The sequence below is a fragment of the Nerophis ophidion genome, linkage group LG04 (genome assembly GCF_033978795.1).
Source record: "Nerophis ophidion isolate RoL-2023_Sa linkage group LG04, RoL_Noph_v1.0, whole genome shotgun sequence".
NCBI lineage: Eukaryota > Metazoa > Chordata > Actinopteri > Syngnathiformes > Syngnathidae > Nerophis > Nerophis ophidion.
Genome location: NC_084614.1, coordinates 22986609 through 23130787, shown reverse-complemented (window position 1 = coordinate 23130787; position 144179 = coordinate 22986609). Strand labels below are relative to the sequence as shown.

At 38.8% G+C, this 144179-nt stretch overlaps 3 protein-coding genes across 20 annotated transcripts in view; 1 reads left to right on the top strand and 2 right to left on the bottom strand.

Annotated features, from left to right (window-relative positions):
• Positions 1–37546, bottom strand: part of ubap2l (ubiquitin associated protein 2-like) — a 53119-nt gene extending 15573 nt beyond the window's left edge. For 7 of the 16 annotated variants that reach the window (XM_061897463.1, XM_061897469.1, XM_061897475.1 and 4 more), the window contains exons 1-23: positions 37389–37546; positions 32269–32406; positions 31048–31125; positions 28840–28950; positions 28554–28728; positions 28371–28487; positions 27417–27503; positions 24603–24648; positions 23818–23927; positions 22250–22315; positions 22106–22161; positions 21868–21956; positions 21582–21744; positions 20618–20816; positions 20210–20541; positions 17667–17836; positions 14711–14831; positions 14461–14500; positions 14198–14378; positions 14048–14114; positions 13546–13861; positions 7989–8077; positions 7872–7925 (exon numbers count right to left, since the gene is read on the bottom strand). In XM_061897463.1, the coding sequence (XP_061753447.1) occupies positions 7872–7925; positions 7989–8077; positions 13546–13861; positions 14048–14114; positions 14198–14378; positions 14461–14500; positions 14711–14831; positions 17667–17836; positions 20210–20541; positions 20618–20816; positions 21582–21744; positions 21868–21956; positions 22106–22161; positions 22250–22315; positions 23818–23927; positions 24603–24648; positions 27417–27503; positions 28371–28487; positions 28554–28728; positions 28840–28950; positions 31048–31125; positions 32269–32364 (2763 nt within the window). In that variant the 5' untranslated portion in view covers positions 32365–32406; positions 37389–37546. Of the gene's footprint in view, positions 1–7871; positions 7926–7988; positions 8078–13545; positions 13862–14047; positions 14115–14197; positions 14379–14460; positions 14501–14710; positions 14832–17666; positions 17837–20209; positions 20542–20617; positions 20817–21581; positions 21745–21867; positions 21957–22105; positions 22162–22249; positions 22316–23817; positions 23928–24602; positions 24649–27416; positions 27504–28370; positions 28488–28553; positions 28729–28839; positions 28951–31047; positions 31126–32268; positions 32407–36720; positions 37068–37234; positions 37305–37388 lie in introns of those variants that run through there. The other 9 variants (XM_061897467.1, XM_061897471.1, XM_061897479.1 and 6 more) reach the window with 6 other exon arrangements.
• Positions 37547–53055: 15509 nt separating this feature from the next.
• LOC133551116 (protein C1orf43-like) lies at positions 53056–59236 on the top strand. Its single transcript, XM_061897462.1, has 7 exons — positions 53056–53375; positions 53445–53546; positions 53837–53945; positions 58393–58446; positions 58511–58677; positions 58739–58797; positions 58875–59236. The coding sequence occupies exons 1-7, from the start codon at positions 53313–53315 to the stop codon at positions 59080–59082; spliced, it is 762 nt and encodes a 253-aa protein (XP_061753446.1). The 5' UTR covers positions 53056–53312; the 3' UTR covers positions 59083–59236.
• A 2893-nt stretch (positions 59237–62129) lies between these two features.
• tuft1b (tuftelin 1b) lies at positions 62130–139637 on the bottom strand. 3 transcript variants are annotated; one of them, XM_061897459.1, is made up of 14 exons: positions 135215–135345; positions 128504–128687; positions 127836–127879; positions 86892–86960; positions 86746–86829; positions 86596–86670; positions 85242–85307; positions 78955–79047; positions 74581–74688; positions 72713–72936; positions 70998–71103; positions 70824–70907; positions 62696–62790; positions 62130–62619 (listed from the first exon to the last, which is right to left on the bottom strand). In XM_061897459.1, the coding sequence occupies exons 2-14, from the start codon at positions 128628–128630 to the stop codon at positions 62547–62549; spliced, it is 1248 nt and encodes a 415-aa protein (XP_061753443.1). In that variant the 5' UTR covers positions 128631–128687; positions 135215–135345; the 3' UTR covers positions 62130–62546. The 3 variants fall into 3 exon arrangements, with proteins under 3 accessions (XP_061753443.1, XP_061753442.1, XP_061753445.1); XM_061897458.1 differs by lacking the exons at positions 127836–127879; positions 128504–128687 and adding an exon at positions 139480–139637 and having other exon boundaries at positions 135215–135277; XM_061897461.1 differs by lacking the exons at positions 127836–127879; positions 128504–128687; positions 135215–135345 and adding exons at positions 113334–113418; positions 115786–115941.
• Between the last annotated feature and the right edge of the window lie 4542 nt (positions 139638–144179).

The following is a 144179-nucleotide window of genomic DNA, read 5'->3' as shown; positions in this document are numbered from 1 at the left end:
CTCTAATGTTATTTCCTCAAAACGAGAGAAACTATTTTGGAGGGCAGTATCCGCCGTATATACCATCGTATCAGTGTTAATAGAACTCCGTTGTAGCTGGGACGCATTGTCTTTAATCTCCTTTCTAATGACTTCAATTTTCTTACTAAAGAATTGCATAAAGTCATCAGCTGAGTGGGTTGAGCTACTGGAAGGGGTCCCTTGTTGGGTTAGCGATGCTACCGCACTAAACAAAAATTTAGGATCGTTTTTATTACGGTGGATGAGATTTGAGTAATATTTAGCTTTAGCTAAGGTAAGCATGCGTTTATAAGTTATTAAACCATCACTCCATGCTTGATGGTGCACCTCAAGTTTAATCGTGCGCCATTTGCGTTCCAGCTTTCTACATAATAATTTCTGAGCTCTAGTTTCTTCTGTAAACCACGGGGTGCGCTTTTTTGGAGCCTTTTTTAACTTTAGCGGTGCTATGTTATCAATGGTTTCGCGCAGGGCGTCGTTAAAGTTGTTAGTGAGGTTATCAATAGAGCCCACATACTTTGGGAATGGTGCCATTAGTAGTAGGTCAGCAAGAGTTGTCGTTGTGGCCGTATTAATGTTGCGGCTGCTATAGCAGTTATTATTATTATTAGTTTGACGAACATGCGTATGAACCTCGAATTTTATAAGGTAATGATCGGACAATACTTTAGTATACGGGAGTATCGTAACTTTGGAAACGGTGATACCCCTGACAAGCACTAGGTCTATCGTATTACCGTTGCGATGCGTGGGTTCATTTATTATTTGTGTGAGACCACAGCTATCAATTACAGTCTGGAGCGCTACGCACGGTGGGTCCGATGGGGTATTCATATGGATATTAAAGTCCCCCATTATGATTATATTATCGGCGTGTGTCACTAGATCAGCAACGAACTCTGAGAATTCATTGATAAAGTCCGAATAGGGCCCTGGGGGGCGGTAGATAACAGCCAGGTGTAGAGGCAGCGGTGTGACAGACCTCATAGTAAGCACCTCAAACGATTTATATTTATTATTTATGTTAGGACTAAGGTTAAAGTTTTCGTTGTATATTAGTGCGACCCCCCCACCCCTTTTAAGCGGACGGGCAATATGCGCATGTGTAAAGTTAGGAGGACATGCCTCATTTAGCGCAAAAAAGTTGTTTGGTTTAAGCCAGGTTTCGCTGAGACCAATGACGTTAAGATTGTTGTCTCTGATAATATCATTAACTAATAACGTTTTGGGAGACAATGATCTTATGTTTAAAAAACCTATATTATAGGTAGTGGGCTGTTTTAGGGAGTTTTTGATCAGATTATCCGTAGTAGCAATATTAATAATGTTGTGTTTATTATGCCCAGTGCATTTAGTATAGTCACGATCATTAACTTAGAATTTAATGGCAGCAACACATTGCAAAAAAGTTGGCACTGGGGCATTTTTACCACTGTCTTACATGGCCTTTCCTTTTAACAACACTCCGTAAACGTTTGGGAACTGAGCAGACCAATTTTTGAAGCTTTTTAGGTGGAATTCTTTCCCATTCTTGCTTGATGTACAGCTTAAGTTGTTCAACAGTCCGGGGTCTCCGTTGTGGTATTTTAGGCTTCATAATGCGCCACACATTTTCAATGGGAGACAGGTCTAGATTACAAGCAGGCCAGTCGAGTACTCGCACTCTTTTGCTATGAAGCCACGCTGTTGTAACACGTGGCTTGGCATTGTTTTGCTGAAATAAGCAGGGGCGTCATGATAACATTGGCTGGATGGCAACATATGTTGCTCCAAAACCTGTACGTACCTTTCATCATTAAAGGTGCCTTCACAGATGTGCAAGTTACCCATGCCTTGGGCACTAATACAGCCCCATACCATCACAGATGTTGGCTTTTAAACTTTGCGCCTAAAACCAGCCGGATGGGTTTTTTCCTCTTTGTTCCAAACGACAAAACGTCCACAGTTTCCAAATTTCAAAAATAATTTGAAATGTGGACTCGTCAGACCACGAAACACTTTTAAATAAATGATAAATGGGTTGTACTTGTTAACATGTTTCTCCATATACTGGGTTAACGCATGCGCAGTGTTTATGGGCGGGATACGGAGTTAACGCATGCGCAATATTGATGGGCGGGAAGGAAAAAGTGTTTCCGGTTTTTCCTCTGTGCAGCAGTTGATTAAAAGTCGTGAACCAGAATAGACGTGTTTATTCACCCATATTTAACATTGGTAGCAGAGGATGGTTGAGGATGGCTGCAAACTATAAAATACCGCCGAGGTTTGACAAGTGCAAGCCATACGAGTGCTCGAAAAATGAAGTTAACATTTGGATGCGCGTTACAGAACTCAATAAGAAAAAGCAAGCACTAGCAGTGGCTTTGGGACTTGAAGGGAGAGCCAGAGAAATCGCAATGGAGATATCTGCGGAGGAGTTGGACAATGACAACGGTATGACGACATTATTTGCAAAAGTGGATGACGTTTTCCTGAAAGAGGAAAAGGATCGCGAATACAAAGCGTACACGTACTTCGACCGCATCACCAAAAATATTTCCGTTTCAATGGTGGACTATAATATTGACTTCGAACAGCGCTACAACCGGATGAAAATGTACATTATGACACTCCCTTATGCGGTGTTAGGCTTCAAACTTCTTGACACAGCCTGCCTCGAGGAGAAAGACAGGCAGCTAGCACTGACGGCTAACACGGAGCTAAGCTTCTCATCAATGAAGTCAGCTCTCAAACGGATATTCGGAGGTAAAACAACGGGCAAGTCAAGCGAGATACAACTGAACCAGGACGCAGCTTTCCTTACAGAACAGCCAAAATGGAGAGGAAGACCAAACACACCGTTTCCACGTGGTCAAACCCACTGGATAAGTACGGTAAACGATCACGATGTGCCGTCTGTCAAAGCACATGCCACTGGGCAAAGGACTGCCCGCACAAAAAGCACGAACAGGTAAGATTGACTGAAAATGACAATTTGGATGAAGTTAATATCACGCTGTTAACGAATGATCCCCAGTCTAAAGCTGAGATTTTTATGACTGAAGCAGCAAGCTCAGCGATCATAGACACCGCCTGTACTCGCACAGTGTGTGGAGAAAAGTGGCTTGAAGGTTTTGTACATAATCTCAATGAAAACCAGGTAAATAAGCTAAGAAGTACAGAAAGGTCTAGCAACAGACTGTTTCGTTTTGGAGATGGAAATGTGATTCATTCCACCAGAAAAGTGCATCTACCTGTTTAATAGGATGGACAAAGTGTAACATTGAGACAGAAGTTGTCAAAGTCGATATTCCACTCCTGCTGAGTAAAACATCATTAAAAAAGGCAGGAACTACGTTAGACATAGAAAACGACAGGGTAGTGATGTTTAAGCAGCAGATACCTCTTCAGTTTACCAGCTCAGGACATTACTGTGTAGACATAAGAGACAAAGATGACATGGAATGTCAGATTCAAGATTTATTTTCTGAAGATGAAGTCCTGATTGTAACAGAAAACATGTCCACAATCGAGAAGAACAAGGTCCTCCTCAAACTTCACAAACAATTTGGCCATGCATCAGCAGATCGCCTGCATAGGCTAATTCAAAGTTCAGGGAACAAAGACCAGGACTGTCTCAGTATTTTGCAACAAATAGTGGATGCATGTCAAACGTGCCAAAGATATAGCAAGACAAAGCCAAAGCCAGCTGTTGGTTTGCCTCTTGCTTCGGAATACAATGAAACTGTGGCGGTGGACCTGCACGAGCTCGAGTCAGGCATTTGGTATTTACATATAATGGACCATCTCACACGTTTCAGCGCTGGAAATATTGTGAAAACCAAGAAATTTTCGGTAATTGTCAACTCTTTCATCCACACATGGATAAGTGTCCATGGTCCTCCCAAGAAGCTCTTCAGTGACAACGGAGGAGAATTTAACAATGAAGAGTTCAGGGACATGGCAGAAAACTTCAATATCGAGATCAAGACAACCGCAGGATACAGCCCATGGAGCAACGGACTGTTGGAACGTCATAATCAGACACTCACGAACATCATCCAGAAAGTTAAACACGAAAAAGATTGTGACTGGAGCACTGCCTTGGACTGGGCCTTAATGGCTAAGAACTGCATGCACAGTGTACATGGTTATAGTCCACATCAACTGGTATTTGGTCAAAATCCTAATCTTCCCAATGTATTGGTAAATGAGCTACCTGCACTAGAGGGCACTACAGTGAGCACAAGAGTAAGAGAACACATATCAGCTTTGCATGCCTCAAGGAAGGCTTTCACTGAAGTTGAATGTTCAGAGAGGATAAGAAGGGCATTAAAAAAACAGCTTAGACACACAGATGAAAAATATGAGACAGGAGAAAAGGTTTACTATAAACGAGGAGATAGTGCAGAGTGGAAGGGACCAGGAGTGGTGATTGCTCAAGATGGAGCTGTTGTGTTTGTAAGACATGGAGGTATTCTCGTTAGAGTTCATCACTCACGACTTAAAAAGGTGCACACACAGACTAAAGACAAGGAAATTACACAAAGTAAAGTTCACACTGAAACAGGATGTGAAAAACATGAAGAAAACATAACCACTGATACTGACACAGATGCTTTACACAGACCATCATGTAGCTCAGATAATGAAAAAAACACAGACAGTGAAGGTGAACATGACAGTGATGGAGAGGGAAACAAGTGAAGGTGTAATTCAAAGTGATGCACCTCAAATGAATCACAGTCCCTGTGATAATCTTCTCCCTGCTTCTAATGTGAAGTTAAAAACAGGACAGATTGTAACTTTCGTGAAAAGAGATACAAGTGTAACATGTAAGGCTAAAGTACTCAGTAGAGCAGGTAAAGCAACAGGAACCTATAAAAACTGGTATAATGTGCAGCATATTGAGCCTGATGGCAGTACTGGACTAAAAGAGGCTGTTGACATGTCGTGTGTACAGCATCTTAAAACTGAGTAAGCTGTCGGGGAGGCTGATGTACTCATAACAAAAGACATATCATTTGATGCAGCCAAACAGGCAGAGATAGAAAGCTGGAAAAGCAATAATGTTTTTGAAGAGACTGAAAATACAGGACAAAAGTGTATCTCCACTAGGTGGGTCTGTAGTCTCAAAGAAAGTGACACTTGGTATTATACCCAAAGCCAGACTTGTAGCAAGGGGGTTTGAAGAACTTAATTTAAAAAATCTACAAAAAGATTCACCAACCTGTGCTTCTGAATCTCTAAGGCTACTGCTAAGTGTCATTTGTCAAAATCATTGGAAAGTCCTTTCCATGGACATTAAGTCTGCCTTTTTACAGGGTATGGAGTTGTCGAGAGACCTTTATGTCAACCTTCTTCCAGAAGCTGACTGTAAGGGGGTTATTTGGAAACTAAAGAAGTGTGTGTATGGGCTTGCTGATGCATCTCTCTATTGGTACATCAAGGTGAAGGAAATCATGCTGAGCACAGGTGGTAAAGTGTCACAGGTAGACCCAGCAGTATTTTATTGGCTGGACGATGAAAACACAGTGACAGGTGTACTCGCATGTCATGTGGATGATTTTATGTGGGCAGGCTCATCAAACTTTTCAGAAAATGTGATCCCTAAACTGAAGTCTGAGTTCCAAGTGGGACGTGAGGAACATGACAATTTCTGCTATTTGGGAATGGACATTGAAACTGTTAATGATTCTGTACAGTTGCATCAGCACAGCTACATTGAAAGTCTGCACCCCATTCACTTACAGCCAGTCCGAGCTCTAGAAAGAGATGCTCCTCTTAATGAAACAGAAAAAGAACAACTCAGATCAAAGATAGGACAGATACTCTGGGTTGCAAAACAGACAAGACCTGATGTAATGTTTGAATCTTGTGGTCTGGCATCTAGTCTAAAGAATGAGACTGTGCAATCAATTCACAATGCTAATAAGTTAGTTCGTAAACTTAAAGCTGAAAAAGTGACTTTAAAATTTCAACATTTGGGAAATGATACTGCCTTAAACCTAACTGTATTCAGCGATACTTCATTAGGAAATCTTCCTGATGGAGGTACACAAGGGGGCATGTTGATCACCCTAATGGGAAAAGGAGGTAAATTCTCCCCCCTTTTCTGGCAGTCCAAGAGAATTCGACGTGTGGTGCGAAGCACCCTTGCCGGAGAAACTCTGGCCATGTCGGATGGAATAGACAATGCAGTGTTTCTTGCCACCCTTTATTCTGAGCTCACTGCTGGCACCGCTGGTCTAAATGCTCCGGCGTTAGTTTGTGTGACTGATAATCATTCCCTCTATGATGCTCTTCAATCAACAAAACAGGTAACAGAGAAAAGGCTTCGGTTAGATATAAGTGGCATCAAAGAACTTATTCACAACAAAAAAATACAAAAGGTGCTTTGGTCAGCAACAAAAGCTCAACTGGCTGACTGTCTTACGAAAAAGGGGGCATCACCCTTGATGCTTTTGAAAGCATTGAGTGAAAGAAAATGGATTCTTACCTAAGTTGATTGTATTGTTTCTGTTGTTTAAAAAGACATGTATTTGTTCATAAGAAACATGTGCTATTTAATTTTTTGTATATAAAAGATAGGGAGATTGTTAACATGTTTCTCCATATACTGGGTTAACGCATGCGCAATGTTGATGGGCGGGAAGGAAAAAGTGTTTCCGGTTTTTCCTCTGTGCAGCAGTTGATTAAAAGTTGTGAACCAGAATAGACATCGTGTTTATTCACCCATATTTAACAGTACTTGTATAGCGCTTTTCTACCATTAAGGTAATCAAAGCGCTTTGACACTACTTCCACATTTAGCCATTCACACACACACATTCACACACTGATGGAGGGAGCTGCCATGCAAGGCGCTAACCAGCACCCATCAGGAGCAAGGGTGAAGTGTTTTGCTCAGGACACAACGGACGTGACGAGGTTGGTACTAGGTGGGGATTGAACCAGCGACCCTCAGGTTGGGCACGGCCACTCTCCCACTTCGCCACGCCATCCCACTTTGCATCAGTCCATCTTAGATGAGCTGGCAGCGTTTCTGGGTGTTGTTGATAAACGGATTTCACTTTTCATAGTAGGCTTTTAACATGCACTTACAGATGTAGCGACAAATTGTAGTTACTGACAGTGGTTTTCTGAAGTGTTCCTGAGCCCATGTCGTGACAACCTTTACACACCGATGTCGCTTTTTGATGCACTACTGCCTGAGTGATCGAAGGTCCGTAATATCATTGCTTACGTGCAATGATTTTTCCAGATTCTCTGAACCTTTTGATGATATTACAGACCGTAGATGGTGAAATCCCTAAATTACTTGCAATAGCTCGTTGAAAAATGCTGTTCTTAAACTGTTCGACAACTTGCTTATGCATTTGTTGACAAATTGGCGACCGTCGCCCCACCCTTGTTTGTGAATGACTGAACATTTCATAGAAGCTGCTTTTATACCTAATCATTGCACCCACCTGTTCCCAATTCGCCTGTTCACCTGTGGGATGTTACTGTTTGTTGAGCCTTCCTCAACTTTTTCAGTCTTTTTGGCCACTTGTGCTAGCTTTTTTAAAACCTGTTCCAGGCATCAAATTCCACAAGAGCTAATATTTGCAAAACATAACAGGTTTCCAGTTTGAACAGTAAGTATCTTGTCTTCGCAGTCTATTGAATTGAATATAGGTTGAAAAGGATTTGCAAATCATTGTATTCCGTTTTTATTTACACAACATGCGAACATCACTCGTTTTGGGTCACACACACACACACACACACACACACACACACACACACACACACACACACACACACACACACACACACACACACACACCAGAGAGAGAGAGAGAGAAAAAAAAAAAATCAAAACTCACCAATGGTATCCTTGTCTGCAGCATCTGCAGGTCATCATATCCGTACACCTGAGGCTGACATGATACTTAGGTTATTACGCAAACGCTTTATCCACGCAGAATTTGCATGAAACTTACAGGGTAGGGATGCAGTAATCCCGGAGCCATTAAATACGGGTTGGGCAGCAGAGGGGGCACTCCGGGTGGCAGATTTGGAGGTGCTTTCCCTAAATTTGATGGCAAGATAAAAATCTGTTAGCTATAAAAGATAAATATCTACATAGGATTGTATGTAACCATTTGATTCTCAAATGAGTACAACTGGTTATACGCACGAATATTTTAAATATCAACATGAAATCTGAATGAAATAGTCTGGCAAGCTAAAGTAGTGAAAACGGCAGTATTTACAAGTGGGGTGGCACGATAACTGATGTAAGCTTGGCCGACAATCAAGATTTTAATGCAATTGATATTTTGTGAAAATGCATGTTTGATGACAGAATGTAGCTAAGTCCAGCAAATTTGAGAGCGACAAACAAACAAAGGTGTCCTAAATCCATTGTAGCGTCATCACTAGCGGCAAATGTACCTCCACATTGCAGCATCTAAATCCAGAATCCTCGCCTCCGTAGCGGCGGTATAATTATCACTGGAGGACAAAGAATAGCTAAACATGCTACACTACTAACCATATAAGGATACAAAAACGTATACCTAACCACTAAGCTAAAGCTCTTGAATGTAACAGAGGTGGTTGGATCGATGCACGTAACAGCAACAAATCAAAGTATTAGCATATCATTCAGTATGTCATTACAATAGTGATTAGATTGCTATTTATTAGTACCCTAAAATCGCCTGCTGTTTTTTTTTTACAAACTGAGGAAGAGCAAATAGTAGATTTTGCTTTCGTTTATTTATTTTGCACCACTGACTTTAAAACCAATTTTGTATGCAATAAAAGAGAATAAGTAAATAATTAAATTACTAATTGATATTGTTATGCAGCGCTTTTGTCGATTTAAAAAAACAAATCATTGAATGATCTTGAAAATTTTAAGTATGAACAGTCGTATGGCTAATACTGCTCCTGTAACTACTTGGTATCGGATCAATACCCAAATTTGTAGTATCATCCATAGAGCTAATGTGAAGTATCCAAACAGAAGAATAAGCGCTTATTACATTTTAATAGAAGAGCAGATAAAACCATGTTACAACAAAAAGTTACTAGTTATTTACAGTAAATTATCATGGTTTGAATAAATAATACGTTACCTCATACGTCAGCAGCTAAATTAGGCAGGGCTTTACGCTTATCTTTTTCAGTAGTAGCACCGGTGCTACTAAATTTAAAAAAATAGTATCACAGAATTTTTTTGCAGGACATAAATTGTGTAGGTATATGAAATGTCTTAAATATCACAAATTCATTATTAATACTGAACGTACCCACGTGCACTCATACATATAAACAATTCCATCATAAAGCCTGCTGCAACGCTCAATTAAACACAAAAATCCCTTAACTGTGCTGACACTATCGGTAACATGAGTGAAGGGCTGGGTGATATTGACCAAAACTCATATACCGATATAAAATGATTTGGCTCATAAACCAACATACAAATGGAAATAGCCGTTGACGTAACTAAAAATCTCCACCATGCCTTCATTTAAAAATGTTGGGACTGATAACCAACACAAACAGGTACCAGCAAGTAAAGAAGTAGTTTTTTTTACAATAGGATCCAAACTTAAGAGATGTTTTGAGATAAGAAAATAGGAAACGTATTGAAAGTAATATAAGAACATTCAAATACAATCTCAAATCTTCTTGAAAAAAACCTAAGCTTTGCTCATGTTTTCAGCTAAAAAAAACAAAAAATGTGAAATAAAGTGCCCTGGTTTAAGAGTACATGTTTAAACGTTAGCAGCAACATTAAAATAATTGGCCTTTAACAATGGTGTTTATAGGTAATCATTATTGTAGGACATACAAAGATTTGACAAGAACACCAACCTGCCAACTGCTTAATGATGCTGTGTGACAAGCTGTGTTCTGAAAACTAATTAAAAAAAGTAATTCTAGTTGTTCGTTACTTTAACAAAAACTTAACTGAATAACAAGCGGAATTACTCTTTAATAAATATAATTACTGAGGAAAGTAAGTAATGGGTTACTTTTAAAAAAAACTTGAAATACCGAGAATAAGTTTCATATAAGAGCAGTTTGTGCGTCTTTAAAACGCAATGCCTGTTGCCTTGTGATGTCAGCGAGTCCACACTCAGACTATTAATATTTTAACTTAAATATTTAACATTTTAGTTTGAGCCGTTTTTGTTAGCTTAGCAGGCTAGCAGCGGCAGTTTGTCAGCTCTGACTGCAGCTCTTTTCACTGGTTTGAGTTGCCTCTGCTTAATAAATACTTTGAATGTGCTTCCATGGCTGCATGTTCTTGTCAACAAACATGGTATTATTTGAATGGCAAGTTTGTCACTTCATTGATTTGTTGTTCAATATTACCTCCGACCCTTGTAGTTGCTAACTCGCAATGCAGTTTGTTTCAAGTATTAAGGAGGTGAAAAAAACATTGTATTTAATTGACAAGTACCTCCAACTAAGATAGTTTCTTCCATGTTGGAAGACAGTGTGTGTGAACTCCGAGGAACGGGACTCCCCTCTGTTCATGACGGAGGAGGGAGGGACACACGCACAGAGTGATCAGTGACACCTCTGTGTCAGTCCCTTGTCTATTTGGTTATAGTTATAAGTTTATATCAAAACAAGCTATACAGATGAGCAAAAATAAAAATTGTGATGGATTTATTTTTAGGAGCAAAATGCGATGAAATAATTGAAATCACTATTTGCACATGTGTGAAAGGTTTTTATTTTTTTCCAAATCACACGGTCTATTTTAAGGAGCACTTACGAGTAAATTTGTTGCACTATACAGTCCTGTTAAGACACTTGCAACCCGTTTTGAAATGGATCTATTATTACCGATATTCCAAAGTTATATGATCTCATAATTATACATATAGGTTATATTAAAATGTATATATTACCACTTTATATGGAATTTAAATAAGTTGTGTATATATATGATATATGTGTATATATATATATATATATATATATATATATATATATATATATATATATATATATATATATATATATATATGTATATGTATATATAAGTGTACAAATGTATATGTTTGATTTAAATGTTAAACTGTGTATATGAGACGTGTGCTACATATATGTTGCTTATATATTGTTTAAAAAAAAAAAAGTAATATAGGTGAAGCATGCCTTAGATTTTATATATTTTGAACCTTGTTCTTGTTGTGATGGGGTAGGTTTATATAAGCGTTGCTTCAACCTACACCCTTTCGGCTCAATCATTGCTCAAATGAGTGTTTTTTTTCCCTCTTTTCTTGTTGTTGTTCTTTGTTTTATGTGAAGATTGCCGAAATAAAATACATTGATTGATTGATTGATATATCGTGATCAATATCAGTGGTTCTCAACCTTTTTTTAGTTATGTACCCCCTGTGAACATTTTTTTTAATTCAAGTATCCCCTAATCAGAGCAAAGTATTTTTGGTGGAAAAGAGATGAAGTAAAATACAGCACTATGTCATCAGTTTCTGATTTATTAAATTGTATAAAAGTGCAAAATATTGCTCATTTGTAGTGGTCTTTCTTGAAATATTTGGAAAAAAAGATAAAAATACTAAAAACTTGTTGAAAAATAAACAAGTGATTCAATTATAAATAAAGATTTCTACACATAGACGTAATCATTAACTTAAAGTGCCCTCTTTGGGGATTGTAATAGAGATCCATCTAGATAAATGAACTTAATTCTTAACATTTCTTCACAAAAAAGAAGTCTTTGAACTCAATATTTATGGAACATGTCCACAAAAAAATCTAGCTGTCAACACTGAATATTGCATTGTTGCATTTCTTCCCACAGTTTATAAACTTACATTCATATTTTGTTGGAATATTATTCAATAAATATATTTATAAAGGATTTTTGAATTGTTGCTATTTTTAGAATATTTAACAAAAAAAAAAAAATCTCACCTACCCCTTGGTATACCTTCAAGTACCCCCATTTTAGAACCACTGATCTATATCGTTATCGCAAGAGGCTTCGATATATATTGTGATATAGGCCATCCATTTAGGCCGTACTTGGTATTAAAAGATTTCCTAACCATGATGTTAGAGTTCATCACATAAAAGCATCAAATTTAGGACTAATCTGAGGAGGCTGCAGAGCTGCGGGTAAAAAAACATTGCCTTTTACTGACAAGTTCCTCCAACTAAGATCTCGTTTCTTTAGTGTAGGAAGACTGAGCGTGTGAACTAAGAGGAGCAGGGCTCCCCTCTGTTATTGACGCAGGAGGGTGGGACACACGTACAGGGTGATCAGTGACACTTCCACATCAATCCCTTGTCTATTTGGTTATAGTTTAAGTTTATTTCAAACATGCTATACAGATGGGCAATAAAATAATCATTTGGATGGATTTATTTTAGGAGCAAAATGCGATGAAAGAATTGAAATCCTTATTTGCACATGACTGACAGTTTTTTAAAAATCGTTTAAAGCGCACTTCCGAGTAAAATTGTCGCACCGCACAGTCCCGTTAGGACTCTTGCAACCCGTTTTGAAATGTTTCTATTATTACCACCTACATTCCAAGTAGGGCTGGGCGATATTGGCTTTTATTAATAATCACAATATTTTCATGCCATATCGCGATATACATCTCAATATATTTCCTTAGCCGTGAATGAACACTTGATGCATATAATCACACCAGTATAATGATTCTATGTGTCTACATTAAAACATTCTTCATACTGCATTAATATATGCTACTTTTAAACTTTCATGCACGGAGGGAAACCACAACTAAGTCAAGTGACCAAAACTGTTTTTAATAAATACTCTTCATTCTCTCGCGGGTGACTTTAAATGAAAGCACAGATAAGTAGTGCTGCTACCTTTTGTAATAACACTTCTGCTGCATACTTTGCATATTGTTGTTTTCTGCTGAATATCTTCCCGCTTGAAGCCAAACCACCGCCAGAGGATGGACCCCCTGCTGTTTTTTTGGGCATTAATTGTTCTTTCTCCATTAGTGATCAGTTTCGCATCTTCTCTCTCTTGTAATGTAACTCAACTCGCTCGGCTCCGCATGCACCACCTGCCTCAGCTAACGTTAGCAATGCTGCTACCTCTCTGCTCAGCGAGAGCGTATGACGCTACACGCACGACAGTATGTGACGTATGTAAGGCGGCGGGCTTGTTTTACGCCTCTGTGAAAAGGAGACGAGAAGGAGTGAGAAACGCCTGTAGTGTAATGCCCGCAGCTAGAAGCAACTGTGGGAGAACGTATACTCGAATATTACGATAGTCATTTTTTATATCGCACAAAGACAAACCCGCGATATATCGTTTATATCGATATATCGCCCAGCCCTAATTCCAAGTTATATATTGTGATCTATATGGTTATCGCAAGAGGCTTCAATATATATTGCAATAGATTTTAGGCCATCCCTACTTGCAAGACAACATTTAGGCTGTGCTTGCTATCAAAAGGTTTCGTAACCATGACGTTAGATTTCATCACATAAAAACGTCAAATTAGGACTAACCTGAGGCGGCTGCAGAGCTGCGCGTGGACAAGGAAGCCGCTGAGGAGGGAGCGGCTGTTGAGGCTGACATGGTGGAGGCCACAGCTGGCGCGCCCATGACAGCCATGTTGAGTCCCATGGTTAGGTTGCTGACGGGGCCGAGGCCAGACGGTGCCGAAACGGAGGCGGAGCCCACGTGAGAAACCTGCGGTGGTACCCCCAGGGACGCCTGCACTGCTGCACCCGAGGAGGCGGTAGGGATCGAAGACGACGACACAACCGAGGAGGGAGGGAAGGAGGAGGAATGGAGGCTGGAGTCGCTGTCGACATTGGGGTGCTGTTGAGATGCAGAGGTAGAAGACGTGGTCAGGATGGATGCAATTATACTTCCATTAGGGCAAACCAGCTAGAAATGGCTTCCTGCCATCTCAGTAAATGTAGCGCTTAAAGATATGTGTGGAGATTTTATCCATGCATGTGCAGCAAAGAGTTCAAGTCTATTAGCATGACATGGAGAGCTCACCAATAAGCTCGAGTTGGAAGTTCGACCTGAAGATGGAGCAAGGCTGTTCTGTTGTGACGAGAGCACGCTGCAACAAGACAAAACTTTTTAAATAGGAAGTCAAAACAAGATGGGAGCAGCTGACTTGTGTTTGAGCACAACCCTCCTTACTTGTTGTGCTGAGGTGGTGGCATAGTGCTCGGGGGCAGGTCTTCACTGTGCCCCAGAGAACTAAGTGACGCCTGATTTGATGTTGTCAGCAAGGAGGCGGACCCCGATCCGCTGTCCGTCAACGCTGCTGGTGCCACCGAGTCAGGCGTAGCTTTGATCGGCACTGCAGAACCTGCTGCAGCTATAAGATTAAAAGCAACTTAATAACTATCTAATCTTAGGGTGTGCCAAAATGACATTTGTGACATTTTCCTGAGGCTTACTTTCCACAGATTGCGTCACTTGTAGGGAACTGAAGCCATTCTGTAAAACCAACAATGAAGATGAGCGTGTGGATTTTTATGGAAACAGCCCACTGAAGACAAGCTAAACAGGATGGGCTCTTGGAAACGGTCAAAAAGAAACACCGCTTGATATTCACAGGGTTGTATCCAAGACCAATGGAGCATCACAATGACTAAAACAGCTACAATGTCACAGGTACAAATAGGAATGGGATGTATTGAGATCTACCTTGTGTTGCATGTCCTTCTGAGGGGAGGATGAGACAGAGGGCGGGTAACGTCGAGTCTGGGGCGCTCGCTGGTCATACAGCTCCATCTGGCTGGAGTTGGAAAGAGCTGGAATTGACTCACTGCAGAATGTGATGGTATTGACATGTTACGTCACAACCACTTGGGTGATTTCTAGCATCCAGTGAAAACCCCACAACGAGGCAAGGAAGAGGTGAATACAGAACTGTTCATCAAATTACCTCAAAGCGCAACTGTATTTTTGGGGGGGATTTTGCCCATCATTCACAATTCATATGTAACACAAGAAGACATTATGCATTCTAATTTGTAATTTGGCGAACAATGCAGCGAATGGGAGTAATCTATTGCACGCATAAAGCCCACTAAAAAAATATCCAAAAACTGCCATCAATACTACATTTACATTTTGTGACCTAAATATTAATCAAGTATTAGCAATATTGTTATTATAAGTACCAACGCTGAGGAACTACTTTTAGCTAATGCTGGTATTGACATACTGAGCCGGAGAGCTGCTGCATCAGCTCTGAGTTGGTAAAAGTTAATTTTAGATTAAAAATCATGCCTCTCACATAGGTAAAAAGGTTCTGGCTATAAACCGAGAGACTGGTCAACATTGACATTCAATTTATACCTAGAGAAGAGGAGAAAGACACGAAAAGACTCTAGTTTTTTATTTTTTATTCTTGCTTGATGATTATAACTAATTCTTCATCTAAATGGGAAGATACAAACAATCCATCAGTCAGCATTACAGTTTGAGCAGATATTGTACAGTAAAATAGGTTTATTATGTTTCTAGTTTGTATTGTTTATTCAGCACTTAGCAACAGTGCTACTTGCTGGATCTGCTATTTACTGTTTCTAAAACTTGTAATTCATCGTCCTTCAGGCTCAAAAATATGTTTTAAATCATAATTTGTCCCAAAGTAGTAATTTTTTACTCTTATGAAGTCTGCTGATTAGTAGTAGCAGTAGTGGGAAATAGCCAACATTGTAATGCGTATGTAGCTAAATGAGCAAAACACATACATATTACATGTTTTACAGGGGTGTAAAAAATTAATCGGTAAAATTCCAAATCTAATTTTGACTTTAAAAATGTATATATGGTATGGCTGGGCTCTGAAACGATCTATATCTAGTATGGATCGGTTGATGTCCGGTTGGAAAGTCATGAATCAGTTGATTGGAGCTCTGCTACAAACTTCTGTGATGACGTAACAAGAGAAACATTCTTGTTTGCGACTGACAGTAACAAACCAACATGGCAGACAGCACCAAAAGAGTTTAAAAAATTGCAAATCTCTTTTTAAAAAGAATGGTCAGTTGGATAAAAGTATTGCCATTTGTAAAGTAGCAATGAAGTAGCGGCAGCACGACTAATCTAAGCACACTCTTGTTGTGACGACATGCAGACACTGAAGAGGGCAATGAGGGAGCTAAGGATGCTAATGCTAGCAGCACTACTAACTGGCAAGACAAGGACACTGATTTGAAAGACTTCCAACCCCAACTTAGCCACAACTGAGAGATAATCACAGCATTTAATACACTGTTCTTGTACATGTGCTAAAGATAAAGACCTAGCTGCACAGTAACCAGCAGAATAGCACAATAAAAAAGCATTTGAGCTTCTACACTAAAGCTGCTGTTTTGTTTACGTGGTGGCACTTATATGTACCTTGCATTTAAAGTCCCTATATTTATATAATTGAGTGGTCTGCTTTTTCCTCGCTTCCCTGCAAGTTTATTATAAATCATAAATCATGCCTTCCACCTGGAAAGTCGATTGCTGAGAATATAAGTTGGGACACTTCACATTCAGGCCCTGGAACTGGTTAGAACGACACCAAAAGCGCTGTTTCTTTGCGAGGATTATGATACATTTTTCATCTAAATTAGAATATATGAACATTCCAGCAGTTTGCATCCTAATGACAGCAGACCTTGCACAGTAAGTGATGTTTTACCAAGAGTGTGTGTGACAATCATTGGTGCTGTAACTTTATTATGTTTGTTGGCTCTCATAAAGTCTGCAGCGGGTAATAAGAGATGAAGAAACAAAAAAAAGCAAATGCTGAGCCTTTTTAAAAAAAGAATATTACAAATGTACCTGTTAAAACATTACATATGTACTTACTTCATGTATTTAAAACCCTAATTGAGGTGTTTGGATGTTTTTTAGAGGCTCCACAGGCAGAATTGAACGGCTCCCATAGGCTCCAATGTAAGCAGACTTTTGATCGAAATTATTAAGTGCAGTTCACCTTTAAGGTAGAAATACACACCCCTAATACTTAAGAGTGTATATACAATGATGGAGGTTTTTGGATGTTTTACAGCGCTTTATTTGCGGAATAATGCAACTACCATTAGCTCCATCGATAGCTGAAGTTTATCATCATCTGCTTACAAAATCGGAATCCATTATAAAAATTAAATACATATGTGTGCTTGTCTCATAAGGACTGTGAATAATAGGCAAAATTCCCGATAAAGTGCAGTTCCATTTTAACTACCTGGACTACTTTATAAAAAACAAAAAACAAACAAACAAACAAGAACAAAAAAACGTGTGTTCTTGTCTTTCATAATGATTGTGAACGATAGGCAAAATAAAAATTAAAAAGTCATGTTCCCTTTTAAGGTACACAGATGTTCCCACACAATACTATGCACTTGTAAATACTTGTTTGTGGTAATAAATGATTCGAACATTTTAGCATTAGGTCTGTATTCAAATACAGTAAGGGAGTTTATTCAAATACAGTAAGGGAGTTTATTCTAACCATAACCACTTAATTTGACATACAATGGTATTTTTAAGCCTGTTTTTTTTTTTGGACATATACCACAATATCGCACAGTGGCCTTAATACTGTGAGATTTTGACATAGTTACATCCAAAGTGCTGGGGGAATATTACAAACCTGCTAGGGGTTGAATAGAGGCTGTTCTGCATGGGGGTGACGGATGCAGCGTTGGAGGCAGACTCGTATTCTGGCAGCACTGGTTCCGAGCCAAACTGCAACGCTCCAAACTGTAGATTAAGGCCTGAGATGTCTGTTGAGCCTGGCATTTCCACCGCCATGGCTGGAATCTGAGCAAGATTTGGGAGATATTTTAAAAGCTTAGTCTTGGACCCAACATAACCACTGTATTTATTCATATACATCATAGAGAGGGAATAATAACTCTGTGTGAACATTGTCAAAGCCAGGACGCTACACGTAAGAGGGCGGATCAATCTATCAAAAATCAATAAATCGGTGGAGTGATTGGAGTGATTAGGTCGATATTTTTATTTTCTCAAAATCCCTTTTTTGTTGTTTACAAACTCGGAGTAATTCCCCGTACACAGAAGTACTTTGACAGCAAAAGCCAAAGGAATAAAAATAGTGGTAAATAGTAATTTAGTTTTGGTGTACGTACTATTGACTTTGTTTTGATCAAACAATCATATGTAGTTATACAGAAGAATAAGGAACTAGATAAAATAGTGTTGATATTATTATAAATAGCACTCCCCATCAATAAATTTACAAAATTGTAGTTAATTATCAGTTAAACAGATCCTATTATGCGAAATGTAGAGTTGTCTTACCTATTGGTATCTGTTACTGTATTTGGGGCCAATAAATGTAAACTCAAACTATGAAGGCAATTCAGATATTTATAAAACAATCTTGAATTCCTTCATACTTCCTCCAAATGAGCCCTTTGGAATTTGCACAATTTGTGCCGCTTTTTTGTGTGCGATATCAGCAGGTATTTCCATATATGGTATAGGTTTACCTTAAGCGCTTTGTGTGAGTCCGCAGTTGTAGTCAAGCATCTTCTATTTCTCTGTAGGGCTTGAAAGTGTGACGTAAAAATGAATTAAATCTTACTGGACCCACTTATTTACATGGCTGAATACAGAACAATGTGCTTAAGGTTTTTTATTATAATTTTTTTATTCAGAAATTCAAAACATGGCACTAACATGCGGCATCATTAAGTGCCACAATCGTGGTCATGATCGGTCAGTAAAAAAAAGGATTTGGTGAGATTTTTCTTACTTCCAACGTGAATGCAATGCTGTAAACAGTTGGGTTACGAACCAACTAAATACATTGCGAATAGCCTGCATAGTAACCTTGAGACAATCAAATAATGTCTTTTAACGCCATCACCTGATACACGGTGTGTTCACTGCATTTTCAGACTGACAAACAACATACAGCATCTTGGAAAAAAGCATGTTTACTTTTAGTCTTGTGTAAGCACAAAAAAAATATTATTTTCGGAGAAGTAGTGAAGTGATCAACATATTTAAAAGAAATAATAGGCTTGTTTTTTGAAAGAAACCTGCTTATAATCTACGCGAACAACTTGTTTTTTCGAGGTCGTGTGCCTTTGGAATATGTTATAGCACTTTCTTTGTGCAGTCCCTTTTTTTTGTTGTTGTACGATCCATTTAATCCAGTTTGTTGCTCTCTCTCCCACACATTACCGTACAACCATGTAAAAAAAAAAACCTACGTCAAGCAAAAATGGTTACCCGTCACACAGTGCATTGCGAAATCACATTCCCTTTCCAGCCCTATTTGTGTTGTGGGGCAGACTGCTTCGTAAATGCACATGCATCCTCAGCTGTTGCCTTTTCTAATACAAAGTAGCATACAGTAGAACCTTGATTTACGACCCTCTTTTTACAAACTTTTCGATTTACAAACTTTTAAATCGAGCCAAATACCCTTCTGTGTTTGAACCATGTCAGGGGTACTAACGCTTCCTTCATTAATTTTGAGCGCCACTAGAAGCCTTTAGAGTGCAGCCATTTTGGGGACATCACTCATACATCATACACTCTACACAAGGCGCAGCCCCCTACACCACATCCGGTTTACGCAGTCCATTACTCGGTTGCCACTTCTCAGGGCTCTAGCAAGTGTTTTTCTCACCATTCACTAAGTTTTGTCTATTTTACTTACTTAATATGGATCCAAAAAGACAACAAAGCAGTCTGTTAGTAGACTTGATATGGAAGCGCTAAAAACTACAACATCGTTGATTGGGTGGAAACGCAGTCGAAGGGGGCGTGGCCTGGAGGAGGGCTTCGGCAAGTAAATAAGACGGCGAATCTTGGAGAGACAGTCAGAAAGAGGCTTAAAGATGGTCTATAAAACAATCTATGCACAGTTTTGATCAAAGAACCAATATTATATGTTATGTAGACCACAAGAAGGGTTTTAAATGCGGGGGGAAAAAAATCATATGACCTCCTAAATATTGCTATTGGCTGGTCTCGCTCATGAATATTGAAATCGTAATCGGCAGTATAAAACCCTGATTGGAACCTGCTGAACTGTTATGGTAATAACACCCAAATAAATCAATGTTATTTTTTTCCTGAGAGGCACTGCACTAATTAAGAGCTGAGGTCACTATGTGAGGAAATGGAGAAAACCTGTACAAAACAAAATTCTACCTTTGTTGCAATGGATGTCCTCTTCTTTTGCACTCTGAGTTTGTGTTGCTGCAAAGGCAGCGGACTGGAACCTTGCGCATCTGAGGGACTCGGCGAAACTTGCTGACCTAGCGATGGGCCAGACACCATTTTTGGAAGGGAGGAAGCAGGCAGCGATGCAGCATGCGATGTGGATGTTGTTAGCGAGGGCAATGAAGAAACAGCAGTGGAAGAGGCAGAGGCCGAGGGAGGCAGGAAAACATCCAACATGGACGACGTGGTGGAGGCGGCTTGGAAGGGCTGCCGCTTTGCAAAAGGCGTGTGGATGGCGGACTCCGGTTGAGTCTTCATATCTACACAAAAAAAAAAAAAAACGGTAAAAAAAAATCTATATCCTTCCATTCCGTGGAAGATCATGCATCAACTCACCATATTGTGCCCGTGAGTTGGCACTGGTGTCCCAGGATGAGGGGTTGGCGTTAGCAGGTGCCGTTTGAGAGTGCTGGGCAGCCAGCTGAGCCAGTGCCTGGGCTGTTTTATACTGCTCCAGGAACTGAGAGCCTGTTGTCCCGGTGCTACTTCCCTTAGGCTCCACAACATCCCCAAAGCTCTTGTTCAGCATACTGACCTGCATTTATTGAAATACATCAGTAGGGTTGCGCGATAGACGACATACGATATAAATTTGGCTTAAAACTCGTTATGTCGTAAAAATGCATGTGGCTGACACATTCTCGCTGTGCCCCGAAAATCTGACAGCGCCAAGCCAACGACCACATCCTCAACGGGCTGTAGTGATCTCACTAGCATTTAACAGCCATCCACAGTGCCGCCACTTCCAAGTCAGTAATCTTCGCCTCAATGGCAGCAAATAAATTACTCCCCCCCAGGTATCATTCCCGAAGGACGAGTAATATCTTAACATTCCACACTGCACACCATTGGAGGATATGCTAATCGCTAAGCTAAAGTTCTTAAATACAAACAGAAGTTGGCAACTCGATACAAGAATCGACAGTAATGATTAGATACTATCAGTATATAGTCGATAACACAGTGGTTCCATATTTTTTTATTATTAGAATAAGTGCTTATTACATATAAATATAAGTGTAGATTGAACCATGTTACAAAATAAATTAACCACGGTTACGGTAAATTAGCAAGTAGATGAATAAGTTTTGAGAAAATAATACAACGGGAAAAGATGCAATATACTACCACATAGGTCGGCATCCAAATTAAAAGGCTTTAACATGTTTCAAATGGTACTATTATCATTTATATACCAAATCATATATAGTGATCTATAAAATTATTAGAGTAAGTAAACCCCTAATCAAAAGAAGAAGATGTGTTCCTTTCACAGCGTTGCCGACTCATTATCACTCACCATGCTGTGCTGAGTGTACTGGGTGCTGGAAGTGGTTTGGGACAGTGGTGGTGCCTGCTTGGAGTTGCTGAAAACCAGTGACTGGGCGGCCTCCATTGTGGGGGTTTCTGTTTCCGATGAGGAGGACGGAGGAGTCTTCCCCAAGAGCACCGCGAGGTCAATCCTACAGTATGAAGAGAAACAATATTTTCTTCTCCTTATGCCGTGTTGCGTGGTAACATAAAAAAAAAACGCATCACAAAGCACATCATGGATTTTTTTCAGGGAGAACAAAATGTCCTCTTACCTTTGTCCTTTGGTGATGGTAACATTCTCTTGAGGTGGTGGAATGGCCGCCACGCTGGAAGCTGTGAATATCTTGGTCTCAGAGAGCTGCTTGTGGAGAGAAAACCAATTTTCTAACATTATAACACAAAATGAAGTTATTTCTGCACAAAGACAAATATAGGTTTTGGAAATAGTTCCAGTCGGCTGTGATGAAGCAGCAAGGGCATTTCCTCTTCAGCGTGAGGTTGGCTACTCACATCCTCATTCCAGTCCTCGGTGCCCCACTCTTCAGTGGCCGTTCTCCACGGACCTGCTATGTGGGGATAAACGTGTTCAGCGCCACCACGATGGCCGAAAACAGTACGTTAAAGAATCAAAACAAAATAATTTTAAAAGTTTACCAGGAGCAGGAACTGATTCAAACTTGGGTGGGTAAGTCGTTGCATCTCCTGGAGAACATTCCGATCCTGAGACAAAATGCAAAACATGAACAAACGGGGTTTCTACAGGTATCAGAAAATCGAATAATGCTTTCAATGTCATTTTAATGTCACTTGAAAACAATTATTCACATGTCCAACCACATATGATTATATATAGTCAAAAGCAAAGATGTCCAATAATGGCTTTTTTGTCGATATCCGACATTGTCCAACTCAGGTTTTCCAAAATAAATCAACTCAAGCTATGGGGAAAAAATGCCAACATGGCACTGCCATATTGATTATTAAAGTCACAAAGTGCATTATGTTTTTTAACATGCCTCAAAACAGCAGCTTGGAATTTGGGACATGCTCTCCCTGAGAGAGCATGTGAGGAGGTTGAAGTGGGCGGGGTTGGGGGGTGAGTATTGTAGTGTCCCGGAAGAGTTACTGCTGCAAGGGGTTCTGGGTATTTTTTCTGTTGTGTTACGGTGCAGATGTTCTCCCGAAATGTGTTTGTCATTCTAGTTTGGTGTGGGTTCACAGTGTGGCGCATATTTGTAAAAGTGTTAAAGTTGTTTATACGGCCACCCTCAGTGTGACCTATATGGCTGTTGATCAAGAATGCATGGCGTTTACTTGCGTGTGTGAAAAGCTTCAGATATTATGTGACTGGGCCGGCACGCAAAGGCAGTGCATTTAAGGTTTATTGGCGCTCTGAACTTCTCCCTTTGTCCGTGTACACACCAGCGTTTTTAAAAGTCATACATTTTATTTTTTGAAACTGATACCGATCATTTTGAAACCGATACCGATAATTTCTGGTATTATATTTTTAAAGCATTTATCGGCAGTCCGATATTATCGGACATCTCTAGTCAAAAGTTTACACACATTAATAAGCATTTGACAATGATAATTTTAAATAGTTTAAATGTTTACCTTAACTTTTACTAGCCAGTGAATTAGAATTGGCTCGCAAGACGGTTTCATCTGAGAATGTATTTTTCTGTAGTAAGCTATTGTGCACGGGCGTAAACAATAGCCAATTCAAAAGGTTCTGCCTGTCAATCATCACATTGTACAGTATAAAGATTATTCAAGGGGAAATTCACTAAAGCTCTCTAAATAAACATCCAATTATGATTTAGTTGATCAATAGATAATAGACCCATAAGTAATTTTTTTTATTTTATCTTTTTAAAACATGCTGTAAACGTGCATATCCTCTGAAAATATGCTTTTATAATAATAACCACAAACTACAGGATACATTTTTAAGATCAGGATGCAATTTTTTTTAAATAGTCAAAAGGTTTTACGGAATAATAAATAAAAACCATACTAGGAATGCAAATGATGCATGTGTTTGAAAATGGATAATTGATTTAAACATTTTAGAAAAAAACATGTCATGGAATTATATTTGCATTTAAGGCCTTAATTTTTGCAAAATCCATTTAATGACTTAATACTTTTTAATGCCCTGCGGAAACCCTGATAAAATTGCACACACATGAACGGTAAACATTTACAAATGTACTTACGTTCTCCTTCCTCCTGATCCGTGCTTCCTGTATTGTTCCAGGTACTACTTCCTCCCCTATAGTTTTCATCGGTCTGGCTTGGCTCTGCGTAGTCAGCGGGGTTGAAGGTTCTGGAGAAAAAAAATTTGCAATAAATTTGATTCAAGGTTATGAAATTGAAAACACCACGTATAAATGAGCTACTCACATTTGTGACCACCTCTTTGTCACCACTTCTGGTGCTTACCATACAATACATGCACAAATGAACTACTAACATTTGTGACCACTGCTCTGATACTACTTCCTGTCTTTAACAGTTGCTTGAGTAGAGCAAATATTCAGAAGGATGTCAACTGCATTTAGCCACATGGTCTAACAATTGCGGAATCATTCCAATCCCGACATGAACTGAAGACCAGTTCAAGAGACCTGAACAAGCATCTTGTACTTTTTTTGGAGGGGGCGTTTTAGTATTCCTGGTGGAATTTTGCGGGAGTAACCTATTCGATCAGCGTTAAAGTTCCTGCAGCAGTGGCATACGGCGTTTTTTTGTTGAACCAGGTTTAATGGTGAAGCGTGGCCTCAGTTAATATAATAACCGCCAAGGAGAAAGTGTTCTAAAAAGACACCGGCCCACATGGTTTCATACTGCTGGCAGAACCATGTACACTGTTCTTCTGGTTTAACACAGAACAATAGGCTCGGGTACTACTCTCCTGTGACCATGGCAACAGGTAACAGTTGAACAAAAGAACCCCCAGCCCCCAGTTATTTTTAAGACTATGCAGGTGTTCTCTTCTTACCCCATGCCCTGTGCTGAAAATCTGCCTCCTCGCCGTCCTGACGTTCCTGGGGGGAGACAAAGAGAGGAAACTTAAGACTGATATAAATTAAGGCTGCAACAACTAATCGATTAAAATCGATTATAAAAATAGTTGGCGATTAGTTTAGTCATTGATTCTTTGGATGTATGCAGTGCGCATGCGCTGAGGCTCTTTTTTTCTTTTTTCCTTTCGTTCTTTCCTAAACCTTTATTTAGGAACTGCAACATTAACAAAAAGCTGAGAAACAATAATCAAAATAAGTACAAAAAAGTGCAAAACAGTGCCAGGGCGGCGGTAGTAAGCCAACCAATGATGTGTCATGTGCAGCTCATGTGACCAAGCCGTATTCTTTCTCTGGAAACATTCGAAAAATGGCGGAGGAAAATAGGAGCGATAGTGTAAGTGCAATGGAGAAAGGTCTATGACCTAAGTCGTCAAAAGTGTGGGAATTCTTCACCCTAAAAACTGCAAAGAAGACAGTTTCCTGCAAAACGTGCAGCATCGACCTCGCGTGGCACGGAAGTACGACATCGCTTCACCTTAAGAGGAAGCATGTTGGATCCATGGTTGAAGAAAAAAACTCACGGTACGTAACTTTTTAAGTTCATAGTCCGAGTACATTGATCCGTTGTGTCTGTCTTTGTGTGTTTTTAATATGTTGTTAACGAGGAGATTATTTTAAGGCAATAAACGGACAGAAATATCTCAGGTAGGTTTCATAATGGATCAATGTAGCCGGACCCAATAAAACTATATAATATTTGAGTGACGCTTTAGTAATATAAACGTTATGAAGGTGCTGGAATATTTCATGCTATTATTCACAGGCAGCCTAAAATGAATCCTTTATTATTTACAACAGAAACGTGTACAATATCTGATTCAGTTCTGATCTGATGAGTTACATTTCTGTGTTATTATTGTTGTATGCTGCATCCACAAAGTCCATTTATTTCATTTAGCTTTTTTAAATGTGGTGGTGTAATTAGATAGATAGATAGATGGATAGATAGATAGATAGATAGATCATTACTTTTATTGATTCCCTTAGGGAGTTTCCTCAGGAACATTTAAATTCCAGCAGCAGTGTACAGAATTGAGATCGAATTTAAAAAGTAAAAAACGGGGTTTAAATGGAAAAAAAAAGAAGAAAATATTACAATAAAAATAAAAAAGCAACATAAGAATAAAAATATAACAGTAAAAATAACAATATAACAAGAAAAACTAGGCAGCAGTGACCATGATATGAAAAAATTTATTTTACATCAGAAATTATTAAATGAATCAACTAAGTATGTATTGAGTTACATGTAACTGTTGCTACTATGTACGTTCATAATATGGTTTCTCTCATTTCAGAAAGAAACAAGCCAACATTAGAGACTTGGTACAAAGGAAGGTGTGCACAACACGGCAAGCGGCTGCACTGACTGATAGTGTCCTAAATATGTTGGTAACTGACATGAGGCCACTATCAATGGTGGAGGATGACGGTTTCAGAAAAATTATTTACGTCCTCAACCCTGGTTACACTCTTCCCTCAAGGACCCATTTTACCAAACTGATGGAGAGGAAGTATGAGCAGACATTTCAAGCTGTGTAAACTGACATTAAAGCCACCCAGAGCAAAATTTTTCTGACCACTGATGTGTGGACAAATGTAGCCACCTTGGCAATACATGTCACTACATTGGAGACGAATGGAACATGAAGTCAATCTGCCTTACGACCATGCCACTAGAGGAAAGATATTCAGCATCCAACATTGCAGAATGGTTGGAATAGGTAGTAGGCAGGTTTGAAATTCCCCTAAGCAAAATTATTGCTATTGTGCAAGATGACAATGGTGCACTTTATTTTTCTAACACTTGTCTTGTTATTGTTATGTTTGGCAAGTTGAAAGGACATGGTGCCAGTATGCGTTTTTTTTAAATAAAGTATTGGAAAGGATAGAAATGTAGTTTGTCTTTTTTATCCGATTGTTAATCGATTAATCGAAGTAATAATCAACAGATTAATCGATTATCAAATTAATCGTTAGTTGCAGCCCCTAATATAAATATAAAGTGATAAAAACCGTGTCGTCTGGGCCGCTGGTTTATAGGACGATGCCATTTTGAGCTCTGAAAACACATCTGAGACTACGTTTACACTGCAGGCCAAGGTGGCCCGAATCGGATTTTTCGAAATCTGACATTTTCCAGCCGACTGCTCCAACTGCAAGTAAAATGTAATCTTTATCAGTATCCAGAATAAACGTGCACAGGCCCCAAAATGGCCTTGACGTCACATGCATGTGCAGGTTGATAAAGTAAAAAAAACAAAGGAAGTGACTGGAATCCATAAATTAACAAGGAAGTTGCTATTATTACTAAATACAATAATGGTCGCTACACCTTAAAAATTTGTGGTTTTTTTACATGAAAATAAATTAAAGGGACAAGTGGTAGAAAATGGATGGATGGAATGTATGACTGTTACAAGCAGATACTGTATATATATATAGTATAATATATTTGAGAGGATTCTAATCTTTTTATGGCTGTTAAGTAGAAGCAACACGTACATCAGCGTGGATCTGTTAGCTTACAACTCACTTGTGTAGACAACTTACGCAACGTACTTTTCATGTAAGCAAATATGTCAGAGCATCAGTTCCGGCCCTTCAACAATCGCTATTTTTTTGGAATTAAAATATATATTCATATGTTACATATTGCCTATTATTTGAACACTATTTGACTAGGGATGCAGTGAAAATTTAGCCGTCGAAAAAAAGACTTTGCTCACCGAAACCGGATGTTGTGATGAAGTATCCACTGCTGCTGGCGGGCTGCATCTTTCCCCGCGCACACGATTGACGTAGTTCGCCCAAAGCTGACGAAAAAGTCACATGTGTGTTGCATTCAAGTCGCATTGCTGTTTAGACTGAAGTCACATTTGAAAAGATCAGATTCTAATTGGATTCAGACAACCTCCTGGTGTGGCCTGAATCTGATGCGAAAAGATCAGATTTGAAGCGCTTTGAAATGTTTAGACTGGCAAAAAAAATCCAATCTGTCTCACTTCAGGGCAAAAAAAAAAATCAGATTTGGTGTGCAGTGGAAACGGGGCCTTTTTTTAAAAGTCAGGCATGAAACACGAGTGTCACGTGTGCGGTTTTACTAAAAGACACAGAAAAACAATGTTTAAACACTGTTATAGTTTCACTAGTAAACATACATTGACTGCATATTATTCTTATTAAAATGTAAACACATGAAAGCATTTATTTTTCAACATAGAAAACTTTGGAATATAAAAAAGGAAGAAAAAAAACAAAGGTTTTAGGTAAAAACATGTGTAGCTGTAGGCAAACTAATGTGGTATTTTTTTTAGGAACTCCACAACTATCATAAATAATGCATCCAGCGGTAGTAAATGGATGGATGTATGGATGGCATTAGTAATCCATCATATGTAATTATCTCTGCATGCTCTTTGAAGTGTTGCTACACAAACGTGTAGTGTACTTTGTGTTAAAAAAGAGCTGACATTTTCATTTCCACTCTTTCAATTACTCCAAATCATTATTAAAGTTAAAAAACTAAAAAAAAAGTTATAGTTATATCTAATGAGTTTGCACATTTTAGAAATTCTCCAATTACTGCCTTTTGCCGATAAGGTCAGTAAACAAATGCACCACCCAGAATTAGAGCATTTATGGTATGCACTACTCCAGCGGACATAGAGACAAGAACTCACCGATGGTCCCTCTTCCTCGTCCCCGCCCCCTTCTCCCTCGCTCTGCTCCCCTTCCCGCCAGTGCTGCCTTGCCTCCATCCAAGCCATTCTCTTGACCTCGAACTGAGGAAAAGTTGTCTGAAAGGTGAACACGATAACAATTAATTCTCTGAACTAAATTAAACATAACACAAAAAGACATACACTCTCGCCCTCTGGTAGCCCCCCGGCCTCTGCGAGGAGCACCGCCTCGACGACGTGCTGCATCCTTCTCTCTTTCTTTCTCCCGGTTCTCTTTGCCTTCCTCTGCGATTTCTGGCTGGCTGGCCTCCTTCTGGCCTGACAAACCTTTCTTTTTGCCCACCATCTCCCACGAATCCTGGGGCCGACATCAAATACACAATCATGACCGGAGTGCCTTTGTGTAAAACACCTAGACTTGCTTAACATCCATCCAGACTACTCCAAAGCGTATCCACCATAGACTCACAGTGTCTGGGCTACCCTCCAGTAGCACGTTAATGGCTCGGTTGACGTCCCCGTTGCAGTCGTGCAGTGCAATCATTGCGTCATCCTGGTCCTTGCCGGTGATGTCAATCAGCTACAAAACGCAACAACAAAAATGTGTCGGTACAAAAACATTTCCACTAAAAACTAAATCACAGATTTCCACCATGCTGCTTTTAGGACAGAGAGCACACATGCTGAGAAAGTCTTGTCACCTATTGATCTAAATTGCTTTTAACTAGGAAGGATCCATTATTATTGTTTAAAACATACTTTTTTTTTTAAGTTTACTATATCATTGTCAATTAAGAATGTTGCTCCCACTATTTATTATTGAACGCATAATAGAGATGAATAGCCATCCAAAATCCACAAAGGAACTCCCTCCAGGAATTAGCAATGTCGCGATCAATTCACCCATTTACGGCAAATTATGCGGCATGTCGCAACTTTGTCTGATGCCCGCAAATTTCCCGCACATCTTGGGCAATCAGCGTCAATTTCTTTACTCGAGTTTGTGTCTGACGGGCGCTCAGATATGCATGTCAACCATCTAATACAGTGGTTTTTAAACGTTTTTCACCAAGTACCACTTCAGAAAAAACTACGCTCTTTAAGTTAAGTACCATGAAATTAAGTAGCGTGGTAGGCCTAAATATCCATTAAAAACAAGGCATAAGTGTTTATTAACAGGTATATTTGATAGTTTTGGCCACTGTAACATTACTAACATTTTAAACAGTTACACTGTGTTTGAATATAGGGAAATGAAAATAAGTAATTTCTTTGGGGTACTACTAGATGGAGTGCGCGTATCACAGTTTGAGAATCAGTTGTCTAATCAAAACTTATGTTTGAGTTTTGTGCGGACAAAGCAGTGACAGCAACGTGCTACGATAAATTTTAGGTTTGTTTGTATAGACGAAGCAGAAACATCTACGTGCAACAGTAAATCCATCTTTATTGCTCAAATGGCACAATTGTCAGTCTCCCGCTTACCTCACACCTACTTCCTGTTTCTGTCTACAGCGGTAAGCCTTTTGGGTAATGTAGTACATAAACATGGAGCAAAACATCCTAGGTCACATGTAATTATATTTAATCGATATTTATTTAACCTTTATTTTGTCCAGGGTAAGGCAAGCACTCAGCACCAAGGGTTGGAATGGGGGTTTAAATCACCACAAATGAATCCCGGGCGCGCCACCGCTGCTGCCCACTGCTCCCCTCACCTCCCAGGGGGTGAACAAGGGGATGGGTCAAATGCAGAGGACAAAGTTCGCCACACCTTGTGTGTGTGTGACAATCACTGGTACTTTAACTTAACTTAAGAACAGATTCTTATTTGCAATGCCGACCGAGCAAAGAGGTAGCAAATAGATGACAGAGATGTTTTGCATGTGAAAATCTTTAATCGTCTCAATTACCAACAAAATATTTGTTTTTTATGATTAGAATAAATTACTAATATTGGTTATGAATGATTCATTAAAACAGTACAGTAATTTTACAATGAGCTCCGTGTATGTGTTTTACTGATATTTAACGTCTACTTTAAAATCTGTCCTATTTACAGCGCGTATCTGTAATTAGTTTACATTTTTTGTTGAAATCCTGTGCTTTTGGAACACTTAAAACGTTGCGAACACATTTATAAAATCACAACATTATTGGGGAAAAAAGCCTTAAAAGACCCCCTTAGGCACCCAGTCTATATTTTATTTTTTTACTCATACGCCCCCAGCCTTTACCTTTTAACCCATATTTTACAGGGCGCCTTGTGGCCACCCATCAGCGATCATGTTCTGTAACCCTGTATACACTGTTTGTCTAATCTTGAACGGGTTTGTGCTGATAAAGTTTTGTTGTACTTGTGAAATGACAATAACGACCTACCTAACTACCTATAACATCACAACTCTCTGAAAAAGATGCCGCGATGAACAATCGCTTAAGAAGACCACAGTATCTTGGAGGGACTGAGAAGAATTAAAAATCAAACGCACGGGCCTCTTCTGCAGTTTACAACAATCCCAAAAAATCAATAAAAATGTAATGTTAAAAATGATGGTACATATAAACATGCAGTGCATGTGCCATCTCAGAACAACTATAATTCAAATCACATAAGTTTGCAAACTAGAGGGATATTTTGCCCTAAAAGCGAAGAAGCCAAACAGGCCTTTCTCACCTGTTTGACCTTCTCCTCAAAGTCTGCATCGTTGTGGTCGGAAATCATCTGCGCAAGCCGGATCTGCTCTGCGGTAGCCTGTCCGTAAAAAACACAAAAAATATATAAAATGTCCTTTTCACATCAAAATACCCTCCTGAGACCCAGACAAAAATAAAAACTGCAATATGGCATGGCTGTTTTTGGTTTGGGTGACAAAAACAAGCCATTTAAAAACGAGACAACCGTATATGGTGATGCCAACTGAATATTTAGCACAAAGAGCAAATTTCATCTTCAAAGCAAACATGGATTTCAGCATATTGATGCCTTTGTTGCATCACAGCTGCAAACATCCATACAAAGGCAGTAGTGTATGGCCATATGTCCACCACAGAATCAAATCAAATCAACTTTATTTATAAAGCACATTTAAAATTTACCCCGGTTGTAGCCAAAGTGCTGTACAATGGGCAGGTTAAAAGATAATACGAGGACCGAGCTAACAACACAACACAAACAGAACATGATAAAAAATAAATAAAACATAAAAACAGGTTCCCAGCAGGTGTATAATGGGGCGCCATTGCAGGATGGATATCGCTCAGTGTTAAAAGCCAAAGAATAAAAGTATGTTTATAAAAGAGATTTAAAAACAGTAAGAGAGGAGGCTTGTCTAACACTCAGGGGTAGGTCGTTCCAGAGCTTGGGAGCAGCAGCGGCAAAAGCTCTGTCACCTCGAAGCTTCAGCCTTGTGTCAGGGACTGTCAGTAGCAGCTGATCGGCTGATCTTAGGGATCGGGTGGGGCAGTAAGGCTGAAGGAGGTCGGAGAGATATATTGGCGCGAGGTTGTTTATACATTTAAAAACAAATAGAAGTGTAAAATTGATTCGATAACGCACAGGGAGCCAGTGAAGGGACGCTAATGTAGGTGTGATGTGCTCAAATCTGGCCTTGTCAGAAGACATCAGAAGAATGTGATGTTACTGTATGTTACCAAAACCACGGCAACCATACGTCAGCCATTTTGGGGGAAGACATATCTTGTCTCATAGCGCTGACTGGAAAGCCTGGAGTGTCCTCTCTACAGCACAAGTGTTGTTTTTCCAATTGAAACAAAAGTTGTGATACATGTGTCCCTTACAGAGGACAGAAAATGCATTGTTGGGTCTGAAGAGGATCCAGACTGGTGGTCTGTGTGTGATTGTGTGTGTGTGTGTGTTGGGGGGGGGGGGTTTTACCTGTGGCCTTTGCTTGTGCTGTGTCTGGCCTTGAGTCTGGCCCTGCGTCTGTTCCCAGCTGCCCCGGGCCCGGTTTCCGCCCATGGACGTCATCATTTACAGTATATACAAATAAAGAGTATTTACAAGGAATCACACCTAAGGGGGGAAAAAGAGAGAGAAGTAGTTGTGGATGGTGACCTCATCATGTTCCTGTAAGTGACTAACACAGTGGTTCTTAACCTGGGTTCGATCGAACCCCCTAGGTGAGTCGGGCTCAGGGGTTCGGCGGAGGTCAAAACACACCCGACTCATCGTGTAAATACTAACTTCTCCCTATCGGCGTATTACGGATAGGGCAACAGGTGACTGATTTGCAGGTGTCTAATTTGTTGTGAGCTTATGCACTGTGTTGGGTTTTGTTGTTTGAACAAGGTGATGTTCATGCACGGTTCATTTTGTGCACTAGTAAAAAAAAACATGGTAACACTTTTGTCATTATTAAAAGGCCCACTGAAATGATATTTTCTTATTTAAAAAGGGATAGCAGGTCCATTCTATGTGTCATACTTGATCATTTCGCGATATTGCCATATTTTTGCTAAAAGGATTTAGTAGAGAACATCCACGATAAAGATCGCAACTGGAGAAAAGCCCTGCCTCTATCTGAAGTCGCAGATGATGACGTCACACGTGTGGGGGCTCCTCACATATTCACATTGTTTTTAATGGCAGCCTCCAACAAAAACAGCTATTCGGACTGAGAAAACGACAATTTCCCCATTAATTTGAGCGAGGATGAAAGATTTGTGTTTGAGGATATTGATAGCGACGGACTAGAAAAAAAAATAATTTTTTAAAAAATGCGGTTGCAATCGCATTGCATTGAGACTGATTCATATGTTTTTAGATGGATAATTCTGGGAAATCCCTTATCTTTGTATTGTGTTTCTAGTGTTTTAGTGAGTTTAATAGTACCTAATAGTCAGAAGTGTACGTCCACGGCCGGGTGTTGACGCGCAGTGTCTCGGGGAAGTCGACGGCAGCTGTACGGGAGGCGCAAGCTCAGCTGATATCTGGTAAGTGGTGACTTTTTAACCACAATTTTCTCACCGAAACCTGCTGGTTGACAAGTGGTCGGGATTCATGTCCGCTGTGATCCATAGTAAAGTTTCAACTCCGTGAATTTCAAACAAGGAATCACCGTGTGTTTGTGTGGCTAAAGGCCAAAGCTTCCCAACTCCATTGTTCTACTTTGACTTCTCCAATATTAATTGAACAAATGGCAAAAGATTCAGCAACACAGATGTCCAAAATACTGTGTAATTTTGCCGTTAAAGCAGACGACTTTTAGCTGTGTGTGTGTGCAGCGCTCATATTCATAACAGCCCGTGACGTCACGCGTACACGTCATCATTACGCGACGTTTTCAAGCAAAAAGTCCCGGGAAATTTAAAATTGCAGTTTAGTAAACTAAAAAGGCCTTATTGGCATGTGTTGCAATGTTAATATTTTATCATTGATATATAAACTATCAGACTGCGTGGCGGGTAGTAGTGGGTTTCAGTAGGCCTGGCCTTTTTATAACCCAAACCCTCTAACCCTGACCCTAACCAAATAACTCTAAATTAAGTCTTTGTTACTTAGAATATGTTACCCATTTAAAGTTTTACCATAAACATATAACTTTGTCTTGAATTTAAAAAACATTGTATTTTTCACTAAAGAAGGGTTCGGTGAATGCGCATATGAAACTGGTGGGGTTCGGTACCTCCAACAAGGTTAAGAACCACTGGACTAACAGCACAAGATGTGGACATTAAGGCCTACTGAAACCCACTACTACCCACCACGCAGTCTGATAGTTTATATATCAATGATGAAATATTAACATTGCAACACATGCCAATACGGCCTTCTTAGTTTACTAAATTGCAATTTTAAATTTCCCGGGAGTTTCGTCTTGAAAACGTCGTGTAATGATGACGTGTACGCAAGACGTCATGGGTTTTTAGGAAGTATGAGCACTACGCACACACTCAGCTAAATGTTGTCTGCTTTAAGAGCATAATTACACAGTATTTTGGACATCTGTGTTGCTGAATCTTTTGCAATTTGTTCAAATAACATTGGAGAAGTCCCAGTAGCAAGATGGAGTTGAGAAGCTTTAGCCATTAGCCACACAAACACACGGTGATTCCTTGTTTAAAATTCCTGGAGGTGAAACTTTCCTATGGATCAGAGCGCGGTCAAGCCAACATGGATCCCTGCCAAATGTCAACCAGCAGGTTTCGGAGACAAAATTGTGATTAAAAAGTCAGTTGAGCTTGTGCCGTCCATAGCTGCCGTCGACTCCCCTGAGACACTGCGCGTCAAGACACCCGTGGAGACACCCTTCCGACTATCAGGTACTATTTTACTCACTAAAATACTAGCAACACAATAGAAAGATAAGGGATTTCCCAGAATTATCCTACTAAATGTGTCCAAAAACATCGGAATCAGTCCCAATGCAATTGTGTTTCTTTTTATTTTTTCTGTCCGTCGCTATCAATATCCTAAAACACGAATCTTTCATCCTCGCTCAAATGGGGAAATTATTTTCTCGGTCTGAATAGAACTTTTTGTTGGAGGCTCCCATTAAAAACAATGTGAATATGTGGGGAGCCATCACACGGGTGACGTCATCGTCTGCGACTTCCGGTAGAGGCAGGGCATTTCTCTTAGCACCTAAAGTTGCAAACTTTATCGTGGATGTTCTCTACTAAATCCCTTCAGCAAAAATATGGCAATATCGCGAAATGATCTATTATGACACACAAAATGGACCTGCTATCCCCGTTTAAATAAGAGAATCTCATTTCAGTAGGCCTTTAAGTCTTTATTACTTAGAATATGTTCCACTAGTGTTCAAATAATTCTAAATTAAAGGCCTACTGAAATGAGATTTTCTTATTTAAACGGTGATAGCAGGTCCATTCTATGTGTCATACTTGATCATTTCGCGATATTGCCATATTTTTGCTGAAAGGATTTAGTAGAGAACATCCACGATAAAGTTAGCAACTGTTGGTGCTAAGAAAAATGCCCTGCCTCTACCGGAAGTCGCAGACAATGACGTCACATGTTGATGGCTCCTCACATATTTACATTGTTTTGAATGGGAGCCTGCAACAAACAGTGCTATTCGGACCGAGAAAACGACAATTTCCCCATTAATTTGAGCGAGGATGAAAGATTCGTGTTTGAGGATATTGATAGCGACGGACTACAAAAAAAACGAGTTGCATTGGGAAGGATTACGATGTTTTTAAACACATTTACTAGGATAATTCTGGGAAATCCCTTATCTTTCTATTGTGTTGGTAGTGTTTTAGTGAGTTTAATATTACCTAATAGTCGGAGAAGTGTGTCCACTCGTGTGTTGACGCGCAGTGTCTCTGAGGGGAAGTCACGAAGCTGCAGCAGGACGGAAGTTCCGCTTTTCTCCGGTAAGAAGCGACTTTTTAACCACAATTTTCTCACCGAAGCCTGCTGGTTGACATTTGGTCTGGATTCATGTCTGCTTGACCGCGCTGTGATCCATAGTAAATTTTCACCTCCGGGAATTTTAAACAAGTAATCACCGTGTGTTTGTGTGGCTAAAGGCAAAAGCTTCCCAATTCCATCTTTCGACTGTGACTTCTCCAAGATTAATTGAACAAATTGCAAAAAATTCAGCAACACAGATGTCCAAAATACTGTGTAATTACGCCGTTAAGGCAGACGACTTTTAGCTGAGTGTGTGCGTAGTGCTCATACTTCCTGAAAACGCGTGACGTCCTGCGTACACGTCATCATTACACGACGTTTCGAAGACGAAACTCCCGGGAAATTTAAAATTGTAATTTAGTAAACTAAGAAGGCCGTATTGGCATGTGTTGCAAAGTTAATATTTCATCATTGATATATAAACTATCAGACTGCGTGGTGGGTAGTAGTGGGTTTCAGTAGGCCTTTAAGTCTTTGTTACTTAGAATATGTTACCCATACTAAAGTGCTACCAGAAACATATAACTTTGTCTTGAATTTAAAAAACATTTTATTTTTCACTAAAGAAGGGTTCGGTGAATGCGCATATGAAACTGATGGGGTTCGGTACCTCCAACAAGGTTAAGAACCACTGGACTAACAGCACAAGATCAGATGTGGACATTATGTATAATGCAAAAGGGGTGTGGAGCCAAAGAGGTGCCAGGCAAGGTACAACAAGTGCAACAATGTGTTGTTTGCCATTACTGCCAAAACGAAAGTAATCAGAGCGTGGGTCAATGGGTGGATGGTGGAAAAACAGCTCAGACATCTTCGATAGCAACATTGTTGTGCAGCACAACCTTGTTATCGAAAAGCTTAATCTGGCACACGTTACGTAAAAAAGCCCCGACACACAAACAAGGGCCCCGACACTGCCCTCCCACTCACAACTGGACTCACCATACGGGACAATGTGCTGGTTACGAATTCGAAGCTAGGGGGGGTTTAACAAAAAAAAGAAAAGGACTTTTAAGTGTCGGTGGGCTTCCGGCTCTTGAGGCTACACCTCATGGCGACGAGGCTAACTTCCACCGAGCTAGCTCGCAGGCTAGTGACGATGAACTATTCGCAAAAACGCTGCACTCGCAACCTGGTCCTGTTTGTCAGCCGCATTTTCGCATGGACGCTTAGTTCATTCCGGGCGGCGGCACGTTCGGGTGTGACCACAGCGCCAAATAAGACGCCCATTCCCCTTAATATGCTAACAACTTAGCTTGTTAGCCTAGCACGGCTAACAGCAAAGGCGAGGCTATAACTACTTGGCAGCTTTTTTTTTTTTTTTTTTTTGGACGTGAGAACAACATTCCTTAGCAGTCGTCGTCACTGTTCATAAACACATGCGTCAACAACGATGTACATTAAAGCTGTAAAAAATAAACACAACAGGCCCCCGTTGCAAAAGATAAATACTGACCAGTAAACCGGCTCAGTACTAAAACACAGACACCCCCACCGGTGGACAAGTGGTCTTTTTCTTTGTCGCTCTGAAATGGAGGAAAACGACAATAATCCCCGCTATAAAAAATAAAAAAATGTCAACGAAGACGCCACCGAGGCTTCGAATTTACCTGTTTCTTCTTTCCACTCTGACACCACCACCACCAGTGGAGAGCTGTGTCACGTGGTCTGCGGAGCCGCTCTCTGTGCGTGTGCGCGTGCGTGTGCGCGCGTCTGTGTACAAGTGGACCAGCAAACATGTGATCGCCAACTAATAAAGCTCATTTACCCACGGATCTGTGACATGTCGCCGCGATGGACGCGCAACAAAGATACGGACGAGACGCCGACAAAAGCAACGCAATTTTGTTTCGACGCCAACACACAAACACCACACGACTAATACAATCCATTGTATTAGCAACAGTTTAAGTACCGTATTTCTTTGAATTGCCGCCGGGGCGCTAATTGATTTAAAACCTCTTCTCACTCCTGCACTTCCCAAAGGCATACAGTAAAAGTAAGCATGCGCTAATTATTTTAAAGGCCTACTGAAATTTAGATTTTCTTATTTAAACGGGGATAGCAGGTCCATTCTATGTGTCATACTCAATCATTAATTTTGCCATATTGCCATATTTTTGCTGAAAGGATTTAGCAGAGAACATCCACAATAAAGTTTGCAACTGTCGGTGCTAAGAGAAATGCCCTGCCTCTACCGCTGGGGTGTCAAACTCAAATACAGAGTGGGCCAAAATTTTAAACCGGACAAAGCAGCGGGCAGAGGTTGAACAAATTAACCTTTTAATAGGGACCCCAACAAGTTTTGCATTGAATCTTGAACAAGCAAGGCTTACAGCAGGGGTAGGGAACCTTTGGCTCTAGAGCCAGATGCGGCTCTTTTGATGACTGCATCCGACTCTCAGATAAATCTTAGCTGACATTGCTTAACACGATAAGTAATTAATAATTCCGCTGGTAATCAAAGTGTTAAAAATAACCTTCAAATTATAAAACATTCTCATGCATTTTAATCCAACCATCCGTTTTCTAGTGCACCTGTTCAAGATGTCGCATTAATGGTAAGAAGTATTATACTTATTATTGGTTAACTTTTAGAATAACAATTTTATTAAAAAGAATAAGAAACTTACTACACTCTAAAAATGTTGGTCTTACTTAAAAATGCACGCATTTAGTTGTATTCAGTGTTAAAAAATATTATATGGCTCTCACGGAAATACATTTTGAAATATTTGGCTTACATGGCTTTCTCAGCCAAAAAGGTTCCTGACCCCTGGCTTACAGTATATAACTTTATAGTGACATGCAAAATCGAGTTTCTAATAATAATAATTAAAACATATCAATGGCATATCAAATAAAATTTAAATAAAAATGAAATGCCTCTTTTCGGCGGCAGGGTTGAGGTGGACGGGGTTTGGTGATAGCGGGGGGGTGTATATTGTAGCGTCCCGGAAGAGTTAGTGCTGCAAGGGGATGTGGGTATTTGTTCTGTTGTGTTTATGTTGTGTTACGGTGCGGATGTTCTCCCAAAATGTGTAATTCTCGTTTGGTGTGGGTTCACAGTGTGGCGCATATTTGTAACAGTGTTAAACTTGTTTATACGGCCACCCTCAGTGTGACCTGTATGGCTGTTGACCAAGTATGATTTGCATTCACTTGTGTGTGTGTATAAGCCGCATATTTGTACGGAGGTAAAGCGGACGTGGCGACAGGTTGTAGAGAACGCCAAAGGCAGTGCCTTTAAGGCCCACCCTCAATATTGTTGCCCGGGATGAAATTCGGGAGGGCCACTGAACTTCGGGAGTCTCCCGGGAAAATCGGGAGGGTTCGCAAGTAAGAGTATTAGCGGTGAATGCAGTGTTACATCGGCGGGCCAGCTCAAATGTTAATTTGATATTGCCTCAAGGGCCAAGAGAAATTACATGGCGGGCCAAATTTGGCCCGCGGGCCAGAGTTTGACACCTATGCTCTACCGGAAAACACAGACGATGACGTCGCATGTTTGATGGCTCCTCACATATTCACATTGTTTTTAATGGGAGCCTCCAAAAAAAAGTGCTATTCGGACCAAGAAAACGACAATTTCCCCATTAATTTGAGCGAGGATGAAAGATTCGTGTTTGAGGATATTGATGGCGACGGACTAGGAAAAAAATAAATAAAAAACGAGTTAAGAAAAACAAAATGCGATTGCGTTGGGACGGATTCTGATGTTTTTAAACACATTAACCAGGATAATTCTGGGAAATCCGTTATCTTTCTATTGTGTTGCTAGTATTTTAGTGAGTTAAATAGTACCTGATAGTCGGAAGGGTGTCTCCACGCCAATGTCTCAGGGGAGTCGACGGCAGCTTCATGGATGGCCCAAGCTCAGCTTTTCTCCGGTAAGAAGCAACTTTTTAACCACAATTTTCTCACCGAAACCTGCTGGTTGACATTTGGTCTGAATTCATGTTTGCTTGACCGCGCTCTGATCCTTAGTAAATTTTCACCTTTGGGAATTTTAAACAAGGAATCCCCGTGTGTTTGTGTGGCTAAAGGCTAAAGCTTCCCAACTCCATCTTTCTAGTTCCTAAAAACGCGTGACATCTTGCGTACACGTCATCTTTACACAACGTTTCCAAGACGAAACTCTCGGGAAATTTAAAATTGTAATTTAGTAAACTAAAAAGGCCGTATTGGCATGTGTTGCAATGTTAATATTTCATCATTGATATATAAACTATCAGACTGCGTGGTTGGTGGTAGTGGGTTTCAGTAGGCCTTTAATTTAGAGTTATTTGGTTATGGTCAGGGTTAGAGGGTTTGGGTTATAATAGGGCCAGGCCGAATACGGCAATAATAAGTACTTAATGACTAATTAAGGGCCACTATGTTACTAATTTGCATATCAATAAGCAACTGTTTAATGGTGAATATGTTCCCCATACTAAAGTGTTACCGTGTTTTTTTTTACTAGTGCACAAAAAAAAGGCCTACTGAAACCCACTACTACCCAGTCTACCAGTCTGATAGTTTATATATCAGTGTTTCTTAACCAGGGTTCGATCGAACCCTAGGGGTTCGGTGAGTCCACCTCAGGGGTTCGGCGGAGATCAAAACACACCCGACTGTTCGTGTAAATACAAACTTCTCCCTGTTGGCATATTACAGATATGGCAACAGCTGACTGATTTGCAATTGTGTAATTTGTTGTGAGTTTATGCACTGTCTTAGTTTTGTTGTTTGAACAAGGTGATTGATGTTCATGCACGGTTGATTTTGTGCACCAGTAAAAAAAACATGGTAACACGTTAGTATGGGGAACATATTCACCATTAATTAGTTGCTTATTAACATGCAAATTAGTAACATATTGGCTCTTAACTAGTCATTAAGTACTAATTAATGCCTTATGGCCTTATTAGAACCCTAACCCTCTAACTCTGACCCTAACCAAATAACTCTAAATTAAGTCTTTATTACTTAAAATATGTTCCCCTAGTGTCCAAATAACTCAAAATTAAGTCTTGGTTACTTAGAATATGTTCCCCATTCTAAAGTGTTACCAAAAACATACAACTTTGTCTTGAATTTGAAAAAAAAAAAAAAAAAGGGTTCGGTGAATGCGCATATGAAACTGGTGGGGTTCGGTAACTCCAACAAGGTTAAGAACCACTGTTATATATCAATGATGAAGTATTAACATTGCAACACATGCCAATACGGCCTTTTTAGTTTACTAAATTGCAATTTTAAATTTCCCAGGAGTTTTTTCTTGAAAACGTCGCGTAATGATGACGTGTACGCTTGACGTCACGGGCTGTTAGGGAATATGAGCGCTGCGCACACACACAACTAAAAGTCGTCTGCTTTAACCGCATAATTACACAGTATTTTGGACATCTGTGTTGCTAAATCCTTTGCAGTATGTTCAATTAATATTGGAGAAGTCAAAGTAGAAAGATGGAGTTGGGAAGCTTTAGCCTTTAGCCACACAAACACACGGTGATTCCTTGTTTAAAATTCCCGGAGGTGAAAATTTACTCTGGATCAGAGCGCGGTCAAGCGAACATGAATCCAGACCAAATGTCAACCAGCCGGTTTCAGTGAAAAAATTGTGGTTAAAAAGTCGCTTCTTACTGAAAAAAAGCTGAGCTTGGGCCGTCCATGAAGCTGCCGTCGACTCCCCTGAGACACTGAACGTCAAGACACCCGTGGACGTACACCTCCGACTATCAGGTAATATTAAACTCCCTAGAACACAAGCAACACAATAGAAAGATAAGGGATTTCCCAGAATTATCCTAGTAAATGTGTCTAAAAACATCTGAATCCGTCCCAATGCAATCGCGTTTTTTTTTTTTTTTTTTTCTAGTCCGTCGCTAGCAATATCCTTAAACACGAAACTTTCATCCTCGCTCAAATTAATGGGGAACTTGTCGTTTTCTCGGTCCGAATAGCTGTTTTTGTTGGAGGCTCCCATTAGAACCAATGTGAAGATGTGAGGAGCCATCAACATGTGACGTCATCGTCTGCGACTTCCGGTAGAGGCAGGGCTTTTGTGTTAGCAAGAAAAAGTTGCGAACTTTATCGTGGATGTTCTCTACTAAATCCTTTCAGCAAGAATATGGCAATATCGCAAAATGATCAAGTATGACACATAGAATGGACATGCTATCCCCGTTTAAATAAGAAAATCTTATTGTAGTAGGCCTTTAAAACCTCTTGTCACTCTGGCAAGCAGTAAAAATTTGAGCGTGATGTAAGGATACCATCATGAAAAGCACATTTAATAAAAAAAAACGTTATTATGGTTTTACCTTTACTTATAAATATAGTCCGTGCCAGCTCCTTCTGATCAAAAGCATCGATAACTTGTTTATAGAAGTCTTCCTTATCTTTCTTCCGTTTTAAAAGTCTCTCTGTCTTGATGGAGATCTTCCTTTATTACCTCCTCCAGCACATATTATTTAGGTTTATTTGAAATAGGGACAGATACAAAAAACATAGACATCTGAAACATTTATCCAATGTATGCATCATAGTGTTTGTAGCCAAAGTTAATTTACAACACTTGTCCCCAACAACAACACAGATCCAACATCATAAAAACAGGAAAATAAAAATAATAAGGCAAAAATGAGTCGATATAGATATATATGGATATATCACGTCACTCATTTCACTTCTGCAGCCGAGTATTCGCAAGAAGGATCACTAGTGCCCTCTACCGCCAGGAGGCGGGAGTCATTTAATGACTCATATTTGATAGACGCAGCTATGGTATTGTGACGGTCTCAAGCCGTCGTCTTGCGGTTTCCCAGGAACACCAAGGAAGGACATGGCTTGAGCAGTTTGACTTTGTTTATTTTTCAATAAAACCTAAATCCAGATCGCTCTTCCGCTCATCCTCTCCGCTCGCTCGCCGTTTTCTCGCCGCCATCTTGGGCCAGGCTCCAGCGTGCCCTGCCTGTCTGTCGGACCGTCGGCTCCCCTGGTATATTAATAAAACATAGCTGCCTACTGTTCTTTTCAGCATACCGGTATTCAATAGCTTGGACCTTAAATCCTACTGAATAGGATATAGTATGCGCCTGCTTTGAATTACTGCCGGGTCAAACTCGCTTCCCAAAATAATTAGCGCATGCTTAGTATTACCGTCTGGTCAAACTCGGGACGCCACGAGTGACACTTCTGTCATCATTTTCAAAATGGAGGAGGCTGATTTCAATACCGGTAATTTGAAATTGCATAAAGGGAAGAAGATTAAGAGCTATTCAGTAGGATTTAAGGTCTAAGCTTACATCACACTAACATTTTTACTGCATACCTTTGGTAAGTGCCAGAGTGAGAAGAGGTTTTAAAATAATTAGCGCATGCTTACTTTTACCACATGCCTTTGGTAAGCGCAGGAGTGAGAAGAGGTTTTAAATTAATTAGCGCCCCGGCGGCAATTCAAGGAAATACGGTATTCCGTACAATTGACCACTAAATGGTAACACTCGAATAAGTTTTTCCAAGTTGTTTAAGTCGGGGTCCATGTTAATCAATTCATGGTAGCTTCCCCACTGTCATAAGTATAAAGAGATGAATCTCTTTATACCAGATGTTCATCTATTCATCCATCTGATCCACTTATCCGAGGTCGGGTCACGGAGACATAGTCTTCCCAACGTGTCCTGGGTCTTCCCCGTGGCCTCTTACCGGTCAAACGTGCCCGAAACACCTCCCGAAGGAGGCGTTCGGGTGGCATCCTGACCAATTGCCACCTCATCTGGCTCCTCTCGATGAGGAGGAGCAGCGGCTTTACTTTAAGCTCCTCCCGGATGACAGAGCTTCTCAGCCTATCTCTAAGGGAGAGCCCTGCCAACCGGCCGAGGAAACTCATTTCGGCCGCTTGTACCCGTGATCTTGTCCTTTCGGTCATAAACCAAAGCTCATCACCATAGGTGAGGATGGGAATGTAGATCGACCGGTAAATTGAGAGCGTTGCCTTCCGGCTCAGCTCCTTCTTTACCACAACGGATCGATACAGCGTCCGCATTACTGAAGACGCCGCACTGATCCGCCTGTCGATCTCACTATACCAGTGGTGTCAAAACATTTTCCAGCGAGGGCCACATAGAGAAACATGGAAGGATGCGAGGGCCACTTTTATACATTTTGGATATGAAAATTACTCAACCCAAAACAACGTATGTGAACATATGCTAACATTTGAAAAACACTTCTACATCTGAGCTTTGTGTTATAGATAACAAAGCAATAAAAATCATTCATGATTATTTTAATAATGATTTCATTTGTGTGTATGTTAACTGTGCTCTAAAGTAAGCATGTATTTTCTAATATTGCTATTGTTTTATAATTGATTGATTGATTGAATCTTGTATTAGTAGATTGCACAGTACAGTACATTTTCCGTACAATTGACCACTAAATGGTAACACCCGAATAAGTTTTTCAACTTGTTTAAGTCGGAGGTCCACGTTAATAAATTCATTGTAGCTTCCCCACTGTCCACTGTCCACCCCCTTCGTGCGTTGGTTGAAATAGGCGGGGTTGGAGGGGGGGGCGGGGTTTGGTGCTAGCGGGGTGTATAATGTAGCCCGGAAGAGTTAGGGATGCATGGGTTTCTGGGTATTTTTTTCTGTTGTGTTTATGTTGTGTTACAGTGCCGAGGCTCTCTCGAAATGTGTTTGTCATTCTTGTTTGGTGTGGGTTCACAGTGTGGCGCATATTAGTAAGAGTGTTAAAATTGTTTATATTACAACCCTCAGTGTAACCTGTATGGCTGTTGACTAAGTATGCGTTGCAGTCACTTTCGTGTGTTAACAGAGTCTTAATAGTAAATGTGACCAGTCGGCACGTAGATCACGTGGTGTAAAAGCGGGCGCAACGACACGTTGTAGAGGGTGTTAAAGGCATTGTCATCACTGCACACCCTCAATATTGAAGTCCAGGTGAAAATTGGAGAATGTTATCCCCGTTTGGGATCCTCCCGGAATGATCGTTGGGGTCGGCAATTTAGCAGCTGAGCCACATCAGAGTGATGAAAGAGCCGCATGCGGCACCGGAGCCGCGGGTTACCGACCCCTGCCTATAGCATCCATCCATCCATTTTCTACCGCTTTTCCCTTTTGGCAGGGGTTTTCAAATGTTTTCCACTGAGGGAGTTGAAGCACGCGAAGGTCATTTTGATAGAATGTACAACAATTCTTCTCTACTAAAGAGGAGAAATATGACCTTAGAGGGAAATCTAATTTAAAACATTTGTATGCACATACAACACTTAAAAACTTTAGCATATCAGTATGTGCAATCAAATTATGGAATGGATTAAGTAGAGAAGTTAAAAAATTTACTGATATGATCCAATTTAAGAGTTTGTTCAAATTAATAGTGCTTATAAAGTACAAAGAAGAAGAATTATGAGAAACACTTTCAACCTTAATGAAATTAAGATATTCTTCATCTCAGTATGTGTATCATGACTGACTTCATTATATATTAAAAAACTGCTGTATTAATCATTCACGGATGTCGTCGTGCCACAAAAAGAAGTCAGTAAACGAATGTATGTATTTGTAAACGCTCTGAAGTGGGAAAGGAACAGGATTAAACAAGCTTTGCTTCATCCTACTCCTTTTCGGACACTATGTAAAGTGAAATGATATGAAATTGTGTGATGTATTATGCTGTAAGTGTGTTCATATTGGAAATAAACTAAAGAAAGAAGGAAAGATATACAAACCCCGTTTCCATATGAGTTGGGAAATTGTGTTAGATGTAAATATAAACGGAATACTATAATTTGCAAATCATTTTCAACCCATATTCAGTTGAATATGCTACAAAGACAACATATTTGATGTTCAAACTCATAAACATTTTTTCTGTGCAAATAATCATTAACTTTAGAATTTGATGCCAGCAACACGTGACAAAGAAGTTGGGAAAGGTGGCATTAAATACTGAGAAAGTTGAGGAATGCTCATCAAACACTTATATGGAACAGTGCAGGCTAATTGAGAACAGGTGGGTGCCATGATTGGGTATAAAAGCATCTTCCATAAAATGTCAAGTAATTCACAAACAAGGATAAGGTGAGGGACACCACTTTGTAAGCAAATTGTCGAACAGTTTTAGAGCAACATTTCTCAAAGAGCTATTGCAAGGAATTTAGGGATTTTACCATCTATGGTCCGTGAAATCATCAAAAGGTTCAGAGAATCTAGAGAAATCACTGCACGTAAGCGATGATATTACGGACCTTTGATCCCTCAGGCGGTACTGCACTAAAAACCGACATCAGTGTGTAAAGGATATCACCACATGGGCTCAGGAACACTTCATAAAACTACTGTCAGTAACTACAGTTGGTTGCGACATCTGTAAGTATAAGTTAAAACTCTGCTATGGAAAGCAAAACCCATTTATCAACAACACCAAGGAACGCCGCTGGCTTCTCTGGGCCCGAGATCATCTAAGATGGACTGATGCAAAGTGGAAAAGTGTTCTGTGGTCTGACAAGTCCACATTTCAAATTATATGTGGAAAGTGTGGATGTGGTGTCCTCTGGAACAAAGAGAAAAATAACCATCCGGATTGTAACAGGCGCAAAGTTCAAAAGCCAGCATCTGTGATGGTATGGGGGTGTATTAGTGCCCAAGGCATGGGTAACTTTCACATCTGTGAAGGCACCATTAATGCTGAATGGTCCATACAGGTTTTGGAGCAACATATGTTGCCATCCAAGCAATGTTATCATGGACGCCCTAGCTTATTTCAGCAAGACAATGCCAACTCACTTGTTACAACAGCGTGGCTTCATAGTAAAAGAGTGTGGGTACTGGACTGGCTTGCCTGTAGTCCAGACCTGTCTCCCATTGAAAATGTATGGCGCATTATGAAGCCTAAAATACCACAACGGAGAACCCGGGCTGTTGAACAACTTAAGCTGTACATAAAAGAAGAATGGGAAAGAATTCCACCTGAAAAGCTTCAAAAATGTGTCTCCTTAGTTCCCAAAGGTTTATTGAGTGTTGTTAAAAAAAAAAAGGTGATGAAACACAGTGGTGAACATGCCCTTTCCCAACTACTTTAAAGCCCTTTGAGTACCTTGAAGGTAGAAAAGCGCTATACAGGTACAACCCATTTATCATTTATTTACTTTGGCACGTGTTGCAACCATGAAATTCTAAGTTGATTATTTTCTGCAAAAAAAATAAAGTTTATGAGTTTGAACATCAAATATGTTGTCTTTGTAGTGCATTTGATTGAATATGGGTTGAAAATGATTTGCAAATCATTGTATTCCGTTTATTTTTACATCTAACACAATTTCCCAACTCATATGGAAACAGGGTTTGTATTTACAGTATATGCTCACCCAGGGGAAATTCCATCCATCCATCTATTCATTTTCTACCGCTTGTCCCTTCCGGGGTCGCGGGGGGGTCGCTGGAGCCTATCCCAGCTGCACTCGGGCGGAAGGCGGGGCACCCACGGGACAAGTCGCCACCTCATCACAGGGCCAACACAGACAGACTGACAACATTCACTCTCACATTCACACACTATAGGGCCTTTTTAGTGTTGCCAATCAGGTGCATGTTTTTGGAAGTGGGAGGAAGCCAGAGTACCCGGAGGGAACCCACGCAGTCACGGGAAGAACATGCAAACTCCACACAGAAAAGTTCAAGTTAAAAGTTAAAGTTAAAGTTAAAGTTAAAATACCAATGACTGTCACACACATACTAGATGTGGCGAAATTATTCTCTGCATTTGACCCATCACCCTTGATCACCCCCTGGGAGGTGATTGATTGATTGATTGATTGATACTTTTATTAGTAGATTGCACAGTTCAGTACATATTCCGTACAATTGACCACTAAATGGTAACACCCGAATAAGTTTTTCAACTTGTTTAAATCGGGGTCCACTTTAATCCATGGTAAGGAGAGTGAGGAGAGCAGTGGGCAACAGCGGTGCCCAGGGGCGTCGCCAGACATATTTCACTGGGGCACGTGTCCCACTGTTGATCTGCAGTGCCCCAGTAAAAATTTCAACAATTAAAAAAAACGCTTCAGAGTTTTAAGTCTACATAACATACACAACAGCGCACATTCTACTTAGTATGGTAATTGATTGCTACTGTATTCACTTCACGAAACAGTGAGCACATGGCTACTTAATATGGTAATTTATTCACGTGTGGATCGAGACTTCGGTTGAGAGGGTGAGAGAGAGGGAGAGAGAGAGGGGATTCGAATCACTGCGTGAGGTAGGTGACGTTAGCCAACAACAATTTGTTAATTACAATATTTTGATTTGACTCAAACTGTAACTCCTAGATGGATTTAAGAAAGTTATTCGCCCGCAGCAGAGAAGAAACGAGGAATGAGCGATGTAAGTGAAGTCCTAGCTAGCTAGGCAACATCATTGTCTTAAGTTGGTGCTAAGTTAGCTAACGTTATTCCTTGTATCAAGACAAACATATTCATTTGCTGTACGAGCTGTCGGGGGAATTTCCAATCAACATGAAACATAATGTTGGTTATTGTCTGCTGGTTCTGCATCAATAATGATTTGGAGTAAGCATGTGTGAGTTGAGTGCTTCTCAAATGGTTTATCTTCAGGAAGAAAAACATTTTTCCTTATCATCAAGTCGTGAGCCAATTTTTAAATCATTCAAGTTTATTTCACAGAATAACAGCACAGTAAATAAATGGGTTGTACTTGTATAGCGCTTTTCTACCTTCAAGGTACTCAAAGCGCTTTGACACTACTTCCACATTTACCCATTCACACACACATTCACACACTGATGGAGGGAGCTGCCATGCAAGGCGCCAACCAGCACCCATCAGGAGAAAGGGTGAAGTGTCTTGCTCAGGACACAACGGACATGACGAGGTTGGTTCTAGGTGGGATATGAACCAGTGACCCTCGGGTTGCGCACAGCCACTCTTCCACTGCGCCACGCAAGTAGACTTGTCTTGTTAATCGGTGCGACTTTGACTAAAATAATCTTGTTTTGTCACCAGAAAAATGGCTACAGCTAAATCATCTGGTTTTATTTCCAGAAAAAATAGTAACATTTCTGTATTTGTTTTCAGAAAGATGGCTGAAAATATCGGGTTTTGTTGCCCCATTTAGATTTAAAAAAAATATATATTTTCATGTCTGTCCTGAGACCTTCTCCAACTTGTTAGTCGGTTTGCCTTTTGCTAAAATACTCACTAATAGTCACTAGAAAAAAGGCTAAAATAATCTGGTATTGTTGCCACAATTTGATTTTTTTCTCCCTAAACTTTTTTTTTTCATGCACACATGTGACTGCGACTCACTGAAAATGACACACAATCCACTTTTATGTCACGACCCACCAGTTGGAAACCACTGGTCAGCTGTATAACAGTTACTGTAATATTTCCATGTCTGTCCAGAGTGATTGACCACTTTGCAAAAATGAAAAGGAGACGTTACAATTTACTTCTCAGAAAATGATTCCCTGAACAGACACACAACAGTTGTTCATTTATTCTACTACTGTGGCTTTATTGTTTTGTGTATATTTTATAGTTTTGTGTATCTGAAATAGGATTAGCCACATTGCCATAAATGGAAATTAAATAATATAAAAGAACCCAGAGATGTAGGGGTGCTTTATTTTTTGTTTTACTTTTGTAGATGTTAAATTTGCAGATGATTACTGCAATATATATTTCAAAAAGATTCATTGCTCCTCCGTTTTGCTTTTACCAGTAGCAGTTTAGAAGTCTGGAGTAAAAAAGTGCACAAGTAGGTCAAATGCATTAATTAATTTCAGGTGGTTAATAAAAGATCCATACAACATAATCTGATATGATTTCATAGTTTAAAGCACTATTTATGTATTTTTTATGATAAATAAGTGTTAAAAATGTTTTTGCTTGCGCGCTTTCCACGCTCACACGAATTATTTGTGCCCCAGGTGTGCCCCAGTACAGTATTAGGTCTAGTGACGCCCCTGGCGGTGCCGAGCCCGGGATTGAACTCAGGACCTTCGTATTGTGAGGCACATGCACTAACCCAGGGGTAGGAAACTTATGCCTCTCGAGCCATATGTGGCTCTTTTGATGACTGCATCTGGCTCTCAGATAAATCTTAGCTGAAATTGTTTAACATGATAAGTAATGAATAATTCCGCTGGTAAACACAGTGTTAAAAATAACGTTCAAAATATAAAACATTCTCATACATTTTAATCCATCCATCTGTTTTCTCCCGCACCTGTTCAAGAAGTTGAATTAATGGTTAAAAGTATTTTATTTATAATCGGTGAGCTTCCGAATAACCATGTTATTAAAAAGAATAACATACTTATTATGTGAACATCTGTCACTTAATTTCTGTTTGTGCTTCTTTGTTTTGTATTTACTTCCCATCAGTGCTCTTATTTTGTTTCCATTTCCTGCTTGTCCCACTGGGCGCTGTGTTTTTTTCCCTCACCTGCTGTTGATTGGCAGCTGGTCCACACCTGCTGCCAATCAGCAAGTTTCTATTCATGCTTGTCTCACGCGCTCCTCAGGGCTCAAAGATTGACTGTTGTTTAGAACTGTACATGCTAGACTGCTTCATTTTCCTCTGTTGATGATATTAAAAGCATCTTACCTGCTCGTCGCTCTCCTGGTTCCTGCTTCTTGGGGTCGCCACTACTGCTGCCATGCGAGTCTGTGACATATTATACTCTATAAATGTTGGTCTTACTTAAAAATGCAGACATTTAGTTGTATTCAGTGTTAAAAAATATTATATGGCTCTCACGGAAATACATTTTAAAATATTTGGCCTAAAGGCCTACTGAAATTAGATTTTCTTATTTAAACGGGGATAGCAGGTCCATTCTATGTGTCATACTTGATCATTTCGCAATATTGCCATATTTTTGCTGAAAGGATTTAGCAGAGAACATCCACGATAAAGTTTGCAACTTTTGGTCGCTGATAAAAAAGCCCTGCCTTTACCGGAAGTCGCAGACGATGACGTCACCTGTGTGAGGGCTCCTCACGTCCTCACATTGTTTATAATGGGAGCCTCCAGCATCAAGAGCAATTCAGACCGAGAAAGCGACAATTTCCCCATTAATTTGAGCGAGAATGAAAGATTCGTGGATGAGGATATTGATAGTGAAGGATTAGAAAAAAAAAAGAAAAAAAAGAGGCGATTGCACTGGGAGCGATTCCGATGTTTTTAAACACATTTACTAGGATAATTCAGCGAAATCCCTTATCTTTCTATCGTGTTGCTAGTGTTTTAGTGAGTTAAATAGTACCTGATAGTCGGAAGGGTGTGTCCACGGGTGTGTTGACGCCAGTCTCTGAGGGAAGTCACGGCAGCTGCATGGACGGCGCAAGCTACACTGGTCTCCGGTAAGAGGCGACTTTTTACCACAATTTACTCACCGAAACCTGACGGTTGACCAGTGGTCGGGAACCATGTTCGCTTGACCGCTCTGATCCATAGTAAAGCTTCACCTCCGAAAATTTTAAACAAGGAAACATGGTGTGTTTGTGTGGCTAAAGGCTCAAGCTTCCCACCTCCATCTTTGTACTTTGACTTCTCCATTATTAATTGAACAAATCGCAAAAGATTCAGCAACACAAATGTCCAAAATACTGTGTAATTGCGCGATGAAAAGAGATTACTTATAGCCGCAAGTGGTGCTGGCTAATATGTCCCCTCCAACCAATAACGTCACAAACACGCGTCATCATTCCGCGACGTTTTCAACAGGAAACTCCGCGGGATATTTAAAATTGTAATTTAGTAAACTAAACCGGCCGTATTGGCATGTGTTGCAATATTAATATTTCATCATTGATATATAAACTATCAGACTGCGTGGTCGGTAGTAGTGGGTTTCAGTAGGCCTTTAAATAGTTCTCTCAGCCAAAAAGTTTCCCGTCCCCTGTTCCACCTGCGCCCCCCCAGTGGAATTCAATAACTTGAAGGCCTACTGAAACCCACAACTACCGACCACACAGTCTAATAGTTTATATATCAATGATGAAATATTAACACTGCAACACATGCCAATACGGCCGGTTTAGTTTACTAAATTGCAATTTTAAATTTCCCGCGAAGTGTCCTGTTGAAAACGTCGCGGAATGATGACGCTTATGTTGATGCGTGCTTGTGACGTTATTGGTTGGAGCGGACATTTTATCCCGGCACCACTCACGGCTAAAAGTCCTCTGCTTTAATCGCATAATTACACAGTATTTTGGACATCTGTGTTGCTGAATCTTATTGCAATTTGTTCATTTAATAATGGAAACTATAAAGAAGAATGCTGTCGGTGGAAAGCGGTGCATTGCAGCTTCCTTTAGCAACCAAAACACAGCCGGTGTTTCTTTGTTTGTTGTGAAGCTTTAATATGAAACAGAGCGGTCAACGGAACATTTTTCTTTACCACATGTCGACTTGCAGGTTTCAATGAGAAAATTGTGGTAATAAGTCGGCTCTTACCGGAGACATGAGCGGAGCTTGCGTTCTCCTGCAGCTGTCAAAGAGGCAGCTGCAACTTTCTTGGCTCCTCAATGGCTTCCATCAGAGACACTGGCGGTCACCACACCCCTTCGACTTTCAGGTGTTACTTTATAATCTCACTAAAACACTAGTAACACAATAAGCAGATAAGGGATTTTCCAGAATTATCCTAGCAAATGTATCTAATAACATCTGAATTACTCCCACTGCCGTCTGCTTTTTATTTTATTTTATTTTTTATAGTGCTTCACTCTAACTTTCCTCATCCACAAATCATTCATCCTCGCTCAAATTAATGGGGAAATCGTCGCTTTCTCGGTCCGAATCGCTCTTGCTGCTGATGGCTATGATTATAAACAATGTGAGGATGTGAGGAGCTTTACGAACCGTGACATCACGCGCACATCGTCTGCTACTTCCGGTACAGGCAAGGCTTTTTTATCAGCGACCGAAAGTTGCGAACTTTATCGTCGATGTTCTCTGCTAAATCCTTTCAGCAAAAATATGGCAATATCGCGAAATGATCAAGTATGACACATAGAATGGACCTGCTATCCCCGTTTAAATAAGAAAATCTCATTTCAGTAGGCCTTTAAATATTTGTGACGCTTGAAGCAAATTTTGTAATAAAACATAACTCACGCGCATACCGTAACCGTAATGCATTTCATGTCACAAGGACGGCCTTTTTGAGCAAAACGATGCATTAATGATTAACGGACACGTGTTTCTGTTTGCCCTTTTTATGCCGTTATTACGGTAATTGAGGGCGTCGCTAACCCGGAAAGGAAGCAACCATTACTAGGTCAAGCTGGTTAAGCCAAACGTCCGTCTACTTAAACAACAATAACATTTTATGGTACAGGTACAACATAGCTACAACATAATGGCTTAAATAATAAGACAACAATTAATTCAGGTGCACGCTTGAAGGCCAATGTTGCTTCGAAGAACATGCTATCAGCTAATGTCGCTAACGCTTAGGTAAACATCACACCTGATTTAAAGATGGCAGATTCGTCGCCGTTATCAGGGGTGAACGTAGTGTTGGTGATGGCGTATGGCAGCTTGGTGAGTCCGACACTATTTATTTGCTGCACTATTGTGAACAACACTGGTCAATAAGTGTATCGTCGACAGGTGTTCGTGCTGCTCTTCATCTTCGTTAAAAGGCAAATAATGCGTTTTGCAATGAGATCACGCCGCGGCCCACACGCACCAATTGGCCACAATGCGCCCAAGGTAACGAAACATAAACAACCACCAAAGGCACGTCATCACTAAATAGTGTTAACATATAACGTGTTAATTTCATAATAATATATAATATAATTCAATGTATATACTATGATGATTAACCTGTGTGATGAGTGTATTATGCTGATAGTATATATTTGTACCATGAATTGATTAACGTGGACCCCGACTTAAACAAGTTGAAAAACTTATTCGGGTGTTACCATTTAGTGGTCAATTGTACGGAATATGTACTGAACTGTGCAATCTACTAATACAAGTATCAATCAATTCAGGGTCTGCGTGAAGACATCGACTTCGGCCTGTCCAAAGTTCACGAGATCCGGTTTGAACCTCGGCTTCTTCTCGAAGAAGACGCCAGGCTGGGGCATGGATCACAAATGAGTGAGTACAGAATAAAAACAAGTGCAAATATCGATATTAAAGGTCTACTGAAATAAGATTTTCTTATTTAAATGGGGATAGCAGGTCCATTCTATGTGTCATACTTAGGGGTGTAAAGGTACACAAAAATTTCGGTTTAGAGGTCACGGTTCGGTTCATTTTCGGTACAGTAAGAAAACAACAAAATATACATTTTTTGGTTATTCATTTACCAAATTTGTAAACAATGGCTTGATCCTTTTAACATTGGAAACACTATAATAATTATGCCCACTTTAATCCACATGAAACTGCCTCAAGTTGTTGCTTAGATTAAATAAAATCATACAACTTTTCTTCTACATATAAAAAGTACAACATTAAACATTTTCAAGTCAACTCATCATGCTTAATTTATTACAGCATTGGGAAAGCCTGTAGTTGATTTTTTTATTATGTAAATGTTGTATTTGTATCAACATGTGATAGCAGGGACCCTGCCATTCAAAACTAGGCTGCTACATTACTTATGATTCATGTAACTATAGCTGAAAAATAGTACAATAGGAGTTCATGTAGGCTTAATGATGCACTTACATTATTATATACACTATCAGAGACAGAAACTCTTCATTCAACATAATGTCCTTTTTTGCTGCTTCAACACACCTCAATCAACACTGTCCGTAAAACACACACACGCACACACCGCAAAATGAGCTAACGTTACGCTAAAAGCTAACTAGCCTTCACCTAAAGCCAGGACTGCGAGTGAGCTGAGCTGCAGTTTGTTTCTAGAAGGTCAACGGGCTCATAGTGATGTTTAGAAAGTAGTTGACTTGGAAGTGTTTAGTATAACTTGGGGAGAGTCTGTTGCTTCCCTGCTAAACGCCTATCTGCTTGACGCTGAAGCGCTGACTAGATGCGCTCTGAATACGCACTGCTGATTGGTTGCTACCGCTGCTGTTGTAACCAATCAGATGGTTGTGTGGGTGGGACAATGCTGGGTGCTGTGTAGGAGACAGAGGCAGAACGGAGCGGAGCAGCTTGTTAAGACTTTAGCATATGTTCGTCTGGAACTCGTTCGGTACTCCTCCGCACCAAACTGGAACCTCCGTACCGAAACGGTTCAAGACAAATACACGTACCGTTACACTCCTAGTCATACTTGATCATTTCGCGATATTGCCATATTTTTACTGAAAGGATTTAGTAGAGAACATCGACGATAAAGTTCACAACTTTTGGTCGCTCATAAAAAAGTTTTGCCTGTACCGGAAGTAGCAGACGATGTGCGCGTGACGTCACCGGTTGTGGAGTTCCTCACATCCTGACATTGTTTACAATCTAAACACCAGCAGCGAGAGCGATTCGGACCGAGAAAGCGACGATTTCCCCATTAATTTGAGCAAGGATGAAAGATTTGTGGATGAGGATAGTGAGAGGGAAGTACTCGGAAAAAAAAAGGCGCGGGCAGAGGGAGCGATTCAGATGTTATTAGACACATTTACTAGGATAATTCTGGAAAATCCCTTATCTGCTTATTGTGTTACTAGTGTTTTAGTGAGATTATATGGTACCTGAAAGTCGGAGGGGTGTGGCCACGGGTGTGGTGACCGCCAGTGTCCCCGGTGGGAGGAGGTAATAGTCCACAGCTGCAGGAGGACGCAAGCTCCGCTCATGTCCACGGTAAGAGCCAATTTATTAGCACAATTTTGTCACCGAAACCTGCCGGTTGACATGTAGTCGGGAACAATGTTCGCTTGACCACTTGGATCCATAGTAAAGCTTCACCTTCGGGAATGTAACCAAGTAAACACCGGCTGTGTTTGTGTTGCTAAAGGCCGCTGCAATATACCGCTTCCCACCTACCTTTTCTCTTCTTTGACTTCTCCATTATTAATTGAACAAATTGCAAACGATTCAGCAACAAAGACGTCCAGAATACTGTGTAATTATGCAATTAAAGCAGACTACTTATAGCTTGGATCGGGCTGGAAGAACATGTCCGCTACCACCGGTGACGTCACGCGCACGCGTCATCATACGCGTCATCATTCCGCGACGTTTTCAACAGGATACCTCGCGGGAAATTTAAAATTGCAATTTAGTAAACTAAACTGGCCGTATTGGCATGTGTTGCAATGTTAATATTTCATCATTGATATATAAACTATCAGACTGTGTGGTGGGTAGTAGTGGCTTTCAGTAGGCCTTTAAAGATACCAGATAGATACTAACATGATGAGATTAACGATTTTCAGTTGTGTTTTTTCTGTTTTATTCAGATTATAACGCGATTCACCGATTTGGATTGTGATAAAAATCACTGAATGATAATTTAATTTTTATTCATTTATTTTCTATGAATCACTCCAACAAAATATTTCGCAATAATACCATAATAAAACCAAACCAGCAGCATTTAGAATAGCACTCAACAGAGCAATTGAGAAGACACACAAACATGACACAAAACAATCCATGATCGATTGAAACTTTTGTTAGTAGATAGTACAGTACATATTCCGTACAATTGACCACTAAATGGTAATAACACCCGAATAAGTTTTTTTTAACTCGTTTAAGTCGAGGGCCACATAAATCAATTCATGGTACAAATATATACTGTCAGCATAATACAGTCATCACACAAGTTAATTATCCAATTATTAGGGCAGTGGTTCTCAACCTTGTTGGAGGTACCGAACCCCACCAGTTTCATATGCACATTTACCAAACCCTTCTTTAGTGAAAAATAAAATGTTTTAGTTTTTTTTCAAATTCAAGACAAAGTAATATGTTTATTTTTTTTACTAGTGCACAACATGAACCGTGCATGAACATCACCTTGTTTAAAGAACAAATCCATCACAGTACATGAACTCACAACAAATTACACACTTGCAAATCAGATGGAAAATTAGAGGGAACATTGTTTGGGGGTATCCGTAATACTTAGACTTCCTTTTTATTGTCATTCAAATTTTAACTTTACAGTACAGATACGCCGATAGGGAGAAGTTTTTATTTAAACGATTGATTGATTGATTGAATGAGACTTTTATTAGTAGATTGCACAGTACATATTCCGTAAACCTGACCACTAAATGGTAACACCCGAATAAGTTTTTCAACTTGTTTAATTAAGTCAGGGTCCACGTTAATCAATTCATGAGTCTAATGTGCCTTGACCGCTGCGGCGGAGGCTCTGCCGAACCCCTGAGGCCGACTCACCGAACCCCTAGGGTTCGATCGAACCCAGGTTAAGAACCACTGTATTAGGGAGTTATCCAAAAGTAGTCAAACAAAAATTAATATCGACAACAGTATCAACATTATTCCAACATAGCAGTGATTAGCAATCCCTCATTTACATTATCGTCACAGCCATTTTTAAAAAATAAGATAAAAACTTTGAAAAACTTAACAATAGTGTCAAAGTCGTAAGCTTGACAACACATCTCCCGTCCAAAGGCAAAACCTAGTAACTCACTTCTAGCTGATTTTGAGAAAACAAAGGAAAACCAATCTATCTTGATGCTGTCTTACAAAGATCTACAAAGTCATCAAACGTATAGATGTTTTCTTGAGCTTTCATTTTCTTGGCCATTCAGCCATGGATTGAATCTGCTCTCATGAACGTGTGCCCTTTCTCCAGATATTTTATCACAATCTCGGGTGGGCCCCATTCTGCGTTTGCACATTGGGCAAGAGCCGTGTACAGCGTCCAGTTTTTATTTTGACCTCCACAGTTATCTGCCTAAAAGAGTATGCAAGGGGAAGAATCAAGAACAATACTTTTAATGAAGGTGCTTGCAACGTCCTGGGCCAATCTTCCAAATATCCCCTCGTGCCATTATATCACATAATCAGGTTGACCGTCGGCCCCCATTCGTGCAAATGTCTCATTAATGACAATAAGGCGACTGACAAAGAAGCTCTGATTGGTCCCTTGAGATACTAGGTTTTTCTGTTGTAACTACGCGGTTATGTGGTACTTGCTAGGTCCTGCCATGCGCGTAACAGCTTACTTACGGAACAAATTACAATATCGCATACACTAATGTAAAGCATATCACCTAGAAACTCCAAAATTATCAGCTCAGTTTTGACCAAAATTGAGTTACTGGGTTTTGCCTTTGGACGGGAGACATTGTGTCCCAATATTTTCCACAAAGATAAAAGTCATATTTTTAGGTTCATTTAATAGTTAAACACATTTTAATAATGAACCCCATGTTCCAATATATGACTCATTATCTAAACAAAATGCAGTTGTTTCTACTGATATCATCTCCATTGCTTGTGTGTACCAGTCAGTATGAGTTGGACTGATTGAATGATATTGAAAAATGTCCAAATAAAAAGTATTGTTGTCGGTGTTCCATGCCCTTTTTATTCACTTGGTGCCTAATCGTTGGATGCATAGCATGTCATGTAATGTTAATTCTTTGATCTCTTGAAGGTTGCTATAACTACCTGTATCGAATGAAAGCCCTGGATGCCATTCGTGACTCAGGTAAGAGATGAATCCACTATTGTACGTCTTCATTACCTTCTAAATTGTCTCTCCTAATCCACAGGTATTCCACTGCAGGACATATGCAACACTCCCACTGCCTTCACAGGGAGAAACTTCCGGAACTGGCTGCTGGAGCTTCGAAATTCCCACTCCTTGATCAAGAGCAGCCGTAGCGCGCTGATCGAGCGCCTGCTGGAGGGCTACGACAGTGCCCGCCACGGCACCGGGGTGTGTATTGTACACCGTGGTGGATGCTGGCATTAGAAACTATATTTTGTCGTCATTTCAGGTGTTTGGAGAGGCGGAATTCCTTGAATACCAGCAGGCACTCAATGAATTAGCTGATGTGTAAGTATTTGTTGCTGTAAAACATTATAATATGTGGATTTTACATGAAATCAACCAACATTTCTGTCCCATTTTAGTGTGAAAGCATACTCCAGCAGCACCAGCCTGGACCAGCACCACCAGTTGGCAGCCAAAGACCTGACAGGTTCCACGGCCCGTAACACCCCGTCCACCATCCAGGTCACCTACCTGCCCTCGGCCGGGCCGCGCAGCAAGAGGCCCAAGCACTTCCTGGAGCTGAAGAGCTTCAAGGACAACTACAACACGCTGGAGAGCACTTTGTGACGCCGTGTTTTCTTGACTTGTACAATGCAACCTCGCTAGGTGAGTGATTGTGGACACATTTTCAAAGACTAGGAGAGCCGGACTTCTCCTTTCACTGTTATTCTCATTTTGTATATAATGTTAAAATGTACATTAAAACATAAATGAAGCAATACGTTTCCTCTAAATGACTGTTTTTAAGGACCTGCCGCAAAAACATGTCAAAGATCCTCTATATCAGTGGTTCTCAAATAGGGGTGCGCGTACCCCTGGGGGTACTTGAAGGTATGCCAAGGGGTACGTGAGATTTTTTTACAAATATTCGAAAAATAGCAACAATTCAAAAATACTTCAACAAAATATGAATGTAAGTTCATAAACTGTGAAGAGAAATGCAACAATGCAATATTCAGTGTTGACGGTTAGATTTTTTGTGGACATGTTCCATAAATATTGTTTATGTTTAAAATATTTTTGGGTGAAGAAATCTTTATAATTAAGTTCATGAATCCAGATGGAACTCTATTACAATCCTCATAGAGGGCACTTTAAGTTGATGATTACTTCTATGTGTAGAAATCTTTATTTATAATTGAATCACTTGTTTATTTTTCAACACGTTTTTAGTTACTTTAATATATTTTTTTCCCCAAATAGTTCAAGAAAGACCACTAAAAATGAGCAATATTTTGCACTGTTATACAATTTAATAAATCAGAAACTGATGACATAGTGCTGTATTTTACTTCTTTATCTCTTGTTTTCAACCAAAAAGGCTTTGCTCTGATTAGGGGGTATTTGAATTAAAAAAATGTTCACAGGGGCTACATCACTGAAAAAAGGTTGAGAACCACTGCTCCATATCACGGGTGCCCAAACGTTTTGCCTCCAAGTACCAAAGTAAAATGTGCCAAAAACATCAATTTAGTTTAGTTTAGTCTTTAGTTGAAGGGACAATGCACAGAAATATTAAGCTCAAACACAGATACTGTATGTTCTGTACCAGATTATAGCTAAATAGCTCATTTCCATCTGCAGTCCCTTTTAAGTATGGAACACAAATACTGTACTGTTTTTAAGGACCTACTGTAAAAATCCACACCAAAGAACATCTATAAGACAACAGTGCTGTACTACTTTTTAAAGCCTTGCGTAAAAGTCCTAACGTCCTATTTTCAGAATCACACTGCAAAAAAAAACCTTTGCAAAGATCCTCTACCCCGCTATGCTGTTGTTACAGATATACTATAAAGAAAATGTTTTAAAAATCCTCTAAATCAGTGGATGTCAAACTTTTTTCACCAAATCGGCTGTCCAATAACCACTGTAATGGCCAACATTAAAATACAGTATTCATGAGTGTTCTTTAAAACAAGGGGGAGGTTTTATTTAATATTTAATATTGTCGGCCACTGTAACATTACACAGTTTGACCAGTAACACTGTTTGAATAAAGAAGTAAAACACTACAAGTGATTTTTTTTTGGGTGTACCACTTGATGGCGCCCTCATACCACTAGTGGTACACTTACCCCAGTTTGAGAACCACTGCTCTAAATGACAGTTTTTAGGAATCTGAAGCAATAATGCTACTCAAAAGTCTTATAAATGACACAAGTGCTCTGCTGTTTTTAAGGACAAGTTGCAAAAAAATAAATAAAAAGATCCTCTAAATGTCAGGAGGGCTATGCTGGTCTGGATATACTAAAAAACAGTACATAGTCAAAGATCCTCAAAATAACGGGAGTGCTGTGTAGTTTTTAAGAATCTGATGCAAAAACACTAATCCAAGATCTACCACATAACAGGAGTATGCTACTGTTTAAAGGACCTACTGTAAAAAAAATACGAATCAAAGATCCTCTTTCAGGGGTTGGGAACCTATGGCTCTAGAGCCAGATGTGGCTCTTTTGATGACTGCATCTGGCTCTCGGATAAATCTGAGCTGACATTGCGTAACACGATAAGTAATGAATAATTCCATATGTAATCACAGTGTTAAAAAAAAGTTCAAAATATAAAAAATTCTCATGCATTTTTTATCTATCCATCCTTTTCTACCGCACCAGTTCAAGAAGTTGTGTTAATGGTAAGAAGTTATTTATTATTGGTTAGTGTAGGGCTTGCCCTCCTGGGGTTTTTTCAGACCACCAAGCACCGACATGAGAGCCTGTTTCAGGGTTACAATATTGTTTTATTTTTCAATAAGTCTCTCAGTTTCTTTCCAGCAATTGTCTTTTCCTCTTTCGTTCTCGCTCGCGCTCTGGCTACAGCCCCAACCCCAACCCCGTCTCTCCTCCTGGCTGCTGCTTATAAACAGAGCGACAGGTGATTACATAATAAGGCCCAGGTGGGCCATCTACGCACCTGTCGCTGATTTCGAGGCCGATCCTGGCAACACCCCACTTTGCTGCAGGCACGCAGGCCATGCCCCCTCCACAGTTATCTTCAGAATAACAGTGTTATTACAAAGAATAAGAGACCTATTATACTCTAGAAATGTTGGTCTTACTTAAAATCCACGCAATTAGTTGTGTTCAGTGTTGAAAAAAATATTATATGGCACTTACGGAAATACATTTTAAAATATTTGGATTCTTGGCTCTCTCAGCCTTTTTAAAAAGGTTCCCGACCCCTGCTTTATTTGATAGGCTATTTTTAGGGTTGTACTGTAAAATACCCTGGTCAAGGATCTTCTATATGACACGATAGCGCCGCTGTTTTCAGGAATCCACACCTAAAATATTAAGTCAAAGATAAAATGAGCATTTTGTTTTTTTTAAGGACCTACTTCAAACACAATTTAAAAGGGCTCTGCTCTGTTACAGAATGTCTTCCTTAAAATGTCGGTCAAAAGATTACGCACAAGCTCTCTGCCGTTTCCATGGACTTACCTGCAAGAAATTGGGTCAAAGATCCTCTATACGACAGGAGCATTTTGCAGATTGCCAGTTAACTACAGCTGTAAGTGGACACTATTGAAATGTTTTGAATGAATCAGAGTTGTTTATCTTTTTGTCCACTAGATGGCAGTGCAAGGCTTTGGTTTGAAGGTGTTTACAACCAAGTGCGGTTTTTGAAATATACTTTATTTATTTTAGTCATTCATTTGCCACAATACAAACAATCAGACACACTGAACTGCAATATCTACAAAGTTTACATTAAATATGACTACACTCTTACGCTATTGATGGTGTCAAATACGCACTCATTAAATATGCATAGCAGAAACTTGATACACTTTTCAGAAGTCGTAACCAAGTGCCTAAATAAATATTTTCCTGCTTAAAAAATATTTAAAAAAGTGTAAGCATGATAATTACTGTATAGATGGTTATTTAAAGTTAAGGGCAATTGAACCCTTGAATCGTTTGGATTCCAGTCTTGTAGAAAAATCGTTTCTCCAACTATTTCAACTAGTTCTATGTATTCATCATACGGAAATTTACACAGTTTTAAATTATGGTCCCCGTCTTCGCCGTTTACGACTTGATCTCGATGACTTTGATGAAGGGGAGGGACTTGTTGCTGTGTGTGGACGGCGTCAGAGGTTTACTGCGCAGAGAGAAGGAAGGAAGGTGATCATCTTGGCGTGAGAACACGACAAGGTAGGAAGAGAAGTGGAGCACACCTGTAAACTATCACCGGCTTGTTCTCGGCGCATTTGAGAGGCGGAGGTTTCTGGCCCGACCGGAAGTAGTCCATGTGGTCATGCATTTCTCTGTTCTGTCGGTCGAAATAGTTTGAAAACATGAGAAAAATATGCTTGAAGATGAACATGCACAGTATTTAAAGTGGGGCAAAAAAGTATTTAGTCAGCCACCGATTGTGCAAGTTCTCCCACTTAAAATGATGACAGAGGTCTGTAATTTTCATCATAGGTACACTTCAACTGTGAGAGACAGAATTCACATTGTAGGAATTTTAAAGAATTTATTTGTAAATTATGGTGGAAAATAAGTATTTGGTCAACCATTCAAAGCTCTCACTGATGGAAGGAGGTTTTGGCTCAAAATCTCACGATACATGGCCCCATTCATTCTTTTCTTAACACGGATCAATCGTCCTGTCCCCTTAGCAGAAAAGCAGCCCCAAAGCATGATGTTTCCACCCCCATGCGTCACAGTAGAAGCGGTGTTTTTGGGATGCAACTCAGTATTCTTCTTCCTCCAAACACGACAAGTTGAGTTTATACCAAAATGGATACATGGATGATACAGCAGAGGATTGGGAGAATGTCATGTGGTCAGATGAAACCAAAATAGAACTTTTTGGTATAAACTCAACTCAATTATTTTAAATTCCTACAATGTGAATTCCTGGATTTTTTTTTCACATTCTGTCTCTCACAGTTGAAGTGTACTTATGATGAAAATTACAGACCTCTGTCATCATTTTAAGTGGGAGAACTTGCACAATCGGAGGCTGACTAAATACTTTTTCGCCCCACTGTAGGTAGCTGTGCGCAGGTGACTTTTTTACAATTATGTGTCCTGATTAAAAAAAAAATACAAACAAAATCTTGCCCAGGCTTATCACTAAATAAATGGGTTGTACTTGTATAGCGCTTTTCTACCTTCAAGGTACTCAAAGCGCTTTGACACTACTTCCACATTTACCCATTCACACCATGTGGGGCGGTTTAGCTCGGTTGGTAGAGTGGCCGTGCCAGCAACTTGAGGGTTGCAGGTTCGATTCCCGCTTCCGCCATCCTAGTCACTGCCGTTGTGTCCTTGGGCAAGACACTTTACCCACATGCTCCCAGTGCCACCCACACTGGTTTGAATGTAACTTAGATATTGGGTTTCACTATGTAAAGCGCTTTGAGTCACTAGAGAAAAAGCGCTATATAAATATAATTCACTTCACTTCACTTCACACATTCACACACTGATGGAGGGAGCTGCCATGCAAGGCGCCAACCAGCACCCATCAGGAGCAAGGGTGAAGTGTCTTGCTCAGGACACAACGGACGTGACGAGGTTGGTACTAGGTGGGATTTGAACCAGGGACCCTCGGGTAGCGCACGGCCACTATCCCACTGCGCCACGCCGTCCCTGATAGAAATAAAACTCTGCCAACTATCATTTAGGAAGGAAAACAGCCCAGGCTTCACTACACATCTTAAAACAAAGCGCTTGTCAACTGCCAGTCAGGGAGAAAAAGATTCCTGTCCAGTCTTGGCTTCACACCTCAAAATAAAACACTATCAATTGTCAGTTAAAGAACCCCCCCAAAAACCATACAGGCTTCACTACACATCTTAAAATAAAGTTCTCCTAATTGTCATCAGAAAAAAAAAAACATTCCCACCAAGGCTTTGCTACACATCCTAAACTAAAGCCCTCCCGATTGTCAGTAAAAAAAAATCCCCCCCGGGCTTGGCTACACATCTCGAAATAAAGCTCTTTCAACTACCACGCAGGAAAAATATTTCCGCCCAGGCTTCACTCCACATCTTAGAATAAAGCTTAGCTAACTATCATATAGGGGAAAAAACAGCCCAGGCTTAAAGCTTTTGTCAACTGTCAGTCAGGGGAAAAAAGATTTCTGCGCAGGCTTCGTTACACATCTCAAAATAAAACTCTGCCAACTATTAGTAAAAACAAGAAAATCCCACATGGGCTTCACTACACATCTTAAAATTAAGCTCTCCCAACTTTCGTCAGAAAATAACCCATTCCAATCCAGGCTTTGCTACACATCCTAAAATAATGCTCTCCCAATTGTCAGTCAGAAAAAAAAATCCCCTCAGGCTTGGCTAGACATCTCAAAATAAACCTCTTCCAACTATCACTCAGAAAAAAATATTTCTGCCCAGGCTTCACTATACATCTTGAAATAAAGCCCTGCCAACTATCAGTCAGGGGAAAGAAAAAAGAATCACGACCAGGCTTTATGTCTTAAAATAAAGCTCTGAAAGAAAAAAAAAGGCTTCACTACACATCTTAAAATAAAGCTCTAAACTGTTGTCAAAAAAATAACCCATTCCTACTCAGGCTTTGCTACACATCCAAAAATAATGCTCTCCCAACTGTCAGTCAGAAAAAAAATCCTGCCAGGCTTGGATAGACATCCCAAAATAAAGCTCTTCCAACTATTACTCAGAAAAAATATTTCCGCCCAGGCTTCACTACACATCTTAAAATAAAGCCCTGCGAAAAGTCAGTCAGGGGAAAGAGAAAAAAATCAGGACCAGGCTTTGTTAAGTCTTAAAGTAAAGCTCTGCCAAAAAAAATAAAAATAAATCTCACATAGGCTTCACTCCACATCTTGAAACAAAGCTCTAAACTGTCGTCAAAAAATAACCCATTCCTACCCAGACTTTGCTACACATCCTAAAATAATACTCTCTCAATTGTCAGTCAGAAAAAAATCCCCCCAGGCTTCACTACACATCTTGAAATAAAGCCCTGCCAACTGTCAATCAGGGGAAAGAAAAAAGAATCCCGACCAGCCTTTGTTATATGTCTTAAAATAAAGCTCTGGCAAAAAAAAAAAAAAATCCCACATAGGCTTCACTCCACATCTTGAAATAAAGTCCTGCCAACAATTTGCTGTTTGTTTGTTCTCAGCGAGTATGCTAGCTTGACGCTGCTGTTCCAACGTGAGAACAATATGCTATTGTCGCTCACGTCTGTGTTCTCAGTTCTTCTCTGTCACGCTCCCCATTCACTATGCAGGGGTCACCAACGCGGTGCCCGCGGGCACCAGGTAGCCCGTAAGGACCAGATGAGTCGCCCGCTGGCCTGTTCTAAAAATAGCTCAAATAGCAGCACTTACCAGTGGGCTGCCCCTATTTTTAAAATTGGATTTATTTACTAGCAAGCTGGTCTCGCTTTGCTCGACATTTGTAATTCTAAGAGAGACAAAACTCAAATAGAATTTGAAAATCCAAGAAAATATTTTAAAGACTCCGTCTTCACTTGTTGAAATAAATTCATTAATTTTTTTACCTTGCTTCTTATAACTTTTAGAAAGACAATTTTATAGAAAAATACAACCTTAAAGGGGGACATTATCACCAGACCTATGTAAGCGTCAATATATACCTTGATGGTGCAGAAAAAAGAACATATATTTTTTTTACCGATTTCCGAACTCTAAATGGGTGAATTTTGGCAAATTAAACGCCTTTCTGTTTATCGCTCTTTTTGCGATGACGCCAGAATGTGACGTCTCCGAGGTAATACAGCCGGCATTTTCATTTTCAACACATTGCAAGCACCGGGTCTCAGCTTTGTTATTTTCCGTTTTTTCGACTATATTTTGGAACCTTGGAGACATCATGCCTCGTCGGTGTGTTATCGGAGGGTGTAACAACACTAACAGGGAGGGATTCAAGTTGCAACACTGGCCCGAAGATGCAAAAGTGTCTGCTGCCACACTCCCATTGAATGTGCCGGAGTGTCTCCACATTTTACCGGCGATGCTAAGACAGACATGGCACAGAGATGTATGGATAACCTTTCAGATGCATTTGCAACGATAAGGTCAACGAAATCACAAAGGTGAGTTTTGTTGATGTTGTTGACTTATGTGCTAAGCAGACATATTTGGTCGCGGCGTGACTGCCATCTAATCGATGCTAACATGCTATGCTAATCGACGCTATCATGCTATTTACCGGCGGTGCTAAAGCAGACATGGCACCAGGGGCGGTTCTAGGCATGCTTATATGAGGGGGCAGTCAGAAATGTGAAGGGGGCATCATGTGTACACATCATGCTCCAGCACTTTTTTTTCCTGTGCTTATAGTAACGATGCTTTCTTCATTGAAGTGGGTCTTTAGCTATGTGTCCAACCCCAACCTGGAGTAGTGGATTGCACTTTGTCAGGCTTCTACCTTCAGACCTGTCCAACTTGGGTGTCCCACCTGAAGACAAAGCTCCTGCTGGTGTAGCTCTTACGGTCACTGAGGCACGCAAACCCCCTGACCACAATAAGGTGGCAGTCCCTCAGGGGGGGCAACATTAACAGCGCTGCCATATTTCCGACAGGGGAAACAGAAGCAGGTGTCCCGCACCACAGAATACTCTAGCCATGGTCGTGTGCGGTACCAGGCAGGATTGAATGATCTTAATGTTGTACCAAATGCACGCTTTCGGTAGCCACCCAGTATTGGCTGAGATAGTGCGTTGCCATTTAAGTCACTGGGTACTAGCTGAGCAGGCTGCTTTGGGGGAGCGCTTGTTGGGGGGACGGAGGGAGCTGGTGCAGGAGAAACAGTGCTTGCTGGTGCTAAAGGTGCAGTATTGCTAGCTGCTGTCCCTGATGTACTAGCAGTAGCGTCATTGCTACTATTACATGCAGGAGCAGGACTAGACATTTTAAATGCTCTGAAAAATGGATGCATTACAGAGCATTAACTTTCTCTTTGTGAGCTGCTGGAAGCTGGAGCAGAAAATAAGTAAGCTTGAACAACAACAGAAAAAACCCGCTGTGATTACATGAAGAAAAACAACAACAGTACAGGACTACAACCTGGGGCGAGGCTTTACGTAGGGGTCTGTCAGACACAGGTCATTTGTCTTCAGTTTGTCACATGCAGTGGACGTGGGCACTCATCTGGGCACAACATTCATTCACTCCAATGTATGTGTGTTGCCCACTTGCTTGTAAATTGATGAAAACGGCTGTGTTTTTGTTTTTAGGTGTCTTGGTCATATCAAATTAAACTTATAATTAGTTTATTACAAAATGTAGATTGAAACATTAAAGGTTGACTATGTAGAATTACAAAAAAAACAACAGAAAAAGAATTCCAGCAGTCGATTGCCAGACCGTTGCTAAGTAAAACGGGCCGTTGCTAGGGACTCCGCTCTGAAGAGGACAGCAGAGAAGGACTGCTAAGCAGGATATATACCTTATGTTTCATTTTTACCGTCATTAACAGCATCATAAATGACTTAGTGGCGTAGTGGGTAGAGCGGCCGTGCCAGAAACCTGAGGGTTGCAGGTTCGCTTCCCACCTATGGACATCAAAGTCGCTGCCGTTGTGTCCTTGGGCAGGACACTTCACCCTTTGCCCCCGGTGCCGCTCACACCGGTGAATGAATGATGAATGAATGATTGGTGGTGGTCGGAGGGGCCGTAGGCGCAAACTGGCAATCACGCTTCCGTCAGTCTACCCCAGGGCAGCTGTGGCTACTGATGTAGCTTACCACCACCAGGTGTGAATGAATGATGGATTCCCACTTCTCTGTGAGCGCTTTGAGTATCTAACAATAGAAAAGCACGATATAAATCTAATCCATTATATTATTATTATTATTATTGTAGCTTGTTACAGGGACAGTGGAGCCTCTCTGCCTTCCAAACCACTGCTGCTCAGAGCCTCCTCTGTCACTGCCCTCGTCAAGTTGTAAAAAAAAAAAAAAAAGGAACTCCGTAGCACCGAAAGTCCGCGACAATAAACGTGTTTATGACAGATAAGACTACACAAATACACCCATCCTAACAAGTATATGATAAATGTAGACAACTTTTCCTTTTCTTTTACTTTCATACTGCAACAGTGATTGTATGTTTACTGAGGGCTGAGGGGTGTGTGCGGGTGTGTGTCTGCTGCGCAGCCTGTGGAATGGTGAATACACGCACAGCGGAGGGAGGGAGGAGAGGGAAGTCGACACTACTATATCGTGGGTGTCCCTTTTTCGGCGGATTTTTCCGCTAGTGCAGATAATTTTGTCAACTTGTAATGTAGTAATTTTGTCAGTTTATTAAAATTTGCTTTCTCAAATTTTGATTTGAGGGGGCAAGACATTTATTTAAGGGGGCTCTGTCCCCTCTTGCCCCTGCGTAGAGCCGGCCATGCATGGCACCGAGATGTGAAGTGAAGTGAAGTGAACCATATTTATATAGCGCTTTTCTCTAGTGACTCAAAGCGCTTTACATAGTGAAACCCAATATCTAAGTTACATTTAAACCAGTGTGGGGGGCACTGAGATGTATGATTAACCTGCAGATGCATTTGCAACGATACAGTCAACGAAATCACAAAGGTGAGTTTTGTTGATGTTGACTTATGTGCTAATCAGACATATTTGGTCGGGGCGTGACTGCCAACTAATCGATGCTAACATGCTACGCTAATCGACGCTATCATGCTATTTACCGGCGGTGCCTAAGCAAACATGGCACAGAGATGTATGGATAACCTGCAGATGCATTTGCAACTATATTACGTTTCCTTCCACTCACATTTAATGCGAAAAAAACACTTACCAATCGACGGATTTAAGTTGCTCCAGTGTCACAAGATGCGAAAGTCCTGATCGTTTGGTCTGCACATTTTACCGGCGATGCTAACGCAGCTATTCGGCCATGCTATGGCTATGAATAGCTATTCGCTCAATAGCTTCAGTTTCTTCTTCAATACTTTCATACTCCAACCATCCGTTTCAAAACATGCGTAATCTGTTGAATCGCTTAAGCCGCTGAAATCCGTGTCTGAATCCGAGCTAATGTCGCTATATCCTGCTGTGCTATTCGCCATTGTTTGTTTACATTGGCAGCACTGTGTGACGTCACAGGAAAATGAACAGTTGCTTCGAGAGAGCGAAAATAAGGCACATTAAAGCTTTTTTTAGGGCTATTCCGGGACCGGTAAAATTTTGAAAAAAACTTCAAAAAATACAACAAGCCACTGGGAACTGATTTTTGTTTTTAACCCTTTTGAAATTGTGATAATGTTCCCCTTTAAAAATGATTTTAGGATTTTTAAACACATATACCTTTTTACCTTTTAAATTCCTTCCTCTTCTTTCCTGACAATTTCAATCAATGTTCAAATTATTTTTTTTAAATTATTATTATTGTAAAGAATAATACATACATTTTAATTTAATTCTTCATTTTAGCTTCGTTTTTTTTCGACAAAAGAATATTTGAAATATTTCTTCAAACTTATGATTAAAAATCAAAACAATTATTCTGGCAAATCTAGAAAATCTGTAGAATCAAATTTAAATCTTATTTCAAAGTCTTTTGAATTTCTTTTAAATTTTTTGTTCTGGAAAATATAGAAGAAATAATGATTTGTCTTTGTTAGAAATATAGCTTGGTCCAATTTGTTATATATTCTAACAAAGTGCAGATTGGATTTTAACCTATTTAAAACATGTCATCAAAATTCTAAAATTAATCTTAATCAGGAAAAATTACTAATGATGTTCCATTAATTCTTTTTTTAATTTTTTCAAAAAGATTTGAATTAGCTAGTTTTTCCTCTTCATTTTTTTCGGTTGAATTTTGAATTTTAAAGAGTCGAAATTGAAGATAAACTATGTTTCATAATAAAATTTTCATTTTTTTTCTGTTTTCTCCTCTTTTAAACCGTTCAATTAAGTGTTTTTTTTCATCATTTATTCTCTACAAAAAACCTTCCGTAAAGGAAAAAAAATGTACAACGGAATGACATGCAGAAAAACCCATTTTTATATATATATATATATATATATATATATATATATATATATATATATATATATGGATTCATTTATTAAAGGTAAATTGAGCAAATTGGCTATTTCTGGCAATTTATTTAAGTGTGTATCAAACTGGTAGCCCTTTGCATTAATCAGTACCCAAGAAGTAGCTCTTGGTTTCAAAAAGGTTGGTGACCCCTGATGTAGTACCTGGTAATATGTATTTATGTTGTACGTGATATCTGGCATCTATTAGATTGGACAAGTGCACAGTTTGTATGTAGCTAATAAGTATTAAAGCTACAGACACACACACAAAAAAGCACTGACCTCAGCTTCCAGATAGGCCACCTTTTCCTCCAGATCCTTGATGAATCGCTCTCTCTCCTGGAGAACAGTGCGGGAGTTCTGCAGCTGTCAGAGCACAAAGACACAAACATGACGCCATTGTTCCATCTCCTCCCCTTCCGAATCAATAATCCTCCATAACGGCTTCCTGAGTACCTGTTCAATCATGTGTCGCACTTTCCTCTGTTGACTCTTCAACATGTCGTCCAGGTGATGGATCTTCTCCTTCAGCACGGCCACCTCCTTCTGCAGCTCGTTACACCTGCAAGCACATGTTCGTTAGTGTTTGTCTTTTTTTCCCCTATGAAAGTCTTGTTTTACCAAATTGAAACTACAAACCACGTTTCCATATGAGTTGGGAAATTGTGTTAGATGTAAATATAAACGGAATACAATGATTTGCAAATCCTTTTCAACCATTATTCAGTTGAATGCACTACAAAGACAACATATTTGATGTTCAAACTCATAAACTTTATTTTTTTTTGCAAATAATAATTAACTTAGAATTTCATGGCTGCAACATGTGCTAAAGTAGTTGGGAAAGGGCATGTTCACCACTGTGTTACATCACCTTTTCTTTTAACAACACTCAATAAACGTTTGGGAACTGAGGAAACTAATTGTTGAAGCTTTAAAAGTGGAATTCTTTACCATTCTTGCTTGATGTACAGCTTAAGTTGTTCAACAGTCCGGGGTCTTGTTGTTGTATTTTACGCTTCATAATGCGCCACACATTTTCGATGGGAGACATGTTTGGACTGCAGGCGGGCCAGAAAAGTACCCGCACTCTTTTAATACAAAGCCACGCTGTTGTAACACGTGGCTTGGCATTGTTTTGCTGAAATAAGCAGGGGCGTCCATGATAACGTTGCTTGGATTACAACATATGTTGATCCAAAACCTGTATGGACCTTTCAGCATTAATGGTGCCTTCACAGATGTGTAAGTTACCGATGCTTTGGGCACTAATACACCCCCATACCATTACAGATGCTGGCTTTTGAACTTTGCGCCTATAACAATCCGGATGGTTCTTTTCCTCTTTGTTCCGCAGGACACCACGTCCACAGTTTCCAAATATTATTTGAAATGCGGACTCGTGAGACCACAGAACACTTTTCCACTTTTCATCAGTCCATCTTAGAGGAGCTCGGGCCCAGCGAAGACGGCGGCGTTCCTTTGTGTTGTTGATAAATGGCTTCCGCTTTGCATAGCACAGTTTTAACTTGCACTTACAGATGTAGTGACCAACTGTAGTTACTGACAGTGGTTTTATGAAGATTTCCTGTGCCCATGTGGGGATATCCTTTACACACTGATGTCGGTTTTTGATGCAGTACCGCCTGAGGGTTAAAAGGTCCGTAATATCATCGCTTACATGCAGTGATTTCTCCTGATTCTCTGAACCTTTTGATGATTTTTTAGATGGTAAAATCCCTAAATTCCTTGCAATAGCTCGTTTAGAAATGTTGTTCTAGAACTGTTCGACAATTTGCTTTCAAATAGGTGACCCTCGCCCCATCCTTGTTTGTGAATTACTTAGCATTTCATGGAAGCTGCTTTTACACCCAATCATGGCACCCACCTGTTCCCAATTAGCCTGCACACCTGTGGGATGTTCCAAATAAGTGTTTGATGAGCATTCCTCAACTTTATCAGTATTTATTGCCGCCTTTCCCAACTACTTTGTCACGTGTTGCTGGCATCAAATTTATCAGTTTGAGCATCAAATATGTTGTCTTTGTAGCATATTCAACTGAATATGGATTGAAAATGATTTGCAAATCATTGTATTCCGTTTATATTTACATCGAACACAATTTCCCAACTCATATGGAAACGGGGTTTGTACTGAAATGGCCGTTCACCTCTGCTCCTTCTCGCCTCCTTCTCCCTTGTCTGCTTTAAGCCGCAGCAGCTCGGCCTCGCCGGCCGCCATCTTCTCCCGCAGGACGCCGCTCTCCGCTTCCATGTTGCCCAGCAGCCTCTGCAGCTCCTCCACCTGCTGGCCTTGCGCCTCCGACTTTTCCTCCGCCTTCTGAAGGCGCTCGGTCTGCGCCGCCAGACGGACGCGCTGGTCTTCACAGTCCGTCTGCCGAATAACGACATCAGGTTACGGCGTGCCCTGGAACTGGAGCCTATAGGGACGGCGTTTCGCAGTGGGATAGTGGCCGTGCGGAACCCGAGGGTCCCTGGTTCAATTCCCACCTAGTACCATCCTCGTCACGTCAGTTGTGTCCTGAGCAAGACACTTCACCCTTGCTCCTGATGGGTGCTGGTTGGCGCCTTGCATGGCAGCTCCCTCCATCAGTGTGTGAATGTGTGTGTGAATGGGTAAATGTGGAAGTAGTGTCAAAGTGCTTTGAGTACCCTGAAGGTAGAAAAGCGCTATACAAGTACAACCCATTTATTTAATTATTTATCCCAGCGGGCTCAGGGTGGACTGATTACCCGTCAATCACAACAAACCGCCATTGTCAACGTTCTAGCATTTGGACGTCAGGGGCGTGTGGAAGGAAAAAAAGACAATCAACGTTCTCGCTGATGTATTTAATAATAATAACGGATTAGATTTAGGGCAGCACGGTGGAAGAGGGGTTAGTGCATCTGCCTCACAATACGAAGGTCCTGAGTAGTCCTGAATTCAATCCCAGGCTCGGGATCTTTCTTTGTGGAGTTTGCATGTTCTCCCTCTGACTGTGTGGGCTCCCTCCGGGTACTCAAGTCTCCTCCCACTTCCAAAGACATGCACCAGGGGATAGGTTGATTGGCAAACACATAGTTGGCCCTAGTGTGTGAATGTTGTCTGTCTACAAACTCCCTTCTTGTCTTTCATGGATACACACCTGTTGTTGTTGACTTTGGACTAGCGACTGCAATACATCAAGGCCGCGGAACAGAGACACACTACGGGCTTACACAAACACACACTCACACATCCAAAAAAATATACGCCACACATACAGGGCCCCCCCCCCCCAACCCAAGGCCCTCGACGCAAATCCCATAGGGGTGATGAATGGATGGTCAGCGCATGAGAGCTGCGGCCTACCACCATCACCTTGAACTACCTTCCCTCTGTTGCTAAATATCTCGAGATGTATGTTGTAATATGTATATGTGCTTTGCTATGAAGGTTTTTTTCCCACTCCAGACTGGGCCCCCTTAGTAGCCTAGTCTGGATTGTATTTTTTTACTCATCCTTCCCCAGCGTTTACCTTTTTCCCATCTTTTACGGGGCGCCTTATGGCGACCCATCAGCGTTCTTGTTCTGTAACCCAGTACACTGTTTGTTTGTCTAATTTTGAACAGGTTTGTGCTGAAAACGACCTACCCTATCTTAGTGTGCTTTATAACAATTAGGGGAGGTTTGTGTCATGTTTGTCCTCCTACAGAAACCATATTAAAGCAAAAAATACATTTTTTGTATTTTTTTTCCCCTTTTTCATACATTTTTCAAAAAGCTCCAGAGAGCCACTAGGGCGGCGCTAAAGAGCCGCATGCGACACTAGAGCCGCAGGTTGCCGACCCCTGGACTAGACACTTGAATTGAACCAGTTTTTAGGGAGGCCCCGCCTTACCAGAACCTTTCCCACCGTTAGTCACACACAAGCTTGACCCCTGTTCACAAATATGATCGCACAAAAACAACGGCCCTGCGACCCCAAAAGGGTCAAGCGGTAGAAAATGGATGGATGGAAAAACAACAGCAACAGTGTGTGTGTGTGCAATGCACCTGCAGCCTCTCTCTCTCCTCTCGGTGCCGCCTCTCCATGTCCTTCATTTGGGCGTACAGCCGCCTGGTTTCCTCCCGCAGACTCTGCACCTCACTGTCATCCAGCGCCTGAGGACACAAGAGTTGACGTCGTCTATTAGCAGACAAAGTACAAACCCCGTTTCCATATGAGTTGGGAAATTGTGTTAGATGTAAATATTAACGGAATACAATTATTTGCAAATAATTTTCAACCCATATTCAATTGAATGCACCACAAAAACAAGAGGAAAGTACCTGCACTCTTTTTTTTTACAAAGCCACGCTGTTGTAACACGTGCTGAATGTGGCTTGGCATTGTCTTGCTGAAATAAGCAGGGGCGTCCATGATAAAGACGGCGCTTAGATGGCAGCATATGTTGTTCCAAAACCTGTATGTATATTTCAGCCTTAATGGTGCCTTCACAGATGTGTAAGTTACCCATGCCTTGGACACTATTGCAACCCCATACCATCACAGATGCTGGCTTTTGAACTTTGCGCCTATAACAGTCTGGATGCTTCGCTTCCCCTTTGGTCTGGATGACACAATGTCGAATATTTCCAAAAACAATTTGAAATGTGGACTCGTCAGACCACAGAACACTTCTCCACTTTGCATCAGTCCATCTTAAATGATCACAGGCCCAGAGAAACCGGCGTCGTTTCTGGATGTTGTTGATAAAAAATGTTTTCGCTTTGCATAGTAGAGCTTTAACTTGCACTTACAGATGTAGCGACCAACTGTATTTGTGACAATGATTTTCTAAAGTGTTCCTGAGCCCCTGTGGTTATATCCTTTAGAGATTGATGTCGCTTTTTGATACAATGCCGTCTGAGGGATCGGAGGTCACGGTCATTCAATGTTGGTTTCCGGCCATGCCGCTTACGTGGAGGGATTTCTCCAGATTCTCTGAACATTTTGATGATATTATGGACCGTAGATGTTGAAACGTTGTTCTTAAACTGTTTGACTATTTGTTCACGCAGTTGTGGACAAAGTGGTGTACCTCGCACCATCCTTTCTTGTGAAAGAGTGAGCATTTTTTGGGAAGCTGTTTTTATACCCGATCATGGCACCCACCTGTTCCCAATTAGCCTGCACACCTGTGGGATGTTCCGTATAAGTGTTTGATGAGCATTCCTCAACTTTATCAGTATTTATTGCCACCTTTCCCAACTTTTTTGTCACGTGTTGCTGGCACCAAATTCTAAAGTTAATGATTATTTGAAAAAAAAAAAAAAAGGTTTATCAGTTTGAACATCAAATATGTTGTCTTTGTAGCATATTCAACTGAATATGGGTTGAAAATGATTTGCAAATCATTGTATTCCGTTTATATTTACATCTAACACAATTTCCCAACTCATGTGGAAACGGGGTTTGTAGACAAAAGCGGTTGTCGACATAGGCGAAACTAGCCAAGGCTTTCACATTTACACACAACACATTTTTTGAATTGAAATGACGACTTTGGTTTTTAATTATTCCGACATAAGGGTAACTAGTCAAGGCTTCAACATTTACGTGTGACTTTTTTTTTTCAAACAGAAATTACCACTTTTGTTTTCAAATGTTTTGTTGACATAAGAGGTTGTCGACATAAGCAAAATTAGCCATAGTTAGCACATTTACGTGTAAAAGTTTTTCATAGAGATGACTTAGCTTTCAAATGTTACAGTATGTCAACATAAGCGATGGATGGATGTTATGTGGACATAAGCGGTTGTCGACATAGGCGAAACTACTTTTTACAGAAAGGGCCACTTTTGTGCTCAAATGTTAAAAAGGGTTGTCGACACAAGCGAAATTAGCCATAGTTAGCACATTTACGTGTAACACATTTTTTTAAATAGAAATGACCACTTTGGCTCGCAAATGTTATGTCGACATAAGCAGTTGGAAAGATAAGCGAAATTAGCCATCGTGTGCACATTTACGTGTGACATTTTTAAAATTTATTTATAGAAATGACCACTTTGGCTCTTAAATATCACACGGAAATGTACGAGACTTTGCTAGTTTCGTCTATGTCGACAACCGCTTATGTCGACCTTGGCGAAACTAGCCAAGGCCTGCACATTTACATATGACCTTTTTTTTTTTTTTTTTAAACATAAATGACTACATTTGTGCACAAATGTTATGTCAACATAAGCGGTTGTCGACACAAGCAAAACTAGCCATACCTTGCATATTTACACACAATACATTTTTTAAATTGAAATGACCACTTTGGCTCTTAATTATTTCGACATGAGGGAAACTAGTCAAGGCTTCAACATTTACGTGTGACTTTTTTTTTTTTTTTTAAAGAAATGACCACTTTCATTTTCAAATATTTTGTTGACATAAGCGGTTGTGGACATAAGCAAAATTTGCCATAGCTAGCACATTTACGTGTAAAAGTTTTTCATAAAGATGACATGGCTTTCAAATTTTACAGTATGTCAACATAAGCGATGGATGGATGTTATGTGGACATAAGCGGTTGTCGACATAGGCGAAACTAGCCAAGGCTTGCACATTTACGTGTGACAATTATTTTTTTTTTACAGAAAGGACCACTTTTGTGCTAAAATGTTAAAGGGTTGTCGACACAAGCGGAAATAGCCATAGTTAGCACATTTACGTGTAACACATTTCTTAAGTAGAAATGACCACTTTGGCTCGCAAATGTTATGTCGACATAAGCAGTTGGAAAAATAAGTGAAATTAGCCACCGTGTGCACATTTACGTGTGACATTTTTTAAATTTATTTAAAGAAATTACCACTTTGGCTCTTAAATGTTGTCACACGGAAATGTACGAGACTTGGCTAGTTTCGTCTATGTCGACAACCGCTTATGTCGACCTTGGCGAAACTGGCCAAGGCCTGCACATTTACATATGACCCTTTTAAAAAAAAAAAAATTTTTTAAACAGAAATGACCACATTTGTGCTCAAATGTTATGTCAACATAAGCGGTTGTCGACACAAGCAAAACTAGCCATACCTTGCACATTTACACACAACACATTTTTTTAAATAGAAATGACCACTTTGGTTCTTAATTATTTCGACATGAGGGAAACTAGCCAAGTCTTGAACATTTACGTGTGACTTTTTTTTTTTTTTTAAAGAAACGACCACTTTTGTTTTCAAATATTTTGTTGACATAAGCGGTTGAGGACACAAGCAAAATCAGCCATAGTTAGCACATTCACGTGTAAAAGTTTTTCATAGTGATGACTTGGCTCTCAAATGTTACAGTATGTCAACATAAGCGATGGATGGATGTTATGTGGACATAAGCGGTTGACAACATAAGCAGAACTTGCCGTGGCTTGCAAATTCACATGTGAATTTTTTTTTAACGGAAATTACCCCTTTGGCTCTTAAATGTTACACCGACATAAACGGTAGTCAACATAGGGCGAAAATATAACTACGGTTTGCACATTTACGTGTGACATTTTTTTAATAGAATGACCCCTTTGGTTCTCAAATGTTATGTCAACATAAGCGAAACTAGCCGTGGCTTGCACATTTAGGTGTCACATTTTTTCATAGAGACGACCCCACTGGCTCTCACATGTGTTGTCGACATAAGTAAAACTAGCCATGAACTGTAAATTTAAGGCTGGCACTTTTTAATAGGAATGACCCCTTTGACTCCCAAAGGTCACGTCGACATAAGCGGTTGACTATGTTTGTTGACGTCACTTTGTGTAAAGGATATCACCACATGGGCTCAGGAACACTTCAGAAAACCACTGTCAGTAACTACAGTTGCTAGCTACATCTGTAAGTGCAAGTTAAAACTTTACTATGAAAAGCGAATGCCATTTATCAACAAAACTGAGGAACGCCGCCGGCTTCGCTGGGCCCGAGCTCATCTAAGATGGACTGTTGCAAAGTGGAAAAGTGTTCTGTGGTCTGACGAGTCCACATTTCAAATTATATTTGGAAACTGTGGACGTGGTGTCCTCTGGAACAAAGAGGAAAATAACCATCCGGATTGTTATAGGCGCAAAGTTCAAAAGCCAGAATCTGTGATGGTATGGGGGTGTATTAATGCCCAAGTCATGGGTAACTTACACATCTGTGAAGGCACCAATTGGATGTTGTCATCCAAGCCACGTTATCATGGACGCCCCTGCTTATTTCAGCGAAACAATGGGCCCGCGCCCTTTAAAAAAAAAAAAAGGAATGACAGGAAAACGGTGGATTGAAGGAGTTGGTCCACAGAGACGGGTTGTCAACCGGGCTAAGTGTGTGTTTGTGTTGACGTGGAAAGCAGCAGCTCCTCTCGTCTCATTGGTTCAAATAAAGTTCATTATGAGAATGAAAGCTGAGTGGCGATTGGCTTACGTCAGCATCGTGCGTGTCGTTGTAAATGTGGTTGCCGTTGGTGACAGCTGCTTGGTTGTTGGGGACGTTCACTCTGTAGCCGTTGGAGGGTTGCTGCAGATGAAGAAGATGCAGTTGATTTGTGTCCCCTTTATGCAGGAAACATGAGGCTACATGAGTAAAAACAGTCAAACCACGAAAGTCCTACCGGACAACCCAGAATGTTGAAAGAGCCATATCGGACCAAAAATACAAAAACAAATGTGACAGCTACCCAAGAATGTACAACACTTCTTCTTAACAAAAGAAGAGAAATATAACTTAAGAGCGGGGGTCTGCAAAAAAACAAAAGCCATATTACATACAGATAGTGTGTCAAACCAAATGAGCTCAAATATACAAACCCCGTTTCCATATGAGTTGGGAAATTGTGTTAGATGTAAATATAAACGGAATACAATGATTTGCAAATCATTTTCAACCCATATTCAGTTGAATATGGTATAAAGACAATATATTTTATGTTCAAACTGATAAACTTTTTGTTGTTGCAAATAATCATTAACTTTAGAATTTGATGCCAGCAACACGTGACAAAGAAGTTGGGAAAGGTGGCAATAAATACTGATAATGTTGAGGAATGCTCATCAAACACTTATTTGGAACATCCCACAGGTGTGCAGGCTGATTGGGAACAGGTGGGTGCCATGATTGGGTATAAAAGCAGCTTCCATGAAATGCTAAGTAATTCACAAACAAGGATAGGGTGAGGGTCACCACTTTGTAAGCAAATCGTCAAACAGTTTTAGAACAACATTTCTCAATGAGCTATTGCAAGGAATTTAGGGATTTTACCATCTACGGTAAGTAAAATCATCAAAAGGTTCAGAGAATCTGGATAAATCACTCCACGTACGCGATGATATTACGGATTTTTGATCCCTCAGGCGGTTCTGCATCAAAAAGCGACATCAGTGTGTAAAGGATATCACCACATGGTTTCAGGAACACTTCAGAAAACCACTGTCAGTAACTACAGTTGGTCGCTACATCTGTAAGTGCAAGTTAAAACTCTACTATGCCATTTATCAACAACACCGAGGAACGCCGCCGGCTTCTCTGGGCCCGAGCTCATCTAAGATGGACTGATGCAAAGTGGAAAAGTGTTCTGTGGTCTGACGAGTCCACATTTCAAATTATATTTGGAAACCGAGGACGTGGTGTCCTCCAGAACAAAGAGGAAAATAATCATCCAGATTGGTTATAGGCGCAAAGTTTAAAAGCCAGCATCTGTGATGGTATGGGGGTACATTAGTGGCCAAGGCATGGGTAACTTACACATCTGTGAAGGCACCATTTGGAACAACATATGTTGTCATCCAAGCCACGTTATCATGGACGCCCCTGGTTATTTCAGCAAAACAATACCAAGGCGCGTGGTTTTGTAGTAAAAGAGTGTGGGTACTTTCCTGGCCCGCCTGCAGTCCAGACATGTCTCCCATCGAAAATGTGTGGCGCATTATGAAGCGTAAAATACGATAACAAGACCTCGGATTGTTGAACAACATAAGCTGTACATCAAGCAAGAATGGTAAAGAATTCCACTTTCAAAGCTTCAACAATTAGTTTCCTCAGTTCCCAAACGTTTATTGAGGGTTGTTAAAAGAAAAGGTGATGTAACACAGTGGTGAACATGCCCTTTCCCAGCTACTTTGGCACGTGTTGCAGCCATGAAATTCTAAGTTGATTATTATTTGCAAAAAAAAAAGAAAGTTTATGAGTTTGAACATCAAATATCCTGTCTTTGCAGTTTGCAGTGCATTCAATTGAATATGGGTTGAAAAGGATTTGCAAATCATTATATTCCGTTTATATTTACATCTAACACAATTTCCTAACTCATATGGAAACGGGGTTTGTAGCTACAAATGAGGCATAATAATGCATATGTACATATAGGTAGCCTAAATAGCATGTTAGCATCGATTAGCTTGCAGTGACCAAATATGTCCGATTAGCACTCCACATGAGTCAATAACATCAAAAAACTCACCTTTGTGCATTTACGCACAACGTTAAAAGTTTGGTGGACAAAATGAAACAGAAAAAGAAGTGGCATATAACACGTCCTAGAAGGTCGGGAAAGTTGTACATGTAAACAAACCACGGGGAGTTCAAGGACCGCCAAAATTAGTAGGACAAAACGGCGCTCTCCAAATACTCGAATCAGTGAAGCATGTTTAATATAAACAGTGTGCTTTATAACAATTAGGGAGGTTTGTGTCATGTTTGTCATCCTGCAAAAACCATATTAAAACAAAATTATTATTTTTCCCCCCACATTTTTTTCCATTTTTCATTCATTTTTGAAAAAGCTCCAGAGAGCCAGTAGGGCGGCGCTAAAAGCCGCATGCAACTCTAGAGCCGCGGGTTGCCGACCCCCGTACTAGCCAATCAGAGGCAAGTACTGTTAAAGATCTTTAAATGGGGTTTTTGCAGGAGCAGTTTTAAAACAGCAAAGCGCTCCTGTCATGTAAAGCAGTGGTCCCCAACCACCGGGCCGCAGCCCTTTACCGGGCCGTGGCCCGATTGGTACCGGGCCACAGGCGGAAGAAATTTTTATTAATTTTTCTAAAAAAAAAATTAAAAAAAAATACTTTTTTTTTTTTAAATTAAATCAACATAAAAAAGACTATATACACTTACAATTAGTGCACCAACCACAAAAACCTCCCTTTTTCATGATAAAAACTTCCCTTTTTCATGACAAAGGAAAAAAAAAAAAAAAAAAGGGGATAAATTATTAAGCGTTGACCGGTCCGCGGATTCAAAAAGGTTGGGGACCACTGATGTAAAGGATCTTTACAATACATCAGTGATTCTCAAACTTTGGTCCGTACCACTGCTGGTATGCAGGCTCCATATAGTGGTATGGCAAAAAAAAAAAAAATCACTTGATAAAATTGTTTTATTGTCCTATATTCAAACACAGTGTTACTTTTCAAACTGTGTGTAATGTTACAGTGGTGAAAAATACTAAATATACTGTACTTGTTGAAAAAACCTCTGCCTTGGTTTTAAGGAATACTTAGTCCTACTACGCTACTGTATTTGAATATTGGTTATTAAGGCCAAGTGTTTTCTGAGGTGGTACTTGGTCAAAAAAATGTTTGAGAACCACTGCAATAGAGCCTTAAAAAAAATGTCAGCGCACTCCTGTTTTACAGAGGATCTTTGTTTGCTGTTTTTGCGGTAGCAAAAGTATCAGAGCACTCTGATCGTCTTTGACTTGTGATTTTAGCAGGATTTCCTTGGAAACAGCAAAACACTCCTCTCATATAGAGGATCTTTTACTAGCGTTTTTGCAGTAGGTTCTTAAAACAAGCAGAGTGCTCCTGTTGTATACAGCAGATCTTTGATTAGCATTGTTGCGGTGGGTTTTAAAAAAAAATGGCAGCGCGCTCCTATCTTATGTAGGATCTTTGATTTTTGCAGTAGGTATAAAAAAAACAACGGCGTATCTAGAGAATCTTTAGTTAACGTTTTTGCAGTAGGTTATTAAAACATTTGAGCGCTCTTGTCATATAGAGCAGTGGTCCCCAACCACCGGGCCGTGGCCCAAATGGTACCGGGCCGCAGAATAATTTTTTATTCATTTTTATTTAAAAAAAAAAAAAAAAAAAAAAAAAAAAATATATATATATATATATATATATATATATATTTTTTATTTTTTATTAAATCAACATAAAAACACAATATACACTTACAATTAGTGCACCAACCACAAAAACCTCCCTTTTTCATGACAAAAACGTCCCTTTTTCATGACAAAGAAGAAAAAAATAAAAAAAATAAAAAAAATAGATCCCCCCTGTTAAATCCTGACAACTGAGCTGCCAGTTTTTTTTTTTTACTGTAAAATCTATTGTCTTTTCTACAGTGTACAATTCGATGAATAACTTGCTTTGATATAAAAATTTGATGAATAACTTCCTTTGATATAAAATGCAGGTATTTATTTTGTTTTAATTTTTAAAATTTTGAAATAAATGATAGTATTATAGTGGCTGCATTATTAGATAATATATATTTTTTTAATTTTCCTGAAGGAACTCTCCTGAAGGAATCAATAAAGTACTATCCATCTATCTATCTATCTATCTATCTATCTATCTATCTACAAACCCCGTTTCCATATGAGTTGGGAAATTGTGTTAGATGTAAATATAAACAGAATACAATGATTTGCAAATCCTTTTCAACCCATATTCAATTGAATGCACTACAAAGACAAGATATTTGATGTTCAAACTCATAAACTTTATTCTTTTATGCAAATAATAATTAACTTAGAATTTCATGGCTGCAACACGTGCCAACGTAGTTGGGAAAGGGCATGTTCACCACTGTGTTACATTACCTTTTCTTTTAACAACGCTCAATAAACGTTTGGGAACTGAGGAAACTAATTATTGAAGCTTTGAAAGCGGAATTCTTTCCCATTCTTTTTTTATGTAGAGCTTCAGTCGTATTTTACGCTTCATAATGCGCCACACATTTTCGATGGGAGACATGTCTGGACTGCAGGCGGGCCAGGAAAGTACCCGCACTCTTTTTTTTACTAAAGCCACGCTGTTGTAACACTTGTCTATCTGAAATAAGCAGGGGTGTCTATGATAACGTTGCTTGGATGACAACATATGTTGCTCCAAATCCTGTATGTACCGTTCAGCATTAATGGGGCCTTCACAGATGTGTAAGTTACCGATGCCTTGGGCACTAATACACCCCCATACCATCACAGATGCTGGCTTTTGAACTTTGCGCTTATAACAATCCGAATGGTTATTTTCCTCTTTGTTGTAGTGGACACCACGTCCTCTGTTTCCAAATATAATTTGAAATGTGGACTCGTCAGACCACAGAACACCTTTCCACTTTGCATCAGTCCATCTTAGGTGAGCTCGGGCCCAGCCAAGCTGGCGGCGTTTCAGGATATTGTTGATCAATGGGTTTGGCTTTGCAGAGTAGAGTTTTAACTTGCACTTATAGATGTAGCGACCAACTGTAGTTACTGACAGTGGTTTTATGAAATGTTCCTGAGCCCATGTGGTGATATCCTTTACACACTGATGTCGGTTTTTTGATGCAGTACCGCACTGAGGGACCAAAAGTCCGTAATATCTTCGCTTACGTGCAGTGATTTCTCCAGATTCTCTGCACTTTTTGATGATTTTACGGACCGTAGATGGTAAAATCCCTAAATTCCTTGCAATAGCTCGTTGAGAAATGTTGTTCTAAAACTGTTCGACAATTTGATTACAAAATTGGTGACCCTCGCCCCATCCTTGTTTGTGAATGACTTAGCATTTCATGGAAGCTGCTTTTATACCCAATCATGGCACCCATGGGGACGGCGTGGCAAAGTTGGTAGAGTGGCTGTGCCAGTAATCTGAGGGTTACTGGTTCAATCCCCACCTTCTACCATCCTAGGCATCGTCCGTTGCGTCCTCGGGCTAGACACTTCACCCTTGCTCCTGATGGGTCCTGGTGAGCGCCTTGCATGGCAGCTCCCGCCATCAGTGTGTGAATGTATGTGTGAATGGGTGAATGTGGAAATACTGTCAAAGCGCTTTGGGCTCCTTAAAAAGGGGTAGAAAAGCGCTCTACAACTACAACCCATTTATCATTTACCATTTACCCAACTGTTCCCAATTAGCCGCACACCTGTGGTATGTTCCATATAATTGTTTGAAGAGCATTCCTCAACTTTATCAGTGTTTTTTGCCACTTTTCCAAACTTTTTTGTCACGTGTTGCTGGCATCAAATTCTAAAGTTAATGATTTGCAATAAAAAAAAACTTTATCAGTTTGAACATCAAATATCTTGTCTTTGTAGTGCATTCAATTGAATATGGGTTGAAAATGATTTGCAAATCATTGTATTCCGTTTATATTTACATCTAACACAATTTCCCAACTTATATGGAAACGGGGTTTGTATCCATCTATCTATCCATCTATCTATCTATCTATCCATCTATATTTAAAATATACTCAATATCATGCAATACATGTATTTTTGGCTGTCACAATGAAAAGATTACATTTAGTAAACAATAACATGCTTTATTGATTCATATTATTTCAGGGCTTTCGGGGGCCGCTTTAAATAATGGGTCGGGCCAAATCTGCCCTCCGGGCCTTGAGTTTGACACCTGTGCACTAGTGGTAAATATGTTTTTGCAACACATATTTAAACGCTATCAACTGTGATGAATAATTAAGTACAGCATATTATTTACCTTTTTTATGTTATTGTTCTGCCTGGCTGCCATCTGCTCTCTCAGCGTCTTCAGACAGTACCTCACCTAAGACATTCAAACAATTGTACATAAGGCTTATCATAAAAACGATCAACAGAACATGAAGTGTGTCAAAAACTTTAAAATAACAAAAAATGGAAACAAATACAGTCGGGCAAAAAATTATTTAGTCAGCCACCGATTGTGCAAGTTCTCCCACTTAAAATGATGACAGAGGTCTGTAATCTTCATCATAGGTACACTTCAACTGTGGGAGACAGAATGTGGAGAAAAAAAACAGGAATTCACATTGTAAGAATTTTGAAAAATTTATTTGTAAATTATGACGGAAAACAAGTATTTGGTCAACCATTCAAAGCTCTCACTGATGGAAGGAGGTTTTGGCTCAAAATCTCACGATACATGGCCCCATTCATTCTTTCCTTAACACGGATCAATCGTCCTGTCCCCTTAGCAGAAAAACAGCCCCAAAGCATGATGTTTCCACCCCCATGCTTCACAGTAGGAATGGTGTTCTTGGGATGCAACTCAGTATTCTTCTTCCTCCAAACACGACAAGTTGAGTTTATACCAAAATGGATACATGGATGATACAGCAGACGATTGGGAGAATGTAATGTGGTCAGATGAAACCAAAATAGAACTTTTTGGTATAAACTCAACTCGTTGTGTTTGGAGATACTGAGTTGCATCCCAAGAACACCACACCTACTGTGAAGCATGGGGGTGGAAACATCATGCTTTGGGGCTGTTTTTCTGCTAAGGGGACAGGACGATAAATCCGTGTTAAGGAAAGAATGAATGGGGCCGTGTATCGTGAGATTTTGAGCCAAAACCTCCTTCCATCAGTGAGAGCTTTGAATGGTTGACCTAATACTTATTTTCCACCATGATTTACAAATACATTCTTTAAAATTCCTACAATGTGAATTCCTGGATTTTTTTTTTTTACATTCTGTCTCTCACAGTTGAAGTGTACCTATGATGAATATTACAGACCTCTGTCATTATTTTAAGTGGGAGAACTTGCACAATCGGTGGCTGACTAAATACTTTTTTGCCCCACTGTAAATAGTTATTTTTCACACATTATAACCCAAAAGGGAAATGTTTTTGTATAAAAACATTTTTTAGGTACAGGGAGACGAGTTCATTTCACATTCTAATCAAGAAATAACCTTGTTTTCGTGAAATTGTAAATAATACTCATTAAGTTTGAGCAGGCAATATAAGGTCGGAGAACTTATACATACAGTATGAGATAGAGAAACACCACATTATAAATAAGTTTTTATAATACGTAATATGGAGGGCAAACAAGTCTAACACTAACCTCCTGGATCTGCGACACCTCGTCTGTCAGCATCCTGACGCTCTCTGTCGTCTCGGGCCGATTATCCAGGTACACCTGCGAGACATGTCACCGCCCCATCAGCGACCACTTGACTCCTCAATATTTTAGCAAAAAAAAGAGCTGACATACTTTGATGACTTCTACTTTTTCCTCCCGAGAAGTTACTTTCTGCTTGTCCGGTTTCTGCGGCAGGACGACCCCAACGCTGCTGTCCTGCAGACGACCAGCACACATGTTTAGTAAGCAAATAAAAACAAGCGTTTGTGTTTTCTTACCTTGCAGGGCCACGCTGAGGTGTTGCTGTCGTGATGTTGCAAGTGGAATGTAGGCCGCCTGCAAGTGTCCTGCAAGATAAGTGCAAGCAGTGTGTGAGCAAAGAGCACTGTGACTCGACAAGGCCCACACATGGGAAAAAAAGGGCAAAAAGGCGGAGCTAAGAGAAAGAGAACACATTTTTGCCATTAAACTTCCCGCTGCTAAGGTTTTTACGTGTCTGACAGTTAGAAGGCGCTGCTTAGCAACACACAGTGTGGTTTCATTTCTTTCCACTGAGCGCTTGGAGCAAAGTCACAAGTCACTGGAGAATGCCCACCCACGCCTTGGCAAGCACACTTTGTTTACAAAAACATACAACAAATACTAAAAAAAAAAATATATATATATATATATACATATATATATATATATATATAAATTAGCACACTTTGTTTACAAAAACACACAACACTATATAAACACTATATACACACTATATATATATATATATATATATATATATATATATATACATATATATATATAATGTTGTGTGTTTTTGTAAACAAAGTGTGTCTATATATAGACATGTACATATGTATATATATATACAAACCCCATTTCCATATGAGTTGGGAAATTGTGTTAGATGTAAATATAAACGGAATACAATGATTTGCAAATCATTTTCAACCAATATTCAATTGATTGCACTACAAAGACAAGATATTTGATGTTCAAACTCATAAACTTCATTTTTTTTTGCAAATAATAATTAACTTAGAATTTCATGGCTCCAACACGTGCCAAAGTAGTTGGGAAAGGGCATGTTCACCACTGTGTTACATCACCTTTTCTTTTAACAACACTCAATAAACTTTTGATAACTGAGGAAACTAATTGTTGAAGCTTTGAAAGTGGAATTCTTTACCATTCTTGTTTTATGTACAGCTTCAGTCGTTCATCAGTCCGGGGTCTCCGCTGTCGTGCTTTACGCTTCATAATGCGCCACACATTTTCGATGGGAGACATGTCTGGACTGCAGGCGGGCCAGGAAAGTACCCACACTCTTTTACTACGAAGCCACGCTGTTGTAACACGTGGCTTGGCATTGTTTTGCTGAAATAAGCAGGGGCGTCCATGAAAACATTGCTTGGATGCCAACATATGTTGCTCCAAAACCTGTATGGACCATTCAGCATTAATGGTGCCTTCACAGATGTGTAAGTTACCCATGCCTTGGGCACTAATGCACCCCCATACCATCACAGATGCTGGCTTTTGAACTTTGCGCCTATAACAATCCGGATGGTTATTTTCCTCTTTGTTCCGGAGGAGACACCACGTCCACAGTTTCCAAATATAATTTGAAATGTGGACTCGTCGGACCACAGAAAACTTTTCCACTTTTCATCAGTCCATCTTAGATGAGCTCGGGCCCAGCGAAGCCGGCGGCATTCCTCGGTGTTGTTGATAAATGGGTTTTGCTTTGCATAGTAGAGTTTTAACTTGCACTTACAGATGTAGCGACCAACTGTAGTTACTGACAGTGGTTTTCTGAAGTGTTCCTGAGCCCACATGGTGATATCCTTTACACACTGATGTCGCTTTTTGATGCAGTACCGCCTGAGGAGTCAAAGGTCCGTAATATAATCGCTTACGTGCAGGGATTTCTCCAGATTCTCTGAACCTTTTGATGATTTTACTTACCGTAGATGGTAAAATCCCTAAATTCCTTGCAATAGCTCGTTGAGAAATGTTGTTCTAAAACTGTTCCACAATTTGCTTACAAAGTGGTGACCCTCGCCCCATCCTTGTTTGTGAAAGACTGAGCATTTTATGGAAGCTGCTTTTATACCCAATCATGGCACCCACCTGTTCCCATTTAGCCTGCACACCTGTGGGATGTTCTAAATAAGTGTTTGATGAGCATTCCTCAACTTTATTAGTATTTATTGCCACCTTTCCCAAATTATTTGTCACGTTTTGCTGGCATCAAATTCTAAAGTTAATGATTATTTGCAAAAAAAAATGTTTATCAGTTTGAACATCAAATATGTTGACTTTGTAGCATATTTAACTGAATATGGGTTGAAAATGATTTGCGAATCATTGTATTCCGTTTATATTTACATCTAACACAATTTCCCAACTCATATGGAACCAGGGTTTGTATATATATATATATATATATACACCGGTGTATGTATATATACACATACATATATATATATTCACATAGATACATATGTATCTATAAATATATAGATACATAAATATACATACATACCGTATGTATCTATAGATATACTGTATTTATACACTTATATATGTATATATCCATCCATCCATCCATCCATCCATACATGTATATAAATAGATACATATGTATCTGTAGATATATAGATACATAAATATACATACATATGTATCTATAGATATACTGTATATATACACATATATGTACATATCCATCTAGACATATATATATACACATCTATATATACACAAACACACATACATATATCTGTATGCACACACACTCAAAAAATGAGTCATTGGATGAACTCAATTAAAATGAGGGCAGGATTTCCATATATGTATACATATATACATACATATGTATATATAGATATACTGTATATATACACATATATATGTATATATCCATCCATCCATCCATACATACATGTATATATATATAGATACATATGTATCTGTAGATATATAGATACATAAATATACATACATATGTATCTATAGATATACTGTATATATACACGTATATGTATATATCCATCTATACATATATATACACAAACACACATACATATGTATATATCTATACGCACGCACGCACGCACACACACACACATTTATATATGTATATATATATATGTATATATATATACACATCCATACACATATCTATATTTATATATACACACATCTTTATACATATCCATATTTATATATACACACATCTATATACATATCTATATTTATATATACACACATATATACATATATTAGTCTCTTTTTATACTTTTATGTAGCAGTGGTTAACTTATTTTAACACGTTTAAGATAAAAGTGGTTAGCGCCTTTTTCCACTTTTAAGTGCATGATTTTAGCCTCTTTTTACATGTTTAAGGTGAAGTAGTTAGCCTTTCTTTTACGCTTTTAAGTAGCAGCGCTTATTTTCTTTTTACACTTTTCGGTAGCAGTGGTTATAGCGACATTTTACACTTTTTAACTGCACAGGCACTCTTTCCGTAACGTTCCCGCCCACATTTCTACAGGCGTAAAAAATAACTCAAACAATGTAAATTCAAAGACCGAAGTAATTAAAGTCCGTCACTCAAGTGTAAAAAGATGTTAAATAGTGTAAAACATCAAATAACTCTTTGCCTTTACTTTGTTAACAAGTAGGCTAAAGGACACAGCTGCAGTCCCAGTTTGACCCTAGAACACATGATTTCAACCATCATTATTTCCTTTGGGGCTATTTGGGTGTTTAATTGAAACTTTTAAAGGCAAATCAAAGCATTTCTCGATGAGTACACATAAACACAAAAAAAGAAAAAGAAAAATGAAGCCCTGTTTTTTTTTTGCCATCTGCAGCCACAAAGATGAAAAGAAAAAGATTACTCAAAATTCCCAAAAACTAAATGTTCTGTGAGTCACTCTCACTAAATATTTAAGTGGTCTGTTTACACAGCGACACACACACACACACACACACACACACACACACACACACACACACACACACACACACGCACACACACACACACGCACACACACACACACACACACACACATCAGCTCTGACACAATAGACCCACGTAATCCTTCAGGAGGGCGACGCCCACAAATGTCATCCCGCATGCAGGAATGACTTTGACATACGTTTGACTTTGTGCGGGGGGAAAACACAAGGTTGGACGTGTTATGCAAGACGTCTGGCTATGTGCCTCGTCTCCTTTGGAAGACAGCCTCAATGTGGCCTTCGCTTAGTTACTTAGTATGCGGCCATTCTTCCTGGTGTCCAGCAAAGTCGTACGTACAAAAAGAAAAAACATAAAAATAAAGTATTTCCTTGAATTGCCGCCGGGGCGCTAATTAACTTAAAACCTCTTCTCACTCCTGCGCTTATCAAAGGCATGCGGTAAAAGTAAGCATGCGATAATTATTTTAAAACCTCTTCTCACTCTGGCACTTACCAAAGGCTTGCAGTAAACATTTGAGTGTGATGTATGCTTGGACTTTAAATCTTACTGAATAGCTCTTAATCGTCTTCCCTTTATGCGATTCCAAATAACCGGTATTGAAATCAGCCTCCTCCATTTTGAAAATGATGACAGGGGAAGTGTCACTCATGACGTCACGAGTTTGACCAGGCGGTAATTCTAACCATGCGCTAATTATTTTGCGAAGCGAGTTTGACACGGCAGTAATTCAAGGCAGGCGCATACTATATGACCTGCGGAAATTCAAGGAAATACGGTACGTTATTCAGAAAAAAAAAACATACAAAAACAATTCTAAAGGATTCACACACATTATATTGTACATACTGAATATCCATTGAAACACATACATAAACATGAACAATTATTATGTAGTTGTGCAGAAATTACAACAGTTTGTACAGTGGGGCAAAAAAGTATTTAGTCAGCCACCGAATGTGCAAGTTTTCCCACTTAAAATGATGACAGAGGTCTGTAATTTTCATCATAGGTACATTTCAACTTGTGAGAGACAGAATGTGAAAAAAAATCCAGGAATTCACATTGTAGGAATTTTAAAGAATTTATTTGTAAATTATGGTGGAAAATAAGTATTTGGTCAACCATTCAAAGCTCTCACTGATGGAAGGAGGTTTTGGCTCAAAATCTCACGATACATGGCCCCATTCATTCTTTCCTTAACACAGATCAATCCTCCTGTCCCCTTAGCAGAAAAACAGCCCCAAAGCATGATGTTTCCACCCCCATGCTTCACAGTAGGTGTGGTGTTCTTGGGATGCAACTCATTGTGCTTCCTCCTCTAAACACGACAAGTTGAGTTTATACCAAAATGGATACATGGATGATACAGCAGAGGATTGGGAGAATGTCATGTGGTCAGATGAAACCAAAATAGAACGTTTTGGTATAAACTCAACTCGTCGTGTTTGGAGGAAGAAGAATACTGAGTTGCATCCCAAGAACACCACACCTACTGTGAAGCATGGGGGTGGAAACATCATGCTTTGGGGCTGTTTTTCTGCTAAGGAGACAGGACGATTGATCTGTGTTAAGGAAAGAATGAATGGGGCCATGTATCGTGAGATTTTGAGCCAAAACCTCCTTCCATCAGTGAGAGCTTTGAATGGTTGACCAAATACTTATTTTCCACCATAATTTACAAATACATTCTTTAAAATTCCTGCAATATGAATTCCTGGATTTTTTTTCACATTCTGTCTCTCACAGTTGAAGTGTACCTTTGATGAAAATTAAAGACCTCTGTCATCATTTTAAGTGGGAGAACTTGCACAATCGGTGGCTGACTAAATACTTTTTTGCCCCACTGTATGTGAACCTCACACTTTTTAAAGGATCAAAAGTAATTGGACAAAGTAATATTTGGTTGCAAAACTAATTCCCGGTACCTTTACTCAACCGTACCAATTTCCGGTACTCCCATGTGTCTTTGTGGTAGTAAAAGTTACATGTTTTTAAAATAATAAAATCACTTATAATGTCATCCCTCTAACCAAGGACAAAAATAAAGATTTTACTGGTAAAAACAGTAGACCAATAAGCATACTTCCTGTTCTTGGTAAATTGATGGAAAAAGTTGTTTTCAAACAGATTCAAGATTACTTTGCCTACAACAAACTGATGTCGTGTTCCCAGCACGCTTATAGACAAGGTCACTCAACATCTAGTGCTCTAGCTCAGCTGACTGACAACTGGCTGTCACATATGGATGTCAAGAAGATGGTTGGTACTGTCCTGATTGACTTTAGTGCGTCATTCGATGTCGTGTATCACAACATAATGATCTCCAAACTGAGAAAATATGATTTTAATAGTATGTCTCTTTCTTGGATGTTGAGCTATCTATCAGGAAGATCACAGAGAGTGTGTTTTAATGGTAGCCTATCTGAACGCAAGTACAATTACTGCGGGTGCCTCAAGGAAGCTGCTTAGGTCCTTTACTTTTTATTATTTTTACTAATGATCTTCCCTGTGTTACAACAAACACCAATATCGTCATGTATGCAGATGACACAACTCTATACAGCAATGCCTCTACCCTGAAGGACCTACAAAATAACTTAAATCAGGACCTGGAGAGAGTGTCACGCTGGGTAAATGATAGTAAACTTGTTGTGAATATTGACAAAACCAAAAGCATTCTTTTTGGATCCAGGCATATGCTTGTTGAAGACCCTCAGCTTCACATTTCAATGTTAGATATACCTATTGTGCAGGTCAAAAAAGCAAAACTGCTTGGTGTGCTATTAGACAGTCAACTGTCGTGGTCCGATCATATCGATAGTATTTTAATGAGAATGGGAAGAGGTTTAGCCATGGTCAGAAAGTGCTCCACCTTCTTGACATCCTCAACAATGGATCAAGCTATACAGTCCTTGGTTTTCTGTTATCTTCAATACTGTCCTATAATATGGTGCGCTACGACTAAGTCTGACCTGAACAAACTTCAACTTGTTCAAAACAGAGCGGCTAGACTGTTACTTAAATGTTCTTTGCGCACTCATATTTCATATATACATTCACGCCTGTCCTGGTTGTCTGTTGAACAAAAGATGCAGAGTAGTCTCCTTGTGTTCTTTAGAACTATCATTTTAGATCATGGGTGTCAAACTCTGGCCCGTGGGCTAAGTTTGGCCCGCCGTGTAATTTCATTTGGCCCTTGAGGTAATATCAAATTAAGATTAGAGCTGGCCCGCCGGTATTATACTGCGGCGATGCCTCTGTAACACTGCATTCACCGCTGATACTCGTACTTGCCAACCCTAAAAATTTTCCCGGGAGACTCCCAAAGTTCAGTGGCCCTCCCGAAAATCTCCCGGGGCAACCATTCTTCCGAATTTCTCCCGATTTCCACCCGGACAACAATACTGGGGGCGTGCCTTGAAGGCAATGCCTTTAGCGTCCTCTACAGCCTGTCGTCACGTCCGCTTTTCCGCCATACAAACAACGTGCAAGCCCAGTCACATAATATATGCGGCTTTAACACACACAAGTGAATGCAAGGCATACTTGATCAACAGCCATAAGGGTCACACTGAGGGTGGCCGTATAATCAACTTTAACACTTTTACAAATATATGCCACACTGTGAAGCCACACCAAACAAGAATGACAAACACATTTTGGGAGAACATCCGTACCGTAGCACAACATAAACTCAACGGAAGAAATACCCAGAACCCTTGCAGCACTAACTCTTCCGGGACGCTACAATACACATCCCCGCTACCACCAAACCCTGTCCCCCCAATTTTATTAGAATTTTATTTGATATGCCATTGTTATTTAATATAATTTGAAACTCGATTTTGCATGTGACTATAAAGTTGTACAAGCCTTGCTTGTTTAATCCATCCATCCATCCATTTTCTACCGCTTATTCCCTTTTGGGGTCGCGGGGGGCGCTGGCGCCTATCTCAGCTTAATATTCAATGCAAAACTTGTTTGGGTCCCTATTAAAAGGTTAATTTGTTCAACCTTGGCCAGCGGCTTTGTTCAGTTTTAAATTTTGGCCCACTCTGTATTTGAGTTTGACACCCCTGTTTTAGATCAATCACCAGATTACTTTTACAAACAGTTTTTAAAATCAACTAACACACATACTTATGACGCTACGAATGCCAGCAATGGCTATTTGGCACTTCCTGCTCCTAGGACCAATCTCCTCAAACATATATACATACATGTATAGATGTATATCATTCTGGAATATATTGCCATCACACATTAATTTCTCCCAAAGTAAATTGTCATTCAAGACAGCTTTGAAGATACGCCTATTGCAGCTGCCCGCATGACGTGAGTTTTTAATACCTGTTTTAACTAGCTTTTTTATCTTATGTTGTATTCTTCCATTGTGTAATGTTTGGTAATGCATGTATTCTTTGTATTTTAATTTTGTATGCTCCTATATGGACCCCAGGAAGACTCGCAGTCGCCTTGGCGTCAGCTAATGGGGATCCATTCGATAAACAATAAACAATAAACTTATAATGACAACTGTGCTGTCCACTTCATATATCTTGTTTTCTTACACTTCTGAGTCTCATCGGCAAGTGTTATATGGCAAACTTTCAAATAACAGCTACGGTGTGTTGCCATATACCCAGGAAGTAGTCTTTGGCATTAAGTTTAGGGGACGGCGTGGCGAGGTTGGGAGAGTGGTTGTGCCAGCGATCTGAGGGTTACTGGTTCAATCCCCACCTTCTACTATCCTAGTCACGTCCGTTGTGTCCTTGAGGAAGACACTTCACCCTTGGGTCCTGTTTAGCGCCGTGCATGGCAGCTTCCGCCATCAGTGTGTGAAGTGTTAAATGTGGAAATAGTGTCAAAGCGCTTTGAGTTCCTTAAAAAAGGTAAAAAAGCGCTATACAAGTACAACCCATTTACCATTAGTCCTGTTGTTGAGCCCTACAAAATGTTTACACTGTAATTATTGTACTTATTACGCACCAGCTGTTTGTAACGTGCATCTCAGCTGTAGTTTTTACTACCATCGGTAGCATGTCTATGGCAAATCAAATGTAGATTAGCATCCAGCTAGCACATTTTTAAAAGTGGTGCCTTACTGTATGTAGCAGTACCTAGAGGCAATCCCATTGAATTCGAGTGCTGGTTTGCCCGTCAAGTGTTTGAGCCGGCCGAGTCTGTAACCGGATGTGCAACAAAGATATTTGAATATGGCAAACAAACATCCATCCATCCATCCATTTTGTACCGCTTATTCCCTTTTCAAACAATTTTTATTTTTATCGAATGTCTAAAATTAAGGATTTTTTTCATTGAGTCTATCTGTGTTGGCGCTGCGATGAGGTGGCGACTTGTCCAGGGTGTACCCCTCCTTCCGCCCGATTGTAGCTGAGATAGGCGCCAGTGCCCCCCGCGACCCCAGAAGGGAATAAGCAGTAGAAAATGGATGGATGGATGGACTAAGAAGATACATTTTATTATATAATGATGATATATCTAACATGACATCAAAATTCACTCCCGACAGTAAACTTTTTTTTGGTTCTTACGTCTATTTGTTACAAATGAACATTGATTGATTGATACTTTTATTATTGATTAATTCTGCATCTCAATGGGACGATATGAACATCCTCATCATCGAAGTAAGAGTAGACATTGTACATTAAGCGATCGTTTTACTATGTTCGTATTTCTTGTTTAGTACTTAGCAATACTGCTACACGATGCTTTTGATTGATTGATTGGTACTTAAGCTGATTGATACTTTTATTAGTAGATTGCACAGTTCAGTACATATTCCGTACAATTGACCACTAAATGGTAACACCCCAATAAGTTTTTCAACTTGTTTAAGTCGGGGGTCCACGTTAATCAATTCATGGTACAAATATATACTATCAGCATAATACAGTCATCACACAGGTTAATCATCATAGTATATACATTGAATTATTTACATTATTTACAATTCTGGGGGTGGGATGAGGAGCTTGGGTTGATATCAGCACTTCCGTCATCGACAATTGCATCAGCAGAGAAATGGACATTTAAACAGTGTAGGCCTTACTTAGGAGGATATGTACAGCCAGCAGAGAACATAGTGAGTTCAGATAGCATAAGAACAAGTAAATACATTAGAAATACATTTGATTATTTACATTAGGTTATTTACAATCCGGGGAGATGGAATGTGAATGGAGGAGGGTATTACTAAAGGGTTGAAGTTGCCTGGAGGTGTTGTTTTAGAGCGGTTTTGAAGGAGTATAGAGATGCACTTACTTTTACACCTGTTGGGAGTGCATTCCACATTGATGTGGCATAGAAAGAGAATGAGTTAAGACCTTTGTTAGATCGGAATCTGGGTTTAACGTCGTTTGTGGAGCTCCCCCTGGTGTTGTGGTTATGGCGGTCATTTACGTTAAGGAAGTAGTTTGACATGTACTTCGGAATCAGGGAGGTGTAGCGGATTTTATAGACTAGGCTCAGTGCAAGTTGTTTTACTCTGTCCTCCACTCTGAGCCAGCCCACTTTGAAGAAGTTGGTTGGAGTTGAGGTGTGATCTGGGGTGGAGGTCTAAAAGTAACCGGACTAGCTTATTCTGGGATGTTTGGAGTCTAGATTTGAAGGTTTTGGAGGTGCTGGGGTACCAGAAGGTGCAAGCGTAATCGAAAAAGGGTTGAATGAGAGTTCCAGCTAGAATCTTCAAGGTGCTTTTGTTGACCCGAGAGGGGATTCTGTAGAGGAATCTCGTTCTTTGGTTGACCTTTTTGATTACCTTGGTTGGCATTTTATCACAGGAAAGATTGGCCTCTAGAATAGAACCTAGGTAGGTGATCTCATCTTTCCTGGTGATAACAATGTCACCCACTTTTATAGTGAAGTCACTGACGTTCCTAAAGGGGAACATTATCACCAAACCTATGCAAGCGTCAATATATACCTTGATGTTGCAGAAAAAAGACCATGTATTTTTTCAACCGATTTCCGAACTCTAAATGGGTGAATTTTGGCAAATTAAACGCCTTTCTGTTTATCGCTCTTTTAGCGATGACGTCAGAACGTGACGTCACCGAGGTAACACACCCGCCATATTCATTTTCACATTACAAACACCGGGTCTCAGCTCTGTTATTTTCCGTTTTTTCGACTATTATTTGGAACCTTGGAGACATCGTGCCTCGTCGGTGTGTTGTCAGAGGGTGTAACAACACTAACAGGGAGGGATTCAAGTTGCACTACTGGCAAAATATCTGCCGGCAGACCCCCATTGAATGTACCAGAGTTTCTTCACATTTTACCGGCGATGCTAAGACAGACATGGATAACCTGCAGATGCATTTGCAACGTTTAAGTCAACGAAATCACAAAGGTGAGTTTTGTTGATGTTGTTGACTTATGTGCTAATCAGACATATTTGGTCACGGCATGACTGCAAGGTAATCGATGCTAACATGCTATGCTAATCGATGCTAACATGTTATTTACGCTAGCTGTATGTACATTTGTAACTAGATACCCACATTTAATTCGAAACAAACACTTACCAATCGACGGATTTAGGTTTCTCCAGTGTCACAAGATGCGAAAGTCCTGATTGTTTGGTCCGCACATTTTACCGGCGATGCTAATAAGGCAGCCATGCTATGGGCCACTTGATTAGGTACACCCACGCTATGGCCGAATAGCGTCAATAACTTTTCGCTCAATAGCTTCAATTTCTTCTTCAATTTCGTTTTCGCTATCTGCCTCCATACTCCGATCATCTGTTTCAATACATGCATAATCTGTTGAATCGCTTAAGCCGCTGAAATCCGAGTCTGAATCCGAGCTAATGTCGCTATATCTTGCTGTGGTAACCGCCATTGTTTGTTTGTATTGGCAGCCCTGTATGACGTCACAGGGAAATGGACAGTCGCATCGCAACTAGCGAAAATCAAGAACTTTAAAGCTTTTTTTAGGGCTATTCCGGGACCGGTAAAAAATTTTTAAAAACTTAAAAAAATACAACAAGCCACTTGGAACTGATTTTTATTGTTTTTAACCCTTTTGAAATTGTGATAATGTTCCCCTTTAAGGTTGATATGGGACCCAAATAGGATGGTTTCCATTTTACCTAAGTGTATGGATAGCTTGTTGTCAGCGAGCCAGGTGCAAATATTAAGGAGTTCAGCTCTGAGGATTTGTTCCACCTGTGACTTGTCCAGGGCCGAGTCATCCGCAAACAGGAACAGTTCACAGTGGCATGCTGATGGCATGTCATTTACGTTTATTAGGAACAGTAAAGGTCCTAGTATACTGCCTTGGGGGACTCCACAGCTTACTGAGAGGGGGGGGGCACGGTGCCGTTCACCTCCCCTCCAAGTAAGATTGCATCCAGCTCGATGAGTTTTTATCGAATCCGATTGCGCTGAGCTTATCTAACGGTATAACGTGGTTAACGGTGTCAAAGGCCTTCTGAATGTCCATCATGACCATGCCGCAGTATTTGCCCGCGTCCACCTCCTGTTTGATGTGGTCGGTCAGAGGAGTGGTTAGTTCTGAACAGACACATTATGTCTCAAAGCTTGCTTAACGTTCAAACACACACGCACATACACAAACGTTGTGTGTTTGTAGTGACAACACGCGTGTGAACACAGTAAATACAGGTAGCAGACGCTAAAATGTGGAAAAAAATGCTTTTGTTTACATGTTTTTCTGTCTTAAATCAGCATAGGAATGCTTTGCACGACAACGCCACTTGGCCTCCGCGCAGCAAACAACCCCCTGCTGGGACATAGTGGATGGCGCCCTTTTGTGACACATTCTCCGCATGCCGCCGCGGGGGTCGTCAAGTTGAAATGTGGCCGCAAAGTCAAGTGAGAGGGCGAAGCTAATTAGCTGGAAATCACAAAAGACACACGGTGGGCGGTGGAAACAGAACAATTTGCTTCTTTCGTGTTGCCAAACGTCATATCAACAGACAAAAGGAGTGGATAAAGGGGTTGGTTGTCACGGAGACCCTGACTACAAAATAAGGAATACAAGTATGTACCGTGGGGCAAAAAAGTATTTAGTCAGCCACCGATTGTGCAAGTTCTCCCACTTAAAATGATGACAGAGGTCTGTAATTTTCATCATAAGTACACTTCAACTGTGAGAGACAGAATGTGGAAAAAAAATCCAGGAATTCACATTGTAGGAATTTTAAAGAATTTATTTGTAAATTATGGTGGAAAATAAGTATTTGGTCAACCATTCAAAGCTCTCACTGATGGAAGGAGGTTTTGGCACAAAATCTCATGATACATGGCCCCATTCATTCTTTCCTTAACACGGATCAATCGTCCTGTCCCCTTAGCAGAAGAACAGCCCCAAAGCATGATGTTTCCACCCCCATGCTTCACAATAGGTGTGGTGTTCTTGGGATCCAACTCATGGGCTTCACGGTGGCAGAGGGGTTAGGGCGTCTGCCTCACAATACGAAGGACCTGCAGTCCTGGGTTCAATCCCAGGCTCGGGATCTTTCTGTGTGGAGTTTGCATGTTCTCCCCGTGAATGCGTGGGTTCCCTCCGGGTACTCCGGCTTCCTCCCACCTCCAAAGACATGTACCTGGGGATAGGTTGATTGGCAACACTAAAAATTTGCCCTAGTGTGTGAATGTGAGTGTGAATGTTGTCTGTCTGTCTGTGTTGGCCCTGCGATGAGATGGCGACTTGTCCAGGGTGTACACCGCCTTCCGCCCGATTGTAGCTGAGATAGTGCGAAGCGGGGGGGCGCTGGTGCCTATCTTTATAAGCACTTGGTGTAAAAGACTACATGAAAAACCTCAAGTTAAGCCATCCTAGTCCGGTCCAATCTTTGAACCCTTTGAATCCATGACTTTTTAGAGGCCTTGTGCCTTGTGATTAGGAATAAAATAAAACCATAAACGGTATCAGTGATAAACCGCAGTAAAACTTATGGCGATTATAATTTCCGTTTTAAATTAAAATCATCGTAAAAACGTGATTGCTAAACTCACTTACTGGAGAAAAGTTCATATTAGTAGAACCCTACTTTGTTTGTATTTTTGTATATTATGTATTATTTGTTTTTTTGTTGCTTACATTTGACATAATCATGCTGATTAGAGGATTTGATGTCAACCTCCCAACCACAGATAGATTGCGGTAGAAAATGGATGGATGGATGGGATGCAACTCAGTATTCTTCTTCCTCCAAACACGACGAGTTGAGTTTATACCAAAAAGTTCTATTTTGGTTTCATCTGACCACATGACATTCTCCCAATCCTCTGCTGTATCATCCATGTATCCATTTTGGTATAAACTCAACTCGTCGTGTTTGGAGGAAGAAGAATACTGAGTTGCATCCCAAGAACACCATACCTACTGTGAAGCATGGGGGTGGAAACATCATGCTTTGGGGCTGTTTTTCTGCTAAGGGTACAGGACGATTGATCCGTGTTAAGGAAAGAATGAATGGGGCCATGTATCGTGAGATTTTGAGCCAAAACCTTCTTCCATCAGTGAGAGCTTTGAACGGTTGACCAAATACTTATTTTCCACCATAATTTGCAAATAAATTCTTTAAAATTCCAACAATGTGAATTCCTGTTTTTTTTTTCACATTCTGTCTCTCACAGAGACCTATGATGAAAGTTACAGACCTCTGTCATCATATTAAATGGGAGAACTTGCACAATCGGTGGCTGACTAAATACTTTTTTGCCCCACTGTACGATTTGTGCCTGTGTTGTATTGGATCGATATCAGACGATACTCAAGGTGGCAATATCTGTATCATGTCGGAAGTGAGAAAGTTGTATCGGGACACTCCTATTAAGTAACTATCAAATACACAATCTGACAACCATCCGAGTAATGTCACATTGTTACTTCAGTAGGAAAAATCGAAGTTGAATTGCAATGACTGGAAAGTAAACAGGAAACATCTTTAGGTCAGTATACTGTATCTGTAATACATATAAATATAACTGTACTATTATACTTTACTAGTGGTCCTCAAACTTTTTTTTTTCCAAGTACCACCTCAGAAAACCCCTTGGCTCTCCAAGTACCACCATAAGTACCAACATTAAAATACAGTAGCGTAGTAGGCATGAATATTAATTAAAAACAAGGCAGCAGTTTTAACAAAAATATTTGGCCACTGTAACATTACACATAGTTTGAACAGTTATTGTTTGGCGTACCACACAATCACTGTACTATCATATATTAGTACTGTTTTTGTCAGTGACAATCGGATCTTTCTTTCTGGCACTCATCGAGGGTGGATGCTCCCCTTTCTTTTCCCTTTTCTCTTCTGCTTGCTTCTTTGTTTTGTCTTAACTTTCTTGTTGCCTCTTTTAGCACTGCTCTCCAAATCTAAACATTGGAACTATTTAACTGGCCTCAACAAGATCTTGGGTTTGGGGGACCCTGCTGTCGTGACGAAGCGGTTGTTTCTGGACACACGACGGACTCTTGGGACAATAAGGACGGCCGCGGAACAGAGACACACTATGGGCTTATACACACACACACACACACACACACACACACACACACACACACACACACACACACACACACACACACACACACACAAACACACACCCACACACACACACACACACACAAAAAAAAATATACGCCACACATACACCCTCCTGCCCCCCAATCCAACGCCCTCGACGCAATCCCATAGGGGTGATGAATGGATGTTCAGCGCCTGAGAGCTGCGGCCTACCACCATGACCTTGAACTACCTTCCCTCTGTTGCGAGATATCTCGAGATGTATGTTGTAATATGTAAATGTGCTTTGCTATGGAGGTTTTTTCCCACTCCAGACTGGGCCCCCTTAGGAGCCCAGTCTGGATTGTATTTTTTTTACTCATCCTTCCCCAGCGTGGACCTTTTTCCCATCTTTTACGGGGCGCCTTATGGCGACCCATCAGCGTTCTTGTTCTGTAACCCTGTATGTACACTGTTTGTTTGTCTAATCTTGAACAGGTTTGTGCTGAAAACAAAGTTTTGTTGTACTTGTTGCAATGACAATAAAGACCTACCTACCTACCTTAATATTTCCCTGACCAAAGACACTCAAACTGATAAAAGAAATGGGGCGGGCACTTCCTGTTTATGTAACCAGTATAAAATTGTGTAGATAAGATATCTAGAGAATACAGCAAAGCGCCATACTTGCCAACCTTGAGACCTCCGATTTCAGGAGGTGGGGGGTGGGGGTACCGTGGTCGGGGGTGGAGCGGAGGCGTGGTTGGGGCAGGCCGTAGTTAAGAGGGGAGGAGTATATTTACATCTACAATTCACCAAGTCGAGTATTTCATATATATATATATATATACGTATATATATATATGTATGAAATACTTGACTTTCAGTGAAATCTAGCTATATGTATTTATTATATTACATAGATAAATAAAATAAATAGTTGAATTTCAGACGGCACCTATCAAATACACAGTAATAAAAACACAGCTGTTCTACTAACTGTACTGTGCTTGCTGGTTACTAAAAAAACAACAACAACACTTACCTTACATTATTTGAGTAACCTTTGTTCTACCATTTGCGTACTGGCGAGAGTCACTTGCTGGAGGACACGTCCCCTCCAGCTCTGCTGAATTACGGGAGATTTTCGGCGAAAAATTTCTTCCGGGAGGTTTTCGGGAGAGAATTTCGGGAGTCTCCCGGAAAATCCGGGAGGGTTGGCAAGTATGACTAACACCTTAATCGCTTGTTGACAATTAACGTCCTAATCGCTAATTGACAATTAACGCTCTTATCGTTAACTCTCCCCCGCTAATTGCTAACTGCCGCTGATAATAGCTAGCTAGCAACTAGCACCCTAATCGCTGGCTGACAATTAGCACACGCTTATGGTGTTAGCTGTCAACTAGCACTACTAATAGCTAGCTGGCAAATAAATGCTAATTGCTAGCTGACAACTAGTGCCCTAACCGTTAGCTGCCGGCTTGTGCCGCTAATCGCTAGCCGGTAACAATTTCCCTTGTGGATCATTAAAGTTTGTCTAAGTCTAAGTCCAATCGCTAGCTGGCAATTAGAACGCTAGCTATCTTAAATGCTAATGTGAATATAACAATGTAATTATTTACTCATGTTTTTATTTTAAACCTAAAGTCTAATCAAGCAGTGCCTATGCAGAATCCCTTGGGGTTACAGACCCCCTGTGAAGACCTCTGATCCAAACCATAGATCTGGCTTCGCACTACCTTTATACGCACTTGGTGTAAAAGACTACAGGACAAATACTGAATATTTACAATTAGACATGAAAAACCTCAAGTTAAGCCATCCTAGTCCAGTGAAGACGATGCAGCCAATCTTTGAACCCTTTGAATCCATGACTCAATTTTAGAGGCCTTGTGCCTTGTGATTAGGAATAAAACCATAAACGGTATCAGTGATAAACCGCAGTAAAACTTATGGCGATTATAATTTCCGTTTTAAATTAAAATCATTGCAAAAACGTGCTTGCTAAACTCACGGATGGGTGGTACTGCTCATTTCCTGGAGAAAAGTTCATATTGTTAGAACCCTACTTGTGATATAAAAAGATAAAACAAAAGAAGCGATAGAAAACAGTTTGTTTGTATTTTTATATATTATGTATTATTAGTTTTTTTGTTGCTTACATTTTACATAATCATGCTGATTAGAGGATTTGATGTCAACCTCCCAACCACAGATAGATTGCAGTTCTGTGGGAAACACTAATGTTTTAAACACCATGTAACCTCACTGACATATTGCTGATATATGTCTGCATAATAACAATAATAATAATAATCATATCGCCGCAAACTAATTAAATCATGCACATGAAGTAACGGGAAAAGAAGGAGGGGTTAAATATTTGCGTTTGATAGGCAGCTAAAAGAGAGAAAGTGTACTCTGTGAAAACTATCAGCGCTGAGGTGGTGACTGGCAGCTCTGAGCTTCAGGGCTCTTTTTTTTTATTAGGAGGAGAAGAAGACGGCAACAACACGCCCTGGGAGGACACAAAATATTCTGCTCGCCTACTTTGCCGTCGGCTTCTCGTGCTTTTTGTCAGACTGTAAACATGCGCCATGTGATGTCTAAGGTTTGCTTTGAAAACATGGCCACCGCCGACAATAACGTAGGACTCGCTTTGTTTGTCAGTTATTTATTTCTAGATACACATTAAGGAAGTAGGCAATAGTCTAAATAACTTTTTACCGCCAAGTACTCACTGGCAATTAGCTTAAAATACATATTTTACATATTATTTACTAGCAAGCTGGTCTCGCTTTGCTCGACATTTTTAATTCTAAGAGACACAAAACTCATATAGAATTTGGTCTTTACTTGTTTAAAAAAATTCATTTATTTTTTACTTTGCTTCTGATAACTTTCAGAAAGACAATTTTAGAGAAAAAATACAACCTTAATAATGATTTTAGGATTTTTAAACACATATACCTTTTTACCTTTTAAATTCCTTCCTCTTCTTTCCTGACAATTTAAATCAATGTTCAAGTATTTTTTTTTTTATTGTAAAAATGAATAAATACATTTTATTTTTATTTTTCATTTTAGTTTCTGTTTTTTCGACGAAGAATATTTGTTAAATATTTCTTCAAACTTGTTATGATTAAAATGAAAAAAAGTTAGTCTGGCAAATCTACAAAATCTGTAGAATCAAATTTAAATCTTATTCAAAAGTCTTGTGAATTTCTTTTAAAATTTTTGTTCTGGAAAATCTAAAAGAAATAATGATTTGTCTTTGTTAAAAATATAGCTTGGTCCAATTTGTTATATATTCTAACAAAGTGCAGATTGGATTTTAACCTATTTAAAACATGTCATAAAAATTCTAAAATTAATCTTAATCAGGAAAAATTACTAATGATGTTCCACGAATTCTTTTAATTTTTTCCAAAAGATTTAAATTAGCTAGTTTTTCTTCTTCATTTTTTTCGGTTGAATTTTGAATTTTAAAGTGTCAAAATTGAAGATAAACTATGTTTAAAAATAAAATGTTCATCTTTTTCGTGTTTTCTCCTCTTTTAAACCGTTCAATTAAGTGTTTTTTCATCATTTATTCTCTACAAAAAAACCTTCCGTAAAAGGAAAAAATGTACGACCATCTTTTAACATATATAGATTTATTTATTAAAGGTAGATTGAGCAAATTGGCTATTTCTGGCAATTTATTAAGTGTGTATCAAACTGGTAGCCCTTCGCATTAATCAGTACCCAAGAAGTAGCTCTTGGTTTCAAAAAGGTTGGTGACCCCTTCTATATTAGCACCACCTTCTAATTTTTAGATGAAAAAATATTAGTCCTTATATTCGATGCATCGGACTATAAGCCACAGATATACAGTGGGGCAAAAAAGTATTTAGTCAGCCAGCGATTGTGCAATTTCTCCCACTTAAAATGATGACAGAGGTCTGTAATTTTCATCATAGGTACACTTCAACTGTGAGAGACAGAATGTGGAAAAAAAATCCAGGAATTCACATTGTAAGAATTCTAAAGAATTTATTTGTAAATTATGGTGGAAAATAAGTATTTGGTCAACCATTCAAAGCTCTCACTGATGGAAGGAAGTTTTGGCTCAAAATCTCACGATACATGGCCCCATTCATTCTTTCCTTAACACGGATCAATCGTCCTGCCCATTAGCAGAAAAACAGCCCCAAAGCATGATATTTCCACCCCCCTACTTCACAGTAGGTATGGTGTTTTTTTGGATGCAACTCAGTATTCTTCTTCCTCCAAATCCGACGAGTTGAGTTTATAACAAAAAGTTCTTTTTTGGTTTCATCTGACCACATGACATTCTCCTAATGCTCTGCTGTATCATCCATGTATCCATTTTGGTATCAACTCAACTCGTCGTGTTTATCCGCCCGATTGTAGCTGAGATAGGCGGTAGAAAATGGATGGATTGGTTTTCTGTAGTGTTACTGAGCCTATGTGGTGATATCCTTTAGAGATTGATGTCGGTTTTTGATACAATGCCGTCTGAGGGATCGAAGGTCACGGTCATTCAATGTTGGTTTCCGGCCATGCCGTTTACATGAAGTGATTTTTCCAGATTCTCTGAAGCTTTTGATGATATTATGGACCGTAGATGTTAAAATCCCTAACTTTCTTGCAATTGCACTTTGAGAAACGTTGTTCTTGAAGTGACTATTTGCTCACGCAGTTGTGGACAAAGGGGTGTACCTCGCCCCATCCTTTCTTGTGAAAGACTGAGCATTTTTTGGGAAGCTGTTTTTATACCCAATCATGGCACCCACCTGTTCTCAATTAGCCTGCACACCTGTGGGATGTTCCAAATAAGTGTTTGAGGAGCATTCCTCCACTTTATCAGTATTTATTGCCACCTTTCCCAACTTCTTTGTCACGTGTTGCTGGCATCAAATTCTAAAGTTAATGATTACTTGCAAAAAAAAAAAAGTTTATCCATTTGAACATCAAATATGTTGTCTTTGTAGCATATTCAACTGAATATGGGTTGAAAATTATTTGCAAATCATTGTATTCCGTTTATATTTACATCTAACACAATTCCCCAACTCATATGGAAATGGGGTTTGTATGTAGGTGTAATATAATTTATTAAAAATATATAACTGGTGTTTCGGAGTACAAACAGTGATAGTCGTACATACCAGTTTGACAATGTGCGGTTCATTTAATCTTCGAGGGGACTTTTACTCGTCGGAAAACAAAGATGAGAAAAGGCGGTTCTCCGTGTTTGCAGACTTTGATTGACAGGTGACTACTACAAATATGAGTGGGTGAAACACAAGAACAAACACTGTTTCCCAACTCGCCAAGTAAAAGCCGCTACAATTGATCGGTATAGATCAGAGGTCACCAACCTTTTTGAAACCAAGAGCTACTTCTTGGGTACTGATTAATGTGAAGGGTTACCAGTTTGATACACACTTAAATAAATTGCCAGTAATAGCCAATTTGCTCAATTTACCTTTAATAAATATATATATATATATATATATATATATAAAAAATGGGTATTTCTGTCTGTACATATTTTTTCCTTTAACGGAAGGTTTTTTGTAGAGAATAAATGATGAAAAAAACACTTAATTGAACGGTTTAAAAGAGGAGAAAACACACAAAAAAAGAAAATTTAATTTTGAAACATAGTTTATCTTCAATTTCGACTCTTTAAAATTCATAATTCCACCGAAAAAAATGAAGAGAAAAACTAGCTAATTCGAATCTTTTTGAAAAAAAAAAAAAAAAATTAATTATGGAACATCATTAGTAATTTTTTCTGATTAAGATTAATTTTAGAATTTTGATGACATGTTTTAAATTCAATCTGCAATTTGTTATATTATATAACAAATTGGACCAAGCTAAATTTCTAACAATGACAAATCATTATTTCTTCTAGATTTTCCAGAACAAAAATTTTAAAAGAAATTCAAAAGACTTTGAAATAAGATTTAAATTTGATTCTGCAGATTTTCTAGATTTGCCAGAATATTTTTTTTTAATTTTAATCATAGTTTTGAAGAAATATTTCACAAATATTCTTCGTCAAAAAAACAGAAGCTAAAATGAAGAATGAAATTAAAATGTATTTATTATTCTCTACAACAACAAAAAAAATACTTGAACATTGATTAAAATTGTCAGGATAGAAGAGGAAGGAATTGAAAAGGTAAACATGTATATGTGTTTAAAAATCCTAAAAAAAAATTTTAAGGTTGTATTTTTTCTCTAAAATTGTCTTTCTGAAAGTTTTAAGAAGCAAAGTAAAAAAATAAATGAATTTATTTAAACAAGTGAAGACCAAGTCTTTAAAATATTTTCTTGGATTTTCAAATTCTATTTGAGTTTTGTCTCTCTTAGAATTAAAAATGTTGTAAGTGCTGCTATTTGAGCTATTTTTAGAACAGGCCAGCGGGCTACTCATCTGGTCCTTACGGGCTACCTGGTGCCCGGGGGCACCGTGTTTGTGACCCCTGGTATAGCTCCTAAAGGATGTAAATGTGATACAGAAGATGCCAGTTGTGTAGATTCAAGCCCTGTTTTGTTTAGTGACTGTTTTATAGCTAAAAATGGCGCCAACAACAAGCTGGGAGGGAAGTGTCATTTCTGACACGGCTGCTGTGAATGTGGCGCCAAGGTTCGCGGACAGTCTATCAACATTTGTGACAACATCAGGCCTCTTGCCACCTTTGAGTGCCAACAGGTTTCCCGCCAACATGTCGAATCCATCAATTTTTCAGCGCAGACCAAACTGAGGGTTTTATCACCGAGCAAAAACATGCACCGTGGACTGTTGTTACCTTTAAACAAAACAAGCTCGCAAAGGTGTCAACTGCTTAAGCAACTACACTAAAAACAAACAATAGACTGTTGCATTAAAAACAACAAGATGACAGAACTTAGTTTTCATAAATACAGTTTTCTCGGGAGGATGTCGTTTTACTGCTACATGCTAATACAGAAACGAAGACTATTGTTGACGCAACTGCGAAAAAATGAAACTGGACAAAATGGAGGACATCCCTTCATTGCTAAAGGCTAACAGAAAAGCTAATGCTACAGTTGTTGACGCCAACAACTAAAGAACACGACGCAACACAGTCACTAGGGACCAATATCTTTAGAAAAACAAAACCAAGCTAGTTATCATGTCAAAAATTTAAGCAACAAGAAACAAAACAAACCCATTAACTATCATTATTTATTTTTTTCAAAGAATGAAGCTAGCTCAACAACTGAAGGAGCTATAATAGAAAGCGTAATTTTAATGCTTACGTTGATAAAAATATTTGCTATAGTCGTTCTCGTCAAGAACCAAAGAACAAAACTAAACACAAACCATAAGACCTATACCTTCAGAAAAAAACTTAAAAGAACACAACAGACGATTAATAAACAATAACTTATAAAATAGATGGACACACTTCAGAACCATAGAAAATAAAAAACATACTTAAAGGGGAACATTATCACAATTTCAGAAGGGTTAAATACCAATAAAAATCAGTTCCCAGTAGCTCGTTTTATTTTTCAAAGTTTTTTTCAAAATTTTACCCATCATGGAATATCCCGAAAAAAGGCTTTAAAGTGCCTGATTTTCGCTATCTGTGAAGCCACCCTCCATTTTCCTGTGACGTCATCCAGTGACGCCAATACAAACAAACATGGCGGATAGCACAGCAAGATATAGCGACATTAGCTCGGATTCAGACTCGGATTTTAGCGGCTTAAGGGATTCAACAGATTACGCATGTATTGAAATGTATGGTTGGAGTATGGAGGAAGATAGCGAAAACGAAATTGAAGAAGAAACTGAAGCTATTGAGCGAATAGCTATTGATGCTATTCGGCGATCGCCTTCTAACCAACCATTGAGTGTCGCAGGATATCTAAACATCTCTGCCATGTCTGCCTTAGCATCGCCAGTAAAATGCGCAGACCAAACGATCGGGATTTTCGCATCTTGTGACACTGGAGCAACTTAAATCCGTCGATGGGTAAGTGTTTGTTTAGCATTAAATGTGGGTGTACATTAAATTTGTGGCATTAAATTTGTATGTACAAATGTACATACAGTTAGCCTAAATAGCATGTTAGCATCGATTAGCATTCCGTGCTAATCGATGCACACTCCACATAAGTCAACTTGAATCCGTCCCTGATCGTGTTGATACACCCTCCGACAACACACCGATGAGGCATGATGTCTCCAAAGTATGGAAAACAGTCAAAAAAATGGAAAATAACAGAGCTGATTTGACTAGCAGGTGTAATGTGTTTGAGAAAATGGCGGAAAAGTGCGAATAATAGAAAGGTGTTTAATTCGCCAAAATTCACCCATTTAGAGTTCGGAAATCGGTTAAAAAAATATATGGTCTTTTTTCTGCAACATCAAGGTATAAATTGACGCTTACATAGGTCTGGTGATAATGTTCCCCTTTAAGGACTGTTACGTGAAATAAAAAAAGTTTTTAAAGAAACATGCTAGCTCAACAACCAAATATCAAGACAAATCCTGCCTAAAAGAACAAGCTAGTTCAACGAAAATGCTAGCTAATGCGTCAACAACCTAAGCAACTAAACGAAAAACAAATCCATGGACGGTTGTGTTAAAAAAAAAACTTTTTAAAGAAACCAGCTATCTCATGCGTCAACAACTGAAGCAACAATAATGGAAAACGTAATTGTACTGCTACACATGCTAACAAACAAGCGAATGCTATACTGTAGTTGTTCACATCAACAACCAAAGATGAAGACAAATCCTGCCTAAAAGAACAAGCTAGCTAACGTGTCAACAAATTAAAACATTAAACAAAACACAAAATCATGGACTGTTGTGTTCAAAGAAACAAAATATAATGGAAACTTTCATTTTAATGCCAAATGCTAATAAACGAGTTAATGCTATAATTGTTTACGTCAACAACTAAAGGACCAGGACAAAACACTCACTCTGGACCATTATCTTTATCAATAAACGTAAATGAAAAAGCTAGCTAATGCGACAACAACCTAAGCAACTAAAGAAAAAACGAACTCATGGACTGTTATGTTAAAAAAAAACTACTTTTTAAAGAAACCAGCTATCTCATGCGTCAACAACTAAAGCAAAAATAATGGAAAACTTAATTGTACTGCTACACATGCTAATAAACAAGCGAATGCTATACTGTAGTTGTTCACATCAACAACCAAAGATGAAGACAAATCCCGCCTAAAAGAACAAGCTAGCTAACGTGTCAACAAATTAAAACACTAAACAAAACCATGGACTGTTGTGTTTAAAGAAACAAAATGTAATGGAAACTGTAATTTTAATGCCAAATGCTAATAAACAATTTAATGCTATAATTGCTTACGTCAACAACCAAAGGACCAGGAAAAAAAACTCACTCTGGACCATTATCTTTACAAAAAAATTAAATGAAAAAGCTAGCTAATGCGACAACAACCCAAGCAACTAAACAAAAAACAAACTCATGGAGGGTTATGTTAAAAAAAACTACTTTTGAAAGAAACTAGCTATCTCATGCGACAACAACTGATACAACAATAACGGAATACGTAATTGTGCTGCTACACATGCTAATAAACAAGCGAAAGCTATACTGTAGTTGTTCACATCAACAACCAAAGATCGAGACAAATCCCGCATAAAAGAACAAGCTAGCTAACACATCAACAAATTAAAACAATAAACAAAAAACAAAACCATGGACTGTTGTGTTTAAAGAAACAAAATATAATGGAAACTGTCATTTTAATGACAAATGTTAATAAACAAGCTAATTCTATAGTTGTCCACGTCAACAACCAAGGACCAGGACAAAACATTCACTCTGGACCATTATCCTTAGAAAAAACCCTAAACAAAAAAGCTAGCTAATGCGACAACAACCTAAGCAACTAAACAAAAAACAAACTAATGGACGGTTATGTAAAAAAAAAACTACTTTTGAAAGAAACCAACTATCTCATGCGTCAACAACTGATCCAACAATAACGGAAAACGTAATTGTGCTGCTACACATGCTAATAAACAAGCGAATGCTATACTGTAGTTGTTCACATCAACAACCAAAGATCGAGGCAAATCCTGCATAAAAGAACGAGCTAGCTAACGCGTCAACAAATTAAAACACTAAACAAAACACAAAACCATGGACTGTTGTGTTTAAAGAAACAAAATATAATGGAAACCCTCATTTTAATGCCAAATGCTAATAAACAATTTAATGTTATAGTTGTCCACGTCAACAACCAAAGACCAGGACAAAACATTCACTCTGGACCATTATCTTTACAAAAAAATTAAACAAAAAAGCTAGCTAATGCATCAACAACCTAAGCAACTAAACAAAAAACAAACTCATGGACGGTTGTGTTAAAAAAAAAACTACTTTTTAAAGAAACCAGCTATCTCATGCGTCAACAACTGAAGCAACAATAATGGAAAATGTAATTTTACTGCTACACATGCTAATAAACAAGCGAATGCCATACTTTAGTTTTTCACATCAACAACCAAAGATTGAGACTGATCTTGCCTAAACGAACAAGCTGGCTAAAGCGTCAACAAATTAAGCAACTAAACAAAAAACAACTTTTTAGCTGAATCAACTACATATGTATAATGGAAAACATAATTTCACTGCTGCGATGAGGTGGGGACTTGTCCAGGGTGTAACCCGCTATCTGTAAATCCACCGTCCATTTTCCTGTGACGTCACATAGTGACGCCAATACAAACAAACATGGCGGATAGCACAGCAAGATATAGCGACATTAGCTCGGATTCAGACTCGGATTTCAGCGGCTTAAACGATTCAACAGATGACGCATGTATTGAAACGGATGGTTGGAGTGTGGAGGCAGATAGCGAAAATGAAATTGAAGAAGAAACTGAAGCTATTGAGCGAATAGCTATTGAAGCTATTCGGCAATCGCCTTCTATCCAACGATTGCATCTTTTGACCACTGGAGCAACTTAAATCAGTCGATTGGTAAGTGTTTGTTTGGCATTAAATGTGGGTGGAGGGAAAGGCTGGATGCAAATATAGCTACAAATGAGGCATAATGACAGCTAGCCTAAATAGCATGTTAGCATCGATTAGCTGGCAGTCATGCTGTGACCAAATAAGTCTGATAAGCACATAAGTCAATAACATCAACAAAACTCACCTTTGTGATTTTGTTGACTTTATCGTTGGAAATGCATCCCATTTGAGTGTTGCAGGATATCCACACGTCTGTCGTAGCATCGCCGGTAAAATGTGCGGACCAAACGAGAGACTTTTGCATCTTTTGACACTGGTGCAACTTGAATCTGTCGATTGGTATGTGTTTGTTTGGCATTAAATGTGGGTGGAGGGAAAGGCTGGATGCAAATATAGGTACAAATGAGGCATAACGATGCAATATGTACATAAAGCTAGCCTAAATAGCATGTTAGCATCGATTAACATGCCGTGCTAATTGATGGACACTCCACGTAAGTCAACTTGAATCCGCCCCTGATGGTGTTGTTACACCCTCCGACAACACACCGACGAGGCATGATGTCTCCAAGGTACGGAAAAAAGTCGAAAAAACGGAAAATAACAGAGCTAATTTGACTTATGTGTGTAATGTGTTTGAGAAAATGGCGGATTGCTTCCCATTGTGACGTCACGGGTGAAAGGTGATCGCTCCGACAGCGAACAATTGAAATGTTTTTAAATCGCCAAATTCACCCTTTTAGAGTTCGGAAATCGGTTAAAAAAACGTGGTCTTTTTTCTGCAACATCAAGGTATATATTGACGCTTACATAGGTCTGGTGATAATGTTCCCCTTTAAGTCACCCAACAGCTCCAATGTGTCAACAGTGTCACTTCCCTAACTTCCCCGGGAGTCCCGCCCCCCAGCCAAAGCCATTGGCTAACACCCCGTAGCCAGCCGCTACAATATTTACAGCTAAAATTCACCAACTCGAGTAATATATATACGGTAACTTAACCCTGGACATACATTGAAAATACACGCAACCCTAATTCAAAATGCCGGACAATTGAGGCATTTATAAAAACCCGCCCGGACACCCCGGACACCCCCGCATAAGAAGAGATATAGTCAGCCCACATCAGGGGTCACCAACATTTTTTGAAACCAATAGCTACTTCTTGGGTACTGATTAATGCGAAGGGCTACCAGTTTGATACACACTTAAATAAATTGCCAGTAATAGCCAATTTGCTCAATTTACCTTTAATAAATAAATCTATATATATATATAAAAATGGGTATTTCTGTCCGTCATTCCGTCGTACATTTTTTTCCTTTCACGGAAGGTTTTTTGTAGAGAATAAATGATGAAAAAAACACTTAATTGAACGGTTTAAAAGAGGAGAAAACACGAAAAAGATGAACATTTTATTTTTAAACATAGTTTATCTTCAATTTTGACACTTTAAAATTCAATATTCAACCGAAAAAAAGTAGAGAAAAACTAACTAATTTGAATGTGTTTGAAAATATTAAAAAAAGAATTTATGGAACATCATTACTAATTTTTCCTGATTAAGATTAATTTTAGAATTTTGATGACATGTTTTAAATAGGTTAAAATCCAATCAGCACTTTGTTAGAATGTATAACAAATTGGACCAAGCTATATTTCTAACAAAGACAAATCATTATTTCTTCTCGATTTTCCAGAACAAAAATTTTAACAGAAATTCAAAAGACTTTGAAATAAGATTTACATTTGATTCTACAGATTTTCTAGATTTGCCAGAATATTTTTTTGGAATTTAAATCATAATAAGTTTGAAGAAATATTTCACAAATTTTCTTCGTCGAAAAAACAGAAGCTAAAATGAAGAATTAAATCAACATTTATTTATTATTCTTTACAATAATAATACAAAAAAAAAAACTTGAACATTGATTTAAATTGTCAGGAAAGAAGAGGAAGGAATTTAAAAGGTAAAAAGGTATACGTGGTTGAAAATCCTAAAATCATTTTTAAGGTTGTATTTTTTCTCCAAAATTGTCTTTCTGAAAGTTATAAGAAGCAAAGTAATAAAATAAATGGATTTATTTAAACAAGTGAAGACCAAGTCTGTAAAATTTTTTCTTGGATTTTCAAATTCTATTTGAGTTTTGTCTCTCTTGGAATTAAAAATGTTGAGCAAAGCGAGACAAGCTTGCTTGTAAATAAATAGAATTTAAAAAAATAGAGGCGGCTCATTGGTAAGTGCTGCTATTTGAGCTATTTTTAGAACAGGCCAGCGGTCTCATCTGGTCCTTACGGGCTACCTGCGCCTTGGTGACCCCAGGCCTACATTATACTGCTCAATGCTATTAAACAAGCTATTGCTACATTGCCATTATGGTGTAATTTGCTGAAAATCAAGCATCATGTTTTGCAATGAGAACAAAATAGTTCATCAATTAACAATTGTGCACATTTTTAACACACACACACCGCCAAAAAACCTAATAATGCATTGCTGTGATAGGTTATGATGCCTTTTCTCACCACTAGTATGTGACATCATGGGTAAAATGAACACGCGGAACAAAAGACGCCCATCTTTTTGGACCAAGACTCAAATCGCAGCAGCATCACACAAACATCATGCGTTCATTTACCTAAGGAGGTCCTGAAGGAGACCAGTCAGCTGCGATCCACACCGAGTGTCAGCGTGTAAGGCAGAGCGTGGGAAGCTTGCTTGCCTTACATGGCAGGGCGAGGCTCATCAACTGCCCAACCCTTTTGTCTCTAGATGGTTCCGTCATTCACACACACACACACACACAGGCATAGACACACACACACTTAGAGCTGCGAGCCTCCCCTGCAGGATCACACTCATCAATACATGAAAAGACACATTCTTCTTGCACCGTCATTGAAGACAAAGCAATAACATAAAAAGCATATTTGCGGTGCTACTGACTGGGACAAAAGTGTGTGGGGGAGAAGTCATGTAAGGTGAAAAGCAGCAGTGTAAAGAATGTGTTACGTAAGCCGGATTAATGAAGCGTCTTTATGAAACACACCTGTATTGTTCGCGTATTGCTGGCTTTTGTTACGGTAGAATAGTGGTTTTCTCAAACTTTTTTTTCGCCACAATTGCCCCATCCATCCATTTACTACCGCTTATTCCCTTTTGGGGTCGCGGGGGGCGCTGGCGTCTATCTCAGCTACAATCGGGCGGAAGGCAGCGTACTCCCTGGACAAGTCACAACCTCATCGCAGGGCCAACACAGATAGACAGACAACATTCACACTCACATTCACACACTAGGGCCAATTTAGTGTTGCCAATCAACTTATCCCCAGGTGCATATCTTTGGAAGTGGGAGGAAGCCGGAGTACCCGGAGGGAACCCACGCATTCACGGGGAGGACATGCAAACTCCACACAGAAAGATCCCGAGCCTGGGAATGAACCCAGGACTGCATGTCCTTCGTATTGTGAGGCAGACGCACTAACCCCTCTGCCATTGTGAAGCCCATGTGTTGCATCCCAAGAACATCACACCTACTGTGATACATGGGGGTGGAAACATCATGCTTTGGGGCTGTTTTTCTACTAAGGGGACAGGACGATTGATCCGTTTTAAGGAAAGAATGAATGGGGCCATGTATCGTGCCTCAAAGGGCTGCACAAACCACAACAACATCCTCGGTAGGGCCCACATAAGGACAAGGACAAACTCACCCCAGTGGGACGTCGACCATGATGACTATGAGAAACCTTGGAGAGGACCACATACAGTGGGGCAAAAAAGTATTTAGTCAGCCACCGATTCTGCAAGTTCTCCCACTTAAAATGATGACAGAGGTCTGTAATTTTCATCATAGGTACACTTCAACTGTGAGAGACAGAATGTGAAAAAAAAAATCCAGGAATTCACAATGTAGGAATTTTGAAGAATTTATTTGTAAATTATGGTGGAAAATAAGTATTTGGTCAACCATTTAAAGCTCTCATTGATGGAAGGAGGTTTTGGCTCAAAATCTCACGATACATGGCCCCATTCATTCTTTCCTTAAAGGGGAACATTATCACCAAACCTATGCAAGCGTCAATATATACCTTGATGGTGCAGAAAAAAGACTATGTATTTCTTTAACCGATTTCCGAACTCTAAATGGGTGAATTTTGGCGAATTAAACGCCTTTCTGTTTATCGGTCTTGTAGCGATGACGTCAGAACGTGACGTCACCGAGGTAACACACCCGCCATTTTCATGTTCAAAACATTACAAACACCGTGTCTCAGCTCTATTATTTTCCGTTTTTTCGACTATTTTTCGGTACCCTGGAGACATCATGCCTCGTGGGTGTGTTGTCGGAGGGTGTAACAACACTAACAGGGAGGGATTCAAGTTGCACCACTGGCAAGAAATCTGCCGCCAGACCCCCATTGAATGTACCAGATTGTCTTCACATTTTACCGGCGATGCTAAGACAGACATGGCACAGAGATGTATGGATAACCTGCCGATGCTTTTGCAACGATTAAGTCAATGAAATCACAAAGGTGAGTTTTGTTGATGTTGTTGACTTATGTGCTAATCAGACATATTTGGTCGCAGCATGACTGCCATCTAGTCGATGCTAACATGCTATGCTAATCCATGCTAAAATGCTATTTACGCTAGCTGTATGTACATTTGAAACTAAATACCCACATTTAAAGCGAAACAAACACTTACCAATCGATGGATTTAAGTTGCTCCATTGTCACAAGATGCGAAAGTCCTGATCGTTTGGTCCGCACATTTTACCGGTGATGCTAATAAGGCAGCCATGCTATGGGCCACTTCATTAGGTACACCCACGCTATGGCCGAAGACCGTCAATAGCTATTCGCTCAATAGCTTCAGTTTCTTCTTCAATTTTGTTTTCGCTATCTGCCTCCATACTCCGACCATCTTTTTCAATACATGCGTAATCTGTTGAATCGCTTAAGCCGCTGAAATCCGAGTCTGAATCCGAGCTAATGTCGCTATATCTTGCTGTGGTAACCGACATGTTGTTTGTATTGGCAGCACTGTATGACGTCACAGGGAAATGGACGGTCGCATCGCAACTAGCAAAAATCAAGAACTTTAAAGCTTTTTTTAGGGATATTCCGGGAGGTGTAAAATTAAAAAAAAAACTTCGAAAAATAAAACAAGCCACTGGGAACTGATTTTTATTGTTTTTAACCCTTTTGAAATTGTGATAATGTTCCCCTTTAACACGGATCAATCGTCCTGTCCCCTTAGTAGAAAAACAGCCCTAAAGCATGTTTCCACCCCCATGCTTCACAGTAGGTGTGGTGTTCTTGGGATGCAACTCAGTATTCTTCTTCCTCCAAACACGACAAGTTGAGTTTATACCAAAATGGATACATGGATAATACAGCAGAAGATTGGGAGAATGTCATGTGGTCAGATGAAACCAAAATAGAACTTTTTGGTACAAACTCAGCTTTGAATGGTTGATCAAATACTTATTTTCCACCATAATTTACAAATAAATTCTTTAAAATTCCTACAATGTGAATTCCTGGATTTTTTTTTTCCACATTCTGTCTTTCACAGTTGAAGTGTACCTATGATGAAAATTACAAACCTCTGTCATCATTTTAAGTGGGAGAACTTGCACAATCGGTGGCTGACTCAATACTTTTTTGCCCCACTGTATGTGTGCAACCCTCCCCCCAAGGGGACCGAAAGCAATGGATGTCGAGCGGAACTAACATGATATTGTGAAAGTCCAATCCATAGTGGATCTAACAGAACCGTGAGAATCAAGTCCAAAGTCCAATATAGTAGCAAGAGTCCCATCCAAAGTGGAGCCAGCAGGAAAGCATCCCAAGCGGAGGCAAATCAGCAGCGCAGAGATGTCCCCAACCGATACCCAGGCGAGCGGTCCATCTTGGGTCCCGACTCTGGACGAGTGGTCCATCCTGGGTCCCGATTTTGGACAGCCAGTATTTCATCCATGGCCACCGGACCGGATCCGGGAGGGAGGGACATAGGACAAAAAGAAAATAAACGGCAGATCAACTGGTCTAAAAAGGGGGTTTATTTAAAGGCTAGAGTATACAAATAAGTTTTAAGATGAGACTTAAATGCTTCTACTGAGGTAGCATCTCGAACTGTTACCGGGAGAGCATTCCAGAGTACTGGAGCCCGAACGGAAAACCCACAAAGTCACGGGGAGAACATGCAAACTCCACACAGAAAGATCCCGAGCCCGGGATTGAACCAAGGACTATTCAGGATCTTCGTATTGTGAAGCACATCCACTAAACCCTGTTCCACCGTGCTGCCCAACAGGCCTAAATGTTCATTAAAAACCATCCATCCATCCATTTCCTACCGCTTATTCCCTTTCGGGTCGCCGGTGCCTATCTCAGCTACAATTGGGCGGAAGACGGGGTACACCCTGGACAAGTTGCAACCTCATCGCAGGGCACATTAAAAACCATTCAGGTGTTATTTAACAAGTTTATTTCATATTTTTGGCCACTGTAACAATACACCTAGTTTGAACAGTAGCACTGCGCTTGAATATTTAATTAGGCGATTCTTTGGCGTACTGCTGCTAAAAGAGAAGGAGGGTTTTATTGTATGGAAACAGGGAAAACATGGTGGAGTAACTGAAATAAATTGTAATATAATTATAATGTGAGTTAAAGGTGCCATATGTAATATTGTGGCCAGAAATGGTACTGCAATCAAGGTCGAAATTCTGTGGTCCCCTCCCACTCTCCATGACTGAGGTTGCCAGATATGCAGCTGAAGCCGAATTCTACCCCAAATAACTTCAAATGGCAAAGGACGAGTCCTACGATGTAGGTTTCTCTTGTTTATGCTTCTAGCAACATGGTTTATGAAGTAATTATGAAACATTTTGCTGATGTCGAATAGCCAAATGTACTTCAAAAGAACATGATTTTTTTAAATGCCTTTTCACACATCAGGGCCACTTAATGATGACTTAACATGAAATTATTACATATGGCACCTTAAAATCAGTTTTTTTAATGACGGAAAATGTATAATTTAACAAGCAAGATGAATAATTCATCTCACGACCAAATTATTATTTTACTTAATTACCGTTTTATTTATTAGTGTATTTATTTCTAATGATCAATAATTTCTTGTTTACTTATGTCATAAAGATGTATATAAATCATCGTTACTGTTTATTGAACTATTTCATGACTGATTCATTATTTTGTGAAAAAAGTTATTCTATTCATGCTATGCCCAAATTATTTAGCTCATCCATCTTGCTGGAGCCTATCCCAGCTGCATTCGGGCAAGTCGCCACCTCATGACTACTTTATTTATTTCATGACTGAAATGTCTTATTATTTTGTGAAGCTGTATAAAAACGATTAGTGTTTATTAATTTATTTCATGGCGACAAAAAATATTTTATTAATTCAATGACCAAATATATATTTTTTAATAATTTCATAAAAATGTATCACTTTATTTAATGACCGATTCGTTTATTCAAAAGAATATTTGTCACTTCATCATATATCTTATGACAAAAATTCTCACTAAAATTGATTTATTGACCAATATATCGACATATTTTCATTTTATTCCATTTAATTATGTATGTACGTATTTTTTTTTTTTTAAATCATTAAAATGAGCTCAACTGTTATTTTATTTCAAGACTGGTTTATTTATTTTTTAAATCCATTTTTGTATTAATTTAGTAAGCTAAATTATTAATTTATCTATTTGGCGCCTGCTATGTTTCTCAATTGTTGGATCCATTATGGATTGAACTTTCACAGTATCATGTTAGACCAGCTCGACATCCATTGCTTTCCTCCTCTCCAAGGTTCTCATAGTCATCATTGTCACCGGTGTCCCACTGGGTGTGAGTTTTCCTTGCCCTTATGTGGGCCTACCGAGGATGTCGTAGTGGTTTGTGCAGCCCTTTGAGACACTAGTGATTTAGGGCTATATAAGTAAACATTGATTGATTGATTGAATTGATTTAAAATGTATTTATTTTAGGACTGAAGTATTTATATTATGACATGAGTTACTTCTTTCATGGCCAACTAATTATCCATCCATCCATTTTCTACCGCTTGTCCCTCTCAGTGTCGCGGGGGTGCTGGAGCCTATCCCAGCTACATCCGGGCAGAAGGCGGCGTACACCCTGGACAAGTCGCCACTTTATTTATTTCATGACTGAAATGTCTTATTATTTTGTGAAGATGTATTAAAATGATTACTGTTTAATTTATTTTATGGCAACAGAAAAATATTTTATTTATTCGATGACCAATTTTTTTATTTAAATAATTTGATAAAAATTAGTTTATTTAATGACCTATTCATTTATTCAAATGAATATTTGTCGCGTCATCATATATTTTATGACAAACATTATGCATAAAATGTATTTATTGACCAATTTATCAACATATTTTATTTTAATTTATTTTAATTACAAATGTGTGTGTTTATTTTAAATAAATGTATTTTTAAAATAAGCCCAACTGTCGTTTTATTTCAAGACTCATTTATTTTTTTCAAACTATTTTTGTATTACTTTAGTACGCTAAATTAATGATTTATCTATTTAGCGCCTGCTATGTTTCCTAATTGATTTAAAATGTGTTTATTTTCTGACTTACGTTATCATTTTATTTGATGACTGACATATCTATCAGTGTATTTATTTTAGGACTGAAATATTTATATTATGACACGAGTTACTTCTTTCATGGCCAACTAATTATCCATCAATCCATTTTCTACCGCTTGTCCTCAGTGTCGCGGGGGTGCTGGAGCCTATCCCAACTTCTTTTCGGGCGGAAGGCAGGTTACACCCTGGACAAGTCGCCACCTCATGACTACTTTATTTCATGACTGAAATGTCTTATTATTTTGTGAAGATGTATTAAAATGATTACTGTTTATTTTATTTTATGGCGACAAAAAATATTTTATTTATTCAATGACCAATTTTTTTATTTAAATAATTTGATAAAAATCAGTTTATTTAATGACCTATTCATTCATTCAAATGAATATTTGTCGCTTCATAATATATTCTATGACAAACATTATCCATAAAATGTATTTATTGACCAATTTATCAACATATTTGATTTTAATTTATTTTAATTACAAATGTGTGTGTTTATTTAAAATACATTTATTTTTAAAATAAGCCCAACTGTTGTTTTATTTCAAGACTTATTTTTTTCAAACTATTTTTGTATTACTGTAGTACGCTAAATTATCCATCCATCCATCCATCATCTTCCGCTTATCCGAGGTCGGGTCGTGGGGGCAGCAGCCTAAGCAGGGAAGCCCAGACTTCTCTCTCACTAGCCACTTCGTCTAGCTCTTCCCGGGGGATCCCGAGGCGTTCCCAGGCCAGCCGGGAGACATAGTCTTCCCAACGTGTCCTGGGTCTTCCCCGTGGCCTCCTGCCGACTGGACGTGCCCTAAACAATCAATCAATCAATCAATGTTTATTTATATAGCCCCAAATCACAAATGTCTCAAAGGACTGCACAAATCATTACGACTACAACATCCTCGGAAGAACCCACAATAGGGCAAGGAAAACTCACACCCAGTGGGCAGGGAGAATTCACATCCAGTGGGACCCCAGTGACAATGCTGACTATGAGAAACCTTGGAGAGGACCTCAGATGTGGGCAACCCCCCCCCCCCTCTAGGGGACCGAAAGCAATGGATGTCGAGCGGGTCTAACATGATACTGTGAAAGTTCAATCCATAGTGGCTCCAACACAGCCACGAGAGTTCAGTTCAAGCGGACCTAAGACAGTTTGCAGTTAAATCGTACCTAAGACCCGCTCGACATCCATTGCTTCAGGACCCCTAGAGGCGTTGGGGGGCTTCCGCCCACCGATCTGGGCTCCTCTCGATGTGGAGAAGCAGCGACTTTACTTTGAGTTCCCCCCGGATGGCAGAGCTTCTCACCCTATCTCTAAGGGAGAGCCCCGCTACCCGGCGGAGGAAACTCATTTCGGCCGCTTGTACCCGTGATCTTATCCTTTCGGTCATGACCCAAAGCTCATGACCATTGGTGAGGATGGGAACGTAGATCGACCGGTAAATTGAGAGCTTTGCCTTCCGGCTCAGCTCCTTCTTCCCCACAACGGATCGATACAACGTTCGCATTACTGAAGACGCCGCACCGATCCGCCTGTCGATCTCACGATCCACTCCTCCCCCACTCGTGAACAAGACTCCTAGGTACTTGAACTCCTCCACTTGGGGCAGGGTCTCCTCCTCAACCCGGAGATGGCACTCCACCCTTTTCCGGGCGAGAACCATGGATTTGGAGGTGCTGATTCTCATTCCGGTCGCTTCACACTCGGCTGCGAACCGATCCAGTGAGAGCTGAAGATCCCGGCCAGATGAAGCCATCAGGACCACATCATCTGCAAAAAGCAGAGACCCAATCCCGCGGCCACCAAACCGGAACACCTCAATGCCTTGACTGCGCCTAGAGATTCTGTCCATAAAAGTTATGAACAGAATCGGTGACAAAGGACAGCCTTGGCGGAGTCCAACCCTCACTGGAAACGTGTCCGATTTATTGCCAGCAATGCGGACCAAGCTCTGACACTGATCATACAGGGAGCGGACCGCCACAATAAGACAGTCCGGTACCCCATACTCTCTGAACACTCCCCACAGGACTTCCCCAGGGACACGGTCGAATGCCTTCTCCAAGTCCACAAAGCACATGTAGACTGGTTGGGCAAACTCCCATGCACCCTCAAGAACCCTGCCGAGAGTAAAGAGCTGGTCCACAGTTCCACGACCAGGACGAAAACCACACTGTTCCTCCTGGATCCGAGGTTCAACTATCCGGCGTAGCCTCCTCTCCAGTACACCTGAATAAACCTTACCGGGAAGGCTGAGGAGTGTGATCCCACGATAGTTGGAACACACCCTCCGGTCCCCCTTCTTAAAGAGAGGAACCACCACCCCGGTCTGCCAATCCAGAGGTACCGCCCCCGATGTCCACGCTAAATTATTAATTTATCTATTTAGCGCCTGCTATGTTTCTTAATTGATTTAAAATGTGTTTATTTTCTGACTTACGTTATAATTTTATTTGATGACTGACATATCTATCAGTGTATTTATTTTAGGACTGAAGTGTTTATATTATGACACGAGTTATTTCTTTCATGGCCAACTAATTATCCATCCATCCATTTCCTACCGCTTGTCCCTCTCAGTGTCGCGGGGGTGCTGGAGCCTATCGCAGCGGAAGGCGGCGTACACCCTGAACAAGTCGCCACCTCATGACTACTATATTTATTTATTTTAGTTCCTTTTTTTTTTAAATAATTTGATAGATATTAGTTTATTTAATGACCTATTCATTTATTCAAATGAATATTTGTCGCTTCATCATATATTTTATGACAAACATTATCCATAAAATTTATTTATTGACCAATTTATCTACATATTTTACTTTAATTTATTTTAATTACAAATGTGTGTGTTTATTTTAAATTAATTTATTTTAAAAATAAGCCCAACTGTTGTTTTGTTTCAAGACTTATTAATTTTTTTTAAACTATTTTTGTATTACTTTAGTACGCTAAATAATTAATTTATCTATTTAGGGCCTGCTATGTTTCTTAAATGATTTAAAATGTGTGTATTTTATGCCTTAAGTTATTATTTTATTTGACGACTGACATTTCTGTCAGTGTATTTATTTTAGGACCAATGTATCTACCGTATTTCCTTGAATTGCCGCCGGGGCGGTAATTAATTTAAAACCTCTTCTCACTCCTGCGCTTACCAAAGGCATGCGGTAAAAGTAAGCATGCGCTAATTATTTTAAAACCTCTTCTCACTTCGGCACTTACCAAAGGTATGCAGTAAAAATTTGAGTGTGATATAAGCTTGGACCTTAAATCCTACTGAATAACTCTTAATCTTCTTTCCTTTATGCGATTTCAAATGACCGGTATTGAAATCAGCCTCCTCCAGTTTGAAGATGATGACAGGGGAAGTGTCACTCGTGACGTCACGAGTTTGACCAGGCGGTAATACTAAGCATGCGCTAATTATTTTGGGAAGCGAGTTTGACCCGGCAGTAATTTAAGGCAGGCACATACTATATGCCCTGCGGCAATTCAAGGAAATACTGTATATTATGACTAAAATTAACATTATTTTATGTTATGACAGAATTATTAATTTCATGGCCAATTTGTTATACGCAATTAAATACAAATAAACATGCAAATGAAGGATGTGACAGGTGAGAAATTTTCCTTTTTTTTAAGTGTTTTACAGTGGTTAATAACCTATTTTTGGCACATTTGTATCTGAAAATGTACCGTAAAATTTTACCTATACAGTCAATAAAGGCATGCAGGGTTGGAACACGTAATAAAACACCACTTTCTGTAGAGAAGCTGTTGCACTGATGCAAGTTCAAACACACCTATGCAAGGAACAAGAGGAGCGGCCACTAATGTTTATTCCTCGCCGCAACATGACTGGTGTTGTCCGGGCTAGGCAAACGCACTTCCTGTCAGCTTTCTGGAGAACCCACGTAGCAACATATTTATGCAAGATGACGCTCATAACGCTAAGCACAGAAAAAACCCCATTAGCATCTTCTATAGACTATCCATCCATTTTCTACCGCTTATTCCCTTTCGGGGTCGCGGGGGGCGCTGGCGCCTATCTCAGCTACACTTCTATAGACTACTAATACACAAAAGACCACCAACATATTTAGGATGTTTGAGATGGTCATCCATCACGTTTTGACTCCCCGCTAACGAGCTTCTTAAAATATTTGGCCACACCTAAGTGAAGTCCTGGAAAGACTCGTGAAACACGTCAAGTATGTTCTAAGTCATAAAAACATGGCTTCAAGCTACAATAAATCATCAAAAACAGCAAAAAATGTAGTTAGTCTTCGCCATCAAAGAACTTTAACCCTTGAATTGATTGATTGACTGAAACTTTTATTTGTAGATTGCACAGTTCGGTACAAACCCCGTTTCCATATGAGTTGGGAAATTGTGTTGGATGTAAATATAAACGGAATACAATGATTTGCAAATCATTTTCAACCCATATTCAATTGAATATGCTACAAAGACAACATATTTGATGTTCTAAATGCAAATAATCATTAACTTTAGAATTTCATGCCAGCAACACGGGACAAAGAAGTTGAGAAAGATGGCAATAAATACTGACAAAGTTGAGGAATGCTCATCAAACACTTATTTGGAACATCCCACAGGTGTGCAGGCTGATTGGGAACAGGTAGGTGCCATGATTGGGTACAAAAGCAGCTTCCATGAAATACTAAGTAATTCACAAACAAGGATGGGGCGAGGGTCACCAATTTGTAAGCAAATTGTCGAACAGTTTTAGAACAACATTTCTCAACGAGCTATTGCAAGGAATTTAGGGATTTTACCACCTACGGTCCGTAAAATCATCAAAAGGTTCAGAGAATCTGGAGAAATCACTGCATGTAAGCGACGATATTACGGACCTTTGATCCCTCAGGCGGTAGTGCATCAAAAAAAACGACATCAGTGTGTAAAGGATATCACCGCATGGGCTCAGGAACACTTCATAAAACCACTGTCAGTAACTACAGTTGGTCGCTACACCTGTGAGTGCAAGTTAAAACTCTACTATGCAAAGCAAAACCGATTTATCAACAACACCAAGGAATGCCGCTGGCTTCTCTGGGCCCGAGTTCATCTAAGATGGACTGTTGCAAAGTGGAAAAGTGTTCTGTGGTCTGACAAGTCCACATTTCAAATTATATTTGGAAACTGTGGACGTGGTGTCCTCCGGAACAAAGAGGAAAATAACCATCCGGATTGTTATAGGCGCAAAATTCAAAAGCCAGCATCTGTGATGGTATGGGGGTGTATTAGTGGCCAAGGCATGGGTAACTTACACATCTGTGAAGGCACCTTTAATGCTGAAAGGTCCATACAGGTTTTGGAGCAACATATGTTGTCATCCAAGCAACGTTATCATGGACGCCCCTACTTATTTCAGCAAAACAATGCCAAACCACGTGTTACAACAGCGTAGTTTCGTAGTAAAAGAGTGCGGGTACTTTCCTGTTCCGCCTGCAGTCCAGACATGTCTCCCATCGAAAATGTGTGGCCCATTATGAAGCGTAAAATACGACAGCGGAGACTCCGGACTGTTGAACAACTAAAGCTCTACATAAAACAAGAATGAGAAAGAATTCCACTTTCAAAGCTTCAACAATTAGTTTCCAAACGTTTATTGAGTGTTGTTAAAAGAAAATGTGATATAACACAGTGGTGAACATGCCCTTTCCCAACTACTTTGGCACATGTTGCAACCATGAAATTTTAAGTTAATTATTATTTGCAAAAAAAAAAAAGTTTATCAGTTTGAACATCAAATATCTTGTCTTTGTAGCATATTCAACTGAATATGGGTTAAAAACGATTTGCAAATCATTGTATTCCGTTTATATTTACATCTAACACAATTTCCCAACTCATATGGAAACAGGGTTTGTACATTTTCCGTACAATTGACCACTAAATGGTAACACCCGAATAAGATTTTCAACTTGTTTAAGTCGGGGTCCACATAAATCAATTCATGGTAGGTACTCACACATTCCACCATAATAACGAAAGATGTCCGCTTCCCAGAAACTGCTGTAAAAATATAAAAAACAATGTTTACTTTGAATATGGGTCAGTGATTGGCAGCAACATTGATGTTCATGCATTGTTAGTTTTTCCCCAGTGTCAGACTGTGGAAAAAAACTCACACTAGCAAATCACAAACAAGGTCAGCTTCCCAAAAACTGTAGTGGAAAAAATGGTATATTTAGAATTTTTTCCAAACTGAATGAGTGGAATGTTTTTTTTTTAAATATACTTAAAGGCCTACTGAAATGAGATTTTCTTATTCAAACGGGGATAGCAGGTCCATTCTATGTGTCATACTTGATCATTTCGCGATATTGCCATATTTTTGCTGAAAGGATTTAGTAGAGAACATCCACGATAAAGTTCGCAACTTTTGGTTGCTAATAAAAAAGCCTTGCCTTTACCGGAACGGACCGAGAAAGCGACGATTTCCCCATTAATTTGAGCGAGGATGAAAGATTCGTGGATGAGGAAAGTGACAGTGAAGGACTAGAAAAAAGAAAAAAAAAAGACAAGGGCAGTGAGAGCGATTCAGATGTTATTGGACACATTTACTAGGAAAATTCTGTAAAATCCCTTATCTGCTTATTGTGTTAATGGTGTTTTAGTGAGATTATATAGTCGTACCTGAAAGTTGGAGTGGTGTGGCCACGGGTGTGGTGACCGCCAGTGTCTCTGAGGGAAGCCACGTTTTTCGACGAGGCAAGGCAGCCTGGCTGAGATTTTTTTTTTCTTCCCTCCACGGAGTAAGCATCTGACGGTCGGAGAGTCCACAGCTGCAGGAGGATCAACGCAAACTCTCCGCTCATGTCTACGGTAAGAGCCGAATGTTAACAAGGAAACACCGGCTGTGTTTGTGTTGCTAAAGGCGACCGCAATTCACCGCTTCACACCTACATCTTTCTTCTTTGACATCACCATAATTCATTGAACAAATTGTAAAATATTCAGCAACACAGATGTCCAGAATACTGTGTAATTATGCGATTAAAGCAGACCAATTATAGCTGTGATCGGTGCTGGATCAAAATGTCCGCTACAATCCCTGACGTCACGTCATCATACCGCGACGTTTCAACAGGATACTTCGCGCGAAATTTGAAATTGCAATTTAGTAAACTAAACCGGCCGTATTGGCATGTGTTGCAATGTTAATATTTCATCATTGATATATAAACTATCAGACTGCGTGGTCGGTAGTAGTGGGTTTTAGTAGGCCTTTAACGTAATGTATTATACAGTAAATTGGTCCCTTTAGAGCAGGGGTGTCAAACTCACTTTAGATCTGGGGCCACATCGAGAAAAAATCTACTCCCAATTGGGCCGGACTGGTAAAATCAAGGCACGATAACTTAAAAATAAAGACATTTTTAGATTTTTTAAAATTTTTTAAATAAAACAAGCACATTCTGAAAATGTACAAATCTTAATGTTGTTGGTTTTTTTTACACCTACAAGTTGCGGTTAATAATATGCTATCTTTATTTGTCGTTATTTATACTTTCTGAATAATTAATATGGTAATAATGTTCATCAGTCAACTCATCGGTGTTAATTTTCAATCTATTAGGACAAAACATCTATATCAAAATCTAATTACAGGATGTCGTTTATGTAGTTTGCTCATTTTCCTCGATTGGTTATTTATAACATTTTTTTACATATGTATCATAATCTACAAAGATTTGCTATTGCGACATCCAGTGGACACATTTAGAACAGCGGTTTCTTTCATTCAAAAATTTCAGCTCATTTTTATACTTAGCAAATTCATCCCGCGGGCCGGATGTTTGACATCACTGCTTTAGAGAGAAGTAAGTTGACATAACCACACTGTTTTTTTAATTGAAAAAAACTAAAAAATTTGCTATTTTTTTTGGCCTTGAGATGGGTCGGTGACAAGTGAACAATATTGATTCTCACGCATTATTTTCTCCTTAAAAAAACACACACAGACTAAAGATCCTAAAGATGAAAAATGTCAGCTTCCCAAAAACTGTTGTAAAAATATGTTTATTTTCACTTTGAACAAAGCAGTCTTTTACAACCCCTTCAACCTGACATATACTGTACATATAAAATATTAATTTAATATATATATTTTTTGGCTTTAATCCCTAAAAGCAGGGTCACCAACCTTTTTGAAACCAAGAGCTACTTCTTGGGTACTGATTAATGCGAAGGGCTACCAGTTTGATACATACTTAAATAAATTGCCAGAAATAGCCAATCTACTCAATTTACCTTTAATAAATAAATCTATATACATATACAAAAAAATGGGTATTTCTGTCTATCATTCTGTCGTACATTTTTTTCCTTTTACGGAAGGTTTTTTGTAGAGAATAAATGATGAAAAAAACACTTAATTGAACGGTTTCAAAAGAGGAGAAAACACGAAAAAAATGAAAATTTAATTTTGAAACATAGTTTATCTTCAATTTCGACTCTTTAAAATTCAATATTCAACCGAAAAAAAGAAGAAAAAAACTAGCTAGTTCGAATCTTTTTGAAAAAATAAAAAAATTATTTATGGAACATAATTAGTAATTTTTCCTGATTAAGATTAATTTTAGAATTTTAATGACATGTTTTAAATAGTTTAAAATCCAATCTGCACTTTGTTAGAATATATAACAAATTGAACAAGTGATATATTTCTAACAAAGACAATCATTATTTCTTCTAGATTTTCCAGAACAAAAATTTTTAAATAAAGTCAAAAGACTTTAAAATAAGATTTAAATTTGATTATAAAGATTTTTAGATTTGCCAGAATATTTTTTTTTAATTTTAATCATAATAAGTTTAAATAAATATTTCACAAATATTCTTTGTCGAAAAAAACATAAGCTAAAAATGAAGAATTAAATTAAAATGTATTTATTATTCTTTACAATAAAAAAAACACTTGAATATTTATTTAAATTGTCAGGAAAGAAGAGGAAGGAATTTAAAAGGTAAAAAGGTATATGTGTTTAAAAATCCTAAAATCATTTTTAAGGTAGTATTTTTTCTCTAAAAGTTATAAGAAGCAAAGTAAAAAAATAAATGAAGTGAAGACCAAGTCTTTAAAATATTTTCTTGGGTTTTCAAATTCTATTTGAGTTTTGTCTCTCTTAGAATTAAAAATGTCAAGCAAAGCGAAACCAGCTTGCTAGTAAATAAATACTATTTAAAAAATAGAGGCAGCTCACTGAGCACCGCGTTGGTGACCCTTGCCTAAAAGGATGCCTAAAATGGCACTCACCTATTACACCATCTTAACAAAAAACTTCAGCTTCCCAAAACTTTGCTGTAACAATATTTCAAAATGTTTTTACTTTCTAGACAGGGTATTTTTCCCCCCACAATGTCAGACTTATAAAAACTCACACTAGTAAACCACAATCAAGGTAAGCTTCCCAAAAACTGTTAAAAATTATATATTTAAAAACATTTTCATTTTGAAAAAATATATTTTTGAAATATACTTTACAAAATGTAAAATACAGTAAATTGGCTCCTTTAAAAGTACACTGTTACACTTTTTAAATTAAAAAAACAAAAAAACAACAACGTTTTTTTGGCCGTGAGATGGATCAGTGACTAGTGAGCAATATTCATTCTAACGCATCGAGTGTCATTTTTACCCACAGGTTACATTTAAAGAAAACTCACCCTAAAGATCCTCATGACAAAAAATGTCAGCTTCCCAAAATGTAAAAATAGATGAATTTTTTTCACTTTGAAAAAGTCAATCCTTCAAAACTACTTCAACCTCACATATACATTATACATTAAATATAAATTTACTATATTTTTAAGACTTTAATCCTTAAAGGAGTGCTTTAAAAAGGCACTTACACATGTAAGCATCATGACAAAAATGTCAGCTTCCCAAAAACTTCTGTAATTTTTTTTTCTTTCAAATGTACTTTAGAGACGGGTCAGTGATTGGCAGCAACATTAATTTTCATGCTTTGTCATATTTTCCACGGTGTCAGACTTACAACAAACTCACTATAATAAATGAAAAACTGGGTCAGCTTCCCAAAAACTGCTATACATATTCAGAATTGCTTCCACTTTGAAGGAGTACAGCATTTGAAAATAACTTCCAAAATGTATTTTTACAGTAAATTGGTCCCATTAAAGAGCAGTATATTTACTACATTATTTTTAATTAAAAAAACAAAAACATTTTCCATAAGATATGTTTTTTTAGGCTGTGAGATGGGCCAGTGACAGGTGTACAATATTGATTGTCATGCAGTAATTTTTTCCCACTACAGGTCACATTTAAAAAAAAAAAAATCACACTAATTATCCTAATGACAAAAAATGTCAGCTTTCCAAAACTGTTGCAAAAATATATGTATTTTTTTTAACTTTGTACATATCAAATATTGGTTTGATATTTTCTAAGATTGTAGTATTTAAAGTAGTGCTTAAAATGGCACTCACACATTTCCCATTATGACAAAAAATGTAAAGTTCCCAAAAATTGCCGTAAAAATCTGTATATGTTCAGTGGAAGAAATTGGATGGATAGGTTACCACTTTGAATGAGTATAACATTTCAGCCGGCAATATAGCTAACATGAATTTATTACACAGTCAATTGGTGTGTTTTTAACTCTTTAAATGGCAGCACTGTATGTTTACATCAGTGTTTTTCAATGACTGTGCCGCGGCACACTAGTGTGCCGTGAGAAACTGTCTGGTGTGCCGTGGGAGATTATGTAATTTTACCTAATTGGGTTAAAAATATTTTTTTGCAAACCAGTAATTATAATCCGCAAATAATGCGCCATTATTGAGTGTCTGTGCTGTCTAGAGCGCGGCAAAGTAACCATGTAATACCCTTCCATATCAGTAGGTGGCAGCAGGTAGCTAATTGCTTTGTGACTGTAGGGACCATGGTTTGTTGTAGTGATCACAATATGCAGGCGACAGCAAGAGGCAGCCTAAGAAAAGGCATTGAAGCTTAGGGATGGCTATGCAAAACGAAACTAAAACTGAACTGGCTGCAAAAGAAACAAAAACAGAAAGCTGGACGACAGCAAAGACTTACAGCGTGTGGAGCAGCAGACAGCGTCCACAAAGTACATCCGTACATGACATGACAATCAACAACAAAATAGGAGCGCAAGGCAAGAACTAAAACACACAGGAAAACACCAAAAAAACTCCGAATACTCGCTACTGATTTATATCGATCTGTTAATGCACGCTTTGTTTGTTTTGGTTTGTCAGACAGACCTTCAAAGTAGGATCTATCACATAACTGCGTTTCATCAATCAAATGCAGTCACTGGTGACGTTTTACTCCATTTCACCAATCAAATATATTTGCACTCACTGGTGACTTTTCACCAATCAAACAGAGCCAGGCGGTCAAATGATTAACTACACAATTTTTTTTTATAAACCTATATTTATAAATTTCAACATTTACAAACAGTTGAAAATAATAATCAAAGTAAGAACCAAAAACGTACAAAACAGCGCCAGAGGGTTGTAAATTCAAAGTAATTAAAATAGAATGCAAAAAAATATATATAAAATAAAGTGCAATGCCATAGGCTCACTCAATCTCAGTAAATAACTTAAGTTTGGAACACAGCATCATCGTTTTCACAGCTTTTTGGTTGTTAGAGGTAGAGTGTTTTAATGTAGAGTTCTAAATCTTTTTTAAAGGCACAAAAAACAGGTCCGGTATTGAGAAACTTACATTTATGAATATAAAACTTAGCCAATAGTATAATGAGGTTGCAAAGGTAAAATTCATTTTCAAATTTATATTATTCAATATATATCATTGTTTTAGTTGCATAAAGGGGAACATTATCACAATTTCAAAAGGGTTAAAAACAATAAAAATCAGTTCCCAGTGGCTTGTTTTATTTTTCGAAGTTTTTTTCAAAATTTTACACCTCCCGGAATATCCCTAAAAAAGGCTTTAAAGTGCTTGATTTTCGCTATTTGCGATGCGACTATCCATTTCCCTGTGACGTCATACAGGGCTGCCAATACAAACAACATGGCTGTTACCACAGCAAGATATAGCGACATTAGCTCGGATTCAGACTCGGATTTCAGCGGCTTAAGCGATTCAACAGATTACGCATGTATTGAAACAGATGATCGGAGTATGGAGGCAGATAGCGAAAACGAAATTGAAGAAGAAATTGAAGCTATTGAGCGAATAGCTATTGACGCTATTCGGCCATAGCGTGGGTGTACCTAATGAAGTTGCCCATAGCATGGCTGCCTTATTAGCATCGCCGGTAAAATGTGCGGACCAAACGATCAGGACTTTCGCATCTTGTGACACTGGAGCAACTTAAATCCATCGATTGGTAAGTGTTTGTTTCGCATTAAATGAGGGTATCTAGTTTCAAATGTACATACAGCTAGCGTAAATAGCATGTTAGCATCGATTAGCATAGCATGTTAGCATCGATTACCTTGCAGTCATGCCGTGACCAAATATGTCTGATTAGCACATAAGTCAACAACATCAACAAAACTTACCTTTGTGATTTCGTTGACTTAATCGTTGCAAATGCATCTGCAGGTTATCCATACATCTCTGTGCCATGTCTGTCTTAGCATCGCCGGTAAAATATGCAGACACTCCAGCACATTCAATGGGGGTCTGGCGGCAGATTTCTTGCCAGTGGTGCAACTTGAATCCCTTTCTTGTTAGTGTTGTTACACCCTCCGACAACACACCGACGAGGCATGATGTCTCCAAGGTTCCAAAAAATAGTCGAAAAAACGGAAAATAACAGAGCTGAGACCCGGTGTTTGTAATGTGAAAATGAAAATGGCGGGTGTGTTACCTCGGTGACGTCACGTTCTGACGTCATCGCTACAAGGCCGATAAACAGAAAGGCGTTTAATTTGCCAAAATTCATCCATTTAGAGTTCGGAAATCGGTTAAAAAAATACATGGTCTTTTTTCTGCAACATCAAGGTATATATTGACGCTTGCATAGGTTTGGTGACAATGTTCCCCTTTAAGAGATATTCCTGGCTCTGAATTTGTTCATTGATATTTTTATGTTTTTGTGCATTACTTGTTGCAGTCATCATTAAAAAACAGGTTACTCATCAATTACTGGGTACTTGAGTAGTTTTTTCACGACATACTTTTTACTTTTCCTCAATTAAATATTTGGGTGACTACTCCTTACTTTTTCTTGAGTAATACATCTCTAAAGTAACAGTACTCCTACTTGAGTACAATTCCGGGCTACTTTACCCACCTCTGCTAAAAACACACCCACACCCACGGCACACAACGTTACGCTAAGACAGTAAACTATTTAGCCTCGTATGGTGACTCACAGTGGTGGTCGCGATGTTATCCCACTCTCTGTTGGCTGAAGTCTGAATTTCACCACCGGTCATCTTGGTGCAAAAAAGACAAGAAACACACAAGTTGTCAAATGAGACGTTTGGCTCATCTGAGCAGCAACAAAAAAAAGTAAGGTGAGCCTCAGTGACGTGATGATTGTGTGAAGTGAGTCCAGCACTCTGCAAGTTGAGCCATGCAGGAAGTTCCTGCTTTAAAACTTCCACTCATTAACACAAATTAGAGTTATAATATGTACGATATGGACATTATTAGACTACATTTTAGACACTGTTATAATGTTAATAAACACAGATTAATCAAGATGAGTCTTTATGTGCTCATGACCTTTCCTTATGTTATTTGAATAGCAAGATGTTACATAAAAACCCCGTTTCCATATGAGTTGGGAAATTGTGATAGATGTAAATATAAACAGAATACAATGATTTGCAAATCCTTTTCAACCCATATTCAATTGAATGCACTACAAAGACAAGATATTTGATGTTTAAACTCATAAAGTCTTTTTTTTTTCTGCAAATAATAATTAGCTTAGAATTTCACGGCTGCAACACGTGCCAAAGTAGTTGGGAAAGGGCATGTTCACCACTGTGTTACATCACCTTTTCTTTTAACAACACTCAATAAACGTTTGGGAACTGAGGAAATTAATTGTTGAAGCTTTGAAAGTGGAATTCTTTCCCATTCTTGTTTAATGTAGAGCTTCAGTCGTTCAACAGTCCGTGGTCTTGTTGTCGTATTTTACGCTTCATAATGCGCCGCACATTTTCGATGGGAGACAGGTCGGGACTGCAGGCGGGCCAGGAAAGTACCCGCACTCTTTTTTTACGAAGCCACGCTGTTGTAACACCTGCTGAATGTGGCTTGGCATTGTCTTGCTGAAATAAACAGGGGCGTCCATGAAAAAGCCGGTGCTTAGATGGCAGCATATGTTGTTCCAAAACCTGTATGTACCTTTAAGCATTAATGGTGCCTTCACAGATGTGCAAGTTACCCATAACTTGGGCAATAATGCACCCCCATACCATCACAGATGCTGGCTTTTGAACTTTGCGTCGATAACAATCTGGATGGTTCGTTTCTCCTTCGGTCCGGATGACACGATGTCGAAACAATTTGAAATGTGAACTCGTCAGAGCACAGAACACTTTTCCACTTTGCATCAGTCCATCTTAGATGATCTCGGGCCCAGAGAAGCCGGCGGCGTTTCTGGATGTTGTTGATAAATGGCTTTCGCTTTGCATAGTAGAGTTTTAACTTGCACTTACAGATGTAGCGACGAACTGTATTTAGTGACAGTGGTTTTCTGAAGTGTTCCTGAGCCCAGGTGGTGATATCCTTTAGAGATTGATGTCGGTTTTTGATACAATGCCGTCTGAGGAATCAAAGGTCACGGTCATTCAATGTTGGTTTCCGGCCATGCCGCTTACGTGGAGTGATTTCTTCAGATTCTCTGAACCTTTTGATGATATTATGGACCGTAGATGTCGAAATCCCTAAATTTATTGCAATTGCACTTTGAGAAACGTTGTTCTGTTTGACTATTTGTTCATGCAGTTGTGGACAAAGGGGTGTACCTCGCCCCATCCTTTCTTGTGAAAGACTGAGCATTTTTTAGGAAGCTGCTTTTATACCCAATCATGGCACCCACCTGTTCCCAAATAGCCTGCACACCTGTGGGATGTTCCAAATAAGTGTTTGATGAGCATTCCTCAACTTTATCAGTATTTATTGCCACCTTCCCCAACTTCTTTGTCACATGTTGCTGGCATCAAATTCTAAAATTAATGATTATTTGCACACAAAAAAATGTTTATCAGTTTGAACATCAAATATGTTGTCTTTGTAGCATATTCAACTGAATATGGGTTGAAAATGATTTGCAAATCTTTGAATTCCGTTTATATTTACATCTAACACAATTTCCCAACTCATATGGAAACGGGGTTTGTAATATTGACTATGCTGTAAAACATTAGAGAAGTGTTTGACTTTTTCCCCTTCATAATTACTGCAAATATTTGAACATTTATAGACCACTCATATTTAATTTATTTTATCCCTAGAGCCGTCTCTTCGTACATAACTAAGAGATAACTAAAACAATACTTATATAATAAAGTACATTAATAAAGATGGTGAAAATGATTTTTATAACAATAACACACCACACTATACAATCAGATCTTTATGTATTTATTTTAATGTTTTGATGATTATTGTTTCCTTTCTTATGATACCACTGAATAACAGTAATGTTTCAATAATAATTAATTGGAAAAATTCTCATTTCCATGAAAATAAAGACAAGAAGCAGGAAAATTGTTTAAAATTTTTGTAAAGTAAAATTGAGCGTATAATTTGGTATTATTTTTTAAAGCTGGCGTGATTATACATTAACATACTGTATACTTAATATATAAGTAAATATTTATACAATTTTATAGTCATCTTTAAAACAAATATACAGGTAAAAAAACGTTGTTTCCTTGCAAATGTAGTCTTTATAGGCAGGGAAATTATTATTTTAGACCAAGGGTCATCAACGCAGTGCCCCCCGGGCACCAGGTAGCCCGTAAGGACCAGATGAGTCGCCCGCTGGCCTGTTCTAAAAATAGCTCAAATAGCAGCATTTAACAGTGAGCTGCCTCTGTTTTTTAAATTGTATTTACTTACAAGCAAACTGGTCTCGCTTTGCTCGACATTTTTAATTCTAAGAGAGACAAAACTCAAATAGAATTTGAAAATACCAAAAAATATTTTAAAGACTTGGTCTTCACTTGTTTAAAAAAAAATTCAATATTTCTTTTTTTTTCTTTGCTTCTTATAACTTTCAGAAAGACAATTTTAGAGAAAAAATGCAACCTTTAAAATGATTTTAGGATTTTTAAACACATATACCTTTTTACCTTTTAAATTCCTTCCTCTTCTTTCCTGACAATTCCAATCAATGTTCAAGTTATTTTTTTTAAATTATTATTATTGTAAAGAATAATCCATCCATCCATCCATTTCCTGCCGCTTATTCCCGTCCGGGGTCGCGGGGGGCGCTGGCGCCTACCTCAGCTACGATTGAATAATACATACATTTTAATTTAATTCTTCATTTTAGCTTCTGTTTTTTTCGACAAAAGAATATTTGAAATATTTCTTCAAACTTATGATTAAAAGTCAAAACAATTATTCTGGCAAATCTAGAAAATCCGTAGAATCAAATTTAAATCTTATTTCAAAGTCTTTTGAATTTCTTTTAAATTTTTTGTTCTGGAAAATCTAGACAAAATAATGATTTGTCTTTGTTAGAAATATAGCTTGGTCCAATTTGTTATGTACTCAAACAAAGTGCAGATTGGATTTTAACCTATTTAAAACATGTCATCAAAATTCTAAAATCAGGAAAAATTAATAATGATGTTGCATAAATTCTTTTTTACATTTTTTCAAAAAGATTCGAATAAGCTAGTTTTTCTCTTCATTTTTTTGGGTTGAATTTTGAATTTTAAAGAGTCGAAATTGAAGATAAGCTATGTTTCAAAATTTAATTTTCATTTTTTTCGTGTTTTCATCTCTTTTAAACCATTCGATTAAGTGTTTTTTTCCATCATTTATTCTCTACCAAAAAACCTTCCATAAAAGGAAAAAAATGTACGACGGAATGACAGACAGAAATACCCATTATATATATATATATATATATATATATATATATATATATATATATATATATATATATATATATATATATATATACTGTATATATATGTATATATATATTTTTTTATTTTTTTTATTTATTAAAGGTAAATTCGCATTAATCAGTACCCAAGAAGTAGCTCTTGGTTTCAAAAAGGTTGGTGACCCCTGTTTTAGACTTTTAAAAAATTATGGGTTAAATTGGGTGTATAGTATCTTTTTTAAAATGTTGGCACGAGTATAAATTAAATTTGTATATTAAATATAAAGTAATAAAATAGTACAGTTATGATTACAACAAACAAAAACAATAATATAGTAAAATAAAATACATATTTTTAAATAAATGTGATTGCTATTATATTTAAATTGATTAAACACATTTTTATCATAACTTTTATTTAAGATCAACAGTAAGGTGTTGATAATGATAATAAAAAAAACAAGTTTTATTGAAAATAAAATCTTAATTTTTCTCAAGCTAACATTTTCTGCATTGTATAGCAAATAATTTACATAAAGTGCATGAATCCTAACTTACCTCCTGGACGGTATTGGCAGTTCCTTCCTGCAGACATTTGCGGCGAGCTTTGCTCAACCCCATCCTTCCCTCAGCCGCTTGGCTCATCTTTTTCCAAAAAGACCCCATGTTGGCCTTCTTTAGTCAAGCTTGAGGGTCCGTCTTGCACCGCCGCCACCTTCCTTCCTTCATTAAGTAGTGATGTGTCTCCTCCTCGTCAGCTAATTCTGTGTCTGACCTGCAAATAGGATAGAGTTTACTTTGATAACAGTCGTCACATGGCAGCTGGCCCTTTTGCAGGCACACACTCAAAGCTTTAACTTGCAGACCCTATTTACAACTTCTTAAACGGCTCAACTCAACACAATGAAATACTTGATAATTGTTGGAAGATGTTTGGTATTCAGCACTTTTTAAAGGCGTTATTTTTTTTATTGGTTCAAAAATGTTTTTTTCTTTGAATGGGTATAAAAATGAACAGTTTAATCATTTTACCTCCTAGGCTTCCATCTATTTTTATGTATTTATTGTACAATAACGAAAACTCAACAATAATTTCTTGAAGTAAATAAAAATAGACAATATTCAGTAACATTTTAAATATTGCATAAAAAACTGTTTTGTATATTTCTTGTAGAATAACAGAAAATGTACTGTAATTAATTGAATCAAAAGTGAATTATATTCATATAGCACTTTTTTCTCTAGTGACTCAAAGCGCTTTACATAGTGAAACCCAATATCTAATTTCTACATTTAAACCAGTGTGGGTGGCACTGGGAGCAGATGGGTAAAGTGTCTTGCCCAAGGACACAACGGCAGTGACTCGGATGGCGGAAGCGGAGATCGAACCTGCAACCCTCAAGTTACTGGCACGGCCGCTCTACCAACCGAGCTATACACGCCGCAAAAATACACAATATTCAGTCAAATATTACATAAATATAATGTTTTGCACAATAACGGGTAATTTCCAATGTATTTTCTTCATTAAATTAAAACTAGGCAAGTATAAGTAAGATTTTAAGTAATGAATAAAAATATATATTTTTAAAAACTGAAAATTTATTGTGTAAAAAATAAATACACAATATTCAGTCAAATGTTGAATAATGTTGAATAATGTGTGAAGCTTGTGTGGCATAACGATGCCGGATTTGTTCCTCCAGGGATGCGTCGGGCAAGAACACAGCTTGAGGTAAGAAATAAAGATTCATTAAACTCAAAACAGCCTAAAACAAAAAACACTGGTGCTAACAGAAAGGCAAACAAATGGCGCTAGCATGGAAGCTAGGAATAACAAACGGAACACAAACACTTGGCACAAAGGCACAAAAAGGTAAAACAACACAATTAGCATGAGAGCTAGGAAAAAGGAATAAGCGTAGCATGAAAGCTAGCGAGTAATAATAATCAATAGCAGTCGTCACTTGTTGCGTATAAGCGAATTAGAGTCTGAGAATGAGTGAACAGAAAAGGCTGGCTTATATAGGATGGTGATTAGTAAAACAGGTGTGCGGGAACCGAGAGTAGCAGGTGGAACTAATATGTAACCATGGTGACAGACTAAACAGGAATTAAGGAGTCAAACGACGGAGAGTGATACAAAAAGGAACCAAAACTACAAAATTTAACGATCCGAGCAGCGAATCGCAACATAATGAATGCAAATAAATGTTTGTAGTTATTGTACAATAACAGAACATTTACAAATGTACTCAAATGTATTGAATTCCAAATAAATACCTAATATTCAGTGAAACTTAAAATCATGTATGAAAATATTTTTTGCATTTACTGTGTTAACAGAAAATGTACTGTAATTTTAAAATCAAAAATACACAATATTCATTCAAATAAATAAATATTTTTTTTGTACAATAACGGATAATTTACAAATTTATTTTACTTCATCAAAGTATATAAAAAAAATTGTAAGTCAAATTTTAAGTAATGTAGAAAAATATATTCTTTACATGCATTTTACAATAACAGAAAATTAAAAAATAAACAAAAATTTATTGCGTAAAAAACAAGTACATAATATTCAGCCAAATGTTAAATAATGAATGCAAATATATTGTTTTATTTATTGTACAGTAACAGAACATTTACAAATGTACCCAAATGTTTTGAATTAAAAAAATACATTATATTTAGTGAAATTTAAAATCCATCCCATCCATCCATTTCCTACCGCTTATTCCCTTTGGGGTCGCGGAATGCGCTGGTGCCTATCTCAGCTTAATCGGGCGGAAGGTGTAGTACACCCTGGACAAGACGCCACCTCATCGCAGGGTGAAATTTAAAATCATGTATGAGAATATATTTATTGTACAATAATGGAAAATTTTCTGTAATTAAATAAAACAAAACTCAATAAAAACACAATATTAAGTCCAATTTTAAATAATAAATGAAAACATTGTTTTGCATTTACTGTACAATACCGGGAAATTTAAAAATGTACATTATTCAATTAAAATTGCACAATAAGTCAAATTTTAAGTAATGAATGAAAATATTTTTTGTATTTATTGTACAACAGAAAATTTACAAATGTATTCTAATTCATTAAATTTGAAATAGATACACAATATTTAGTCAAAGGTTAAATAATGAATACAAATATATTTTTGTATTTATTATATAATAATGGAAAATGTACTAAAATGTAATTAATTCACACAATATTCAGTAAAATCTTAAATAATGAATGAAAATGTTTTACTTATTGTGCAAGAACAGAAGATTTACAAATGTACTCTAATTCATTATATTCAAAATAAATACACAATATTTAGTCAAAAGTTAAAGAATGAATGCAAATATATTTAGTATTTGTTTTATAATAATGGAAAATTTACTAAAATGTAATTAAATTACACAATATTCAGTAAAATCTTAAATAATGAATGAAAATGTTGTACCTATTGTGCAAAAACAGAAGATTAACAAATGTACTCTAATTCATTAAATTCAAAATAAATACACAATATTTAGTCAAGGTTGAATAATGAATACAAATCTATTCTTGTATTTAATATATAACGATGGAACATTTACAAAAATGTAATTAATTTACACAATATTCAGTAAAATCTTAAATAATGAATGAAAATGTTCTACTTATTGTGCAAATACAAAGGATTTACAAATGTACTCTAATTCATTAAATTCAAAATAAATACACAATATTTAGTCAAAGGTTAAATAATGAGTGCAAATATATTTTTGTATTTGTTATATAATAATGGAAAATTTACTAAAATGTAATTAATTTACACAATATTCAGTAAAATCTTAAATAATGACTGAAAATGTTGTACTTATTGTGCAAATACAGAAGATTTACAAATGTACTCTAATTCATTAAATTCAAAATAAATACACAATATTTAGTCAAGGTTGAATAATGAATACAAATCTATTTTTGTATTATTATATAACAATAGAAAATTTACTAAAATGTAATTAATTTACACAATATTCAGTAAAATCTTAGATAATGAATGAAAATGTACTTATTGTGCAAAAACAGATTAACAAATGTACTCTAATTCATTAAATTCAAAATAAATACACAATATTTAGTCAAAGGTTAAATAATGAGTGCAAATATATTTTTGTATTTATTATATGATAATGGAAAATTTACAAAAATTTAATTAATTCAGTAAAATCTTAAATAATGAATGAAAATGTTGCACTTATTGTGCAAAAACACAAGATTTACAAATGTAGTCAAATTTAGTTTATTACAAATTAATATTAAAACATCCTGCTAGGGAGGAGTGGCCAATAATTACAATTTTCATCACTTTTTTGTTGCCATACCTGTCTTCGTTTTTGAATACATGACCCGGACATACAAAAGCCTTTTGTCCGGAGCCCAGCCCAAAGTCAATAGTGTTTCAAGAATTGCCACCTGTGTGTTATTGGAGCAGGTGACTTAAAGGGAAGAAACGCTTGAATGGCTTTTTGAGAAAACCACATCAAGACAAATCCTGTTCTACAGTCAGCGACTATGTCTGCGTGTTACTGAATGACTGTAGGCTGCCTTTACTCTAACGCTTGTGGGGAGAAGTCTTAATTCCAGGCTGATGTCGACAGTAATTACAGTAAACCTGCAAGGATTACACACTTATTCAGCGCTCCAAGGAACTACCATTAGAATGTAGCGTTGAAATGGCTGTTGTCAAAAATGGTGCAGTTAATGAAATGAGAATTTTTTAGCACACGGCAAATAAATGGTACTGTTCAAAAGAACTGACAGTATTTACTCGAATAAAAGACCCTACTTCTTCCCCCTTAAAAAATGGTTTGACAAAAACATGTCCTTTTATTTGGGTCAACTGGTTGCTTTAGCTATGCATGAATAACATGATTTCTTTTTAAAAAAAAATAGAAGTTCGCATTACATTTAGGTGAGAATCTGCATAGAGTGTGTATATATATATATATATATATATATATATATATATATATATATATATATATATATATATATATCTATATATATCTACATGCTGCCGCTAGGTGACATCATACGCAAATACGGTATTAGCTTTCACTGTTATGCTGATGACACCCAACTCTACATGCCCCTAAAGCTGACCAACACGCCGGATTGTAGTCAGCTGGAGGCGTGTCTTAATGAAATTAAACAATGGATGTCCGCTAACTTTTTGCAACTCAACGCCAAAAAAACGGAAATACTG

Bases quoted from the DNA above. Each gene is read 5' to 3' on its own strand.
- tuft1b (XM_061897458.1), bottom strand. From the start codon at position 139,587: ATGGGGTCTTTTTGGAAAAAGATGAGCCAAGCGGCTGAGGGAAGGATG. The intron at 135,278-139,479 runs GTAAGTTAGGAT...TTTTGCACCAAG, and splicing joins CTGCCAATACCGTCCAGGAG to ATGACCGGTGGTGAAATTCA. The intron at 62,791-70,823 runs GTCAGTGCTTTT...TTCGACCGACAG, and splicing joins TGGCCTATCTGGAAGCTGAG to AACAGAGAAATGCATGACCA.
- LOC133551116 (XM_061897462.1), top strand. From the start codon at position 53,313: ATGGCAGATTCGTCGCCGTTATCAGGGGTGAACGTAGTGTTGGTGATG. The intron at 53,547-53,836 runs GTAACGAAACAT...CAATCAATTCAG, and splicing joins TTGGCCACAATGCGCCCAAG to GGTCTGCGTGAAGACATCGA. The intron at 58,798-58,874 runs GTAAGTATTTGT...GTCCCATTTTAG, and splicing joins CTCAATGAATTAGCTGATGT to TGTGAAAGCATACTCCAGCA.